General features: G+C 45.3%; 31 protein-coding genes across 31 annotated transcripts; 18 read left to right on the plus strand and 13 right to left on the minus strand.

Annotated features, from left to right (window-relative positions):
• Positions 1-1633: 1633 nt before the first annotated feature.
• On the plus strand, positions 1634-2303 carry K441DRAFT_657910 (uncharacterized protein; the record flags this gene model as incomplete). Its single annotated transcript, XM_067648261.1, is given in 3 exon segments — positions 1634-1805; positions 1818-1938; positions 2275-2303. Coding segments are annotated over 2 exon segments (211 nt in total), but the record flags the coding sequence as incomplete, so codon positions are not given.
• A 19431-nt stretch (positions 2304-21734) lies between these two features.
• Positions 21735-23870, plus strand: K441DRAFT_62555 (uncharacterized protein). Its single transcript, XM_067646107.1, has 4 exons — positions 21735-21903; positions 21958-22518; positions 22580-22744; positions 22800-23870. The coding sequence occupies exons 1-4, from the start codon at positions 21844-21846 to the stop codon at positions 23646-23648; spliced, it is 1635 nt and encodes a 544-aa protein (XP_067505420.1). The 5' UTR covers positions 21735-21843; the 3' UTR covers positions 23649-23870.
• Positions 23871-25564, minus strand: K441DRAFT_62556 (uncharacterized protein). Its single transcript, XM_067646108.1, has one exon. It carries the CDS (start codon positions 25292-25294, stop codon positions 24092-24094), a length of 1203 nt encoding a protein of 400 aa, XP_067505421.1. The 5' UTR covers positions 25295-25564; the 3' UTR covers positions 23871-24091.
• An 817-nt stretch (positions 25565-26381) lies between these two features.
• Positions 26382-27351, plus strand: K441DRAFT_657913 (uncharacterized protein). Its single transcript, XM_067648262.1, has one exon. It carries the CDS (start codon positions 26457-26459, stop codon positions 27183-27185), a length of 729 nt encoding a protein of 242 aa, XP_067505422.1. The 5' UTR covers positions 26382-26456; the 3' UTR covers positions 27186-27351.
• K441DRAFT_657914 (glycoside hydrolase family 47 protein) lies at positions 27322-29330 on the minus strand. The gene is made up of 4 exons (XM_067648263.1): positions 29008-29330; positions 28744-28960; positions 28259-28683; positions 27322-28208 (listed from the first exon to the last, which is right to left on the minus strand). The coding sequence occupies exons 1-4, from the start codon at positions 29232-29234 to the stop codon at positions 27536-27538; spliced, it is 1542 nt and encodes a 513-aa protein (XP_067505423.1). The 5' UTR covers positions 29235-29330; the 3' UTR covers positions 27322-27535.
• Positions 29331-30818: 1488 nt separating this feature from the next.
• Positions 30819-31429, plus strand: K441DRAFT_657916 (uncharacterized protein). Its single transcript, XM_067648264.1, has 2 exons — positions 30819-30997; positions 31140-31429. Coding segments are annotated over exons 1-2 (222 nt in total). The 5' UTR covers positions 30819-30996; the 3' UTR covers positions 31361-31429.
• A 1121-nt stretch (positions 31430-32550) lies between these two features.
• Positions 32551-33850, minus strand: K441DRAFT_695355 (uncharacterized protein). Its single transcript, XM_067652805.1, has 2 exons — positions 33427-33850; positions 32551-33369 (listed from the first exon to the last, which is right to left on the minus strand). Exons 1-2 carry the CDS (start codon positions 33812-33814, stop codon positions 32828-32830), a joined length of 930 nt encoding a protein of 309 aa, XP_067505425.1. The 5' UTR covers positions 33815-33850; the 3' UTR covers positions 32551-32827.
• A 113-nt stretch (positions 33851-33963) lies between these two features.
• K441DRAFT_695356 (uncharacterized protein) lies at positions 33964-37272 on the plus strand. Its single transcript, XM_067652806.1, has 4 exons — positions 33964-34499; positions 34559-34709; positions 34754-34762; positions 34799-37272. Exons 1-4 carry the CDS (start codon positions 34107-34109, stop codon positions 37144-37146), a joined length of 2901 nt encoding a protein of 966 aa, XP_067505426.1. The 5' UTR covers positions 33964-34106; the 3' UTR covers positions 37147-37272.
• Positions 37273-37438: 166 nt separating this feature from the next.
• K441DRAFT_633729 (uncharacterized protein) lies at positions 37439-38995 on the plus strand. Its single transcript, XM_067646382.1, has 2 exons — positions 37439-37780; positions 38058-38995. The coding sequence occupies exons 1-2, from the start codon at positions 37625-37627 to the stop codon at positions 38910-38912; spliced, it is 1011 nt and encodes a 336-aa protein (XP_067505427.1). The 5' UTR covers positions 37439-37624; the 3' UTR covers positions 38913-38995.
• A 23-nt stretch (positions 38996-39018) lies between these two features.
• On the minus strand, positions 39019-41772 carry K441DRAFT_657921 (uncharacterized protein). The gene is made up of 2 exons (XM_067648265.1): positions 40984-41772; positions 39019-40873 (listed from the first exon to the last, which is right to left on the minus strand). Exons 1-2 carry the CDS (start codon positions 41519-41521, stop codon positions 39318-39320), a joined length of 2094 nt encoding a protein of 697 aa, XP_067505428.1. The 5' UTR covers positions 41522-41772; the 3' UTR covers positions 39019-39317.
• A 454-nt stretch (positions 41773-42226) lies between these two features.
• Positions 42227-44178, minus strand: K441DRAFT_686287 (sterol O-acyltransferase 1; the record flags this gene model as incomplete). Its single annotated transcript, XM_067651978.1, has 7 exons — positions 42227-42253; positions 42304-42345; positions 42394-42698; positions 42756-43327; positions 43381-43470; positions 43520-43969; positions 44021-44178. The coding sequence occupies 7 exons, from the start codon at positions 44176-44178 to the stop codon at positions 42227-42229; spliced, it is 1644 nt and encodes a 547-aa protein (XP_067505429.1).
• Positions 44179-44561: 383 nt separating this feature from the next.
• On the plus strand, positions 44562-48074 carry K441DRAFT_608487 (Adaptor protein complex AP-1 gamma subunit). Its single transcript, XM_067645471.1, has 7 exons — positions 44562-44755; positions 44814-44937; positions 44991-45179; positions 45238-45748; positions 45818-46282; positions 46344-47477; positions 47534-48074. The coding sequence occupies exons 1-7, from the start codon at positions 44746-44748 to the stop codon at positions 47630-47632; spliced, it is 2532 nt and encodes an 843-aa protein (XP_067505430.1). The 5' UTR covers positions 44562-44745; the 3' UTR covers positions 47633-48074.
• Positions 48075-48619: 545 nt separating this feature from the next.
• K441DRAFT_608490 (uncharacterized protein) lies at positions 48620-52840 on the plus strand. The gene is made up of 9 exons (XM_067645472.1): positions 48620-48863; positions 48958-49020; positions 49081-49368; positions 49430-49601; positions 49655-49871; positions 49925-51335; positions 51589-51676; positions 52311-52463; positions 52525-52840. Exons 1-9 carry the CDS (start codon positions 48762-48764, stop codon positions 52626-52628), a joined length of 2598 nt encoding a protein of 865 aa, XP_067505431.1. The 5' UTR covers positions 48620-48761; the 3' UTR covers positions 52629-52840.
• Positions 52841-54086: 1246 nt separating this feature from the next.
• Positions 54087-55049, plus strand: K441DRAFT_62772 (glycoside hydrolase family 10 protein). Its single transcript, XM_067646176.1, has 2 exons — positions 54087-54528; positions 54591-55049. Exons 1-2 carry the CDS (start codon positions 54469-54471, stop codon positions 54825-54827), a joined length of 297 nt encoding a protein of 98 aa, XP_067505432.1. The 5' UTR covers positions 54087-54468; the 3' UTR covers positions 54828-55049.
• Positions 55050-55478: 429 nt separating this feature from the next.
• On the minus strand, positions 55479-57049 carry K441DRAFT_554757 (Inosine/uridine-preferring nucleoside hydrolase; the record flags this gene model as incomplete). Its single annotated transcript, XM_067643245.1, has 5 exons — positions 55479-55891; positions 55934-56078; positions 56333-56863; positions 56930-56937; positions 56992-57049. The coding sequence occupies 5 exons, from the start codon at positions 57047-57049 to the stop codon at positions 55479-55481; spliced, it is 1155 nt and encodes a 384-aa protein (XP_067505433.1).
• Positions 57050-57667: 618 nt separating this feature from the next.
• Positions 57668-59779, plus strand: K441DRAFT_554296 (uncharacterized protein; the record flags this gene model as incomplete). The annotated part of the gene is made up of 3 exons (XM_067643222.1): positions 57668-58034; positions 58344-59584; positions 59639-59779. 3 exons carry the CDS (start codon positions 57668-57670, stop codon positions 59777-59779), a joined length of 1749 nt encoding a protein of 582 aa, XP_067505434.1.
• Positions 59780-61027: 1248 nt separating this feature from the next.
• Positions 61028-64994, plus strand: K441DRAFT_608500 (40S ribosomal eS12 domain-containing protein; the record flags this gene model as incomplete). The annotated part of the gene is made up of 4 exons (XM_067645473.1): positions 61028-61133; positions 61279-62897; positions 64142-64466; positions 64587-64994. 4 exons carry the CDS (start codon positions 61028-61030, stop codon positions 64709-64711), a joined length of 2175 nt encoding a protein of 724 aa, XP_067505435.1. The 3' UTR covers positions 64712-64994.
• A 622-nt stretch (positions 64995-65616) lies between these two features.
• Positions 65617-66982, minus strand: K441DRAFT_657933 (uncharacterized protein). The gene is made up of 2 exons (XM_067648266.1): positions 66547-66982; positions 65617-66332 (listed from the first exon to the last, which is right to left on the minus strand). The coding sequence occupies exons 1-2, from the start codon at positions 66625-66627 to the stop codon at positions 65895-65897; spliced, it is 519 nt and encodes a 172-aa protein (XP_067505436.1). The 5' UTR covers positions 66628-66982; the 3' UTR covers positions 65617-65894.
• Positions 66983-67431: 449 nt separating this feature from the next.
• K441DRAFT_608505 (uncharacterized protein) lies at positions 67432-70239 on the minus strand. Its single transcript, XM_067645474.1, has 3 exons — positions 69705-70239; positions 69206-69509; positions 67432-69113 (listed from the first exon to the last, which is right to left on the minus strand). The coding sequence occupies exons 1-3, from the start codon at positions 69939-69941 to the stop codon at positions 67780-67782; spliced, it is 1875 nt and encodes a 624-aa protein (XP_067505437.1). The 5' UTR covers positions 69942-70239; the 3' UTR covers positions 67432-67779.
• Positions 70240-74544: 4305 nt separating this feature from the next.
• K441DRAFT_657934 (RNI-like protein) lies at positions 74545-76296 on the minus strand. The gene is made up of 3 exons (XM_067648267.1): positions 75538-76296; positions 75373-75484; positions 74545-75256 (listed from the first exon to the last, which is right to left on the minus strand). The coding sequence occupies exons 1-3, from the start codon at positions 76186-76188 to the stop codon at positions 75018-75020; spliced, it is 1002 nt and encodes a 333-aa protein (XP_067505438.1). The 5' UTR covers positions 76189-76296; the 3' UTR covers positions 74545-75017.
• On the minus strand, positions 76080-77257 carry K441DRAFT_62876 (uncharacterized protein). Its single transcript, XM_067646209.1, has one exon. The coding sequence runs from the start codon at positions 77038-77040 to the stop codon at positions 76237-76239; it is 804 nt and encodes a 267-aa protein (XP_067505439.1). The 5' UTR covers positions 77041-77257; the 3' UTR covers positions 76080-76236.
• A 3349-nt stretch (positions 77258-80606) lies between these two features.
• K441DRAFT_554351 (uncharacterized protein) lies at positions 80607-83861 on the plus strand (the record flags this gene model as incomplete). The annotated part of the gene is made up of 3 exons (XM_067643225.1): positions 80607-81510; positions 81563-81660; positions 81708-83861. The coding sequence occupies 3 exons, from the start codon at positions 80607-80609 to the stop codon at positions 83859-83861; spliced, it is 3156 nt and encodes a 1051-aa protein (XP_067505440.1).
• A 418-nt stretch (positions 83862-84279) lies between these two features.
• Positions 84280-85359, plus strand: K441DRAFT_686297 (uncharacterized protein; the record flags this gene model as incomplete). Its single annotated transcript, XM_067651979.1, has 3 exons — positions 84280-84700; positions 84774-84820; positions 84883-85359. The coding sequence occupies 3 exons, from the start codon at positions 84280-84282 to the stop codon at positions 85357-85359; spliced, it is 945 nt and encodes a 314-aa protein (XP_067505441.1).
• Positions 85304-86168, minus strand: K441DRAFT_704757 (S-adenosyl-L-methionine-dependent methyltransferase; the record flags this gene model as incomplete). The annotated part of the gene is made up of 2 exons (XM_067653549.1): positions 85304-86054; positions 86126-86168. The coding sequence occupies 2 exons, from the start codon at positions 86166-86168 to the stop codon at positions 85366-85368; spliced, it is 732 nt and encodes a 243-aa protein (XP_067505442.1). The 3' UTR covers positions 85304-85365.
• Positions 86169-86571: 403 nt separating this feature from the next.
• Positions 86572-88362, minus strand: K441DRAFT_657941 (MFS general substrate transporter; the record flags this gene model as incomplete). The annotated part of the gene is made up of 1 exon (XM_067648268.1): positions 86572-88362. The coding sequence occupies exon 1, from the start codon at positions 88045-88047 to the stop codon at positions 86572-86574; it is 1476 nt and encodes a 491-aa protein (XP_067505443.1). The 5' UTR covers positions 88048-88362.
• Positions 88363-91725: 3363 nt separating this feature from the next.
• Positions 91726-91926, plus strand: K441DRAFT_657943 (uncharacterized protein; the record flags this gene model as incomplete). Its single annotated transcript, XM_067648269.1, has 1 exon — positions 91726-91926. A coding segment is annotated over one exon (201 nt), but the record flags the coding sequence as incomplete, so codon positions are not given.
• An 11037-nt stretch (positions 91927-102963) lies between these two features.
• On the plus strand, positions 102964-106026 carry K441DRAFT_63050 (uncharacterized protein). Its single transcript, XM_067646275.1, has 5 exons — positions 102964-103184; positions 103239-103295; positions 103339-103395; positions 103467-104856; positions 104929-106026. The coding sequence occupies exons 2-5, from the start codon at positions 103249-103251 to the stop codon at positions 105565-105567; spliced, it is 2133 nt and encodes a 710-aa protein (XP_067505445.1). The 5' UTR covers positions 102964-103184; positions 103239-103248; the 3' UTR covers positions 105568-106026.
• A 118-nt stretch (positions 106027-106144) lies between these two features.
• On the plus strand, positions 106145-108803 carry K441DRAFT_608523 (protein phosphatase; the record flags this gene model as incomplete). Its single annotated transcript, XM_067645475.1, has 3 exons — positions 106145-106348; positions 106400-106891; positions 106944-108803. The coding sequence occupies exons 1-3, from the start codon at positions 106325-106327 to the stop codon at positions 108801-108803; spliced, it is 2376 nt and encodes a 791-aa protein (XP_067505446.1). The 5' UTR covers positions 106145-106324.
• A 276-nt stretch (positions 108804-109079) lies between these two features.
• On the minus strand, positions 109080-111410 carry K441DRAFT_608525 (glycoside hydrolase family 5 protein; the record flags this gene model as incomplete). Its single annotated transcript, XM_067645476.1, has 3 exons — positions 110649-111410; positions 109618-110420; positions 109080-109514 (listed from the first exon to the last, which is right to left on the minus strand). The coding sequence occupies exons 1-3, from the start codon at positions 111064-111066 to the stop codon at positions 109080-109082; spliced, it is 1656 nt and encodes a 551-aa protein (XP_067505447.1). The 5' UTR covers positions 111067-111410.
• Positions 111411-112329: 919 nt separating this feature from the next.
• Positions 112330-114160, plus strand: K441DRAFT_633778 (uncharacterized protein). Its single transcript, XM_067646383.1, has 3 exons — positions 112330-112898; positions 112951-113169; positions 113229-114160. The coding sequence occupies exons 1-3, from the start codon at positions 112488-112490 to the stop codon at positions 113754-113756; spliced, it is 1158 nt and encodes a 385-aa protein (XP_067505448.1). The 5' UTR covers positions 112330-112487; the 3' UTR covers positions 113757-114160.
• Positions 114161-126930: 12770 nt separating this feature from the next.
• Positions 126931-129178, plus strand: K441DRAFT_63136 (uncharacterized protein). The gene is made up of 2 exons (XM_067646308.1): positions 126931-126950; positions 127034-129178. The coding sequence occupies exon 2, from the start codon at positions 127182-127184 to the stop codon at positions 128757-128759; it is 1578 nt and encodes a 525-aa protein (XP_067505449.1). The 5' UTR covers positions 126931-126950; positions 127034-127181; the 3' UTR covers positions 128760-129178.
• Positions 129179-135594: the final 6416 nt, after the last annotated feature.

Genomic DNA, 135594 nt, shown 5'->3' on the forward strand with positions numbered 1-135594 from the left:
AAGTTAATTGGCGTTAGCCGCAAGCATATAATTCCTTCCTTAAAAAGCTAGTAGCTAATATTTAGGGCGATAATTTAATTAAGAAGTTAACACTTCCTAGGCTCTCTATTGACTACAATAACTAAATAGGCGGCGTTAATATTTACAATCAGCTTTGGAGCTACTATACTACCTAGATTACTACTATGCGTACCTAGATGCCCTTATTCTTCTAGGCGCTTAATGCGGCTATAATTAATGCCTATATTATTAGCAAGAAAATCTTCCGGATATTAAGCAAACCTTTCCTTTAAACCCATTGCCGCTTCTATATATAACTGGCCTAGAACCTTATTATTATAGGCAGTTAGCAGATAGGCCTAAATAAGCAAGATACTAAGCGTCTTCTTTATTTAAGCTTACTAAAGTATAGGCAATATTAGCCTGGCGTTAGGCCTAGTTATAGAAATATTGGAATAAATTAAAGCACCACCTATGTTACTGCTAAAACCCTACTACCTATAATTTAACGGTGTAAAACGCGAACTTATTAATATATTAAAGGCTATATAAAGATGAAGGGCTATAAGGGCTTACTAACGTGCTAGATATATAAATGGAAGTAGGCAAAGAAGCTTATATTAAAGGTAAGACGGACAGTATACGAATGTAAGGGTTATAGGCTTCCTCTATACTTGCGGTGCTTTACCGACTTTCATTCAGTAGACGATAATTAGGTAGCTACTTTTAATCCTCTACTTCCTTACGCCTTTAATATTAAGACTCTAAAGCTAATTAAGCCTTTACCGCAGTATATATCTTAGCCTCTTTTAAGCCTTCCTCTACTGCCTTTAATCGGGCTTCTATACCAAATAATTACTAATTAAACCGCTTAATTACCTATAGCACTTAATTTACCTTATTTAATATATACAACACGTCCTCCCTTATGGCCTTAAGCTGGTCCTTTATTAGCTTATCCTTATTAACGTTAAGAACGCGTATAAAGTGTATAGGTAGTAAGGATTTGGGGGGGGGCTCTGGAGGATTTTCCTATATAATTAGCAGGTAGTTAATAGAGAAGGGCCGGGAACGTATAACCATGACGTTATATATCACGACTTTCCGCCCAGCTTCCTCAAAAATATATATTTGATGACCTTTTTATAATGGCCTCTTAAAGCATCCTTCCATTAGGTCGATTTTCGTGTTTTTAGTAGTGGGGTCTACTAAAACGCCACTAACTAGCCTAACTGAGGTGTGCTAGCTGAAGCAGGACGGCTAAATACGCCCCAATCAAAAATCGCATTTTGCTATATGAAGGGATAAGACCCGCCAAAGCCCCTCAGCACAGTAACCCTTAGGGCGACCTTATGGAGGGAAAACCACTAACCCCAAAAAGGAAGGAGAAATCTATTTTCGCGCGGTCCTCCTGAATGCGTGCACGGACTCTAACCAAAATCAAGATTAATCCTAAAATCTACCCTAAATCTACCCTATTATATAAAGGCCACCACTAGTTATACACCCCTAATTACTGCGCGCACACCCCCCACTGAATAGGCCTAGATTCTTCCTCCTTAGGTTAGAGCATCACGTATGTTTGACTTGTTTACATCTGCATCAGTGTGCGACGCGCTCATCAAATCAACACCTCGCATTTGCATTACTTTTCCCTACATCTACCATAGCTCTCAACCCGCCTCCGTTGAAGCTGTACGATTGCGCAAACTTTGCCCTTGATAATATCAACGAGTTCGCTAAAGGGCAGGGCTATGCAGTATTACAGGTGGTGAGAATGGTGGTGGAAGTCAAGATGCCTCTGCAGATGGCTTGCTAAGTATTGGCGGCAATATTTCACAGGCTTACAGCGGTCGTGGGGCCTTGCTCCCCCAGCACGACTTTGCTGAGGGGTCCTTTGGTGTATTCCAGCTTTAATTTAAACTCTACAAGTTGTACTACAGTCAAATCTCTTTAGTACGATACCGTTTGTTCGGCCGAGCGTATCGTAATACCAATGGTATTGTTATATCAAGAGTCACGTGTTAGGTGAATAAGTAGGAAAAAGAGGAGCTTGATACCTAAAAAGGCTTAGGATATCTACCTCGCGGGCCAAATAGGGCCCTCTCTCATACAAATTCTCTACTGGTTATACCGTTATTGGTGGTAGGTGCTTAAGGATAGTCAAAAGTCAGATTATTGTAATATTACACCAAAAAAGGCTTGATCAAGGGGTGTAGATCATAATGCAGAGGATCGTTATATACCCCATATCGTATTAAGGAGGTTTGATTGTATAGTTGAAATCAAGACTTGATTCCGGTGGTACAGTTATAGAAGTTGCATTTTAAAAGTTTGATTTTCGCGATGCAGATACATACAAGTCAAACACACGTGACGTTCTAACCTGAAGATGAAGAATCTAAGCCTGCTTTATCTCATAAATCAGACCCCCGGGGAGAAATTGCGCCACGGCGTGGCGCTAAGGGCTAGCGCTACGCTTGTGAAGCCCAGCGAACTCCTGAGCCAATAAGATTACCTTACCCTAGTCCTGTGGAGTCCTGTAAACTCCTGGACTAATTATATTACACTAAAAGGAATTTCTCCCTAAGGGTCTGAGAGCTTATAGGAGCCCTTTATATACGAAATTAATATTTCTTATTAGGCGATAACTCTTCTATTATAACGCTGTATCTTATACCCTAAATTAACTCTAAAATACTTATAACTAGATCTAATTAAAAGCTATTTACTTCCTTTATCTATTTAAGAAGTAATAGACGCTGCCGGCGGAATGTATGTGCCCCTATCTAATAACTTGTAAAGTCCTTTATCTAGCGCCTCTTTTAGCCCTCTTCTACCTTCTAATGAACACCCTAACGGACACCCTAATAGGTATTTTGATAGCGATATAGACTACCTTAATAATGAGCTTAATAGCGACGCTATTAAGGCTCTTTAGCCTTCCTCTAACGAACCTTCCTCTTCTACCTGCGGTTAATATAATATAAGTTTTAGGGAACGGTAGTCTACGCAATTTAAGCTATAATAGGTGGCTAATACACTACGCCGCGTTTAATGGAGTTTTTAAACCTTTATACTTGCTTAGGCTAAAGTAGAAGAGGGTAGAGAGGTTATAATTTAGAACTTCTAATATGCCCATTTATAAAAGCGACGGCGTGCACTAATACGTGCTATAGACAATCTACGTATAAGGGGCATCTGCTAGCGTTCTTTTTTAGTAAATTCTTTTGCTGTAGAGCTTAATAATCTTATCCGTTAGCCCTATTTTGCTTAATTTAATTATACTATAGACCTAAAGACACTAGACTTTAAGCTAGCCTTTAGGACTATTAAGGAGGTTGCCCCGATATGGTATGCTATTCTTTTAAGACTTATAAGTAATTAGCGCGCCTACTAAGCCAGTTATAACACTATACCTTAGTCTAATGTGCTATCCAGGCGATTATTTGCTATTACTAGTATAGTATATTATTCTTGGGCCAAAAAGTAATCTAGCTTCCTCTCTTTAATACTAGATGTCTATTTAATAGGCTTTAGTATAAAGCGGTGGGTAATTAAGACTCTATTAGGGTTTAGGGTGTGTTATAGTTATTATTAGGCTAATTAGTTAATAGGTAAGATTACTAAGGAGGTAGAGGTATAGTATCTAACTTTAAACTCCTAGGCTAATTAGCTAACGTCTTTAGAGATAGCTTAAGCTTTAAGCGTTAAATAAGTAGGTAGTAATTGTCTATAATAATGTTAACTTTAAGGATAAGAAGTGTAACTAGGTTATAGGCTATATAAATACTATACGGTTAATAATAACGGCGGCTATTGTTCTTTACCCTAGACTACTACTTTTAGGTTTATATTAATCTATACATAATCTAATAATACCACTTAGGCTTAAAGATATATTGGCTGCCCCTAGTATATCTAGTAAAGATAGTAGGATTAGGTTAAATATTACGCGAAGCCTTATATTAGATGTAATTAAGAGACTTTATATAGCTAGCATTAACTTTATATTTAGAGATAGTGATCGTTATCTTAAAATGCTAAGTATGCATTATCTTAATATAAATTAGACTAAGTTCTGGCAATTTGGGGCTATATTTAAGGATAAGGGTACTATTAAAGGTACTTACGGCATCTATAAAAGTATATTTCTAAATTAGCTTAGTTTATAGGCACTAGAAGACCCTACTAAAGCTAGACCTATCTATAACAACTTTTGTAATTAACTCTGGCTTATCTATAGAGACTAACTTACGGTAATCTATATTAGGGCTATTAAAAATAAGTAAACCTAGGCTTGCCGACTATATAACTAATAGGATTGGCTTCTTAGTATACCTGTGTGGTTCCATATCTAGATAAACCTACTAAATACTATTATCCGTACGCATTAGGCACCTATTATTTCTAAAGAGGAGGCTTATTATTGCTTATAAGCTAATACTACTATATAGGGTTGTAGTTAGTGTAGTTAGGAGAATGCTAAATATTACCTAATGAAACTAATTGTTGCGCAGGGCTTTACGGCGCGTGTAGTTGCATTATTTTATATAGTAATGTAACGTAAGGGCTACCTTATTGCCTCTAGTAGGGACTTCTTTAAGTAAATGGACCACGTTACTAACGCTATTAGTTCTTTTACACTAGATTAATTTTTAGAACTTATTAAAGACGTTTATCTAGCCGCCTTTATATTAGATGTGTGGAATGGTAATAGCCTTAATAAGTAACTATATAACGATATTAAATTCCAGACAATATGTTGTATACTTTAGAAGGTTAAGCTATTTTTAACTATTTGGTATATTGTTAAACATACTAATATAGGCATGCTAAGGCACTTTGTTAACCCTCTTATTATCTACTTTTTTAGCGCGTCCTAGCTTAACTATAGCCGCGAGATGTTATTCTATTAATAGAATCTCTCCTTAGTAAATACTCCTAAATTATAGTATATAATACTATCCTCTGGGCTTATTAACTAGCTTAATAGGGTTACTATACACAAAGCAATTGACCTTATGCTTAAGTATCTTAACGGCAGTTATAAGATTAAGATAAAGTGTTATAAGAACTTAACTTATAATATAGATATTATATTTAACCAAGTATATCTATCTAATACTTAGGTTAGGGCGTTATATAAAAGAGTAGAGGCTATATTTAGCGAGTATATGCCTAGGACTTATACTACTGCTACTATACTACCGGATATATTTTTACTCGCTTATACCCTCTTTACTTTAGATTTAGCTAAACCGCGGAGTGCTAAATAATTAGCTAGTAGGAAGTTTTTTAATTCTTATAATATCTTATAAGAAGGCATTAAGGTGCTAGCAGATAAAGTTAATTAGTTTAACTAGTAGCACGTCCGATAATTAGATATACTTAGGGGGTTATACCCTTTTAATACCCCAGATAATCTTAATAGATTTACTAATATAGAAGATTATACTAACTAGGTTGGGGAGGGGTTAGATAGGGTTATTAATCTAATAATTAACCTTATAATAATTGATATAATCGACCTTATAGGAATTAGAGTAGCTAGCTAATCTTTAGACTCCTATAAACTCCTATAAACCCCTCTAAACTCCTATAAAATCCTACAAACTCTTAAACTAATTAAATGCCTATATTTATTAATGCCCTAAACTAGTATACCTATAATAACTCCCTTAGGTTAAATTTACTTAATCCTTAAACTTCTGCGAACTTCTACGAACTTTTAGGCTAATTAGATGCCTATATTTTTGTTTAACTAGGCTAACTAATCCATACGAACTTATGTACGAACCTATGCACGACCTTTTATATGAACTTTTATATATAAGGTAACGAAAGAACCTAGCAACTGTATTTAACTACTATCTACCTATACTACCTACTAGGCAACTCCAGGGCTTCCATAACGCCTTATAGTTAGGCCTATACTAAATAGTGCTGTTATCTAGGATTACCCCTTAGATTAATATAGCTAGATTAAAGCTTGCCTATAAAGGATACCTTACGGTTTAGCTTATATCGAATAGTATTATTATCTAGGTTTTACCCCTTAGATTAATATAGCTGGATTAAAGCTTACCTACAAAGAATATGCTATAAAAGCCGCTACTTTAGCGCACTAAAGTGCCAGAAAGCAATGCTAACCCCCTCTCCCCCTTATACCGTAATACCACTGCCGCTAGGACTTAGTGGTAGACTACTAGACGGCTTATACGCCGCCAAAGACCTTGGCCTAGGAGGTAGGGGCGAAGGATTCTTAGGGTTCTTACGCTTATACTTTAAGAGGCTGTACCTACTAAAACGGGCTGCTACTTAGCAGCGAGCGTAGGTATCCCTAGGCCTACTTACCTACTACGCACCCTTTTTAGAGTATACCCAACACTCCTTACCTAAGGCTTAGTAGGTAGTGTACCGCTTACTACCTACTAACTCTACCCCTAACTCCGTCTCTATTATCCAGCCAATATAGCCCTAATCTCTTTACTTATTCAGCCCTATAGCCGCCAACCCCACCACCAACTACGACTACTATTTGCCTTAGGCGGTAGGGGTATATATAGCAGTTGCCTTACCGCAGGGGGCCTAAGCCTACAGCAGGCGGATAGGGTTGGCGCGCTAGGCGAGGGTAAACCCGGCGGTAGTAAGGGCTAGCGGCGGGAGGGCTAGGGCGGGAGTAAGGGCTGGGGCGGGAGTAGGAGCAGGAGCCGGAGCTAGGGCCGGTAATAGTAATAGTAGTGGTGGTCTATAAATATATATAAGCTAAGTATATACTATATAGTTATTAATACTTACGGCTCCTCTCCTAACTCCCTACTACTAAACTATTTATCCTTATTGTCGTCGTCGTCGTTATTAGCAGCGGCGGCGGCCGGCGGTGGCGGCAGCGCTGGCGGCGGTGCTGCTGTTGCTATTACTGCTATTGCTGCTACTAGGAGGGAAGGGCGGCGGCGAGGGCGAGGGCGAGGGCGAGGGCGAGGGCGCCTATTAAAACCAGTTAGTTATATCTTATAGTTGGTGGTTAGAGTTCTAATACTAACTATATCTTAACCCAAATTCTACTAAACTAAAGCTGGCGATAATAAAGGAGGGCCGTAGCCTGTAGTGTTCTCTCCTTATTAAGGAGGACGTTAGGGGGGTACGTATATACCTAGAGAGCAGGAGAAGATATTTTAAAAGCTTTTTATTAAAAGCTTTAATGGGAGATAGTTAATAGGTGTAAGTGTAAAGAACAATTTTAAAGTAGTTAAAGATATTATTAAATGAAATTAGAATTTTAATTTATATTTACTTTAATATTCTTAATCTTCTAAACTACTATAAACTCCTAGGCTAATTAAAATAATATACTATCTCCTACGAACTTCTAGAAACTCCTAGGCCAATAAAAATAATATACTATCTCCTACGAACTTGTAATGGAATTCCCTAAAAGGTATATATTAGATAAGACAGAAGGAGGTCTTATCTATATTCTAGAAGGAGGTCTTATCTATATTCTATCTACGTCCNAGAAGATATAGTTAGATAGATAAGGGGCAAAGGGTTTTACTAGCGTCTTAGAAAGATTATATAGGGAGCTAGTTCTCCTTTAGAGAAAAACTAGTAATTAGTCTCTAAATAGAAGTGGTTAGAAGCATTTATCCTTTAATACATAAAACTTATTCTACCTTTAACTTACCTTCTATTTACCTTTGACTTACCTTCTACTTACCAGTAACACTATTAATTAGATAATTATACGTTCTGGTTAGGCTGGCCTCTTATAATTCTAATTGCTTACAATCCGTTAGGAACGTACGGCTATTAATTAACGATAATAAACTATACTCCTATACCCCACAAAGCAACGCCCTTACCGCAAGAGGCTTAAAGAGTCTCCCTAGAGGAGCGCATTCCCTCTTCCTATAAAGAAGCCACGGCTAGTCCGTCTAACCTTATAAGACCCTTAGAAACGATTACCGCTAGGAAGTTATTAGAGCGGTCACTATATAAGACCCTATAAAAAACAAAGGAGTTAGAAATATAATTAAGATAAGTATATTAAGACTACTAAGAATAATTATAAGGACAATTAGGGGAAGTATAAACACCCTAGACATAAAGCGGACTTAAAGGGGTAACGCTATACTATGCTATGACGTTAAAAAAACCTAAATTCCGCATAAAGGAACCTAATAAGTACTATAGTGATAGTCTTCGGAACTATAATTGTTTTATCTAATAATGCAAAACTAAGTTTCGGCTAGATCCGAAACGTTACTCTAATGAGTATAATTAGACACTAATTACTTCTACCTTCCTACGTGGCACTATTAAGAGTTTATAGACACGCTATAAGAAGAAACTTACTATACCCCTTAAATTTAGCAAACTTAGGACCTAGTTAGTTAATTAGGTCCAAAACCCTACTAATTAAGGGATAAACTATAACCAGCGATACTACAACGCTAAACAGCGGGATAGTTAGACTATGGTCTAGTTCGTAAACTACTTAGAAGAACTAGAAGACAATATACCCTACTTAAATCTATGGGATAACGCTATATAACTTCACTAGCTACTTACTAAGCTATAGCCTAAGATTTAATAGGCTATATAAGAAAAGGGCGAAATTCCTACCTCTTAAGAAAAGCTTATCTCTAAAGCTACTCGGATTAAGAGTGCTAAAAGAGACCATTTAGGCAAGCGAAAGAAATAAGACGCCAATAATAAAGAGCATAGGACTAGACCTAGCTTTAATAATAGGGGTAGATTCCGACCTAACCGCTCTACGGAAGGATAATACAAGTAGGCCTCACAGCCCTAGAGTAATGCTAGTTAACCCTAAAATAATAATAGGCAAAGACCTAATCCGCAAGAGAGAAACCGGGAGACACGCACCTATTATAACTACGGTAAGAAGGGCTATATAAGCCGCTTCTACCAGTAAAAGAAGTAAAAGTTAGCCCAATTAGGAAAAGAGACAGCCTAGTAGATCTTTACTCCCTTACACTAGGCTAGTAAAAGAAGGAGGGAGTAAACTACCACATGGTTATTCCTATCTCCATTTAAGTTAATAATAAATAGGTAATATAAGACTGCCTTATAGACAGCGGCGCGAGTATAGGGTTTATTTCTTAATTACTAGTAAAAGAATTAGATTTAGATCTTAGCGGCTTATAAGTGCGCACTATTTAAAGCATTGGAGGCTACTAGATTCCATACTATAGGGAATAAGCTTTTTCCGTGGCTAGCTAGGACTATAATGGTCTATAGGACACGTAGAAGATACGCTTCTATACCGCAGAAATTAAGGGGTATAACCTTATTTTGGGATACCTATAGCTTCGCCAAGTTAATCCGGATATTAATTAGCCTTTAGCCTTATATCAACATTAGAAGTCTTAACCGCGCATTATAGTTAAAGATTAGGAGACTTTCTTAAACTATATATAAGAAGAAGGGTAGGTATATACTATATATACCACTCTTAACACCAAGAACGGGGACACAGGATATTTATTTTTAGATGTCCGGCTATACGCAGTTAAGGAACTAGAGATTTCATAGGAATATACGGACTTAGAGGATATTTTTAGTAAAGAGGCTATATAAACCTTACCTAACCCTATATTAGTTAAGTATAAAATAAACATAGGGGACAAATAACCTCCTTTTAGACCACTATATAACCTATTAGAAAATAAGCTAGTAGTACTACGTTAATATATAGTAGACAATCTTTAGAGAGGATGGATTTGGCCCTCTATAAGCCTAGTAGGGGCACCGATTATATTTATACCTAAGAAGGATAGGACCCTTTGCCTCTATGTTAACTATTAGGCGCTAAATAAGATTACTATAAAGAATTGCTACCCGTTACCCTTAATAGGGGAGCTTATTAATAAGCTATTAGGCGTAAAGATATTTATAAAATTAGATCTAAAAGATGCATACTATTAAATCCGGATTAAAGCCGGTAATAAGTGAAAAACGGCGTTCTAAATACGGTACGGCCACTTTAAGTACCTAGTAATGCTATTTGGGCTTACTAACGCACTAGCGATATTTTAGGCCTATATTAATAAGGTATTATTAGGCCTATTGGACACAATATATATAGTCTACCTTAATAATATTATAGTCTACTCTAATAACTATAAAGTATATATATACCACGTATAAATAGTACTAGAAAGACTGCGGGAATATAAGCTCTATATAAACCTAAAAAAGTGCACGTTCTATGCTACTAGTATTAATTTTTTAGGCTTTATTATTAGCGTTAATAGAGTATTAATAGAGAAAAGTCGGGTGGACGCTATTAGGGAATAGCCCTACCCTATAACATTTAGAGAAGTATAGGTTTTCTTAGGCACGGCGAACTTCTACTAAACGTTTATTGTTTACTACTTATAAGTAATGCTCCTAATTACCAATCTACTAAAAGGATCTAAAAATAGCAAGAAGTTAGGACCCTTTATATTTGGGGAAGCTATTAAGCAGGCTATAGACCGGTTAAAGAATTTATTTATGTCGGTGCCTATCCTAATATACTTCTGCTAGGAGCTATATATATACCTTAAAACGGATATATCCGGCTTTACCCTAGGGGCAATTATATCTTAATTAAAAGACGGAAAATAGCATTCTATGGCGTTTTAGTCTAGGAAGATAACCCTTATAGAATAGCGTTATATAATACATAACTAGGAGTTGCTTGTAATAGTTATAGCAATAAAGCACTGGCGATATTATTATATAGAAAGCAATTACCCTATTAAAGTCCTTATAGACTATAACAACCTAAAATACTTTATAACTATAAAGGTATTAAGCGGTTAATAAGCTAGGTGGGTAAAAGCACTATTATAGTACAATTTTAAGATTATATACCGCCTAGAAAAGATAAATCCTACTAATAGGTTATTAAGACGTCTGGATTATAAGATAGGGAGGATCTAGGACAGTATAGGGGAAATAATCCCTATATTATAAAATTTGCTTAAAAAGAAAGAAGACTCTTTCCCTAGAATTATAGAATTTCGTAATAGGGTAGAGGTCCTAGTAATATAGCTATAAAGCGACATAATTGTAAAGCTATAGGATATAGTTATAGACTAGGTTATAGACTAAGCAGATATTATAAAGTTGGCGTACCCTAGAATTAGCGAGAATTCTGTGGGATGTGCTAGAGGTATTATAGCACCTTTAACTTAACGGCGTATTAGCTGCAAGTTTTTGGATTTAAGGGGGATAGGTGAGATACTTATCCGTAGTATAGCATACTATATAACGGTAGGAGAATCTACTAGCACTAATAGTTTAAAACATCTCGTACTATGCCTTAAGTCTGTAATAGCGGTAGGTAAAATAGAAGTAAGTAATCTGTATAAAACCTTTTTGGATCTTCTTCTTTAAGCTTAATAAAGGAACGCCTTCGCCTTTAGGGAGAGGTAGAAAGATATAGTAGAGACTAACTTAGCCGGAGTTACTAAGAAGCTATAGTAGCAAGACTAAAAGGGTTTGTTACGCTTTAAGGGTGCTATATATATCCTAAAGGACTAAGTAATTTAAAATAAAATTTTAAAGGTCTTTTATAATAACCCTTTTAGGGGTTACTACAGTGCTAATAGAACCCTTAAGGCTGTTTAAAGGAAATACTTTTGGGACGGAATGTTTAAAGAGGTTAAGGACTATATATTAAGGTGTGATATATACTAAAGGATATAAATATCTAGGCATCGCCTATATGGCGAGTTATTAGTGCTTCCTATTCCATAGGGACCTATATTAGAATTAATAATGGATTTTATTATAGGCTTACCCCCTACTAAGATAAGAACTGAAGAGGTTGCTAACGCTATCCTAGTAATTGTTAATAGGTATATAAAGTTTTTAGAATACTTTGCTATTATAATAATAATTACAGCAGTAGAACTGGCAGACCTATTTTTAGAACGGTGGCTCTTATTTAGTATGCTAAGGGGAATTATATCTAATAGAGGCACCGTATTTAATAGTGTATTTTAGTCTTTATTTTATCTCTTATTAAAAATACGGCAAAGGATAAGTACTACCTTTTACCTATAAATAGATGAGCAAACAGAGCGTTTAAATACGTTGTTAGAACACTACCTCCGCTGCTATATTAATTATTAATAGGATAATTAGACATTATGGTTAGCTCTAGCGTAGTACGTGTATAATATAAGCATCTATAGTAGTATAAAAATGACCCCTTATAAAGTATTGTTTAGGGTAAAAGCAAATAACCCCTAAAACGTTAAGGATATTATTCCTAAAAAAGAGGTATTGGCGGCGTCTGAAAGAATTAAGTAAATAAGAATTCGCAGAGAGGAACTTAAAAAGCACTTACTAGACGCCTAGGCTATATAAAAAAGGTACTATAACGAAAAATATATACTAAAAGAACTTAAGATAGGAGATAAAGTCTTACTATTTATAAAAAAAATCTAAATAAAACGCATTAAGAAGAAGCTAGATCACCAGTGGCTTGGACCCTTTAAGATAGTTAAGAAAACTAAAGGAAACTAAGCCTATAAATTAGAATTACTAAAATCTTATTTAATATATCCTATATTTTATATTTCCTTGCTAAAGCTATACTAGAGAAGAGATAGTACGGAACCGCCCCTACCTAGCAAAATTAATAGGGAACTAGAATGGAATATAGAAGATATTCTAGACTAAAGATGGCGCTAAAAGAAGCGCGAATTTTTAGTTTGTTAGGAAGGATACTTTTAGGTATATAACAGTTAGGAACCTAAGGAGTACCTTTAGCCGGGATATAATACCGCAATTAAAACCTTCCTAAGAACTAAAGGTAAAGACTTAGAAATAGTTCTAGATATACCATAGGTAAAGTAATAGGGAAGACCCCGTAAATTAAAACTATAGAATTAAGTATAGGCATTAAGAACGGAAATGTTTCGCTATTATAATAGGGATCCTAGAATCCTATAAGAGGAAGCCTATAAGGATCTATAGGAGAACCACTAGGGATACTATTTAAAGAAGACGCTGTATAAGAAGGAGTAGTAGCACTATAAGAAGTGGCCTTAGGGATTTAGAAAGATCCCCTAGGGATAAAAAGAGAGTATCTAGCCTGGTACCGGAGATATGTAGTAGAGTTAATAGTATAAAGAGGAGTAAAAGGACAGCCTATAAAGAATTAGAAATTTTAAGGAATTATAAGGCACCTATAGGAACACTACCCGTTTATTACATATAGGGATTATAGTAGTGCACTGCGTTTATATAAATTGTTACTAAAGCTTAGAATAAAGGTATCCCTAAAGTATAAAGTTAATTCCTAATAATAGGGTATCCTAAAGGTACCTAAGAGGCACTATATAAAGCTATTCTATAAGAAGAAGGAAAGAGCTAGATAATAACTTAAATACTAGCAGCAGTAATAGGAGCCTCCTCTTCTATCTTAACGTTATTATTAACGGTATTATCGGCTCCTCTATCCCTAGAAGTATTAGCACTTCCACTAATATTCTTCTTAGAATAACGGGTATTAAAAGGACTAGTACGGGCGGGAGACTAGCGAGGAGAACGTTTATCTTAACCTTTGTCACTATCCTTAATATCCCTAGGTTCCAAATTGGCGTCTAAGTAGGGATTAGAGAGATATTAGCTAAAGGAGTTAGTATAGTTCCTAAGTAAGTTACTAGGGAAACTTACCTAGCTAAAGTAGCCCGCGTAAGAGTATAAATATTATTATTAATAAGGACGAGCTGTTCACATATACGCTTCTAAATACTATATATCCGAGAACATTGTATCTTTATAGTAGTGGAAACCCTTATAGAATTAAAGAGTCTGCGAGTAAGGGAAGATACCTTCTATCCCCGCCTATTACTATTAGGATATTAACAGAAATCTTAGATAGCGCGTTAGAGCTTATAAGTCTTATGCGCATAGATAGTAGGGATCTAGTATAATTAGCGAAATTTAGAATAGGACGGAATAGGAAATACTAGGACGCAGGTTTTTCTCCTACTACAATAATGGGAGTACTTAGATTTATTTTCGCTAAAGTAAGGCATCTTATAGACGTAGGAAGGGTTCTGCGTAAGAGTATAAATGTAGCAATAATAGCATTTTAGGGAAACTGCCGTAAAAGCAATAAATGCTGTCTAGGGCGTCACCGGGAGATTAATGATACTACCGCCAGTCTAGGGACCACGAGCTATTATAAGAAAATACTCTAAGAAGTTAGTATTATTATAAGAAGATAAGGTAAGAATCCTATTGCTTATAAATATATTATAAAAAGAGAATAAAGTAGCTATAAAAGAATAGCTAGAGATATAGAAGCTAAAAGTAGAAATATAAAGGAAATAGTCTACTAAAAGATAAGATAAATGGTGTTATTAATAAAAAGACGCGTAAGAGGCGACAGCTTATAAACTGGAAGAAAATTAAAATAAAGACGTCATTATTAGAATCTATTTTAGGTAAATAGGGATAGTGGCTCGTAGACGCGTTGCATAGGATAACCTCTAGATTAACTTATAACAAACTCTTATAATAAGAAAGGTAAATCCCATCTAATTTTTATTATTATTATTTTAGTTCCATTATAAAGGCATTATAAGGAACTATAGTAGGAAAAGAGTAGAGGAACTAAGGACAAAGTGAGGTTCTACGCTAGTAAAGAACTAGCTATAAGCCGCATTATAAAGTACCTTTCCACTAAGAATTTTCCTAGTGGTTTTAGCTGGAACTCTATAAAAGCTTAGTAGAGGCGAAGTCTTAGAGGACTAAGACCCTTAAAGGGGAGGCAATTGTAACGGAATTCCCTAGAAGGTACATATCAGATAAGATAGAAGGAGGTCTTATCTATATTCCAAAAGGAGGTCTTATCTATGTTCCATCTACGTCCTAGAAAACACAGTTAGACAGATAAGGGGTAAAGGGTTTTGCTAGCGTCTTAGAAAGATTATATAGGGAGCTGGTTCTCCTCTAGAGAAGAACTAGCGATTAGTCTTTGAATAGAAGTGGTTAGAAGCATTTGTCCTTTAATACGTAAAACTTATTCTACCTTTAACTTACCTTCTACTTACCAGTGACACTGTCGATTAGATAATTATACGTTTTGGTTAAGCTGGCCTCTTATAGAACTCCTATAAACTCCTAGGCCAATTAAATATATTCTATATATTAATACAAAAGTTCTCTAAACCCTTTAAAGTTGCTTACCTTATACGCCCTCTCTTTAAAATAGGTATAAAGGTTAGTATTTTATTAGCATTTAAATCTCTCTCTATTAACGGCAATTAACGTATTAATAGGGTAGTAGGCTCTATACTTTTATACCTTTACCTTTATCTTTTTTAATTAGGAGTAGCGCTTTTCTATATATCTAATACATTAATAACTAGCTGCTAGATATTTAACTAGCTATTATTAGGGCTATACCTAGCGACGTTTGCTCCTAAAGTATAAGCTTATTTAAGTTATCTTATAATACGCTAAATACCTTCTAGTACACTATTAGGTGGAATAGATAAGGTTAGTAATAGTAATACTAGCGTACTAATAACTCCGTTAACCCATTCTTCTAGTTATAAGGTTAACGGCGGTGTACTAACTCTCGCTATATCTAACAATATATACTTATTTACTCTGGCCGTCTTAATTATATATAACTATACAGCCCTTAATACCTCTTGTCTTACAACCTATGTAGTAAGAGTGTCGTCCCTTTTACGAATGGTTGCGGCGTAATTAGATGCACTGGTATAAGATTTCTAACTATGCTGGCCTTATAGCTCCTATAGCTGCTATTATTACTTTTTTACATATCTTATATCCTTTATCTTAGTATATAAATTATTAACCTCCTTAATAAAGTACTAAAGTTGCTCTACTAACAGTTGCCTAGATTCCTCTTTATAAGGCTATATCTAAAGTAAAGAAGCTTTAGTATAGAGATAATTAAAGGTTAGCGTATTCTAAAAGTTTAGTCCTAGTTTATACGTATACGCAAGCTGCTAGCAGTATATTATATTTATATACGCAGATAGCGGCATAGGGATGCGCCTATATATACTATTATATAATGCTTCTATCCGCGTAGTTGCCTATTTATTAATAAGAGTTAGGGTAAGGTAGGCTCGTATACTATTTCTTAGCTAAATAATTAGCTATGGGATATCTAGAGCCTAAGTAAGAGTTGGAAGTAGTACTAGATTGTAACGACTATAATATTAATTTAGCGGTACGCAGGTAACCTAAATTTGTAGTAGTAACTTATCCTCGCCAAGATAAGTTAAAAAGGCCTTTTAATAGCATATACCGTTAATTATTTCTATCTATATAGCTAATAGCCTAGCGCGATAAGATATCTCTACCTTGCTCTAAAATCTAGTTATAGCTTTATTAATAGGAGCAGGAGCCTGGCTTAAAGCTAATATCTAAGAAAAAACACTTTCCGTGTTACTTGCGTCGCTAGGCATATAGCTATTAGCTAGTTAACTACGTGCTATTACTTAATTAGCTAGTAGTTAATTCTAATATAGCCTATAAGTGGTCTTCTAAGGTGCATCTAGTTATAACTATAGCTGTTTAATTTCTAGTCTATTAATACCTTCTATATTAAAGGCCTAATACGGCAAAAATATATAACCTTTGCTAGTCTAACCGTAGCCCTATTTACCGCGACTAAGACGCTGCCAATAATCTGTAAGACTCTTTATAATTAGAAACTTCTAAAGCGCTACCTATTTAATATCCAGGACATTAATACCTATCCCTTAGCACGTCAATTCGGGTCCAACTGTTATCGATAAGATCCAGCCAATCAATTAAGCTGCATCCAACGCCCGTTCTCAGGAATACGAAGCTTTTAATAGAAGCCAAACACCATAGTATTTTGATATATAAGCTTATTCTTTAGAGTCGAGTCGCTCAATATAAGGTTTTTAGCACTCATCCTTTCTACAGAACGGTATTTTACATATACTACAGCCAAATAGAGTCCTTAGAGCACGCTCTCGCCTCCCCCATTCCTCACTATCGCGAGATTTTCTTATTATATTTGGTGATAGATCTGCTAGAGGTTTCCTAGCCTTTGTATGGCGTATCTGAGACTTCCTACCAGCCTCTATGCAAGCCGAGCAGAAGGTAGCCTTTTCTAATATCTTCTCCAGCTTATGCAGCTCTATAGGCACCCATATAATCTAGTTTATAGAGCGTTAAGGAGGGTATTTTAATGTAGGTGCCTTTTGCTTGCGAATTGAGCGTTTAAATAAGGCGTCGCGGAGGTTCTTTCGAAACTGTTTATAGCCATTATAACGGCTTGCTCGACGGTCAATAGGGGTGTAGGAAGACAGTAGAAAGCAGTTGCTAAGTACTATATCTAGTAGGAAGTGGAGTAGAGGCTTCCAGGTCCTTATATGAGTTCTCTACGTATTAAAATACGAGCGCAATTAATCCGCAATATCCACACCGCATATATAGTGATTGTACCAGAATATAAAGGTAGAAATAGGTAATTCCTTCTTATCTATATCGCTAAAGACCTTCCGAGTCTGTCTAGCACTGCTAGCAGTAAGGGGAGGACGCTTTTGTATAGTTTTGATAGTGTGGTAACCTGGCAATATATAACGTCATCAGCTTTTAAGCCTTAGTGTTAAAGTATAAAACTTACCGTCGTCAACAGTACTCATAAAAAGCACTATATTAGCGTCCTTCTAAGCAAACTCTATTACCTGCTCGTTACTAGAAAGCTTTCTATATAATATACCCCACGGAATTTAAGCCGCGTGGGTTAATTTAAGCTCTGCAAGCCTCTGGTTAATTTACTTAGTAGGTACCTTCTTCTTTACCTTTCCTACTGCAGTTGCGGCCTCCTTAATATCGCCTTCCAGGTCCCCCTATTCCTTACGCTTTATTTTAGTTATTCGGACGGTTCCAGCGCCTCCAATTCCAAGGTCTCGTAGTTATATAAGAAGTTTAATACTAGTAAAAAGGTTATTAAGCTAAACGACGTGCTTTCTTAGAGGATAGAGCCGCTTATTAGTCTTCCTATCTCATTGCGTAAGGAGGTCCAAAACTACTGCCTGCGTCTTTAAAAAACCTTTATCTTCTATAAAGCTTGGATTAAGGTCAACTGGCCCCTTCTTATTACCTTTGGCGTGCTATAGCCAGTCTAATATATAACCCTTATTAGCCAGCACCCATATCTTAAAGCCTTCTGGTATCGGTTTTAATGGAATATTAATGATTTCGGGGGCACGACCCATAAAGCGTTGGATCGTCTCGTTGACAGCAAGGTGGGTACTAGGTGTGTAGAGCTTCCTACAAGTAAGCCGGATATGCTTAGAAAGCTCTTGAACTCTATCAAACGTAGATCTAGGTGTTTTATCGGATTTTAGCCAGGGTGGTAAAGCTCGAAAGTAACGATTAAGCTACTAAAATCTAACAATTCCCATGTACTGTTTGACGATATGCTCTACCCTATATATTTTTAAATCCTTCCAGTAGTCCTTAATGCTTGATTCTATGGTAATGCCTATATGAATTAGCACAGTAAAATACGCGTACAATTCCTGCTTGCATGTTGGCTGCCACGCGCATGGGTGCTCTGTCTCCTTATTTGGCGGGTAGAGCTCTATGTGCTTGTTCGTCCAAGCTATAAGCTTATCCATAATCTTATCTGTAAAGAAAAGACTAAATAGCTTAAAAGGATTGTGACTATCGACGCTGGGGGGGAGGTTTGGTGAGCTATGGTCGTCCTAATTATCGACGTGGAAGGGTTTGAATTTGGGTAACGGCCAGGGCTTGGGACATGGTTTTTTGGCTTTCCTATCCGGCCGAATATTATACTGAGTAGGTTGAACAAGATCTGTATCAATTCTAGCGCGATTAGAAGGCATTGCGGTGGGTATTTAATTGCTGGAATTTATGTAGATGTACGCGTTGTTTTGAAAACGGTGTTCCCGCACGGACCACCCACTCGTTAAACCCTAACGTGCTAAAGGATACTAAAAGAGGTTGTTGCTACTATAATCCTTATAAATAATAAGGATTTCTTAAACTCTTTATATTAAGTAGTACGATTATACTCTTAAATATATACAGTATATACCTGGACTATATTAGTAACGTAATAAGCTTTACTATTAGTATTAGTAGTATACTATTTATTAAGTGTAAAGGTTAAAGTCTTTATAAAGAGTGCTCTTTAAAAGTATACCGCTGCTTTCTAGATGGACTAACAACCGTCTATAAAGACAATTATCTTTAGTATTTGCTCTAGGACTATAGTATCTAAATCTATATACGCGTCTAATAGGAAGTATAGTATGTTTTATAAATCCACCTTGCCTTTACTAAGCGGCACTACGTAGATTAAAACATTAGGGCGATCTATAGAAGTCCTAATAACCTTAGTCTAGTATATATAATTACCTATAGAGCGAAAACCGGCGTTACTAAGAACTAGTTATTCTACCTCCTTATTAAGTGTAGTAGAATAACTAAACTAAACTACATCCTAATAAAGTATTATCCGTAGCTCGCCTAATATTATAAATATCGGTTAGAACGATTCCCATTACTTTACTAGATAATACTTATTAATTATAATAAGTTTAATCCTAGCCTATAGTTCTGGGCTCTTTAATATATGCTAAAAAGACTTTAATAAGGCCTACTTAGGACTAAGAAGTACGTATATATATACACTATCCTTTACTTTTTTAATTAGGGCCCTATTTAGGCTTCTACTCTTAGCAGTAATAAGGCACGGATTAGAACTATTAAGCTTCCAGATGTTATCTAACTATTTATTACTAAGCTTACTTAATGGGACTAACTAGATAGTAATCTTGCCCGTTAAGATTAAAAAAGTATAAAAAATAAGACTCTTTTTAAAACCTATGCGTATAATAAGAAGTATATTACTAAAACCAAATATTAGACGTCTTAAGGTGCGTATCTATTTAAAATAAGGGGTTTAAGGGCGGCCTCCCAGGTTTATATACTAGAGTATTTATTTAAGATATGCTTTTAGAACGGCTATCTATAATAAAACATTTTCCTTACGCCAAGCTTCCTTAATAATAGATGGCAATTCTTCTAGGTCTATTAAACTAATTGCTGTAATATAACCTAGTTGTAGTATTAGGCGCAAACAAACCTCTACCCCACCTACCCCAGTCTTCCGCTAACCCTTATACCATTTCTTCCTATAATTACAATTTTATTTAGGCATCTAATTGGCCTAAACGTCAGGAAAAAATTTAGCAGCATTTAGCCAGCATTTCGCAGCATTTCGCAGCATTTCGTAGCATTTAAACAGACTATACGCATTAAGTAGCATCTAGGCAGCTATATATATATATTATATATAAAAAATTTATTTTTAGATAGATAATTGGATATAGTATATTATGTAATAATTTTTTTTATAAATTACTTATAAATTATATAAGTTATTTTACTTTTAAAAAAATTAAAAAAAATTAAAACTTTTTTTTAGAAGTAGAATAACTTATGTAATTTATAAGTAATTTATAAAAAAAATTATTATATAATATACTATATCCAATTATCTATCTAAAAATAAATTTTTTATATATAATATATATATATAGCTGCCTAGATGCTACTTAATGCGTATAGTCTGTTTTAAATACTACAAAATGCTGCGAAATGCTGAAAATGCTAGCTAAATGCTGCTAAAATTTTTCCTGACGAAAGTTTACAGGTGTTTGCAGGAATTTATAGGAGTTTATAGGAGTTAAAAAGAATACAAATTGGCTGTACTCTAATTGGTAACAGGTAGATATAGAAGAGTAACACTAGTAACGTGCTCTAGGGTTCTATACATAAGCGATCTAACTAGCTTAGGAGTTTGCAGAAGTTTATAGGAGTTTATAGGAGGTTATAGGACTTAGCTGGTAATAAAAATAGATATAATATAGTTGCGATATGGATGGTAGTAGGAGGAACCGTTTATAGGTATTACGAAGATTCCTTTTAAAAACGCGGTTAAGGTTTTATATAATATATCTTATACCTTTAACTGCGTTATAATTAGCCTTTATATATATAGAATTAAAGATTATTACCTTAAGATTAAAACGCATTAAATAAAGCATTAATAACTGTTAGTGGGGCCTTGGTAGAGCTAGTTAAAGTTAAAATACGCGATCCAAAATATTTATTTCGCACTAAAGCGAGGCCTATAAGCTTTTAGACGCTCCGCAGAAGATTTTGTTAGGTAACAGGGGTATGCAGGGGCTGAAATTAGTGCGCTGTTCTAATTGGTCCAGGAGTTAGCAGGAGTTGGCAGGAGTTAGGGCGCTATTCTGATTGGCTCAGGAGTTTGCAGGCGTTTTAGAGGTCTATGCGTTATCCCGTGTCACGGAACAAATCTTTTGCGGAGCGTCTGATTTATGAGATAAAGCCTGCTTAGGTTGGGGTGTGCGCGTATCAATTGGGGGTGTAACTAGCGGTGGCCTATATAAATACACTATGATATCTATTAAAAGCTCCTTCTTAGCCTTCTTCGCAAATAACGTGCCACCGAGTAGAGAGAGCCGTTGCACGTGCTTTCCCTGTCCCGTAACCAAATTCTACTACGGAGCGTCCGATTTATGAGATAAAGAGAACGGGACTTCGGATTATTTGACTCCGTCTGACTCAGCAGATGATTTAAAGTTTCCTCTTTCTTCATACAATTTAATGACTGCCGTTTAATAGATTTGGTAAAATGATCCTACTCTCTTGACTTACGTTGAAATTACGAAGGCAATGGAGCTACTTCTTTAAAACACTCATATTAGAATTTTTACTTGGCAAGCTGTTGGGATGGTAGGAATACCGGGCAGATCTGAAGGCTGCCATACATGCCGCGCTAGAAAGAAGGGGGCAAGTTTCATTTATTGTAGGTAACTTAAGAGTTCTCCGGCTGATCGAATCCAGTGCGATCTCCAACGCCCCTACTGTGGTCAATGTATCAAAGGCAACTTCATCTGTCGGGGTTACCAGCGAGAGGTGACCTTTATACGGCATGACCAATCATATCTGGGGAAAGCGGATGAAGCAACCATACGCCAGTCTTCTGCGAGATGGTTATCAAATAACTCTATAGTGAGACGCGAAGCAGCTCAGCCAAACCAAGTATTTCATCCTCTGCCAGAAGAACTTAGCCGTACTGCATTCGAAGTTAAATCTTTCAGCCTATTTTGGGATCTTTATCTCCCAAAAGCTCGGTTCCTTCCTTCGGATTCTCGTAGCTCTACAGCAGCAGGGTGGGCAAAAGTGGTTCAGGACCTTAGCCCCGAACACGATGTTTTGAGGTCCGCACTCCTCGCTGTGAGTGTGTCAAGGATAGGTAGGAGCAACGAGGATAGCTCTATGATTGGAAAGGGTATGGAACTATACGGCAAAGCTCTTTTTCAAGTCAACAGGGCCCTGCGAGATCCAAATCGCGCTAAAGGAGATGAACTCCTGGCGGCTTGCAGGTTACTTTCATTCTACGAGGTATGCTAGACTCACTTCTGCAGCTTTGACGCAATGAAAAGTTCAGACTGATCTCATCTAGCAATTCAATGTCTCTTGCCCAACGGAACTTTCCGACAGATTGTCACAGGCTCGCAACTGGCAGCATCACGTCCAGGGGTCCGGCAAGCTCATTGAATTTCGAGGACCGCAGAAACACTCCTCGCAACACGGGCACAAGATGTTTGTAGAGACTCGCATGTCCGGGGTTCGTGTGTATCTGTCTGGCAAACTGCTCTGATATGTATGTTGATCTCTCCTAGGTTATCCTAGCAATAACGAACCGAAAGGCGACATTCCTCAGTGAACCGGACTGGAGTAGGGTACCATGGGAAACTATACCGAAGACAATCCGGGACGAGCTAATGGATATTATGGTATTGTTACCACATATTTGCGAAGAGTTCGACCAGATCAAGCTGTGCCAGGATACCTCACAAGCCGTTCAACGAGGTCAAATTCTGATTGGTAAATGTTGGAAGCTGGATGACTGTCTTCAAAAGTGGTATCGAAAGTTCATATTTCAGCTTTCTGGACATTTTGTAGCGACAGAGTTTCTGCCGATAATTCAAGCGGTCAATACAGCCTCAGACGAGCTTTCTCCTGAGATCTTTTATCATCAGGGTTTGGAGGTCCTGCATAGCGTGGTGCTGTATTGGACGGCATGCACGGTTCTGTACAGCACAATGCGGATCATGTTTCAGTGGTTCCCAGGGCTCCACTTTGGTGGCTCTTTCAGCGTACAACCGGCCAGGACTGATCCCCAGAAGTACACCTTGTACATCATGCGGAGCGTAAAGTATTTCCTCCAGCCAGAAGCAGGTCTTCATGGTGCACAAAACATTTCATTTCCGTTGGGTGTGGCATTGAATTACCTCGCGGCAGCCAACGAGACTCCGACAGAAGAATATAGTAACCTTGTGCAGTCAATTCATGAGGCCACTAAGACACCTGCAGGCTCTTGGATTGGCGGCTTCTTAACAGGCCTACAGAGGAACAGTGTGCCCAAAACTGTGCAAACGGTTGCGGATGGGTATTTCGGCACACGCGCAAGAGCACGGACATGGTACGGAGCAAACTCGCTACAACAGTCATCCCGGATCCAGGAGTAAGTTCCAAATGCCCAGATTTCACCCGAAGACACTTGCCTCTAAGGCAATGTTCCCCGAAAGGGCGAACTTGCGAGATAAGCACTCAACCCAGCACTAGACGTGACAAGGAAGAAGTTACTAATTGGATAGCGACAAGCCTTACTTACCTACCTTTCGCAAAGTCACGGCAAGCCAATCAAACGTTAATGTAAATGGCATGCATATACCTCAAATTAATAATAATCGCCTAATTTAATGTGCGTGAAAAGAAGAAACAATGGTCATCAACCGCATAACGTCATTTACTGTCTTTTCCTGGTTGGCAAGATATATCTTCATCAATGAAAAGGAATCAACCACAACAGCTTAAAATCAACCCTCACTTCATCCACAAACAATCTAAACCCCTCCCACTTACTGCTCTCGACAATCTTACTCATCCTCCTCCACTCTTCTCAGCTCCCTTACTTTGGAACACAGATTCCCAGACAACGCGGCTCAGGACCACAATCCTTCCCGGGCGCCTGCACGCACTTATATCCCCGCGCACAATACGGGCGGTCCTTCCCACCACACGGCGACGGTGTGGGTGTAGCCGTCGAGGAGGGCGGTGTCGGCGTCGCGATACACGCACCTCCGCACGGCACGCCGGATGTGCACGTCATAGTTGGCGTGCACGTACTCCCGCTCGAGCACGGTGTGTCATTACCCACGGTACAGATGGTCGAGGCAGGAGCAGAGATGCAAGCCCCGCTGCACGGCAGGTTGGTCGTGCAAACCATGGTGGGCGTGCAGGTCGAGCCGGCGCCGCAGGGGCTGTTGTCTCCGATGACGCAAGGCGTCTCGGTGACGGGAGTAGGAGTTGCGATGCAGGCGCCGCCGCACGGAGTGCCGGATGTGCAAACCATAGTCGGCGTGCAAGTGCTGCCGCTGGAGCAAGGTGCGTTGTTGCCGACGGTGCAGATGGTTGTGGCCGTTGCGGGGGCGGAGATGCAGGCGCCGCTGCATGGAAGACCACTTGTGCAAGTCATTGTTGGTGTACAGGTCGAACCGGAGCCGCAAGGGCTGTTGTCTCCGATGACGCATGGCGTCTCGGTGACGGGAGTAGGCGTCGCGATACATTGTCCTAACCAGGGCTGCCCATAAGTGCTGATCATGGTTGGAGTACAGGTGCTTCCTGTTCCACAGGGGGCGTTGTTGCCCACGGTGCAGGAAGTTACTGGGGGCTGGGTTGGAGTGGGAGAGGGGGATGTAGCGCCTGGATTAACCAGGGCTAGTGTAAGAAGAAAGGTTGTTAGTAGTAGTTCCATAGTGTCGGCTTTCTGGATGTTAGAGTTATTGATAATTGCAGAAATGAGGGGGGAGCGAGAAGCAACAGCGGTATATTTATTTTCTATAACAAGCACAGACGTGGCCTGCGGCCAAGGAGAACTCTGCATCAGCAGGACAGCCAATATTGAACGCATCTGCAACGAAAACCCACTTATTGTGACGAGAGAGAAAAGCAGGACTGCCGTTACGAGAGCCGTCCAATGACAGTTAGCTAAAAACGGTGGCTTCTCGTAAAATTCAAAACATAACTTTGGACCTGCTAAAAATAGCTGATCGTCAGGCACAGGAATACGATTCGCGAGCTCTAAACGAATACTAGGGCCGCTTGGCAACATGTCCTGATGCGGGGCGACGTGGAAACTTAGTTCAGGTTGGCGACTCAAAGCCGTGTTGGAGTTGTGGAGACAGAAAGCGTGGCGTTCCGCATGATGAGGGTGACTAAGGAGGATACGAGACAGCCATCTTGTTATGCGTTTGATGCAGACGATGCGGGGGTAGAGAAAGTGCCCAATTGGAGATGGATTGACCGGAAAGGCTGCACGAAGCTCAAGGGCCACCTTCAGACTGAAAGGAAAAGGTGTAGATGATACGAGGTGTCGTTTAGCAGGAGGTGTGGTCAACCGAGCCAAAAAGTACGGTACTACGCGGAGATTGTAAATTTCGCTCGTTGACTCAGCCCATACATGCACTGATGAGCCAATCATGACCCTTGCGAAGGGGATGACAATGCAGCCACCCGTGCCACTGAAGCCCAACTCTAGGGCTAAAGAAGACATCTGCTGTAGCAAAAGAAACCCGTCGCCCTTTATATTACGTGAGAGGTCTCAATCAAATTTGTGAGTGAATGCAGCCCGCTTTAACGTAGGTGATAGGGTTATGACGGTCGGCATAGTTATGACGGTTCCTAACAAATTTCGTCTGTGCGCAGTTTTGATTTTCCAAACCGTCATAACTATGCCGACCATCACCTCAGCATCTCCTCAATTCCGGTGGTTAGCGCAGCCACTTCCGCACGGCCTTTTTGTAAGGGAAATTTTGGTATTTTTGCTGTTTAGGGGAAAGTTGACAAAACACGCTAACCCCGGATGCGCCAGGATGCTGTACGTTAATGTAGCTTATGGGATTTTGACGGTTTTGAACATCAAAACTAATGCCTCAAATGGTTAATTGCAGGCATTTTCTTAATAAAAGGTATCACGCAGCATTATCTACAATATTAATAAAACGAAGCCTTAGTTTTATATAATCAAGGCCTTTGAGTGAGCCGTTGCTGCCTCAAATGTAATAAGTAGACGCCTCTGCCGCAGCGATCGCAAGCGCTTTGGCTGGCGCAGCTTGATCCCTGTCTAAGCTTAAATAGGCAAGCGGTAAGACCATCCGTCAAAAGCCCCCCAACCGTCAAAAGCCCATAAGCTACGTTACCCAAAACCCAATTCCCAAAACAAAGTCCCAAATTCTATAAATTACCGCAACCCCAGCCTATCCGTAGTCACTTCAATGCACCAAGCCTTCGCGCATACGCCGGGCAAGCCTGGGTTGCTCTGCCTTCATGGTAGAGGCACTAGTGCCCTGATCTTCGATATTCAGCTTATTCGCCTACAGAGGGTGCTCTCGCCGCTCTTTAATTTCATCTTGGTTGATGCACCTTTCGAATCGGAACCGGGTCCTGGTGTGATTCCGGTTTTTGAGGAATGTGGACCGTTCTATTCTTGGACCCCCATAGGGGAGCATTGGCCAGATGGCGTAATGAATGAAAGGTCCCTTGAAGTTATAACCAAAGAGCTAGAGAAGCAAGAGGCAGCGGGGGTGGAAGTTGTGGGTGTGTTATCATTCTCGCAAGGAACAAGAATGGCTTCTGGGCTTCTGCATGCGCAAGAGAAGCAAGAGAGAGAGCACGAACTAGTCGGCAAAATCAAAGGAGACGTTTCATTAAAGACAAATTTCAAGTTTGGAGTATTTCTCATGGGGGGTTGGCCGCCTCTCGTGCCTCCTCCCACTGATAAAGAGACGAAGAGAATTTCCATTCCAAGTCTCCATGTTGTGGGAGCGCAGGACCAATGGAGAGACAATGGGCAGAGGCTAAAAGAGGAATACTTTGATCAGAGCAAGGCGACATTAATGGAGTTGCAGGTTGGACATCACTTGCCGGTGGAAGGAGAGGAGACGCTAATGATCACTGAGGAGATTTTGAGGCTGTGGAATGAGACTAGAGGTAGTAAGAACTGACACCAGAAAGGGCTACTATACCATAGGGCTAGAAGCGGGTAGATTGGTCCAGTGTAGGGGACCACTGATGCATAATACCCCTTACTAGACAGTACCAATGTCATATAGCTAGTCGATCACAAAAGCAATTCAGTGATTCCCTAGGCAATATTGAAAATTGAAGACTAAGATATTTGTTAAATGTCACAATAGCCTTTTTTGCATCATACAGTGACGTTTAAGCCTTCGCAAAGGAAGGTCGAAGAGGGGTTCGATATCCAAATTATTCTAATATTAGGACTTCATGAATGTTGTGCTCCCATTTCAGCCTGTTTTGGCCTGGGGCTCTTGTAAGCCGTGCTTAAGCCATCTCAAATCGGCGGACCGCGGACCTTCAGCGGATGCGCTTCCGTATTGAAAACCCACTTATTCTTACCCCCGGAATTGACCTGCCACTCAGCATCAGGTGCATGAATGATATATGCATACTTCATGACTTCAGCAAACCAAAAGCTCTCCTGAAAGTCACCTTTGGCACCTCCACCGGGCGCATTAACATTTTCAATCTCCGAGAACCCCGAATTTGCCCGGGTAGTTGCGTTAACAGCGACAAACGCATCCCATGCCCAATCCTGATACTTCGTATCGCCTGTAATGCGATAGGCATAGTAATAAGATTCTAGAACTTCTGGTCGAAGGTCGTAAATGCTGTTGGTTATATAAAATCCGTTTGCCTGGAAGAATGTGGATTGATTGGCTGGAACGGAGTTTGGATCCCACGAAAATGCTTCTGGACCAATACCTGTGGCGGTAGAATTGTAAGTATCGTGACAACCGTTGACGAGAGCAAGCCCATAATCAATGTAATCTTGTCGACCGAGTACTTCTCCACCAAGAAGGAAATTGCCGCCGTCGAAGCAGGCAAGGTGCTCAGAAACTAGTACCAGTAGAGTATTATTAAACATAGCAACAAAAGTAAGGTCTGGTCGAGTTGTAGGATGAGAAGTGAGATTCGCGATAGTAGAGTCGGCAGCAGCAATCCAGCTACAGAGATTAGAATTGAGGTGGTTCGAGATCATTCCAGGTTCACTCACCGGTCTCTATACTCTCTAAAGCGGGAAGCGTCATAGACAAACATCTTGATAAGATACTCGTAGAACGAGTCATCACCGCCAACCCAGCCACCTGAAGCATCTTCGAACAAGCCTGTAGTGATGTTGATGTTGGTGCCAACAAGGCCAGGGAATGGCTCACTTGATGCCGGCCGAGGGTTCAGGAGATATGACTCGGCTTTCTGGCTAAGGTCGGCATAAGTGGTGTCACCCGTAAGATCGGAAAGATGAGTCCATTCGAGCACAAGCGTACCCGTAGTGGCAAGTCCGTTATTGGGCGAATTGTCGGTTGTCTTGTTCTCTATATAAAGTCCATTGTGCGGAATTCCACTTGGCGTATCAAAAGCATATGCCAAAATGTCCGCAAGATTCTTTGCTTGAGTAAGTAAAGCGTCAACATTGCTGTCCTACGGCCACGTGAGTATGATTTAAGTTCCCAACAGCAGAGAAGGGGAGAGCTTCCATACATTAGCTGCTAATGACGATAGTGGCCCTTTTAACAAGTCATAGCCAGCAAGCATTCCTCCCAGATAGCGGATCGTAGTTTCAAACAAGCTGACTTGCTCCGAAGTCACCGAAAAATCTATAGTGGGGATATAATCGATAATTTCATTGACGATATCAGGAAGTTCCATGACTAAGGCAGTGCTGAGAGCATCGACGGCGCTGGCGCCCCAACCATTTCTGTGCCAAGTTAGCTTCGTCTGATTTAGATTTCACACAGACCTTGCCTGGAATCGCTGTATGTGTTGGAGACGGGATGAAGCTCGTCGTGAGGGAATGCATATGTCTTGTATCCATTCCAAGAGAATTGGAAAGCCTCCTTCACTGCGTTTGCCCGATACTGGCTTTCCGTGCCGTTCCCATATGCCCTACTACTGACCTTTCTCTGGTAGGTGGGAATACCAAAGGTGAGAGGAAGGAAAGCTCCCAGAAATATGAACTGCAACCACCCCATTACCTCGAAAGTGAATGAGAAACAGAGGTAGGGAAGCAGCGAAACGACTACGAAACGACACAGCCACTCTCGTTGTTCCTACGTATCCCTCACCGGTGAGATTCGTTAAGGTTCAAATCAAGTGAACGCCAAGCAAGACCACAAAGAGGGAGATGGTGGAGATTTTAGTTTTTATAGGTTAACCCTACACGGTCCATTGTGCTTCCAGCACATGAGGCAGATATGGCTAGGGTACCGAGCAGGGAAGCTGTACTCAAGACAGACCCCGAGAGTGCCAGCTTTTCAGGCTGCTAAATGAAGGTGTACGGCGATCCCAGCCTTTCACGGAGTATGCCGCCCCTCTACTAAGCTGCTTCTGGGGAGTGGTATTTTGCGCATGGTGTTGGGAAGGTTGTAGTACGGCGTTGCTCCAACAGCAGGGGTAATTTGTGGGGAAACACGCGCTATCCCATGCAACGTTGGTGTTCTCCTGCAGGTGGTCCGTGCGGAACACCAGAATCAGAAAGATTGATTTAATCAACCACCATGCCTTCTAATCGTGCCTTTTTTGATCCTAATATCGTCCAACCTACCAAATACGTCGTTCCTCCAACTCGTAGCAAAAGAACTGTCTCCGGAGCTTTGGCGGCTGCCTTCGAGCCCTTTGCCAGAGCTTCATATTCCTCATCACAGCTCTACGATCTAATTGGCTGGAGCTTATCGATAAGAATAGGACCCAAATCAACGTTGCAAGGATAGGGCGGGCGTCTTGCCGATATTGGGACGGGATCATCGCCCGCACAAGTTTGTCTTGTCTTACCTTGTCATCTGTGCAATAAGAATGACTTCCGAACCCCAATGATTGGAGACTGGGGAAATGGATCATGATGATCCTTGGAAGCCTCATCCGAGGCTCAAGCATGTCGCCATGCAATGGTGCAGCTGTTCGGCTGAGCAAGGCACGAGATCAGGGCCAAGGGCGCTCTTTCAGCTGCCCAAAAAAAGATCGAGGTCCTGTGCAAATTGATAAAGCAGACATTCCCGGGACCGTGGTGAGGAGAAGTCCGTGCCCGGAATCGAAGCCACATGAGCGAAATGGGGCTAGGGCTAAGTGTTTTGTATGGTGGGCCAAACCGCCAACGTCGAATTAACATTTTTTTGGAACACCAAGTGCAAGAACCTTAATAACTTTTAGCCACGCATACTCCCTAATAGGCTTTCATGATGTAAAGTGTAGAAATTAACAAGCTGAACCCAACGGTATTATTTTATAAAAATTCGACAGTCATGAAAAAAGTTATCGCGTGTTAAAGTTTAGGTGTTCCAAGGCTTCGTCCACCTACTTCTTTTCCCCCCCTATCTCTCATAAAGATACATTAAAATACCTTATTTTAAAAAATCTTGTTCTTATTACACTATTTTCTGTATGAAATTTTATATGAGTAAAATTATATTTTAATAAAAATGCGTATAAGAATATAGCATAGTGATGACGGTTTGGAACATCAAAACTATGCACAGACGAAATTTGTTAGGAACCGTCATAACCTTATTGCTCACGTCACGTAGAGAGTCATGGAACACTAAAACTTTAACACGTAATAACTTTTTTTACCAACGGTCGGATTTTTATATGAAACCAGAGGTCTCATTGTCTGGAGAGAACCAAGTGAGAGGCAATGCGCTGCCACCACCCTTCCTAACTTACATCTTCCATAAGTCAGTAAAGTCTGCTTCTTGAGAGCACACAAATCCTTCAAAGACGTGTTGCACGGGTCCCACAAGTAAGCGTGTTCGTCATACTAGAGCATCTTGAAATTTGCTCAACTAAACCTACATCTTTCATCGGACACCTGCTTTTGCCCAATCACCTACCACATAAGCGCATTGAATTCCTCAAGCTAAGCTAACCGTTATCTTCTACAGTGTCTTCACCCTTAGTTGCATTGCCAACCGAACTCCTTGAATATATTGTTCTTGAGCTTCCTACTACTTCAGATCTATGCTCATTGCGGGCTGCGTGTCATGGGCTGGAGGCAAAGACATTCAACGTCTTCGGTCGGCTGTACTTCTCTTCAAGACGTCACATGATATTTCGTACAGAGGGTTATTTTCGGGACAGACCAACTCACCGAACACTACCCTGAATTCTCGCCCGAAAAATCTGATGAGGTAGACAATCATTACCAACTGTTGGGCGACCAAGAATACATCAAACAAACAGGCTTAGACCTCTCAATGATCACAATTGCTTTCCGCAATTTCAAGAACTGCCACGCGCTAGAAGTCCAGGCTTCGCCATCGATGAGATCTCATGGTAATCACGACCAGAGCTTTCGTCATAGTTACGGCGCAATGACTATATATCATGCAACTGGCCGTCTCCCAAATACTCGCGAGTGCTATTCTCCCCCAGGAAAACCACCACTGCGGCTGTTCCCAATCCTCCTATCAGCTGCACAGATGAGCGGACTCCAGTTACGTTCGTTCGAGCTCTCCGTGTCCGCAAGACTAATGCCTCTTAAGGCCACAGCATTTGCTCTTCCTTCATGGAATCTCCAATGCTTTTCACCTATTTTGAGTGCCTTGGAGGTCTTCAAATTTCCCTTCGACCCACCTATTACCGACTTACCATCCCGCGAAATCCAAATGATTCGAGTTTCTCAATTCTTATCACTTGCTTGCAACCTCCACACCTTAGAGATTCATTTCCCCAACTGGGGTTGTTGTGATCTCATATTTCACAATATTTCAAAACACGTTACGCTTCCAAAATTGGCAACCCTTTCCCTCAAAGGGTTCACTGCTACTGAGGACGCACTCTTGAGGTTTATCAAGACATTCAAATCGACATTGCTGAAGCTTCACCTTTGGGAGAGTGATTTGTACTGTGGTTCATGGAGCTCTGCCCTATACTGCATAAGTGAAACATTTCGCCTTCTATCACTCTCTCTATGACATATCATGCAGCATTGCTATCCAGTCGTCTTCAAGCCATGTGAATATCACTCAAATCCCTCTAAACCACTTCTTACACGTATTGTTTATGATGCGCCCACGTGGGTGAGCATGCAGGAGTTTCTCCTCAGCCTGCCTTCAAGAATTGTCGTTGATGATGTGTGGTTATGATGACTATTATGACCTTAATAATTTATCAGGCTATTAATTTGACTGAGGAGAAAACGGTGTGGTTAGCGTGGGAAAGGAACCTATGAATATGTGGTTTTCTTAGCTTGTTTATGGTTTGAGTTATGGGCGCTTAAGAGACTCGCATCTAGATTGCGAGTGCGAAATGAGTTGTGTTATAATCTTATTGAGTTGATCTGATTACAACTAGAGCGCTTCCATGTATTCATTTTACCTTAACAGTGCTTGAGAGCTATAAGAAACTTCTCGATTTTTCAAACCGGGAAGGCCTATTGATTTAGTATGATACTCCGCGAATACTATAATTTCATATTGGGTAAAATTCCCAGCTTACACAAGTTAACATGGTATCATCAATCCTCAACTCAAAAGCAATCGAAAATAATCCCGTCCAATTGTAAACTCCGACGCCACACGGCACCTCGTAACAACGCACAGCCCCTCCCGACCTGCTTGATATCCCTTGCCTACTCGAAGAATCCGCCATCGCTCTCTCCACCTTCATCAACACCTGCCATTCTATGCTCCAACATGTCCTTAAGAACTCCGGATTGCCCGGTCTTCTGCTTCCGCTTTGAATCACGCTCTTTTTTCTGCCTCTGTTCCTTATTGACCATAAGAGAGTGCAGTAATGGCCTTGACGCCATTGGAATCGGTTCCAACCCATCACTATTTCGGAGAGCCTTCAAAGTTCCCTCCTCCATGGCTTTCTCGACTATGCCCCACATGTGAGGATCGCCTCTAACAGCCTTAGCCATTTCTGAACTGTGCGCCTTCTCTTTGTCTTCTCTCTCTGACTCAGGGTATAAGTCCTTCATTTTGCTATCTTCCCGTTTCGTAGTTGGGAACAATGCGGAGTAGGGTCGCGAGAGGGGATAATAGCGTGTGTAGTTAACATCAACTTCTGCAGCGTGGAGCTTCCCTAGCAGCTCGTCCTTTCGAGCGGGTTCAGTAGCAGCGTTCAGCTCGCTCCTAATTTTCTTCAGAGCACGGGTTGCCTTTTGTCGATCTGCGACTAGGAGTTAGGAATTGCTGTACTAGAATCAAGGCTCGGCAGATTGCTCACCGAAAAATCGCACTTGATGATACTTAGATATCATCTTCTTCCTCCGCGCTGCTGCCTGGGATTCAGCCTGCTTTTGCGCTAACTCATGTTCGTACGCCGCCAATTCTCTTTCACGAATTATGCGTATATCTGCAGGCATCCTGTCGTCTCCATACTCGAGCAAACGTTTGAGGTCGCGGATCTGGGTTTTTAGAGAGTTGAAGAATACTGGCTTCTTTGAATTCCGAGGTTGTTTTGGTCCACTGGTTGCTCTCCCGCTTCTCGACTTTTTAGTTACTGGCATCTCGCTGTGTCCGATGCTCGTATGAGAGTTATCCCCATTCTCATGGCGATTGCCATCTCCGTGGTCACTGCGGATAAATTCTTCGAGCTTTCGTTTGCGAGGCATTGCTTTACTTGCTGTGTAGTCGTTCACAAAGTTAAGTTGGGAGTTTTCAGTGACGAAGGTTCTGCCATAAGTCAAGATTCACCGCTAAAGCGCCAAGACAGATCGATATCAACGTGACACATTCAACCTTTATCAAGGCAAGTTGGAGGCCTTGAAGGATCGCGGAAGGATGTGTAATATCATTTTAATACTAGGGCTTTAACGCTCGGCCATCGAATATTTCTCAAAGTTGTATTACCACCTCCTAATCGCTCCCTTACCCATAAGCACACGCGCCATTCAAAGAAATAACATGGAAGCGGCGATCCGATGGTCCCCACACTCGACAAAGCAGAAACCACGCTTTCTCATTATAGATGTGGTGGGAAATCGTTTGCGGCTATGCCAGATTGAATCAGTTAATAACAATAAGGTGAAATACAAGCAGCTCTGTCAACGAGACAAACTACCCAACTTCACCGCTTTTGACTGGTCTAAGAGAGATGAGCATCTTGTCGGCATTGGTTCAGCATCTGGAGAAGCCACTATCGTTCAGATAGACGCCGATAGACCGCAATCCGATTTTATTCACGCTTTTCCAATCAAGCATCAGAGAAAATGCAACTCTTTAGCCTTCAGCCCTAGGAATTACCTAGCTACTGGCTTGGACAGAGTGCGGAATGACTTTTGCATGAATATTTATGACCTTAATGTTTCTTCGCTCTCAACTATCCAGGAACCTTACAAGACATGAATATTTATGACCTTAATGTTTCTTCGCTCTCAACTATCCAGGAACCTTACAAGAAACTTGCCAGCTCCGAAGCTATTACAAGCATCAAATTCTTCTCCAGGGAACCAGATACCTTGATTGCTGGGGTTTTGCGGCAATGTATTCGACTGTATGATCTAAGAGGTAAGCATTTGAATTTATACTACTATCTTATACACGCATCCTAGGTGCATTTCGTACGCTTTATTCAGACTAAGTCGGCAACGCAACAGATTCCGGAGGTGGTGGTATTGCGCAGTATCCAACCCGCCAAGTTCACAATGTTGCCATAGATCCACTCGATGAGAACTACTTTATTTCAGCGGGACCTACAGGCGACCCTACCGTGAGCGTGTGGGATCGGCGATTTGCGTCTCGGACGAACCCGGGAACGCCATCTGATGGGCCCCAAAGCGGTGCTGTACTCGAACTCCGGCCGGCTGTTGAAAACAGCCAGGCAGCCACTATTTGGAGCCTTCGATATTCTGGCACAAAACGGGCTTGCTTTGGTGTTCTATCAAATACTGGAGAATTTAGGGTTAACGAGCTTGCACAGCATTCGCATAAGTCTGAACAGCATCAGCTTCCGTCCAATCCCCATGGTATATTAGGATGGACCTCTCCTCACTATACAAAAGTCTCACATAATCTGCGATACCCATGGTATGATGAACGNCATGGCCAAGATGAGAGCACACGCGTAATAGCGTGCGATTTTATGACTGCTGGGAACCCGCTTAGTGGGCAGTGTGCACTTGCTCTATACCCCAGCCGAGAGGTTGAAGTAGTGAAGGTCCCGGCTCCAGCACCGTGTATCAATGTTACTGCGATGGATGAAATATTCAGGAATCGCGACCTTCTCGTTCGGCCAAGCCCAAAGCAAGGAACTGTTGCAGAAGATCTCGTGGACCTACAAAATAGAGTCTTGAGCGAGAAGCACTCCGTCAGCCCTACTCCAAGAGACAGCCTATCTGGTAGACTTGACAGGTTAGCCATTGATCATCCGAGGCGTAAGTCATCAACTATCACAATCCCTTCATCAACACATTCGAGCAGAGACATGCACGAGGAAATCCTCACCATGGTATATCCGGACGTCAAACTCGATCTGCCAGACACCTTAAAGCTTCTTGAAACACAGAAGAGACGATGCCAAGAAGGATACAATTTGGACTGCCGGAAAAACAAGGAGATTGTCGCCAATGACCCCTGGCTTGTTGAGCTATGGAGTCTCGTATCCAGAATGGATATCCTTGCTTTTGAAGATGGCATGGTTGGTGAAGGTCTTGATTTGAGCTATCTTGGCGTATCCTCGATTTGGTTCAACAAAATAGGCTCAAATGATCGACGACTTATTGATATCGAGACAACTTCAAAATCCAGGTTTATAGATGCCATCAAGGCAATCTGTCATAGCAAAGAGTTTCCCGCATTTCAAGGTATTCATACCAACTTCCCCGAGCACCGGCAGCTTTGCCTTTCTATATGTGGATGGAACTTGTCGAAGAAAGGACTGCGCGAAAGATGTATGGCGCTTATCGATATAGGCGAATGCCACAAAGCTATCGTGCTAGCTGTCTTCAAGGGGTACAAAGACGTTGCTTTGGACCTTTTGAAATACGCAGTTCAGCAAAAATTACTTCAAAATATTGGCCTAGGGGCTGTCATTGCTTGTGACTCGGTGAACGAGGAACAACGACATATGTGCTCCTGGATGGCAGACGAAACGGATGATCCCTACCTGAAAGCACTTTTGGCATACTTCATTAGTGGCGACTGGTATGCTGTTACGGAAATGACACAACTATCCTTAACAGATCGCATAGGCGTCGCCCTTAAATATCTGGATGACGAGCGACTAGGATCCTTCCTAAAATTCGCACAGAGCGAAGCGATTATCTACGGCAATATCGAAGGCATCGCCTTAACCGGCCTCACCGAACGTGCTATGGACCTATTCGAGCATTACGTCACCAAATTTGGCGACATCCAGACCGCTGTACTTGCCATGGCGCGAACAAATCCCCTCTACGTGAGCGACCACCGCTGGGCGCTCTGGAAAGACATCTACCTCATGCAAATGCAGACTTGGCGAACATTCCTGGAGCGCACCCATTTCATCAAGGAACACAACCTCCGATCCGTCACACGCGAAAAGCGCTCCCTCAACAAACCCTCCGCTCCTGCTCTTTCAGTCCGTTGCCACAACTGCCAGATGAACCTTGCATTACGTCGTGACGTCAAAGCCAAACGCGACTACCTCATCGCGGACTCGCATCAGCCTACTCCGCCTAGCAAACGCTTTTTAAACCGAAAGAGCCTGGGGTCTGGTCTCATGTGCCCAAATTGTGGTACCCAAATGCCGAGATGTGGGCTGTGCATGATGTGGCTCGGGAGTCCTGATCCCGCAAAGCCGGGCGCGGCAGCCGCACTATCGGAGGAAGACTTGGAAGGGCGATTGATGGTGTTTTGTATGAAGTGCACTCATGGATTTCATGGGCATCATGCTAGGGACTGGTTTGCGAGACATGCCATGTGTCCGGTGCCGGATTGCCAGTGCATGTGTGGTTTAATGAAATGATTTAGCGATTGCATTCTTTGAGTAAATAATTATTTTAGCTTTTGAATTGTCTCTTGATAGGTTTGTTTTGTGATGCACTAGCGGGCTCGGTCATAGTGATATCCCACACTTGAAAACTAGTGCATGAAATATATCATTTGGTATTTGCAATAATCGAGATTGCAATTTGAGTCAAAAAGCCTTATGTCTTGAAATATCCCATCATGACAATAACGTGGTACAGTCATAGTGACTCACGGATTCCATGGTGTGGCTGAGTGCTGCCTCGCAAAAAGTCAACTTCCTTACAACCTTTGGCTCTTTTCATTCACTGACACCACAACGTCGCAGCAGAATTCTCGATCCCAAAAATCTAGAAATACTTAACTTTTCCACGTTTTGGGTCTCTTGAATAAGTAAAATCCCTGAGCCGTTCCCCGCCACAATTTCTACCACTATTAGCAGCAAACTTTTCCATTCAGTGTCTTCATTTGCAAGAATGTCCAGTAGACGTGGTGGTCGCGGCGGTCGCGACGGTAGAGAGCTTCCGCGTGAAGTGGTGGTATCGAAAAAGATTAGCTGGCTATTGAGACATGGAGCTGAGCAGGAAGGATTAATGCTCGGGGATGGAGGTTATGTGAACGTTGCGGATGCGGTAAGTATTGAACTGAAAGATGACCCGCCGCTACAAGCGTTCTTAACCCTTTTAATTTCCTTTTTTCAGTGTTATTCTAAGACGTGTTTTCTGTTCTTTCCTTCCTTTGCTGATTATGTTTTACCATTGTCATTGCATGTAAAGTCTATGTTTCCCAAACTAGACCACTTATTATAGCTAGTTCTCATTTTGATATTTTCCTCTCGTCACTGTTTACTGTCTATCATTCTTTGGCTATAATATCCCTTCCCCAACACCCTTTCTAAGCATTATCCAGCTCCAAACCCGCACCCTCAAATCCCTTAAAGTTACCTTCCCCGAGCTGCGCACCATCGTCGCCGAAAACGACAAACAGCGCTTCTCACTCATCCCCGCCTCCGCCCCCTCCGCCCCCGCCAGTGATTCTACAACCGCAGAGCCTGCCGCTTCCGCAGCGAACGATGCCGCTACCCAAGGCGACTCAGAGCCTCGCAACTTCCTCATCCGCGCAAACCAGGGCCACTCGATCAAGGTCGAGTCCGAAGGCCTGCTGACTCCCATCACGAAGGACGACATGCCGGAACTCGTGGTCCACGGTACGACGACCGCCGCATGGCCGCTGATCATGAAGACCGGCGGCCTGAGACGGATGGGCCGGAACCACATCCACTTTGCACAGGGACTGCCGAAGGGTTTCGTGCCCATCGAACCGCTCAGCCAGCCTGCTGCTGATGCCCCCGATGGCGCAGCGGAGCTTGAGGGTAAGGATGGTATGGCGGCGGTAGATGCCGCGCCCGTCATATCGGGTATGCGCGCCTCGTCGTCCGTCCTTATCTACATCGACTTGGCCGCCGCACTCGATGCCGGTCTCAAGTTCTGGAAGAGTGATAACGGCGTCGTGCTCTCTGAAGGCGATGGGCGTGGACTGGTGGGCTCGCAGTTCTTCAAACGGGTTGAGGAGAGGAAAGGGGGCGGGAGGGTGTTGATGCGGGATGGGGTCTTGCCTGAGGGTGTTGAGGTGGATGCAAGTGCGCTGGATGAGGAGATTTCCGGGGGTAGGAGAAGAGGGAAGAAGAGAGGTGGTGGTAGTGGGAGAGGGAGGGGAAAGGCGAAGGTGAAGGACGACAGTGAGGATATTTGGGCTGGTGTTTAGAAGGGACACGGTAGCTCTACGGAATACCAAATCATGAATATACAGCAACACCAAATCCGAATCACTATGAAATGAAAAGTGCCATACAATCTTGAAGTTTTCGGGTGGCAGAGTGAGCTTCCTCAGAACCGGGTTCAGTAGAACTCAGTGGGAGCCTGAAGGAAAATTCAACATAACGGCGTTGAGAGGTTCAACAGTGCCAACCCTACACTTTGCTTGACTTAATTACCGGGAACTGGATAATATATACGGGCCTAGACACATATTTGATACACTCATATATTCGTTTCAATTTTCGTTACTTCCCTGATTGCCCCAAAAAGTCTCATTGCTCGGCATTATCAGACCAGACCCATTGCAAACCAACAGCGACTCCTAACTATGCATCTATCATCCAGGCGGAGTTCATTTGTTCCCATTCCCATGGATTTCGCTCTTCTTGCTAGCTTTACTTTCTTGGCTCCTCGTACTCGCTCTGCTACTCGCACGTCCCCGGCCCTGCATCTCCTCTTTCACTTTCCTCAAGACCTCCATCCCGCCCTCGCTCTTCCCAATCCGAGCAACTAGCACAGTATTCTCACGCTGTAGATCACCGACCTGCTCCTTAAGCAGCTTATTCTCCTTCTCCGCCGTCTCAGCCTTGGCCTTCCACTCATCGCGCTCCTTCTGTGTTTTGAGCAGGTTATTCTTATCAGCCTCCTTCTGCTGCTTAGCAAGTAACTTGCGCGTCTCGCGCTCGCGTCGCTCTTCCAGCCTGCGGACCTCCTTCTCGAACTTGTCCTCCTGCTTCCTGCGCTCCCTCGTGTGCTTCTCTGTCACCTTCTCTAGCTCCTTAATCGATTTGGCCGACGCCTCTTGCGAGATCTGTGCTTCTTTTGCGCGGGACTCGGCCAGTCTTGCGTCTAGGGCTTGCTTTCTCTGCTCGATCTTCTGGAGTTCTTTGCTTGCGTGGCCGTTGCCGCCTAGACCTGACGACTCGGATTGGTAAAGGGCCAAGGATTTTGTAGAGAGGGATGACGGGGTAGCGATGTTTGGGTCAGCTGAGTGTCCTGATGGTAGGCCTTCTTCAGCGGTATTAAACTGCTCGGCGGAAGCGAATGAGTTGAGCGATGAGGTTTCGGTTGAGGATGAGGAATGAGATTGGGAGCGCTGAAGGGCATTAGGGAGATTTTGCTGAACTACATTAGGGGCGTAGCTGGCGATGCCCGATTCGAGGGCGTTTGCAAGAGACGAAATTACTCCGGGTTGCGATTCATCTGAATCTTTTGGGGGACGAACAAATGTAGCAGGGTCAAGCCTGTCCGCAATACTAGTGCCTACGCCTGCCAGGTATCCGTTGGCATGCGAGACAGAATATCTATCGCTTTCCATGCTCTTTCTGAATTTCTCTTGCACGACTTCCTGTGCCTCTCCATCTTCTTCAGGTCCTGGTATGTCATCTTTGCTACACGCCCAGTCCAGGAATTTGCCTGCATCTGTGACAATGCTGGAAGGTGTACTTCGCTCTACCATGAAGCGTGGAATTCCACCTCCCGGATCGCTCCGAGTGATCATTATCCATTCTACTGGATTTGTTTCTGGATCGTCATCGCTTGCATCGAATTTTCTATCGATTCTCTCGCCCTTAGCTTCAGGACCGCGAGACTCCGCGAATCCTATTGTGCTGCCCCTTGCTCTCGAGCGGCTGCGCCCAGACCTTAACAGATCGGTGGTTGACGAGGATTTGGAAGGCGCTAGGGGGATTTCTCGAATAAGTTCGACAGACTCATAGAAGCCTCGTATAAGCCCGTTACGTGGAGGTGCGTCTGAGTGTGTTACAGGTATTGATACTACCATGTAGTGGCGAGGGATTGTGTCCGAGGCTTTAGAAGCTTCGGTGAGACAGTTGTCGGAGGTTAGGAGGAGGGTGATGAATTCTCGAGGTGTTGTAGGACCAGGGAATTGTGCGGATAGTTGATAGACTGCATAAACGGAACATTAGCGATAAAATGTCCAGATTATACCCCCTATCAATATGGATCTGTAATCCTTGCGCTGTAATTCATCCCCAGGACTTACACTATGGACATACCTTCTAATTTTCCCACTCCACCCGCGACCTTACTCTCTAATCTTCTATCTCCTCCGATACCTCTAATATTTCCCTCACCTGGTCCTCCTTGGACCGCCAGACTCTCCGGGAATTCCCTCATCATAGCTTTTTTCCACTTCTCAAACCCTAATCCCTCATGTACACTGGTCCGCGCAAACCATGCTCCATGCCGATCATGACCTGCCATCTTAAACACACTAATTCCTAAAGCACTATCCTTCGCCGACAGCTTCAATGGCTGGCCCCATGCTTTCTGGAATTCCGCATGTTCTGGGGCTGGAGGAGGGCGCCGGGCCGAGGAGACTGTAACTTCAGACGCAGAGAAAGCTCCATTGACGTCGGAGCGGGAGCGGCGTGAAGACTGGAAATCAGAACCACCGGGCGGAGGTGGAACAGAGTTGGCTACGAGCTCGGCTTGTGAAAAGATGTCGGTAAGGAAGACGTTAAGATCATCGACCGGGATATCATCGAAGTCTTTGGGGCGGAGGGTTGAGAGAGCCTCGTGAAGTTTAGACATGACGATTTATAGCCATCAAAATCTGGATGTTAGAGGAGTAAAAGCTTGTAGAGAGCCCTTTGAACTGAGCTATATACGGGCAGAGCGAAGCCGCAGCTTCCGGAGGATGTGGGGAGTGACCAGGAAGATGAAGTCACTATTGTTAGCACATTAGAGATAGAAGAAGTTGAATGTTAGAAGGCTAAAAGGAAGCAATAAGGAATCAAGAGTCTTATCCCGGAGTCAAGGCTGTGTTTGCTGACGAGTGAAAATGTACATTGCTTTGAGCTGGTGGGATGACAACCCTGGACGTCATTTCCCGCACCCTGCAGTGGCCAAGCTTTTGTGGAGTAGCCAGGGTACCGAGGCGGAGCACTACGACAAATCTAAAAGATCGTCATTGCGGCCTTTCATGAAGCTTTTGATTCTATTTTAAAATATCCACCTCGGCAGGATAACTTGTTCCTTAAAAACTTGGCTAAGCTATAGGTAATCGTCAAGAAAATACCCCGCTACAACGAAGGAAACTCTAAATCTATAATCGATGCGATGATCAGATAAATGTCTAGATCCATTCCTAGCCTAAATCGAATCTGATGTCGACTAGGCACATCTAAAGATACAGGTATAGCAGGGAAGGGTATCTAGATATCATGCTAAAATAAAAACCATTTTCATGCAACATAGCCAGCGCAAATTCGAAACACATTTGTCAAAAAGGCGGTTTTATACCAGGACGTATAGAGCACACATCTACTACTTATCAGTACATAAACTGGAGTTGGCCTCATAAAAACACTTGCCATAGATAATCCTAATATCATTGAGCACCAAAAGAGAACATTCTACCCTTATCAGCATATTCATTAGTGTAAGTAGAGCAACAGGCTTACATTGAGCAAGGTTCGGCCCCGAACCCATTTTGATCTTTGCACCATTACGATGGGCATCTGTAACATCATTGCAACGAAGCCGTAGCCACGCAGTTTCTTTGTAATGCAGCCCATGACCAGCTCATGGGCCAAAGCGCTGATAAAGAATGTGATGACAGTTGCAACAGGCCGAGACATGTGGCCACGAGATGCCGAGTAAACATGCCGGCGGAAGAAGTGATGCACCGGAATGTTCCATTCTCTTGAAAACTCTAGCCAGTCACAGCTATTCCACCAGTCGGCATAGAATTGGCGGTCAGCAAAGCCTAAAATGATTCATTAATAACAATTCCGAGCGTCTATGAAGAAGGGACGGTACTTACGAGTAATCTCTGCGAATGCGCCCAGAACGTACTCGAAAATTACAAGAAAGACGAGTAGAAAGATTACCATGAACGGAAAAAGGAGTTTGCTAGTTGCTTCAGCTAGGATTAATCCGAATTCTGATATATTGCGCGAGCTCTGCAATCTGATCGCTGACTCGTCCAAAACTGGTATAACGAACTCTTCACTCATGACTGTCATAAGGAAAATGCATCCAAACACAGCAAGTGTCTTATAAAAGAGCTCAAGCCACTGGGTATTGGGGGTTCTTGGATATTCAAGCTCATAGCAAAGCGTTGGGCAAAATAGGTAATCGACGTAGTTGCTTAATGTGAGGTTTTGTGGGTATGAAACGTGACCAAGGGGAGAACTCAGCTCGTAGGCGAGATCCTCTCTAAGCTGATTCACACTTTCTTCATTACAATGCTCCTTTTCCGTTTCCTCCTGAAAACCCTTTCGGAGATGCGTGCGTGGTCTAGGGTATTTGTATGCTGCTGCTTTTGAGGCTGTCTCTGGATTGTCTAGATCATTAAGGCGATGCCTTGTCTCACTCAGATGTCCGTTGTAAAACCTACAGATTTGATTAAAAGAGACTCCAAAAAAAACCCGCAAACTTTTACTCACGCGTAAGAATGCATTTTCATGAAGATTATTAAAAGATGAAGAGTGAAAAAGACTTGAGCAGTCCATGTCCAATTGCGCAAGAACGGCCAACTACGGATACGGTTAACGATTGCCGTTCATTATAGTCACGTTCACTCACTCCACCCAAAAAGCAAGCCATACAGCTTGAAATATGCTCTGTATTGCCATTCCGAGCCTGCTCCACCGGAAAATTCTGTTGCTGTTCGAGTATAATTTGTGAAGCGGCAAGCTCAAAGCTGCGCTAGCCACCATTGCTCCGTCGGAGAGGCCAAGCTCCCACACATTCTCCGTAAACAAGCCCCACTGTCTAATCGACAGGGGATACCCCGTTTCCTTCAGGTTACGAAGCATCGTACTTATCACCATTATCGCCAAACCAATCCAGAAGAGCACGAAAAATCCTCGAAAATCTCGATAGTCACTTTTCGGGTCGAAGTGAGAGACTCTCGCCGCATATTCAATGGTGGGGAAGAGGCGCTGCTTCTGTTGAGCCCGTATCTGCCGACGCGCAGAAGACGTAGCGTGCACCGAAGGAGGCGCATCGGGAGGTATTGGTGTTGAGCGACCGCTAATTACGGTTAGAATTTGTTATTAGATATTATTGAAAGAACTAGACTACCTTGAAAGACCGGAGCTTGGTAGCGTAGAAATGCCATTCGGTTTTAAACCTCCGTCATCAAACTGTGCCCGGAGCAGTTGTGGGTTGGCGGGCTTTCTTGCCCTTGGCTGGAGGTACTCCGGCTGGTTTCTTGGATCAATTGACGTCGACTCAGACATTTTAAAAAATTGCTCATGCTCATGTACGGCCGCCAAGGGGCGTGGGTGTGCTGAGGGTTTAAATAATATCCTGTGGCAATCCTTCGCGAAGATCACCTCCGTGCCAGGCGCGCTCGTGGATATCAGATGTGGCAGTGTAGATGCAGAATATGCTCAAAATATAAATGCAAGGCTTTAAGCCGGTGGCTGAGAAGGCCGGACCGCACTCTAGACAGGGAGTGGAGAACCCTGGGTGCTGGAGAAGTGTTGTATGTGCATAAAACAAGTGTCCTGGCACAAGAAGGTCCGGCGCATCCGCTGCCAGGCCTCCATCTAAGGTTGTCTTATCAGATCAAGCTTACCGGAAGTAAGTTGGGCTGCTGATAAGTACGAGGTAAAGCCGAACAGACGAGGATGCATTCAATATCGCCAACCGCCAACTGCCAGAGCAATGCCATGAAGGCAGCCACACTAATCCACCGCTCCACACTCATTTTCACAAGCTAATACGAATCTCAATTCCGAATTTCTTCGCAAACTGCGAGTACTCCGCTTAAGCAGAGGGGTGGGGTCCATGAGACCACCACAATGAGTTCCTGTACCTAGGCACCCCCAAAACTCTTCACTGAAACACACCACTTGCTAATCTTGTATAGTAAAGCAGTTTATTCGCAATGTTCGCGCGGCAAAGACGATAGCAGATGAGCGGGCCGTAGTCCAGAAGGAGAGTGCTGCTATACGTGCCAGCTTCAGAGAGGAGAGCGGAGACTCAAATGTGCGGTGCGTATACGTTTTCCGCAGACAGTTTATATTTTCCGCTAACTTCCTACAAGGAGGAACAATGTCGCAAAACTCCTATACCTCTTCACACTGGGAGAACGGACCCACTTCGGTCAGATTGAATGTTTGAAACTACTGGCATCTCCGCGATTCGCGGACAAGCGGTTGGGATATCTAGGGACAATGCTGCTGCTCGATGAGAATCAAGAAGTCTTAACATTGGTCACCAACTCACTCAAGAAGTAAATAGAATCCGGATCGTAATATGGAGTCGTTCACTAACAGCATTACTTATCGTAGTGATCTCAACCACCCAAACCAGTATATCGTCGGCCTCGCTCTATGTACACTTGGAAATATTGCCTCTGTTGAGATGTCTCGAGATCTCTTTCCTGAAGTAGAGACAATCATATCCAGTGCGAACCCATATATTCGTCGGAAAGCTGCTCTGTGCGCAATGAGGATATGTCGCAAAGTACCAGATTTACAAGAGCACTTCCTTGAGAAAGCGAAGTTACTCCTTCAAGATCGCAATCACGGAGTGTTACTCTGCGGGTTGACGCTTGTAACAAGCATGTGCGAGGCGGACGAACTGGAGGATGGTGAACAAGGCATTGTGGATATGTTCAGGTCGCTCACGCCTAGCTTGGTCAAGATATTGAAGGGATTGGCAAGCTCGGGATATGCTCCTGAACACGACGTTACTGGCATCACTGACCCCTTCCTCCAAGTGAAAATCCTACGTTTACTCCGAGTTTTCGGCCGCGGCGATGCTCAAACAAGTGAACAAATAAACGACATTCTAGCACAGGTACGATATTATTCCTCAACACCCTGCATGCGAAGTGTGTTCTTAACATCAGTTCTGACAACATATTAGGTTGCCACTAATACCGATTCTTCAAAGAACGTCGGAAACTCTATCCTATATGAAGCTGTTCTTACTATCCTAGACATCGAGGCTGATTCAGGTCTCCGTGTGCTCGGCGTGAATATTCTTGGAAAATTCCTCTCGAACCGCGATAATAACATTCGATATGTCGCACTAAACACTCTCATCAAAGTCGTCGCGGTCGAACCGAACGCTGTTCAGCGGCACCGTAACACTATTCTTGACTGTCTTCGAGACCCCGATATCAGTATACGAAGGAGAGCTCTTGACTTGAGTTTCACTTTAATCAATGAGAGCAACGTCCGAGTACTGATCAGGGAGCTGCTTGCTTTCCTCGAGGTTGCGGACAATGAGTTCAAGCCTATAATGACTTCGCAAATTGGAATTGCCGCAGATCGGTTCGCACCTAACAAAAGATGGCATATTGATACAATGCTTAGGGTTCTAAAACTGGTAAGCCATTTCCAAGTCGACCTGATATATGTCGTGGCAGCATGTCATTGACGTCTGTTAGGCTGGTAATTATGTGAAGGAGCAGATATTGTCCTCCTTCGTACGGCTCATAGCGACGACTTCCGAATTACAAACCTACTCAGTGCAAAAACTTTATGCTGCACTGAAGGATGATATTACTCAAGAGGGACTAACTCTAGCTGGTGCATGGGTCATCGGAGAGTACGGCGATGCGTTGCTACGTGGAGGACAGTATGAAGAGGAGGAGCTCGTCAAGGAAGTCAAAGAAAGTGATCTTGTGGATCTGTTCGAAACCATTCTCAACAGCAGCTATGCCGGCCAGATTGTTACTGAATACATTATTACCGCCGCCATGAAACTCACGAGTCGGTTAACCGACCCCACTCAGGTGGAACGGCTAAGGCGACTGCTTCTTCGACACCAGACAAACCTCGACATAGAGATCCAACAGCGTTCAGTTGAATATGTTAACCTCTTCGGGTATGACCAAATCAGGAGAGGTGTCTTGGAGAAAATGCCGCCTCCAGAGATCCGCGAAGAGCAGAGAGTACTCGGCGAAGCAACTAAGAAACGGCATCCAAAGACTGCAAAGAAGAAACCAACCCAGGTCACTGGCGAGGACATGCTACTTGACCTGATGGGTGGTTCCGATATTCCTGGTGCGGATATAAGCGCCGCGACAAACGGCTCTCAAAACAATACCGATTTACTTGCTGATATTCTCGGTGGCCCTTCCACCTCCTCGCCTCCACCACAGACCACCTCGCCACCTGCAAAGTCAAACGTTGGCTCTATCATGGATCTTTTCGACACGCCCAGCAACAGTACACCTCAGCCACCTATGCAAAGGCCATCCTCAAAGACTGCGGACTTGTTTGGCGGGATGAGCTCTCCCCCTGCACAAACTTCAACGCCGCCAGCACCTGGACCACCTGTACATCCGGCCTACAATAAAAATTACCTGCATATCACTTTCCAGCTCCAACGCAATGCAAATGCCGTCCAAATCCTGGCGCGCTTCCGCAACACAGGCGCGTTTGATCACCTAGGCAATGTGTCGCTGCAGGCTGCGGTGCCCAAGAGCCAGAAGTTACAGTTACAGCCGATCAGTCAGGGAGAACTTGACGGTGGCCAAGAGGCGACGCAGCAAATGAGGGTCACTGCTATCAACGGGGTAAGTTGTGACTCCTTTGCTCATTTGTACCGAATTTTAACTAATTGAATCAATAGCCACCTCCTGCAAGGCTGCGGCTAAGATTGAAGATCAGCTATTCAAGCAGCAGTGCCGGACAGATAAGTGAGCAGGTCGATTGGTCTGAGCCGACTTAAAGCTAGAGTTTGCATTACGGAAATTTCAATATGAGTGACAGCCGGAGCTGAGCGTAGTGGTGTAACGAAAGAAATGTATACGGCAAATAGAGACCACTGCTGCTGTAAAATACTGCGTGATGGGTTATACACTGCTAACAACAGGTCGAGAATTTTACAGACTATGGTTGAGGGTAGCGAAGAGCGAATTAGCAATACTTATCCAGGATCCAAAGACGTCTAAAGTTTGGCTGAAGCCTTGGCCTGTCACAAAACCCGCATATCGAACTACAATCGCTTGCAAAATCGGCTTCCTCTGGAATGTTGCCCCGCTTTTGCCCAACAGCGCTCTTGGCGCCCGCCCTGCCAAAAATAGTAAAGCTCTCTATAAGGCTGCTATGAGTAAGTCAGCTTTAAGCGGGCTAACACTTCGGAAATTTACAATACAGTCAGTCCTGGCCAGACACCGCTATCGTGGCGGCCGAAGTGCTATTGTAGTGGTACAATCGCTTGTAAAACTCGGCCTCCTCAAACACACTCTGAACTTTCTGCCCCAACTGTACTAAAATAGCCGCATGACGCGCGCCATACAGATGGCCTCGTTTGGTCATTGACCAATTCAGCGCTTTGCACGTGTGGCTGAGGCTCAGCTGAAGAGACAGATGCGCGACTTGGCACATCCAGGCCTCATTTTATGCCAGCTCACGCCTCAAACCTCAGCCATGGCAGTTTTGGTAACCGCTCTCTCCTTTATCAACTGATGGCAGCTTAAAACCCGACCTTATAACTGCTGGGCTCGGCCGTGGTAGCAAGCGGAACCGATAAAGCCCGATCGTCCGTAACCCACCGAGGGATCAGAGTGAACGTTATATGGTAGCATGGCTGGGCCTGGGCTGCACATTATCTTCGATAGCGCTAAGCAGCATAGCGGCCCTTCTCATGCTCCGGAGATAGAGTATGAGTTTTGTCACCTTCCTCTCTCCAGATCATTACGTGTGCAGCGATAACGGTTTCCTCTATTAGCATTGTAGCCGTCCATGGGCTCAATTTCAAGAACACCTCGGATCATGCAAGAAGTACTTGGACCGATAACGGACAGCTTTGGCTTAAAGACTTCCTACCAGCTCGCCTACCAAAACCAGCTCGTGTCATGCTGTTCGAGTATAACGCTAGCCCGGCAATGGGAGCAGCGGCTATAAAGATGGATGATTATACCAAGAATCTCTTACAATGGCTCGGCATAAGGCGGAAAGTATGTTCCTAGCTTGGGCAGGGAGATTATGAAATTTATAATCCCAAGCACAGCATAACAAAATATAACAGAATCTGGCTTACAAAATTATCAGGAGGATCCGGGACGGCCACTTATATTTATCTGTCACAGCCTTGGCGGGTTAGTAGTCAAAGAAGTAAGTGCACAGCATAACTTTAGAGATGCTCTCTCAGCTCATGTTAACACCTTTAACCAGGCGCTAGTTGAGGCGACTTTGGACCCAACCCACAAATCCATCGTGGAGGCGACCTGCCTTCTAGTGTTCTTCGCAACACCTCATCAGGGGGGAAACTATGCTACGGTTGGGGATGTCGCGGCGAGGATAGTCCGAGCAGGTCTGCGCAAACCAAGCAACGATCTCGTCAAATCGCTGGAAAGTAGCTCGAACGAGGCTACTCGTAGGTTCGAACAGTTCCGACATCTAAACGAGAAGTTCTTAGTGATAAGCTTCTACGAGGGAAAGTCATACGGCACACTAGGTTTGGTAAGCGGAAAGCCCGTGAACTACTCATGCGATAAGCCGTACACTACTAACAAGAACATAGATTGTCGACAAAAAGTCCGCGACTTTAAACCTCTCGGGAATGCGTGAGAAGCAGGTGGCTATGCATGCGGATCACAGTTCAATTTGCAAGTTCAGCGCAGCTGGTGGTCCAGCGTGCGAACTGGCTATCGAGACGATTGCGACGGAAGTTGAGCGAGCATTGAAGTTGCGGCGTATGTAGAGACGGCACAATGCAGTCGAACAGTATTGCTAATAACAATGATAGCTTCACATTTAGAAAGAGCCCCTAGAAATATGCATTGGTGCATCCCGCGGCCAGTTAATGCGCTTTTCATAGGCCGCACAGATGTTCTAGAACGAATCGAAAGAGCCATAACTCGAAAGGAGAATGACCAAAAGCAGAGGCGATTTGTCATTACCGGCATTGGAGGGCAGGGTAAAAGCGAACTTTGCCTAAGAATCGCAGACCGAATGCGAGAGGTGTGCGTCAATTCAGTGCAAGCTTGTTAAAGAGCCTACTTCTGACCATTCACAGTTTCTGGGGCGTCTTTTGGGTTGATGTCAGCAGCGAATCCGCGGCCGCTGCTGGCTTCCTCAGAATCTCGAATATCCTCGGATCATCGGCCGAGGACATCGACGACACACGGCAATTGCTATCTAACGCGAAGGATGACTGGCTTCTCGTGTTGGATAATGCCGACGATCCCGATACAGACTATGAGCGTTACTTTCCGTCCGGAACTCGTGGTGCTATACTTATAACGTCACGCATACCCGAATGCAGTTACTACAATACAGTTGGATCTGAACAGCTTGGCGGCTTGAACCCAGGTAATTGCCTTACTCTGCTCCTTAGGGCAGCGGAGATTCCAGCCGAGTCGTGGATCGAACACAAACAAGCTGCAAACCGTGCCATCGATGTGTTGGGTTCTCATACTCTCGCGTTAATACAAGCAGGAGCATACATCGCCCAAGGGTACTGCTCCATGGAAGAATACCCGGTTCAGTATCAACAACAATGCGAGCGCTTGCTAAAGTTTAGTCTAAATCAAGCGCAGTCAAGATATCTCCACGTTTATGCAACTTTCGAGGCGTCCGCTCAGGTCTTGGAGTCTTCAAGTAAGGAGACCAATCGGGACGCATTGGAGCTTCTTCATTTGTTGGCCACACTACACTATAACAACCTTCCTTTTGAGCTTTTTAAAGATGCATGGACGGGAGCCCAGTATGCTCGAGACATACTAGCAAAAACGACGAGCATTGACGAATTGTCTAAATGGCATGTTTCGCAACTACCTCAATTCGTACAAGTGGATCTCGATAAGTGGGACCCGTACCGACTACACAGGGCGCAGAATCTTCTCCAGTCGCTTGCCCTGGTTACAAAGGGAAAGGAAAGCGGTTCTCCAACGGTTTCAATGCATCCTCTTATACACACTTGGACCAATATCCGACAAAATCAAGTTCGAAAACGCCAGTCGTGGCGAGCTACTGGCTGTACACTCGCACTATCGTACTACGGCAATTCAGAATGGCGACCCTATCGAACCCACTTAAAGCTACACTTGCAGTCATTTCTTAACTCGGACAGCCAAGAGAGGGATACAGAATCACCGACAATGGAGATGATTCGAACCCTCTTCCAGTGCGGCCGATTGCTACACAAGCTGCGCATTGACTCTACACTCCAAGACTTGCTCGAAAGACTATTTGACGAGTTAAAGGGCGATCCACTTAAACCTGTTGAAGAATTTCTGCCTCTCTACAGACTGGCTTCAAAGAACCTACATAACATGGGAAAGATAAAGAGAACCGTAGAAGTCTTGGAGAAGATTGGCCGGGTTGAAGACGCGACACTCGCCAAAGATCACCCGGATCGGCTGGCATCACAGCATGAACTCGCCGGAGCTTATGAGGCAAATGGACAGATTAAGGATGCCGTTCAGCTTCTCGAGCATGTAGTTAAAGTGGGAAGAGATAACGCTCGCCAAAGATCACCCGGATCGGCTGGCATCACAGCATGCACTCGCCCAAGCTTATGAGGCAAATGGACAGATTAAGGATGCCGTTCAGCTTCTCGAGCATGTAGTTAAAGTGCGAGAGACAACGCTCGCTAAAGATCACCCGGATCGGCTGGCATCACAGCATGAACTCGCCGGAGCTTATAACGCAAATGGACAGATTAAGGATGCCGTGCAGCTTCTCGAGCATGTAGTTAAAGTGCAAGAGACAACGCTCGCCAAAGATCACCCGGATCGGCTGGCATCACAGCATACACTCGCCGGAGCTTATGAGGCAAATGGACAGATTAAGGATGCCGTTCAGCTTCTCGAGCATGTAGTTAAAGTGCAAGAGACAACGCTCGCTAAAGATCACCCGCCATCGGGCTGGCATCACAGCATGCACTCGCCGGAGCTTATAAGGCAAATGGACAGATTAAGGATGCCGTGCAGCTTCTCGAGCATGTAGTTAAAGTAGAAGAGAACAACGCTCGCCAAAGATCACCGGATCGGCTGATATCACAGCATGCACTCGCTGAAGCTTATAAGGCAAATGGACAGATTAAGGATGCCGTCAGCTTCTCGAGCCATGTAGTTAAGTGCAAGAGACAACGGCTCGCTAAAGATCACCCGCATCGGCTGGCATCACAGCATGCACTCGCCGGAGCTTATAAGGCAAATGGACAGATTAAGGATGCCGTTCAGCTTCTCGAGCATGTAGTTAAAGTGCAAGAGACAACGGCTCGCTAAAGATCACCCGCATCGGCTGGCATCACAGCATGCCACTCGCCGGAGCTTATAAGGCAAATGGACAGATTAAGGATGCCGTGCAGCTTCTCGAGCATGTAGTTAAAGTAGAAGAGACAACGCTCGCCAAAGATCACCCGGATCGGCTGATATCACAGCATGCACTCGCTGAAGCTTATAAGGCAAATGGACAGATTAAGGATGCCGTTCAGCTTCTCGAGCATGTAGCCGAAGTGGATGAGACGACGCTTGCTGAAGATCACGCGGATCAGCTGGCATCACAGCATATACTCTCCCGAGCTTATGAGGCAAATAAGCAGATTAGTAGTAAGAAATGCCATGCAGTCAGACAATGCATAATTATGCTTTAAGCTAACTTTACCATTAGGCGCGCCAAATAACGAGTTAAATGTCCGACAAACTAAAAGCCGATTTCATCGGGGTTTGCGCAAGGGTTTGCGAGGGCTTTTTCAACGCAGCAGGTATAACTAGATCTTAATTAGTAGGGCGTAAAGTTTATGTTTTACTCATTGTTCGACTTATTGTCGTGGAGTAAAGTGCGGTCACTTTTGGTGGACTCCTTCACTGGCAGCATGAACTTTTAGCGTCACGGTTCTGCTATTAATAAATAACCGATGGCTACGATTCTGGGCTATCGAGGGCCCAGTTCGAACGATAAGTGCCCTTGACCGCCAGATACTACGACTTGTTGCAGCTTTCTTCACGACTTAGCCATAGGAGTGATAAGGTGAATAGAAATACTTAATGCTTCGATTACACAATCTTTACTTTGCTCGTAAGCTGTAGGAGAACGATAGTTCTGGCCGAGATGCTGGGTTCGACTACAGTGTGGTGAAATGCGGGGACAAAGCTGGGGTAGGAGCAGTGGATGGATGAGAACACTTGATGGCATGAGTCTGTTGTACAGTACACTTTCCCAAAACAATGAAACATAAGAATTTTCTCGTGCGTCAGCCCGTCACGGGGCGCATGGAAAAAGTGGCACAGCAAAACTACCCAAATAAGGTGGTGAGACCTCAAAGTGTTGAGCGATTTCGCGGTTTATTATAACCACAACAACTTTTAAAATTAAAATTTAATTACAGTGTATGATTAGGTACGTTCGAAATACTATATACACAATTCTTAAATATTTTTACTATAGAATTTTGTAGCACAAAAGCAGGTTAAACATAGTAAGTTGTCTGGTGTGCCACTTTTTCCTTAGCCCGCGTGGCTGTATAGAGTTGACTCGCTTAAAGTGCCCTTACATAACGCTTGACTACATATGGCAAGACGCAGATTAAGGGGTTCGTGCTATAAAGCGGGGCAAAATGCTAGGAAGTCGATTTGGCAAGCTACTGTATGACCCACTCACTAAGGAACTATTTGCATCCCGGCGATTTATGTAGTAGGCTCTAACGCTAAAGCTCGTAGATTGACAATCAACGGAGTACTCTCGCCGAGGCTCATCACGAGCAACCATCATCACTAAATTCTCCGTTCACGCCTGTCAATTTCAGGGTGCGGATAGGCGGAGCATAACGTAGAGCACTACGAATTTTCTCTTTCCTTACGAATCTTATGCGCCTCCTGCTTTGATCATTAAAGGTTTGTGGCGTTCTCGAAATGATTTTCCAACCCAAACGTCTTCTATTCACATCATTGAAATCGATTGCGCATAGAATTTTTTTCGCCACTATATGCCCTATTTTTAGCCAATGCCGTGCTCATAACGTAGGTCAATATGCTCCGCTGGAGCGCGATCCGCGTACCCGGCTATACCACCGTTCTTTATATTAAAACTCAATCTAGGCAAGGTACCATCTTAAATTTCTACTCGAATGAGCTCCCACCTATTATCCTCTCTTACACGCGCATCCCGTTTCAGTTTATCCGCCGAAGATATCCTGTCCCTGGTTATTCCCCCACATGGAGACCCAGTTCTTACCGAGCTTACCGTTTATCGTGCCCGGTTCCAACCCAGGGTCTAGAGCAAACAATTCCGGGAATTCGGTCCCTCTTAATCATCAATTGAACATACAACATCTCAATTAGCCATCAACAATATCCACGACCTTCCCTACAATATCCTCAATACCATCGGGCCACCCCCCTGCTTCGGGAGCGCCCCCATTGTTCAGGCATCATTACGAAGCCCCTTTCAATAGCAGCATTGACTGCTCTTCCTCTCATCAACGCGGCCCCAGCAGAGGTTGTTACCCGAAATGGTCAACACAAAACCTAAGGCCTCAATGACCCGGTTCGGAAATCGGGTCTCTTATACTTTGGCACAGCAATTGACAACCCAAGTCCGAACAATTCAAATTATATGTCTACCGCCACCGATTCCCACATGTTCGGGCAAGTAACACCTGTAAACGGACAAAAAGTTCGTACATTCCATCTTCACTATTTTAATTCTTTAAGACGGACCTGACACATACACATTAGTGGATGTACGCTGAGTCTGAGAGAAATGTCTTCAACTATAGCATGGGCGATGCCATCATTCCGCTGGCAATTCACCACTGCCAACTCCGCCACTGCCACAGCCTCGTATGGCACTCCCAGCTGCCAGACTGGCTCACTGGTACAAACTACACGAAAGCCAAGCTCATATCGATACTAGAAGATCACGTTGCGCACGAGGCGCTGAATGAGGACGGGACGCTACGCTCCGACCTCTAGCTCACCATCATTGGTCCAGAGTACCTCGAACTCGCGTTGGAATTTGTGGCGAAGGTGCTTGGAGGATGATCGAGAAGAGAACCATAATCACTAAAGTACTGAATGGAACGGTACACATTTTGTATATTATTGTAGTGCCGGAGGCTTCGTACTTCAAAAGGGTGTTCTGAGCACATATATAAGGTATTCGCGAATGTAAGACTAATCTCACCATCTAACTCAACCACAGATCTCTGAGAGTGAGCCAACCATCGTGCAATTAGAGCAGGTTATCTAATATTACTACACTTAGCTTGGGACGACCACTTCCTCTGTGGTTTGGTTCCTAGATTTGTGCGTGATTTATCAAATATATAGTTGAACAAGTGAAGCCTGAAGACAAGCGCAGTTCAGCGAAGAGTGGGCCAGACACAACACAGGGGGAAGGAGCATAAATCTATGAGATGTCCCCAGGAGCTAAGAGTTTGAGAAACGAAGATATTCTTTCGAAATTGAATAACGAGAAAATCTGTGATATGAAGAGTGTCTTATCCAAATCACTCATCTTGCTATATCAGCCACACGCCCTTTCAGCCGTACATGATCTATCCACCTATGAGCATGCAATCCTATATATCAGCAGCATTAAAAAGCATCTCTATCATCAAGCTTTCAAACTACCCCACCCTCCCTCAATTTCCCCCAGCTCACTTCCGCCATGGGAGTAGTCGCATCCGCGCTGCGCAATGCCAGCTCAGTTAGATACCAAAATCTCGTAACATCCAGCCCCCGGGGTATCCTCACGCCTGGCTGCCCCATCGGCAGTTTCGTGACCTTCGTCCGACCCAGCTCACCCACGCTCGCCTTGTCTGCCGCATGCACACCTTTGGTGACAATGTCGACTAGAAAACGTTCACCACCTACATCGTTGAACGTTTCTGGCTCAATCGCTGCGGCGACTGCCAGTGGGTCATGTAGCGGCGGGCCGGAAGTGAGCGCAAAGACCTCAGCATAGGTATGAGCAAAGAAGGACAGGATTTGGGTGAAGAGGGCACGGACGGGTGACGGTTTGGCCCCGCTAGTTACTGCGCCTTGAGTATCGTGAGAGTCATCTTTGGTGACGATACTGGCCCGTGGATCGTAACCGTAGAGAAGACCGTGGCGGACTTCAGCAGTGCCGAGGACCTGGTGTGTAACGTCGAGCGGAATCAGAGTCGTTTTTGGGGCGAGAATTGGATTCGTGAAAATCGACTGGGCAGCTTCGGGATCGCACTGCGAATTGTCAGGATGCAGGCCAAATCCGGACACTCGAATGCAATGGTTTTCTGAGAGATTCGTAGGCACAATATTGATACTAAGTCCTACTTACATAGATCTAATGATTGATAGTCAGTCAAAACAGTTAATTCTTCATTTGCCAGCTGATACAATCAACGCGAATAAAGGTCTCTTTGATAGCCGGATATTTTTCGATCAAGATACATCAAACATAGCTTTGAAATATGATTTACATTACTAAAAGTTACAGATATAATACGTACATTGAACTCTGCAAAAGCAGTCAAATTACCAAACCTCTCTCCTTCTCCCTTCACCTTACCCATTGGCGCATCGGTGAACCCGCCACCAATTGCACCACCCATAATACTGAGCCCTTTAATATGAACCGCAAGATATGGATATTTTTGAAATAAGAGCCCAATATTGGTTAGGGTTCCGGTGGATATAAGCCATGCAGTGTTCGCAGGGGTAGTCGCTAAGGCGTGATACATTGCATCAAGAAAACTGACATCTTCAATAGCAGGCTGAACAGGCTCTGGGAGCAGAGTCACTCCATCCAAACCTGACACGCCGTGAATGTCAGCCGCATGGACTGCACTCCTCGAGGTCGGTTTAGCAGATCCTGGATGTACTCGTACATCCCGACGACCCAGCGCTTCCAGTATACTTCTTGTATTGTATGTTGTTTGCTCAAGGGGAGCGTTGCCATGCACAGTACTAACTCCTAATAGTTCTGTCCTCGAATCGTGAGCGGCAAGAAGGAGGGCATATGCATCCTAGGGTGGATAACGGCGTAAGCTGGTGCCGCTTTAGATGTGGTAGAAGGGCATTGGACTCCATACGTCGTGCCCTTATATTCTATTAGCTTTGTGTAATTTGTCACTCATGCAACGTGTATGCTTACCAGTGTCAACATCCAACCAGACAGGTATTCGCACACCTTCTGGAGCCTCTACAGCCATCCTATGCTTCAAAGCGACGTGAAAGAGTACCGGATGGAATATGAGAGTGTTGCTCTAGTTAGCTATTATAGATATTCAGCAGAACTTAGATGATTTATATAATTGTCACGAAGTAGACAAGAAAGCGCGGTTGGCGAGAGAACTATTGGTGCATGGTTAGGTAGACCCAATGGAGCTCGTCTCTTGGCGCCTTGGAGATCATCTCGGCTTGGCCGCGGAGCCTTGGACATGGTGGAGTGGAACTTGCAGGCGGTGATTGGTAATCTGCAATTATAAATTTGGTGGTGCATATTAACATTTCTGCTTTGATGCGGGAAGGGGTTTCGATAGAAAGTATTTTAAAGGCTTCGGGGGACTTACACCAGAGCGCTTCAGAGGTCTCATCGAATTCGTCGAACTACCTGTGGACACACCGCCGCGTCATTTCCAGTGGTTCGGGGCCGACATCTCGGGTTTAATGCTTACCCTTTCATGAATGCAGCCTTCTGAGCTGTTCTGCCTGCTGAAGAGAGTACGAAATTTATCCTTGGTACGCGGAAAGATCGAAGGTTTTCATTCTTGGCCTAGAGGCAATTCAGATATATCAGATCAGATCAGATTGGCAAGGCGACTTCAGCAATGGCGTTTGGATACGAATTTGTTACTCTGACTGAGCTCGAGAAAGAGCAGCGACGATATCTGCTTGGTCTGTACCCTAATATCGCACAATGGTCTGCCTTGGGAGTATTTGTTTTCTTCCAGGTGTACTTCCTTCTTTCCTGGTTTGCTGAAAGATTGGCATTGGAGCGCCCGAAATCACCTTTCGGTAGACCGGGAAAAATGAAGAGTCAGACTTGGGCAAGGAAACTCCAGCAGGCATTCCAGCGAGCATCGTGGTGGGCGGGAAAATCAATACGGGGAGGTTGGGGTACAAGGGGAGAATGGATAGCAGGCTTGGCTTGGACGGTCTGGCTATTATTTCTGTCAATTCACAACACAGGCAATGGTATGAAATTCACTTTCTTCATATATCACTGTCATCATTCGGTCAAGTTTTAGTATTCCCATATCAACGAGCCGGAAATAGAAAACGACACTATCTGCACTGAAAGAAACGTGCAGGAGGCTTTCATATGGCCGAGCAATATACAAACGGAGTTGTAGTAGATTTTTGAAGTCTATGATACTACTGAAACCGGTTTCTCAATCTCAGAGACAAAACCGGTAATCAGAGGTCAAGCAGTTGTCATCAACTCTCTAAAGTCCTTCAGCTAGTACGCAGGTAAACTTCTAAGTTCACTCTGACAATCTACAGATTATCTACATCTCACCAAGCGATTTGGAATAGTGGCTGCCTCACAGCTGCCCCTACATTATATGCTTGCAATGAAATCGCCATATTCGCCGGTTCAACTCCTCACGCGCCTTTCGCATGAACAGCTCAAAGCGTCTCATCAAATACTGGGTAGAATCATTTACTTTCTTCTCCTCCTTCATGCCTCTTTCTACCTTAACTTCTTCGTCCAAGCCGGCCTTCTATTAAAGCGGATTAGAGATCTCGACGTCATTACGGGTCTTATAGGTATAACAATGCTCTCAATATTGAGCACAACCGCTCTTGGGGTTCTCCGGAGGTGGAACTACAGAGTCTTCTATACAACACATATCATACTCGCCGGCCTCCTTCTTGAACCGCTCTTCTTCCATGTTAAATTTATTAGGCTCTACCTCATAGAAATTGTCGTGATTATTATTCTACACGAAATTATCCGAAACTACAGCCTCCAAAGGTACTCTGGCGCGATTAGTGTTATCCCAGGAACAAACCTCGTGGAAATTCGGATTCCCCTGCTCTCGTTGAATAAGGGGTTAAAATGGGAACCTGGGCAGCATGTTTACCTGAGTCGTCCTACGGGCATATCACCCTCTTCTGGCTGGTACGAATCTTTCGTCTTGCGATGCCGCGTCAATCCTTTCACCATCGCATCCCTCCCCGCAAAGGACAAGCAATTACTCTTGGTTACACGTACTTTGAACGGAAATACGAAGAGTCTAGCAGATTTGGCTCGATCGCTCTCTGCCGAGATTGGACCAGGAGAGACGAGCCCAAGCATTTCGATAGCACTTGAGGGACCCTATGGCGCATCAGCCCACATCCCCAATCTTTCTAAATTTGATCGCGTGCTCCTTGTCGCTGGTGGCGTTGGAGCGACTTTCGTCATGCCAATTTATCGCAACATTGTCGAGCATGAAGGTGTCTTCAGGCCCGCTAATCCTCGGGTCCGTTTCGTGTGGGCTGTCCGGAAGCTGGCAGAGACACAGTGGGCATTTCCGTCCTCGGACGGGGACGAGACCGAATCAGAAGATGCACAGAATACAGTGGAGATCTATATAACTCGTCCTTCTGGAGCAAACTTGCAGATGGATGATACGGGTGAAGACATCGAGCTTGTAGAAGCCGAGCAACTCATGCCTCTCCAAGATGAGATGGGGAAGGCGAGAAAAGGCATGACTGTTCGTGCTGGCCGCCCTGACATTGGTGGCATTGCTGATGAGGTCTTCATGACTGTTCGTGCTGGCCGCCCTGACATTGGTGGCATTGCTGATGAGGTCTTTATCAACTCCTTTGGGAATGTGGCAGTGCTTGCGTGTGGACCTCAGGCTATGACTGAAGAGTTGAGGGAACAAGTTGGAAGGTGGATGAAAGAGGGTCGGGATATATATTGGCATTGTGAGACATTTGGATGGTAGGAACGGACATCGAGCGGTTTAGAATTTCGACAAAGATCGAGGGAGTGTCCTGCGGATTTGAAACCTTCGGGTAAGCTTATTCAACGGCAAAAAACCAGATGAAATCCGCTTGGTCATTACGGGAAAAAATAAAGCACCAGGGGAGTGTTGGAGCAGTCCTTGGAGTTGCGGCGTATAGAAGAAGTAAATAACGGCCAATCCAATAGATTCTCAGACTGTTAAGACTTCTGGAGAAGGCTACTTGGTGGCTAGAAAGTCTAATCGGAGTATAAATATAATTCAAGAATGAAGCCAAAGGACCCGCCTCTTTGGTCACTGGGAGGCCCTTGAGGTTTTCTCTGCTTCGGTAAACTCCACCATTTTTGATCTGACAAGTGAGACCTTTGGGGAAAAAGCATTGAAGGACGAGATATCGCTCACGCCTAGATTATCGGGCCCTGAACTAAATCGCAACAGAGGCTAGAAAGAGGGAGGGAGAGAGAGTCGGCGGTTGCGGGGTGCTTCCAGGCCTGAATGCGGCATATTATACAATGCTGCACGGCATGGTCTCGGTGCATGAAAATCCACTCCACATGATGGTCTGCTTTCTTTGTGCACAACCCTCACCCTTAGCAGTATCGGACTATACCCAAGACAGGTCAGACGCGTGCTGATTTGGATGCTTTGTCCGAGCGCTGGAAATTGGGGCACAGGCCACGCTCCAATCATCACCATCCGTCGTGAGGAGGCTACTCATCAACACTGCCGTGTCCGACAACCTTCTTTTCTTGTAACCCTTCTACTGGGTAGCCATTGCAGGTCCCGTGTATTTTCAGCTCCAGTACATACCGTTCCAGCTATCATCTTCGCCTTTCCAAATTAATTCGTCCGCTCAACATCTTCGCTTCTCATCGTTGCCGCCATTGGTAGCAGGGAACCTGCATGCACAAGACCTCCGCAACAACACCAACGCCGCCCTCTTCAGCATCAAGCCTTTCATGGCCGGAATTCCACCATTGCTACCGTAAATCTAGTCTTGGATGAATTTGCAACTTGTCCCTCCGGCCTCTCTGTGGTGAAGCGCACAATCACCCAGCTTGTCGCCGAAACCCCCCTACCAGTGAAACGCCTTGGCCCGCTACACCACCAACCTGGAACCCTTTCGGATAACCTTTGCTTTGCGATAGTTTCTCTTTGCGCGCTCTCAGCGGGTACGGCTAGCTTAGGAGAGCCGACTACTCAGACTTTGTCGAGTCCTGTCGGGTCCTCATGGCAGCGGTCTCCCCCCACCAGCCGCAAACATTGACTCCTCCAAGTAGTTCGCATGGTGGGCGTGGATCTTGGGATTTTGCGGTACCTGTGGACAGCAAGGTATGTTGTGGACCTAGTTTGTCACGCGCAGCGGGATTACTTCGCATCTATGCTTTCGTCCCCTCCGCGGATAGCGTCATCGCTGTTTGTCTTCTTCATATACGGCCAACATAACCAGCTAACCATGTTTTACCTGCATCAGAACACAGTTTTTACCGATCCGAAGCCTTTCATGTCCGAAGACGTTCCTTCTAAGCCTTTGACCTATCCCTCCCGTCAGCCGCTAGCAAATCACCCAAACGGCGTGTCAAGACCTCCCCAGCAACGCCATAATACCTTTGATTCGCAGCGATCGTCCAAGTCCAACGATGCAGAAGGGCCAGGGCACCTTGTGCCGAACAGAGTCAACATATTGCAAAGGAAGAACAGTGACCTTAGCGCCGGAGGAAGCGACCAAGATAGTCTATTGGATTACTACAAGGGGCAGCCAGAGAGCAGAAGTACTAGCAGAAACTATTCACACGCAGTGACTGGTGAGAAAAGGAAGCCAATGCTGGGAGCCCCATGGGGGCCAGAGGAGAAGGATGACTCAAATTGGATACACAGAGACAAATTAGCCCAAATTGAGAGTCGGGAGTTAGAGGAAGCAGGAATACGTGTTGGACGCACGAGCCGGTCTGGCAGCAGGTCCACCAGTGCAACCAAAGTTACACGAGAACGAAGCCACTCAGAAAATCATGAGGATGCAGTCAATGTGGAGGATCACACAAGCAACCAGTATGAGAAACGACAGCGTATGGTATCCCCTATACCGGCTGAAGAAGAGGAAGAGGAAGAGGAGGAGGTAGATGAGGGGCTAGTAAACTGGGACCCTCGGACACCCGAAGAGATCGCCGCCGACCAAGAGAAGGAGAGCCAAGCTCCCCGCTATCATATGCTTAAATCGAGCACTTCACGCATACCTATTGCCAAAACAAGTCCTGTCCCCGTTCCACACACCTTTGTCGAACGGGATTCACCACTACCAAGAAGTCGAAAGGGAAGCGGCGCCTGGAACGGTGATTCGATCGCCACCAACGGCGCACGAGCCAGGAGTGGTAGCGTAGGGAGCCAGGTACTGCTGGATGATGCTGAAGATGTTGGAGCTCGTACGCCCGTACGATCGGAGCGCAGCAATCCTGCATCTCCAAGCGGATCGCCGCCGAAGTCTAAGGTTCCTGGCAAGGCAAATCCAACGTCGGGGGCACGGAAGACTAGCACCGCTCGCGCACCTTCACAAAGTAAGGCACGTAATGCTTCTGCTGCATCCCCAGTAAAACGTCCCGGGACAAGCTCTGGTATTTCTCGGCCAACTACCGCTCGGCCTGAAGGGGAGGCCCCGTGGATTGCAACCATGTACAAGCCTGACCCCAGGCTTCCTCCAGATCAGCAAATAATACCAACACATGCAAGGCGCATGCAACAAGAGCAATGGGAAAACGAAGGGAGGACAGGTTCGATGTATGATCGTGACTTCAGACTACTGAACACTGAGGAGTTCAGCAAGCCCGAAATAGAGACAAAGGAGTTCGAACCGTCCGATAGGAGGGAACAAGATCCTGACCAGTGGCCTCTCCCAAGCCCGAAACCAGAGACTGCCACTGGGAGACCAGGGACGAGTGGAGGTGAACAGGGAGCATACAAACTTACTCCTACCATACAAAGTCCACAACTCCCCTCACAGCGGAACTCGGTTACACGGCCTGAGGTCTCTTCAAAACCGGCTAACACCACACGGGTGCAAGAACCCCTAGAGTCAAACGAAAAGAAGAGTTGTGGCTGCTGCATTGTAATGTAGCATCTAGCGTATACCCCATTTCCTATTGTTAAGTATCGCCAGGGCCGCGGACAAGGAGTTTATCAGTAACAAATGTACAAAGGACGTCCATAATTTCTTTTGTTACGGCGTTTCTCTAGGTAAGCTGGATCTGGTCGTAAATGACCTGCCCTCTTAAACAAGGCCTGGACTTCGGATTGATAGCGTACAGCGGCTTGGTGTTTTACTCTTCCTTCTGGTTCTGTGCGCGGGGAGCTCTTCTTTTTGCTTTGTCATTGCTCGCCTTTTCCTGGTCTTCTCGAACATGTCGTTATTCAACGAAAGAAATTCATAGCTATGGCCTTTAGACGCCAGCTTATCAGTGAGTATCTTACTGTACTTGGCCTCTAGCCACCAAGTATTCAGCATCATTTTCTTGTTCTCATTGTTGCTCGAAGATAGAATGGGCGGGAACGGAGGGGTTTTTACAGTGATTGAGCGCGTAGTTGGCAGGATCTTGAACTGGGAGAAGAGCAGATATTTGTTGCGGTACAGTCAGAATGAACGGTATTGTTCAGATCTTCATTCGGGCTGCTCGAGTATATTAGACCATTGGAGTTCAGCGCTCCCCTAAGTCTTCCCATGAGGTTACTGCCAGGAGCTTCGGACGGATTCGCGTTGTGGAAGGATATCAGTTTTTGCTCAAGATTGCCGGACTGGTATATGAAGAGGCCTGGAGTGCTTCGGAATACTATATAAAACCATTTGTCTACCAACTTGCGAATAAGACCGGTTTCATGAGCGCATCCTGACTATCATTTACACCTGGCATCGTTTGAGGTCAACCATCGTTGCCCCCGACAACTCCAAAACACAACATCAGTCATGTTCACCATTAGCTTTCTAATTTCTAGTTGCTTCTAAAGCTGAGAAACAGAGCTATAGAATTCCTTCGCTTTCTGCTGCTGAGTGTCCGTGGCAAAGAGTAGTTGGAGGCAAGATCACGTGTACGCTAACGACAAGCTCCCCGCTGCTCTCGCTTCGCGGCAAACGACGCGCACAGAAAATCAACCCCGATCTTTCAACATTGAACTCTAGTCGCATACCACAATCTCAACCTCTTCGAGGAAAACCCGACATAGTTCTCTAAACAAGTCATCATGGTACGTCACTCATTCCTCCATTCATCCATCCCATCCAGAATCATGAAGAACCCAAACCGCGCCCACCGCTACTTCTTCAAAGTTTATCGAAGGTCTCACTAACACGCTCGGCAGTCGGACGGAGAAGAGCCCACGTCGCCCGTCGAGGCCGCCGCCGAAGTTGAAGTCTCCGCCGAAGCCTCTGCTGGCAAGGGCCAGATGTCAGTGCTGGAAGCGCTCAAGGGCGTGCTGAAGCTGGCGCTCATCCACGATGGGCTCGCACGCGGGCTGCGCGAGGCCAGCAAGGCGCTGGACCGACGCCAGGCGCACATGTGTGTGCTGAACGAGGCTTGCGAGGAGGAGGCGTACAAGAAGCTCGTTGTGGCGCTGTGCTCGGAGCATAAGATCCCGCTTATCAAGGTGCCGGATGGGAAGCAGCTCGGCGAGTGGGCTGGATTGTGTGAGTACCGCCTATACCCTACGCCACTATTTTGAGGGGATTTTGGCGCCTGCTAGCTGGCAGAGCCACTGGATCTGGGGTTGTGGAAAGGAATCGAAGCTAATTTTCTGGGTGTTGTAGGCCAAATTGATCGTGAAGGCAATGCCCGCAAGGTCGTAAACTGCTCCTGCGTCGTCGTCTGCAACTGGGGTGAGGAGAGCCAAGAGCGTAGCATTCTGCTCAACTACTTCCAAACCGAGCAGTAGACATATCATTATCTTACCATGTTTCCCGACTTTCAGCGCCTCGATCTCCGGGACATCTCGATGCGTAATGAGGAAAGGAACCAGTTGGGGAGGCTAGCTGGAATACAAAAAATGTTGGCTACCGTGTAGATATGATCCTGTGAAAAAAAGCAAAGCTACCGCAGTGGTAGTCAATCTAGCTACAATGAAATGCTTGCCTCACACTCGGACAGACATGGACAACTTGTTTGAAATACCCTCATGCAGAAAACACTTAGCCAAGCCCACAATATACAGTTTACCTGGAAACTTTGAGTTGCAACGAGTCTTAGAAACATCCTTGTGGAGTTCACGATTCCCAAACAAATTTCATAGTTAAAACATGTACATTCCCAGACGCTAAAACCCCTCAAGCCAAGCTTAATGCCCTAAATGAACCCGCCATGTACCTTCAGATCTTTCGTTAGGTAATTGTGGGATTGTTAAAGCCTTGAATTTCGCCAAATTCTAAATCTATTTTCAAAGTTGTAGAAGCAGTATTTTACCACAGATGTCCTAAAATCCTCCTTATTAGACTGAGTAGTATCATTGGACGTTTAATAAAGACGTTAACTCCAGAGACATGTCTTGTTAAACTGCGGCATCTGTTCCTCCAGTACGCTTAATTGCGCTCAAGCGGAGCCGCGTTCTGATAAGGGAGTGCTATCAATTTTTATTATGTTAAACCAAAGCCGAATTGTTCCTGCGTTTAACATTCTTTATTCTGAGAACCGAGTCAGGCTCTCATTTGATATACTACGATTTCGTCACGAAAAGCAAACGACGCCTTGTCTATTGCCGGGCTATGGTACCTAGATGTGGAACTTTTGTCCGTAAATGAAACACTGAAAGAATGACTGCAATGAAGAGGAATATCTAACCTACTCCCAGCTTCCTCAGGCCATCTCCAGCAATCCCTACTCACCAGCAAGTAAGAAAACACTCTGTTCTAATACTCCGGGTAAAAAGATATAGACAATTCCGTCAACACAAACCCATGAGTCCGTCACAAACGAACCCGAACCCAACTCCCAAATCGACTGATATACACCCCCCAACCCACCAACCCATCCCAAAAAAAGGAGAACCCATCAGGATACCAAACGCCCTCTCCACCTGCCCAAGCCCCTCCACCCTATCCCTCCCTCACCTCAGTTCCACCCACTCACCACCCTCTGCCCCCCTTCACCTGACCCAAAACCGCCCTGTCCGGCCTCGCAAGCCCCTTCTCCACATCCTCGACCACCCTCTCCGCCACGGCCCTCTCCCTCTCCCTCTCCCTCTCCTCCCGCACCCTCCCGTCCTCCTCCTCCTTCCACACAAAATTCCCCGCGCCCCCGCGCCCCGCCCTCCCGACCGGCAGCTCCATCCCCGGCGGATGGTACGGCGTCGAGACGTGGGGCCTTGCGGTGTCGGGCGGCGGCGCGGTGGCGTCGGCCGCGGTGGCGGTGAAGGCGCCCGTGGCGTGGAGTGTGCGCGGCTCGTACCAGTTCCCGGCGCCGCCGCGGCCGGTGTGGGCGTATTCTTGCGGTGAGGGGGCGGTGGCGGTCGTGGTGCCTGCGGAGGCGGCGGTGGAGGTGGGGGGCTGGTTTGCTTCGAGGTCCTGTGGGAGGGAGGGGGGGTTAGTTGGTTGGCGGTGGTGAGATTGGGGAGGGGATGGTGATGGTGGTGGTGGTGGGAAGGGAGTCCAGTGGTTCTGGGGCTCTTGCTCGACTGTCCCGTGCTGCTGCTTTGGGAGCAGGTTGGGTGCGGCCCAGGCTGAGACGGCGGGACGGGTCTTGAGGCTCGGCTTTGGGTGTGGAGGGGTGTCGTCTTACCTCTGCTAGTCTCTTCTGCGTCTCCTCGATCTGTGACTCCGTCACGATGTTGCCGGCGCCGCCACGACCCCAGGTAGGCATGTTGGATAGAGACAGGAAACGTGCGGCTTTTGGGTAGGTCGGGCGTGACAAGTCAATTACGGCGAGGGCTGGGCGAGTTCTTCAGAGTGATACTAAGATTTTTTCGAAAAATGAGGATGTAGTTGATGGCTTGATGGAGTCGTGTGCCTGGCGCGAAGGTGAAATAGGTGCAGCGGAAGGCTAGCGGACCGTCAAGTGGATTCAGAAAAAGCAGCGTAACCTAAAGAATTCTAACAGCCTTCCTAGTGCGGGAGATCACATGGATGTCTACTTTTCTTTCTCAAGACTTTGACGTGAAGGGAAAAAAAGGAAAACGTGGGGAGGGTCGGGCGGCGGGTCATGCACGGGGTTCACATTATCATTGGTGGTGAAGGTCAGGCGAGTGGCGGTAGTCAGTGGGGGGTATCAAATACCGCTAATGCACATGATTGAAGCCGGGAACATTGAATAGGCCTATTTGTGCCGGGTTTCGGGCTTCCGAGAAAAGAGTCACTACTAGCATCCAGTGCAACACCTCATTACTGGAATCACTAGTCGAAGGGTCAGGTTAGAAATCCGAGTGTTGTGATTAGCGCACCCGGTCAAGCTTTGTATGCAAAGCTTAACCCCACAACGCAAAACAAAGTGTGCAAACACGGCCACCTTTTGTACGCGCGTTGCTGCGATCATCTGAAACATAATCTTACTTAGACGATATGAAGCAATGATGTTGGTTTGGATTAGGTTGATAGGAGCTGCAGCAGAAATTACCTGTCCCTCGAATTTTAGAGCCAGCCGTCGCGGGAAACAAGAGAAAGCAGATAACCTCCACTCGCCCAAAAGCCACCGTGTACCCACTGCTACCCGATAGCGACCGTGCATCCGCAAAGGATGTCGAAAGCAGAAAAGCAGCCCTCATACAACCCCGAACCGGGCTTGAGCCCATGTCTCACCTGCCTCACTGGCAAGATGCGTGAAGCCAATGCCCGGCCTTGCAATACTAAAAGTGCAAAATGAAGAGATGAATAATGGTCATAGCAAACCCCCGTAAAAGAACCCATCATACACACGCTACGCGTAACACCGGATGGCCCACCCCAGGGCAACACCTCCCAAGAAGCCTCACATTTTCGATACTCTTACCAGGTACCAAAGCATTTTCACCGGGTATCATTATTCGCTGCCTCGAACGGCTCTGAGCACCGGATATAGACTGTGCGCGTCATCGCTCATCGAGTGCTTTGAGTCGTCTTTTGGCGAGCCTGCTTCATCATCATCCTCGTAATCGCGCTGCTCTAGTTTCTCCTTGATGAATGATCGGAGCCGCTCAATCGTTCGAATATTCTCGATCCATGACTCTTGGGCCTCAGCTGCGTGGTCGCCGGACGACGTTGATTGCTGGCTTGGAGATCGCAGAGATCCCGACAACGCCGGGTCAACACGTGGCGATTGAATCACTAGCTGGTTGACATTATGGCGAAGACCATCCTGTTCCGAACCGCGTCGAGATTCCTTGGGTGAGGCGCCATCCTCTGACGTATCCATCTGTTCACTCGAGCGACGGTCTGGAGCTGCTTTCTGCAATAGGTTTCCAGAGTAGCGACGACGGCCGTCCACATCGAATGAAGGAGCCAGAGCAGATGGAGGGGCGCCACTAGTTGCAGGATACGCTGACATTTCCGACATGGCGCTAACAGATGGCAGAGTTGGGTACATGCTGCCCATTCCTGGCCTTGATGTCGGGGATACTGTGCTCCCTGAATGACCGGAATTGGGTGAATGTCCCGAGGTATACGATAATACGCTTGATGCTGGAGTGAGAGCTGGTGTTTCGTTGCTCGGAGGAGCAGATATGGGTGCCATAGCCGTGGCATGTGATGATTGCGGGTGGGGAATTGGTAGGCCTGGCGGTGAGTTGCTGGATCGGTAATGGACGCCTGGGTGGACATAATGAGTTCCTGGTTGAGCAACGCCCGCAGCAGCTGCGTGATTCGAGTTTTCGTAAACCGTTGATTGAATCTGCTCCAAGAACTGATCGATGTTCAGGAGATCATTCTTCGTCCTCAAATTTGGCAGTGGTAAAGAGTATTGATGCACCGGAGCCGGTCCGTGTGCAACCATGGGGCCGCCTGGGCCATAGTCAGACATGCCTCCTTGGTAACCGCCTCCAATGACTGGAAGCTGAACACCTTGGAGACCCATGAGCCGCTGGCCAACGTCGTAGTAGGTTGTGGGATCGATGATCCTCCTCTTAACATCGCCGAAGAACTCGTTCAAGGCGTCGTAAGCTGCGCGCTTACGGATCTCGTAGGAATCGTTGTTCATGTTTTGTGCTTGGTTTACTGCATAATAAACGGGTCCATAGGCAGAGTTTTGTGGTGGGGCGCTGTAAAAACCGCCGGGATTACTACCTGAATGCTGCTGACCGTACGCTGCATTGGGGCCCATATTGTTGTCGGGATAATAACCACTTGCTGTAGCAGCGAGAGCCTGCAAGTCAGCGACAACTGTGTCCACGACCAGTTAGACTCAAGGAAGGAAAGAATCGAATACGAGCACATGATTGGTTTGATGCTGATAGAAAGATGGTGTTGCTTACGCTTTCCTGGGTTTTGCTGGTAGCCACCTCCACCCCCACCCCCATGCGGCGCTCTGTTAGGCTCCGGCGAGCGAAGCAAAACGGAGTCATCAGCATGGGTCTTGACGTGCTTCTTGAGATCCTGGGGCCGTTTGAATGCTTTGCCACAGAAGTCGCACTTGTGCGGCTTCAACGGTACGTGAACACGAATGTGCGAAGTGATGTGGTCACGTTTCACAGTAGTCGTGCGGCAGTTACCCCATTGACAAGTCAAGTTCAAGTTGTTGGTACTCTTGCGGCCAACATGACGCTCACAGACATGATCCTATAGAAAACTTAGCCAGTGTTTAATATTTCACGTGAATTAATGGGAGATGTGACATGACGGAGACGGTGAATGAAATGATGACAGCAGCATCTCTCGGATTCCTCCGGCAAGATGCTTCTTAGTAGCATTCAAGCGGGCTTCTTGCACTCTCCTCACACGCGGTACAAATTTGATTGGGTTGAAGTCACTTACATAGAGTTGCTCTGCGGTCGGACACCGCTCGCCGCAGTTGGACCACTGGCAGACCAGCTGATCGCCAGCAACACTGCTAGGTGCAGGCACCGGCGTCTGGGCCTGCTGCTGGGGGGTGCTCTGTTGTTGTTGTTGTTGCTGTTGTTGCTGTTGTTGCTGTTGCTGTTGCTGTTGCTGTTGCTGTTGTTGCGGCGTGGTCGCTGTCGGCAGTCCTTGGGCAGGAGTGGTCTCAGACATGACGTTGGGTTGTGGTTGAGAGGGCTTGCGACGGTGGTGGTTGTGCTTGGCAAGATCAATTCCAGGCGGAAGCGAAGCACACGAGGTTTGGGACAACAACGCGCGCAGTCTTGGAAAAAGATGGCACAGTGAATAGGCCTTGGGTCGGAAGTCTTGGAAGGATGGGCAGAACAGACTTTCAAAAGGCGGCCAGAAAAGGTGGTGGGAGGGAGGGGAATATTAGGTGGAAGATCAGGCGCGGGGAGGAAGGCTGGGCCCGCTGAGTCCAAGAAAAAAGCGAAGGGGGAAGGTGGTGCACTGCCCCAATCCCAAGAGTTGGCGTGACGGTCGCCCTCGTTATTTGTTACGGCCTTCGGGGACGGTGGCGCCATTTTTTTCACGCTAAGACCTTGGCACGATCGCTTGCGGCATGAATTGCTAGGCCGCCGTCCAATCCCCGCGCACTGCTTTCCGCTCCAATTTATGCTCTGTCACCGGGCCAGAAAGGGACAGAAGGGATCTCGCTGCCTTTCACCTGCAAAAACCCCCTCCCCCTTCTAGCTGCCGGGATCTGACAGGACGCGCCTCAGTGCTAAGAATGCTGAGACTCCCAAGCCCTAAGCCAAGCCAGCGTCTTACGGTTGCTGGGCGCCTGATGATCCGCGTGGGCTAAGTGCTGAGACTCCACCAAAACGTCCCGCTTTAAAAAAGCCAAGGTCGGGAATTCTTGGTCGGTCGGAGAACTTGGCGCCAATTGGCGGAATTCGTCCTGCCCTTTTTAACCTCCAAGCCGTCGACGAGCGTGCCCGTCCGGCGCAACTCAAAAGGCCAGGCGACTCCCTCCGGGCCGCGCATTCGTTTTGTTGTAGCAATTTCGCCATCATCTCACCATCAAATGAGGGAAAAGCTAACCATAAAATCGCAAAAACCGCACATTCGCTTGCTGCACGTCCCGGCCAATGAATGCGCGCTGGATGGGGACTGCCAACATCCTCAGTGAGTTGGTGAGTTGACTTGAGTCCGCAAGGGCATCTGAACCTTGGAAGCCATTGCGCGCGGCTTTGAGATATTCCACATCCTTACCCTCTTCCCCCCTAGCTGCTCCGGCCCTTTATTGTCTGACGTCGAATGTCCTCTAGACGCTGCAAATCAGTCTCGCTGCTGCTTGCATCTAGTCACCCAGTCTGTTTTCCTCCTACCCGCAGGAAGCGATACTAGATCGCCCCGTGCTGCATTCGTGTCGGCGATCGGGCGCCAGAAGCAATATGTCCAGTCCCTGCCAGTCCCTGCCAGTCCCTGCAACTTGCTCCCTCCGAGTTGAAGTAAATTGTGGCGGCTTGCTGAGGGGGATTGGGATATTGGGACATTGGCAAATTCCGTCGAGCCTAAGTGATGCCCAGTTTTCCGGGACATGCCGAGGCCGTCAACGTGGAGATCCCCCGCATCATTGAGGTCTAAGCGGTCCTAGCTGCCTGCCGTGTTACTGTTTTGGCCCACTTCAGCGTCCCGATGCGCAATCGCGCCCGTCTTGTTTTCGGATCAGCCACGCAAACAATTGATCCTTGAAGAAAACCCAAAGCACTATCTGAATGTGGTACAGCGCCTAGGTTGCTTGTCCATCCCAGCTGCACGCCACAAATGTGTCGGCTTTCTTGGCAATGTATCTCCTTGGTGACATTCAACGCCTTGGCTCATCAACTGAGCATCCAGCCGGGTCATCAAAGCCTCTCGGTCAGGCACGCAGCTTCCAGTACGCGTTCACGCACCCTCGGCGCTGGGCAAGGTGACTGATCAAACTTGCCTTTGAAGGAGCTGGCACCCTGGGGCTGAGAGACGCTGTGGTCTAGATCTCTCAATCCCTGCATTGCGGTTCTCAGCTGCTTGAAAAGAGGACTATGAATTCCATCACATTTTGCCCAGACCGCCTGCTAGCCTACTTAAGAGGGATCGACAAGGAAACACAAAACAATCAGCACATAAGCTTTCGGTGATTAATATACCTATTTACCCGTTTTTTCACAGTATTTCATTGATGCAATTAATTATGACACAAGAAGACCCGCGGCATCCTGGATTAGGAGAGCACCGCGTCGGCTCTTTTCCTGGAATTGCCCTAATTTTACGTCACGTAAAAAAAACAGGGCTTCTCCCAAAGCCCTTATCTGGCCTGTCAAAAAATGGCGCTAGTGGGTATTAAAGCCTCGCCATCGCAAACAAGAATGCTCAAGCGTTGGCCCTAAGAAACATGTGTCTTCCCAAAGGCATGGATACGCTTTTCATTTGCCAAATGGTAACTAGATCAGTCGTCAATGTACAAAGGCTTCACTGCAGCTTACAGTTATTTTCTGTAGTACGGTCCGATATTCAGAGCGAAGATATGAGAACTTTTCACGTCCTACCACCATTCGGCAGCCACTTGGCAGCCAAGTCCTTGACACGGTCGGATCAACTGACATGAGTAGCTGAGAAGTGCATCGAGCTTGCAGAAGAAGCCTCCAACTGACCAACCAGCTAACCACGATTATTATCTCAAACCAAACTGTAAGCTCGAGACCAAATCAATTTAACGCTCGTAAATGACTAGGCAACAATTGGCGAGCTGATCCCCACCCAGTTGTAGCACCTAGCACCTCGCGCAGATCTTTGAAATATTTCCGACCCTTCCTGTGACGGCCTCCGATTCCTAATCTCTTCGTGTTAGGCATTAACGTATAGGCTACGGCTTTTTCTCTCTCTATTAATACGCTCTGGAGAACACCTATTCCAGCCTCACTGCAATTTCACCAGGATTGAACCATTCATGAGCAAAACCAAGAGCAAGATTCCGCATGACACTCGGCCTCTAGAGCACCCCTTCATTAGCCGTTACTCCGCCACTAAAAGTGTGGTTAGAAGACGATCTAGCCCTCTTGGCCTTTGAAACTTGGTGGCAGCTACTCTCCGATCCTCACATTCTAGCAGCTGGGTTCCGATAAAGAGACGTGAGCAAAAGGTCTAGAATCTTCGAAGAAACCAGCCAGCCGAATAGAAAAAGAGCTCAGACCCTTAGTAGTCTCGATGTCTGCTGGAAGTAACTCACAAGCAGGCAAAGTCAAAATCTAAAGTGCAACTAGAGACCTCTTCTAGGGCAAACAAAAACTCATCCAACCTTCATCTCGCCTATCATATTAGCTGTATCCTTGGAGATTTAGGCCCAACAAACTCCAGTCTGCGAGGGAAGTAATAAATTCCACGATAACTTCGTTAATGCGGTCGATATCGAAGAAATACCTCGACTGGACTGCTGATATAAGAGAACCTGAGATTTTTAGGATAAAAGGTGAACTGTGGTGAAGATTTTCATCGTCGAAATACTTAGCCGCCAATCTTGAGGCCAAATCACACGAGTCCAGTTAGTACTATCTGGCTTCAGTCATCCTGCTCTTCGGCTTCTCAGAGTTCCCATTGCGAGTTATCAAATCTATCAGCCACAGGCGACTATGTATACAGCATCAAACCTTGCACAAGAGTTATAAAGAAAAGACAGCTCGTGCAACAGAAGTGGCGAGTAGTGTTGTAATTACTTACCTGCCGAAGTGCTTCATCAAGACGAGTCGTATTACGCAAAAGCAATGTCGAACGGTTCTAGAAATATAGTTATAGATTGTGGTGCCTCAGACGATTCCCATTGTACATACCCCTACCTCGTCGGAAATTTTGAAGTAGTAGGTGGTGGCTAATTCAGCTCATGTAGACCTCACGCCTATTATGCTGGTCCCATCAGTCACTGCGAGAGTAAACAATGTTGTTGTAGCTTATTATACACTAAGTTTCCTGAACTGGAAACTCACCGGGGGATATGGATGAATTAGCGTCCCTAGCATATGATCTCACAACACTCTTATCTACATCCACATTCTCATCACTTGTGCGATAAATATCTCTCACCTAACCCATCTGAACGTCAATAGCCAATCAAACAAACTCAGGCACCGCGTGTGCTTTGCGCAACCAACCCAGCCAACCCACCGCACACCCTCACCCAGGAACCCAGAGTAACCTGCCGGATCCAGAGTACTCCACCAAAATCGCAACCCAGCTGAAGTCGGAGGTTCGGCGAAACCATCACAGCGGATCCCAGCTAAGACCCTCCGCACCCAAGCGGCAAAAAGATCTGCATTCGGAAACTTGCGGGCTGCAGGCTCGCTGGGTATCCCCTTCGGTGCCACGGAGCCAGGGCGGGGATTAGCGGTGGGGATACCAAGACAGGCCTGATAAGGGACAGCTATCGGTGTGGGTCTGTGTGTGGGTCTGTGTGTGGGCGATATCCGATACCTGACGCCCCTTTAATTTTTATTTTATTTTAATTGTGGCAGTTCTGGATCAGGGAGGAGCGTTTCAGCTTCAGGCGTTTTTTCCCTTGGATCTAGGGGGTACGTCGGGAGCAATGCTTCCATCACCGTTTTCTGCTCCGCACGAGATGTGTGACGCAGGAGACGTGACGCAGGGTGCACCGTTGGCCAAAGCTTGTTTCCATCAATCACATACTGTTGGGATTTCTGCAACCACCGCGTGTCCGCCCGCAGTGGCTTCACCACAGCTGCTTTTCCCCCCTTCGCGTACGGCGTGATGCGATACGGTATTTATTGTATATGCCTAACATGTTTCATTTCTTGACATATCTACTCCGTTCGCGCCGTCGTTTGCGCTCGCTGTGACCGGGGGCCCCAATACAATCAAAAAGGTATTTATCTACAACGGGCAAACTTCGCATGAGTAGGCATGCTGTCCTGGGTATCGTCTCGCATGAACTCCATCCGCGTCCTCCCTGCGGAACTTCCCAACTCCCGCACCCCCCTTGATTTTCATCCATAGATACAAAATGCTGGCCGTAAATGTGATAAACATAATAGCAGGACATGACTACCGAAATCAGGGCTAGACAAAGAGGGACGCGAGACGGAAAAGGAAAAGAAAAAAAAAGGGTGGTACAGGCTAGACTCCATACATTAGGCTAGTTCAGTTCAATCTTTGTGAATGATGTTCGTAACCCGGGGCCCATCGAGTCATGGGAAGATGTAGGCGAGCGATAGTGTTGTGCGACAAGCGCTAGTCATGTCAGTCCTGCCCCATGACCTCGCTGCCTTCGCCAAAGTCCTCGTCCATCTCCTCAATGGCCATGGCGGAGACTTGAGCGTTGACGTTGATTACTATTTCCTGCTCCTCGCTTTCGTCGTACATGGTGCCGTCGGTTTCGTAGGCGGGGATGCGTGACTCGTTGTTGAGGTAGCTGCGGAGATTGGTTACGCCGATGCCGCTAAAGACACAGAAGACGTCGCGTTGGTGATCATTGAATTCTATTTTGGTTGTTAGGGGGGTGGATGTAACGTGAACATGGGGTGAGTGGCGAGGGGTAATGAGGCACGTGCTGGGTTACAGAATAAGGAACGTGGAGGCGGAGAAATGCACGAACCTGGAGGAGCCTCCCGGCAGTACGCGATTAGATCCTCCCGTAAAAAGGCTTGCACGCCTGTCAGACTGAGGTGCGTCAACCGTGGACAGTTGTTTAATAAAGCATGAATCCCCTAATTCAGGTTAGCCCCGACCAATTGGAACCCCCCCATTTCCAAAGACTTACCGCTAGCGTCAAGTTGGTGCAATAGCTCAAATGGACTCTCTCAAGCGAACTTGGAGCCACGGGCCCGTTATGCCCCACCTGCTTCTGTTTCGCGAGAGCCAATATACTCCGATCCGTGATGTTGCCGCATTTCACCAGCCCGATGCGCTTGAGTTTGGGCAGTGTTGCCAGTTGATGGACCGAGTTGTCCGTCAGGTTGGAGCAACAAGCAAGGTCAATGTACCGGATCCGATTGCAGAGTTTGACAAGTTGCGTCACGCCAGCGTCAGTTATACGCGAGCAGTGGCCGAGGTGGATGTAGTGCAAGTTTTTGCCCAGCCGCGTGATTGCCAAGACGGCCCGGTCAGTCAAGTTGCGGCACTTGGCAAGGACGAGATTGCGTAGTCGGGGTGCGGCTTGAACTATTTTCTGGACGCCTGCGTCCTGCAGTTCGCCACAGTCTGTAAGGTCCAAAATTCGGAGACTTTCGTAACTCGTGTCTGGTGGGAGTCGAAGAAACGCATTATCCGTGATGCTAGAGCAATGCGCCAGGCGAAGTTCTCTCAGATGGGGACCTTCGCTAATCAAGGCAGTAATTGACTCGTCCTCCAGGAATCTACAGTCGTGGAGGTCGATTTCTAGGATGTGGTGGCAGTTCATGGCAAATGCCATAATCGATTTGTCGGTTAATTGGGAGCAGCCGTTGAATTTCAGCTTCAGTCAGTCAGCTTGACTCCTTACTATATGTACATAGATTATGCGCGGCATATAACTTACCCTTTTGACATACCGGCAAATCCGGGCGACTGCTTCGAGCGACTCGTCCGTAAGTTTCTTGCAGTTCGTGATATTTAAGCCCTGAAGTCTTAGACAGTTGTTCGCTACAGTCAGCATGGTCCGATCTGTGATGCTTTCCAGCCCGGTGACATCCAAAGCCAGCAGGCTGCGATTTCCCTCGAGCATTTGTGCAAGACTCAGGTCCGTAAGCTTCGAGCAGTTTGTAAGAGTTAACCGCTCCACTCTTTTGCAGCCCGACAGAGGTTGTAATGTACCATCACTGACTTCATTTGCCAGTGCAGATAGATTTAAGCGCTTAATCAGGTTGTAGTAGTCGAAAAAACTATCCACCTTCCGTACTGATTGTACCACACTATGCAGGCTGCCCCATTTGTTTGTTTGCGGTCGATGCCAAAGTAACCCCACGCTATTTCTTGCCCATTCTTTTGATACTAGCATGCAGTTTTTTAAATCCCCCGGCGAGGATAGCTTTGCAAATACAGCGATCATAAGTTCGGCTGGCAAACGGCAAATAGGGGACACGCGACACCTCTCTTCGATTTCTCGTCTCCCTACTCTATCCGTGAAATCCGAGGATACAGAGGGCGCGAGTGATGACTGTGAGTCGTTTGCTTGGAGCATGAAGGAGTCATTGTCATCGTCCACCCCTCGTTCTGGTGATGTGGAGGCTGATGAGTCTGAATTTGAGCCGCTGCGCGACCTGTGATAACGGCGGGAGCGAGACATGTTGGAAGTGGTGATAGAAGTGATGTATGTGTTTGTTGACGTTGGCTTATCTTGCGGCTCGTATTTGCAAGGCGGAGGTTTCTCGTGTAGGGTTTAAAGAGGGGGTTTCGAGGGCTGGGGGGCAGTGCGCCGAGAAGGGCAGGACACAGAGTAAACCGGGCAGAGGCAGTCGGGAGGTTCACGCGATTTTGTAGGTATGTCAAGAGCTAGAATGCCCAAAGGATGAATTAATCCGAGCGGATTTTGGGTTCTTATGCGGGGTGAAGGGGTACGGGTTAAAGGACTATGCTGGGAGAGTGATGTTCCGGGGGAGGCTCGGTGGAGAACAGGCCAGTGCTTTCTGTCAAAGTAGATAAATAAATCAAAAATTTCAAAGCAACAGCGTGTAGCGCCTTCTGTGCGAAAGAATATCGTTGAGAATGTAGGTTGAGGGTCTAGTTAAGGAGAGGAAGGAATGACAGTTGTGAAGAGTCGTCAGCAGCTGAGAATAACAGGATCAACCGTGTGCTTGGCAGTCTCAAGGCTCTGCGTACAGGAGGGCCCATCAAAACGGATGCGCTTGCATCATGCCTCCATCGTACCCAGGTGCTTCGCCCTGCCTGCAGATTCTTGCCCTTATAGACAGGTAAAAGACGCCGAAACTCCGATGCTCTAGCCGCATTAAGCTTGTCACTCAAAAACCTCTCCCCTATCACTCCAACGGCTTCTGGCCTTAGCCTCCGCCCGCAGCCAACGGTGAAGCCAAAAGTCACACCAAAAGGGGATTGCAGGTCGGCCTCCCGGTTTACAATACCTCCGATCTCTCCCCGTTCTGCTCTCTCCTTGCCAGACGTCATGTCTTGCAACACATGACTGCTTTGTACCTTCACAAATCCACAAGGCGCCTGGCAGCCTGGCAGCCTGGCTTGCAACGCCCGCATCCTGGAGTTTCACGAAGCCTTGCTGCGGCATACACGAACAGTACGCCTCCTCCGCTTTTCCCGATGGCCAGCTTGAGAGAATAATACCTTCGCGATCGCGTCGGTGCTCAACGGGGTCCGCCTTCTGAATTGAGTTTCTTCCTCCAGCTTGTGCCATGCTGGGAACCATGGTTCAACGCGGCTCGTCATTCCTAGCGTGAGGCGGTGTATCAGGCCTTCTCCAAACTTCTCTTGCATTTAGTGACCGCGTGGCCTGTACTGCTTGTGGCTGCGATGACGTCTGCAGGGCAACGGTAGAGAAGCGTTGAATCGCACCGGCGACGCTTGGGAAACAGCCCAACACGGGCGGCTCCGAGCTACTGCATGTTTACCCACGACAGCCCCGGGGTACTTGCAATCGAGATCGCTGTCCTCGCCCTCCAACTGCTGAGATCTTTCCTATTCCTACCACCTGCCATCATCATTGTGATGGATTTAGTTCTGTTTCGGCTTTCATCTGTCTCTACAACTACAGCTTCCAAGCACTTGCAAGGGCTGCCGAAAATCCTGCTGGTTCTAACTCGGGGGAGAAGGAACGCGTAGACTGTTTGATGTTGTCTTTGAAGCCCTTGGCCGTAGTAAGTTAATTGGTCTGAAAAGTGCTTTTTCCTGCTCCCGACGGCTTCAACGACGCCACATAAACTATTCCGGGACATCTCGGAAACATCGACAAATCTATGGAGATTAATGTAATGTTATTTCAAGAGAAGGTCTGGATCAGGCTCACGTAACACAATATGTGCTGAAGGTATGTGTGACTGTTTGGCGACGACTTATGCTAGTCTTTCTGGAGCGTCTTCATGAAGCTGCTATTTGAAGCCTACTGAGGCTCGGGGACACGGCAAGATCTTGTGGGAGTGGTTAATAATAGTATATGATATGATATAAGCATCTAAAGTATTACGCAACCTAATATACAGGACACTTTTCTTCTCTAGAGTATCTGAAGCCATTCATGAAAAGCACAGCTAGGTCAGGCAAAATCACGTAGACGCTTCAGCGGCTTGTGAGATAGAAACGTTTTTGACTTTTGATTATGCACCGTCACGGCAAAAGAAGCTGGAGTGAAGGTAACTACTGCAGCCTGTAAACTTTTTCTATTTTCTAGGAAACCACGAGTCGTACGGCCTTACCCAATACACAGTGAACTGTCCGCGCTATCGAAAAAGACACGCAGCGGCTGATCTCAACACTAGGGTTTGACAATAGGCAGACGTAGATCGGATTAGTGGCAACCTCTGGGATGGCTAAATCCTGCCCGGACACATGCCGCACCGTACCTTCCAAGAACAGTAAGATAGTGCGTTTCTTTTCGTATTCGATTTATCCAACATCGAATATTAGATCATAGACTCTCACCATGTTGCCCAAAAGATTGACCTAGAACATGTCAGTTTCACGTAGCACAGACTTTGACGTCCAGTGATAGGGTTCGTACACTACACTTCGACTGCGTTGATGGTCACTCGCAACTCAAGACACGTGGAAGACTCTCAACAAGCCCAATCAACTCCCGTCGTCCACATCTCGAGGGGAAGTGCTGGAACAGCTCAAATATTTCGCCTTGAGATTCCCACATCGAACGAATATGTAACTTCAAGAAAGGATGGACAAGGATATATTATTTTAGTAGACCAAATACAGCACGGAAGGAATAAAGTAGCCGCACTTCATGTGAGAAAAATTCCGAGTTATAATACAATATTTGACGCAGCACATAGCCTTGGATGATGGGGGGATATAAAAATACGGATGAAAGCTAAAAAGTACGCCAACCTCTAAAGCAGTACATCGCCTCCGTGTGATAATTTAGGGGCCGTGGGGGAGATCCTGGGCCACATTCATGGCTGAGATAGGGCGTAAAAAAGGCAATCTATCCCTCGCTGGGCTGAAGGCGCGGCCAATGATGCCCATAACACACCTTCTTGAATAGGCAGAACATGAAGCCTACTTCCTCGGTTTCCTCTCTTACCCCTGAATAATCGCAAGGCTGTCAAGTAGCCATGTATTGGCCCTGCTATAGGCTCGATGCTCTTCATCGTAAGCAGAAATTTTGGCTCACATGCCGTTCGCGTCCTGAACGTCTCAGAAGTAGTCGATCAGACGCCCAGTGAAGAAACCGGGCTCTCATTGCGGGTAACAAGAGAGGAAAAGATGTCTGTAATTAAGAGTTTATTAACCTGGAATATGATCCCTGAACGCTCGCAAGATGTCCTATAAACACTAACAATATTTGACATATTTTGCAGCTTGTCAATGCTGGTAAGGGTCTTGGCTTGGCGTCGTTCTGTGACGCTCGCCGCTAGGAATTCCGATCCGAAACTACTGGACCTTCTGACCGTCAACAGCTGCCTTCTCAACGTTGAACACGTCCTCGCACCCTCATTGTGCGAGTCCACCCGGTGCCATCCAAGGCCTAGAAACTACATGTCTAATCCTTAACTATTGCAACTTCCACTTCCCTGCCTTGCGCAGGATTCAGCATGTCTAATCCTTAACTATTGCAACTTCCACTTCCCTGCCTTGCGCAGGATTCAGCATGTCTAATCCTTAACTATTGCAACTTCCACTTCCCTGCCTTGCGCAGGATTCAGCTTCGTGCCCACAATGTCCTCTGCACCCTTTAGCCAGTCTGCCGCCTCGTCAGTCCCCCACCGATCTGCAGCCTATCGTGCACCAGCAGCTACCTCCAATGCCCCCCCAGGGACTTTCGCATCGGGCACAAAGGTCCAAGTTGGAAATCAACGTGTTGTCATTGAGAAATATCTTTCCGAAGGAGGTTTCGCACACGTCTATCTTGTACAAGTCCCCAATAAGGCGACGAACAGGGCAGATGTTGCAGTCTTAAAAAGGGTTGCTGTGCCGGACAAGGAGGCTCTGGCAAATATGAGGACGGAAGTGGAGACAATGAAGAAACTGAAAGGCCACAAGCATATTGTGACATACATGGATTCCCATGCCTCCCAGCTGAAGGGAGGAGGATATGAGGTCTTTTTGCTAATGGAATACTGTTCTGGGGGAGGGCTGATTGATTTCATGAACACCCGGTTACAGCACCGGCTTACAGAACCAGAGATTCTTAAGATCTTCTCCGACGTTGCTGAGGGTGTTGCGACAATGCATTACCTGAGGCCTCCACTATTACATCGAGATTTAAAGGTTGAAAATGTCCTGATATCATCTTCTGGGTCTTCAAGGATATACAAACTCTGCGATTTCGGATCTACCGCTCCTCCCAGGCCAGCTGCAAAGACTGCCGCTGAAGGCAGGCTGATCGAGGACGATGTTCAGAGGCATACCACATTGCAGTACAGGAGCCCAGAGATGATTGATGTATACAGAGGCCAGCCAATAGATGAAAAGAGTGACATTTGGGCCTTAGGAGTACTTCTCTATAAACTGTGCTACTACACAACGCCTTTTGAAGAGCAAGGACAAATGGCTATCCTCAATGCGACATTCAAATTCCCTCCGTATCCAGCCTTTTCAGATCGCACGAAGAAACTCATTGGTAATATTCCAGCTACGGGACACACTTTTCAGAGGCTAATATGTTTAAACAGCGTCAATGTTGCGAGAAAATCCTCAGATGAGACCGAACATATATCAAGTTTTACGTGAAGTGTGTTCGATGCGAAACACGGAGTTACCAATCAAAGATGTACGCTATCACGAGCCTTAAATATGGCTGCACTAACAGATTTTCAGATTTACTCGAACCGGTCACAATCGGAAACTCGTAGGAACGAACAGCTCCCATCACCAGAGCCTAGTGTACCCTCTCTACCAGTTATCGGGATCCACAAATCCCTTCCCGTACAGGCCGTCCAGATCATTCCTGACATAACACCTATGAGACGAGGAAGACCTACAGGACCATCGCAGCATTCTCCCGCAGTGAAACCAAGCCCTTCTCCTATGAGAGGGACGACAAATGATCCCTTTACAGCCCTCGATTCACAATCGGTGCAAGTTAGAAGCGCCGCTGCCGATGAACTTGCAGCACGTTTCCCTTCACTCGATGAGTTCTCCTTGTTACATGATAGAGGGACCAAATTCCAATTCAGTCAACCAGCACCAGTTGACCCCAAGCAAGAAAGTCTTAACAAACGGGTAATAGAAGCATTGGCCGATGATGCTTTCGCCCTACCGCCAACTGCCAAAGTGGATTCAGCACCAAGCATACGACCTTCTACCGGCATCTCGTCTTCAATATCTAGATCGGCTTCTGTTAAGAAACCCAAGCCAGTTGAGACTCAAAATGAGCCTCTACGCCCATCACAGCCTGCAATTATTCATCAGCCCACCCCACAACGACCAATTATGGTGTCCACCGGCACAATGACTTCACCCTCACCTTCTCCAGCACCGAAAAAATATCCGGATGTGAACAAAAGGCCTGTGCACCGCTTCCCTCCGGCAGATTTTACCCCTCATCACAACAGGACATTGAGCCAACCTCGAGCACCCGAAAATCCAAGGTCAAGCGCACCGACTTTGGGAGTGGGCTACTCGTTACCACAGCGTCCGTTAATCCTGGACCTTAACAGGTCAAAATCTCAAACTGGAACTCTAATTATACCGAAATCTCCTGCTTCCTCTCGGCCGTCTCTTGAAGGGCAGCGCCCCTCAGCCCTGGACATAGGTGATACTCTTGGAAGATCCAAGTCTGCCAACGCTCGGCCGAGGCCCTCCAGCGTGCACGTAGAATCCAATCTCGACTACCTGCGTGACCGGGAACTCTTACGAGGACGGACCCTTGGGCAGGGCGAATCCGCGAAGACTGCTGCAGCCGCTCTTGACGACTCGGACTCGGAGCCAGAAGATAAGAATATCACATCCAATGTTGACTTCTTGCGCGTGATGGAAAGTGACGACCTATCAAAGAAGAAAGATCATAGACGAAGCAGCAGCCAGAGCAAGCATGGCAAGCGATCGAGCCTTCCATCTATATCCCTATCCAACACAAAAAACATTCTCGCAGGGAAGTTTGGTGATGCCTTCCGCCGCTTCGAGAGCAATGTAGCACCTCAAGAACCTCAAACTCCAACCGATCAACTTATTGATAGGCCTGGTAATTCTCTAACACCAATTGCTGGCTCCGAAGCGACTGGTGAGAGAAGCGACGATGAGAACGCAATCGATGAGACTCAGGATCTACCACCAGAGGTTCGGAGGGAGCTCGAAAGACGTCGTTTGTCGCAAGAAGAAAAGCGGGTTGCTGATGCCGCAGCTGAGTACCGTAAACAGCTTGCTGATCAGGGTGAAGGTGGCAAGGGAGGTAAAGGCGGTCTCACGCGTGCCTCAACAATCCAGAATCGTGTCAAGACACTCCTGGATGACAACAAAGCTACTCCGGCAAAAACAGCTGAAGGTTATGGAAGGTTTACAGAATCATCGAAGGCCTTGCCGGCAAGGCCCTTTGATGAACCGAAGCCCAATGCTCCTATTATTTCGAGAAAGCTTGTTGCTAAGCTGGCAGGGGCACCACCAGCAGATTTGGCATATGGCATATCAAGGCAATTGCAAACCCAAAACCCTGGACCACTGTCAGCGTCCTCGGCACCCATATCTACCTCAGCGCCTGCAGCAGCGCTTAAAACGGGCTCTAGACCTAGCGCCCCACCGAAGCCAAAGGCTCTAAGGACAGGAGGCCAATTTGAAGCTCCAATCATGTCACCTGCGAAGCCGGCTGTGCCGGCTGGAAAGCCACTTCCGACTCCAGTGGACGCTGCAATCCCGAACGGAGACGACTGGGAGGCTAGTTTTAGCAAGAGATATCCAAGTCTATCTGGCTTAGAGCTCGTAGAGACGGAAATTGGAATAGGCAGGGGGAGTGGCGCAAGCATTAGAGATGTATGAGTGTTGGTTTATGAAGTGAAGGATGAGTTCACGATGTTGAAAGCATAGAGCGTTAGGTTTCAGCAAGAGCTATTGGAAGCCTTGCAAAGCTATGTGTCTAGAACCGATTTACGCCCCGTACAAAGGTGGATTAACGAGTGCATGAAACAGCTCTTGCCTTAGAGTCTCCTACTTAGCGTGGCATACCGCATTTTCACCCCACCATAATCGGTGCACAGACCAATACCTGGCTTTGCACATACAATGTTTCCTATCCCCCCTGTGCAACTTCGCATCATTCGCTTTCCACCGGACCTACGTCCCCCCAATTCACAATAATAGCTGACTCACACAGCAGTATAGAGAGATTAACCAACATCCGCAACCTCAACTCCTGGCCTCACTTCCCCACCATCACCTGTCACTACCCTCACACCGCATGCTCCCGTCCCTAATCCGCCTCGTCCCCCCGGTGTCCTCCATCCCGGAGCCCGAAGACCTGTTCGCGTCATCGCTGGGCTCTATCTTCACTGACGACCTGCGCAACCAGCATGGCGACGACCCGAACACGCTCATCGTGTACAAGAGCAGCGTGTTCGGGGAGATGGAGCTGAGCGTTGCGGACCCGAGTGGCGAGAACGAGCGGAAGAAGTTCGCACACTATTTGTGGAATGCGGGCGTGCTAATGGGGGAGATGGTTGGGGGAAGAGGAACGGGCGGGGTTGAAGATGGGGAGAGTAGGGATAGTGGGGTTTGGATGCGAGAGGGAGAGGAAGACGCTAAGAGTGGCTGGTGGACTGGCGATGAGGAAGAGAAGCTGTGGAGTGTGCGGGGCGAAATAGTGCTCGAGCTTGGGGCAGGTTGGTTCGAGGCCTCGGGGTGGAGAGGTGTGATACCTAGAAGACGTGCGCTGATATGGGATTTTTGTTCTAGGCGTAGGACTTGCAAGTATCGTGAGCGCGCTAGCCGGTGCGGATGAGGTAGGTTTTATATATTGCTACATTTTTCAATTCGCGGGAGGGAAGGCTTATAGTATTTGCAGGTAGTGATCTCAGACTATCCGGCCCCAGAGCTACTTGCAAATATCACTAGAAACGTTGAGAATAATGTGCCCGAATCCCTTCGCTCATGTCTCTCTGTGCAAGGTCACGAATGGGGGACCTTGGACTCGACCTTCTCTAAAGCCAATGCTGGACGGTTTACCCGTATCCTCGCAGCGGATTGTCTATGGATGCCACATGAACACCACAACCTTGCACGCTCAATGCTGCACTTCCTCTCACCTTCAACCGATGCTAGAGTGTTTGTGATAGCAGGGTTCCATACAGGTCGCGCGAAGCTGGCGCCATTCTTCGAGGAGGTAGTAGGTGAGGAAGGCTTGGAAATCGAGGACATCTACGAGATGGACGCAGACGGCAAGCGTAGAAGATGGCAGGCGGAGAGAGATGGAGGAACAGAGGATCACGGGGAAAGAAAGAAGTGGCTTGTCGTTAGCCGGCTACGGCGACAGCATAGTTGAGCAGTGTTACCTGCTCTTCCTCTTGAAACTCAATGTGCAAACCTGCTGTCCAGTCTTCCCACCGAACGTGAAATTAGGGTACTTGATACCAGCCTCAAACTCCAATTGTCCACTTTCAACCTCAAACCAAGCTCTTAGCTCTTCGTTTGTCCAATTGCAACTAGTAACGAGAAGCCTGCCTCCAGGTTTTATTAGAGGTTCTACACGCTCTTTATATCCCTCGCAGACTCTCCTGCCCTGATCATCAATTTGGTCACTAAGGCTTATGGCATCGAATGTGCCTTTGTCTAGAACCACATCGAATCCCTCCTCTAGCCAGGTTCCTGGTTTCTCATTCAGGATATCCCACTCTTCAAACTCTACTCCCAGAAACTCCTCATTATGCTCTTGATGCGTTTTCCCAATCCGCCGCGCTAGTTTCATACTCGCTGCGCTATAATCTACTCCGAGCATTTTGCCTTGCCATTCCTCCCCTCGCAGTGCAAACAGCAAATGCCCGTTCCCTGTTCCCAGATCTAGGAAGGAGGTGGTGTCTTTGTGGAGGATTTCAGTGTCTGAGAGGTCTTCGAGATGTGCTATAATGCGCTCTTCGGCAGAGGCATCGGAGAACCAGATTGTGCCTTCATCGTCAGCGTTGCTGGCGTGGTTGGTGAGTTCGACTGTGTAGGCGTTGTCCCAGCTGATACGGTTGTCAGCTTCCAAGATAAAATGTGTACATATAGGAGACGAAAAGAGGGAGCGTACTATTCTTTCGTGCCGAGCTCACTGGGATCGAGGTGTTCAGCTGGGGGGTTCGGCGGTGGGTTCATAGCGGAGATTAGCCTTTTCGAGGTCCACAAGAAAAAGTTTATCGAAGGCCTAAGCTCCCGCCCTCGCGAATCAGCGCCAACAGGTTTCTTCAACTGCCCACTTGATGTAGAGCTACCGTGGCCTCTCTTGGGGGTGACTGAGCGTGGCCTACGGGTATACATTGGCCAATGAGCAAGTCTCGATAAGAGATGTTTCATGTCACCCTTCTAGTAATCTGAAGGTGCATCATGATATCTCTCCATTCTTTATAGCAAGAACGTTTTCACATTCGGTTGCGCTCCCGGCTTTGCCTTACCATTCCTCCATTCTCTCTTCGACTAAGTTCAATCTAAAGTCTCACATATATCATTCGCTGCCCATTTATTTCATGCAGTTTCTACAACTACAAACTTATTATCGTGTCTAGAGTTCTCTTAACTCTTCTTCATCACTTGCCTGTCCTGAAACAACAGGCCTCTCGTTCCTCTTACTATGGTCAGTCTCCTCATGCTGGTCTAACTTTACATTAATAAACATGACAAAGAGTCCAAGATCGTATGTAATTCTCAACGCGCCCGCTGCCACAAATGCAATCCAGAATCGGTCACTCCCTGCAAGTATACCAGTAACACTCGGCCCAGCAGTAGACGCCAGTGTTCTCAACATGCTTGTAATACCCATAACGGCTGTACGTTCCTCGGGCTTCACCACGGCAGCGATGAAGGCCGATCGTGGGGCTTGGTCCATGTTGTTTAACCCCATGCGGACCAGAAGTAGGGCGACCGTCACAGGAACATTTTGTGGTAAGGGAAAGAAAAGAACAGCGGCAGAAGACGGGAGATGCGTAAAGACCATAGTATTGATAAGGCCAAGATGCCGTGACAGCGGCCCAGCGAAGACAGTCGAGCATGACGCGAGAAAGTAGCTCACAGATGTGATATTACCGAGAGTGGACTTGCGTAAGTGGAACTTTTTATCCATGTAATAGTTCGTTAGCGTGACGGGCGTCATGCCGTCGGCAAGGGAGTCAATAATTAGGAGAAACCAGAGCTTATACATGATACGTCGAGTTTCTCGCGATATCCGGGCGAAGCGGCTTTCTGTTTTCGGCTTTGATGAGGAATCGTCGGTGGTCGGAGGCTTTTTTATATCTTGATCGTCCTCGCTATCACGGCCGTCTAAGTCCTTTGGATCTTGTTCATCCAGTAAGGTTTCGGCCTCCTCTGTCCCTAAGGGTTCAGCTTTTTCGGCTTCGCAGTTTGCACTAAGCAAAACACTGAATATCATATTCAAAAGCCCCATGGCTGAATACACCCAGAAGCACGCATGATATGCATCTACCACTCTCCAACCGTCTCTTCCACGGAGCCACTCTACCGATTGCCCCGCTATCTCAGTCCCAATTGCAGACCCAAGGCTTGCCGTCGTGACATACCAAGCCAGCACGTCGGCTCGCGTCTTCGGGTTTGTTAATTGCGATAAGGTCGATTCCTCAATGGCGCGAAATGGGCCAAAATCGCCACCAGTCGCACTAATCACACCTACAACGGCCGCAAAGAGGAGGATCCAAAAGTTCTCGAAAACTGCAAACGTGAAGCCCGATAGCACCATGAGAATGGACCCAGAGAACAATATCAGTCGGCGCCCGACCTTGTCCGCAACGAGTGTGAGGAACAAAGACAAAACAACATCGCCGACGAGGGTTAAAGTCATGAAAAGCCCGATCCGGTAGTCTGAGAAGTGGAGCTCGGAGAAAAACAATGCGAGAAGGAGGGAGTTAGTGCCATAGGCGAACATCCGGCAGCACCGGGCAAGTATTATCAGAACCGCATCCCAGCCGGTGGAGTGGACGGAGGAGAGACCGAACTCATGGTAAAGGTACTTGATGAAAGCTACCATTCTTAGAGATAGGGTGTGGGTGGGGAGGTTGGAGGTGGAGATGGGATGCAGGGGAGAAATGAGGCTTTTGGGGAGGGTTAGCAGACATGCTGAAGGCTCTTTTTGGATATGCCGAGAACGGAGAAGAGAATCTTCTATACATGCAGTAGCGATCACCACACATGTGGAAATACTTACTCCAACTCCTCTAGTTGCGGCCGGTCTCGGCTATAAGCCTACAGAGTTTCGGACATAGGCGGAATTTCCCCACAGTATAATTTACAGTAGTCTATAAACGTTAGCAGCTAGCTAAGCGAACAAGTATACGGAGGTCCCTAACAAAAGTTCTTGCACCTTCCTAACCAGGAAGTTTCAAACTGACGTACGCGCAACTCAGGTGCGTATTTTACAGCCTACGTAGCGTATACTAAAGTCTACCCAGCATATATTAAGGCACGCAAACTTTAAAGATTAATTTACTAGCCCAATACTATCCCTTAACCCGTCAAAATTGGTCCTTACGGTATCGATAAGAGCTCACCAATCAAACCGGTTGAATCAAGCAGCCGTTCTCAGAAATACGAAGCCTTTGACTTCGTTGAGAACAACGTTCCGCACGGACCACTTACGCTAAGGGCCTTGACGGGTTAAGGGATATAATAAAAATTCTTTATTGGATTTTTAATTTATATTTAGTAAGATAATATATGAAAAAAATAAAAAGCAGCAATAAGTATTATTATTCCTAAAACTTCCTAATTAGGAAGGTGCAAGAACTTTTGTTAGGGACTTCCGTAATAGGCCTTCTATGCGTGGGCTTTGGTAAGACTGCATAACGTAGTTCATAAGCGAGCTGGCACCCCAAGCGAGCTGGCACCTCAAAAACTCACCAAAAATTAGAAAAATCGCACCTTAATATCTCAACAACTACTTAATAATAATTAATGCAAATTTAATAGCGGCCTATTAATGTAATAACTAACTTATATAGNAAGTATTGGAAATCTTATATAAGCGGAAGTAGGTTAAATAGGAAAGTGGGGGCGGAATTGCCTCTCTTTTTCTATTTAACCTACTTCCGCTTATATAAGATTTCCAATACTTNCTATATAAGTTAGTTATTACATTAATAGGCCGCTATTAAATTTGCATTAATTATTATTAAGTAGTTGTTGAGATATTAAGGTGCGATTTTTCTAATTTTTGGTGAGTTTTTGAGGTGCCAGCTCGCTTGGGGTGCCAGCTCGCTTGTGAACTACGTTATACAAGGGGGTAACATGAACGGGTCAGACGCCCACCCTGCTAGTACAGTAAGCAAAATAACCTGGCCCCGCTATGTCATTCTGGACTCGCTTATTTCTTCACCCATACTAGCAGGGTGGGCGTCTGACCCGTTCATGTTACCCCCTTGTAGGGAAAATTTGCTAGGCGAGAATTTCTAAATTTTAAGTCGTTTTGCGAGGCGTCTTGATCACATCTGCGTACACAAGGTACCGCCATAGTAGGACTTAGCGAAAATCGCGAAAATCAAAGTTCCCTATCCCATGCGCCGTTGAGAAAGGCGTACGCACAAGCGAACCAACTAGAGTCACTAGATTGAATTGAGTCTTGGTGAAATAAAGTCGTGAATTTGATCAACGAATTAAGGCTCTAAATCGTTATAATAAAGCTCAAACTTCATATATAATTGATTCTATCGTATACTAATTAGGCTAGCAAGGTCCTTCTTTGCAGAGGGGTATATTGCATAAAGCACAGCCGAATTGAGTCCTCGGAGGAGCGTGTTAATGTTTTGGTGTTCGCGCACGGGCCTCTTTTGGCGTACGCCTCAACGGCGCATGGGATATGCAGTCTTTATGCTCCATACTCTTACATTGCTTGGGCAGGATGAAATTGGACCTCTAGAATTTCCCTAACCCGCCCGGCTTTGATAGAAAATGCGGCCGTGCGAGGTGTCGCGCAACATTTGTAGCAGCCACTATGTTCAACACAGATGGTTACGCCAAGGGGACGCAAGACTTTTAAATATCGAGGCAGGACGTCTAACGAAGCTTTACTCGAGGATAGCATTGCAGGGGAACCTTCCATGGCGCTTCTATGTCGTTAGCGGGTGAAAATGCAGGTCTATGGTTGCACTAATTGCTGGGTGCTTATTGGACGGCGCGCACACCTCGCTTACCGTGGTTTTGTTTGGGAAATTCGCTTATTGCTCACCCCCCTTGAAAAAAAAATATTTCGCTACGGTACACGGGCCCGCTAAATCGCCACCAACTGTACATCCCTTTGTGTGTTTGAATTCATGGACTTTTAGTTCCCGCGCGCCGCCGAGCGACGGACTGACGCCAAAAGCCACGTATATAGCTTCTATACTGTAATAAGCTTGGTATCGTAGGCCTCCCTAGCCCTAGCGTTCGGAATCTACCGCATCGCTGCCCTCAGCAGATGTTGATTTTTTGATGCATATCAATCGAATCTCATTATAATATCGACTTCCTTACCCATTAATGGATCTTTTAAGCTCTTCCTCGCCAACGCCCGCCTAGATAGCTTTTATGCAGTCCTTCCAGTCGCCTCAGTATATACACGGCTTACCAATTAATTGGGTAACCCGCGTGCGGACGCTAATTGTGGGTGAGGACTCGCCAACGCCGCAGCGCTAGTATATGTCGCCATATAGTATACAGGTGGTGGAGGTAATGGACGAGGACGAGGATGTAGAGGAGGCAGAGGAGGTAGAGGAGGCAGGATTTTGAGCTATAATCGAGCCGCACGGTGAGCGAGCTAATGAGGGCAATAAGGAGGACCAGGTGGACGATACTACTCTGCCTAAATTATTAGTTAATAAGGTTTAAAAGCTAGGCCTTCTATCTATTTCTACTAGCTAGTAGCCCATAGATTATATTCCTAAGGAGCCTATACGTATTATAAACCTTCCGCATGAGTTCTATATTACTGCTTAGCAAGCTAGTAAGGAAATTAGTAAGGAGAGCGTCATTGCTAGTAGCTGCGAAGGTCCTCTAAATAAGCCTCCCATTAATCTTACTAATCGCTCTAAACGCCAAGCCTATATTTCTATACTAGATTATCAGGAAATAGGCTTATTAGAGGGGTATAGAAGTAGATAAAACCTACCGCTAAGGATCTTCCTGCTATTCTTCAGTCTTCCTATATTTAAATTACTTGCTACTAATACTAATCTCTATACTACTAAGTATAACGCTAACGGTATTTACTAAACAGGACGCTATATAGGTAGGAAGAAGAGGCTTTAGAGGGACACGTTAGTGTAAAGGCTTAGTCAAAAGAACAGAATCTATTGGTAGCCAGTAAACGAGAATTCCAAGACGAGGTCTTGGAGAAGGTCGAGGAAAGGACACGTCTATATATATGGCGCCAAGGCTCGGCCGAGCCCCTGACTAGGGTCTGTATCAGTGCCGTAACATCACCCCCCCCTTTAGTAAAGCCTGCCCTCAGGCTTTATAGTTGTCCCCCCAGTTAAGAAAAAAAAATATTATAGTTTTCCTTCCTAGCTATAGATCTATTCTAAATAGTCGCTATAGGTAGAGCAGCAGAGCTGTAGGTAAAGTAGTAGAAGTCAGTAGTAGTACAGTGCTAGCGTCGGGCCGTACGGCACTAGTCCTGACGTTAGGAGGTCGATACGTATATACAGTAGTCCTATAGCTATGCCGGTATATAGCCTGGCCCAGGCTAGTAATATGTATCGCTAGGAGCCTTCCGTTCTTTATCGTTCCTCTTAAAACTCTATTATCTCCTAGCTCTATATTCCCGCCTTTTAAAAAGGCTCGCCCTAAGCCGTTAAATATCCCCCCCCGCGGGGCCCCCCGGGGTCCCCCGGGTCATATAAGAACGAAGGTTAGGAGAAAAAAAAATTTAGGGTAGATATTGTCTCGTTAGGTAGTCCATAGGGTCATAGCAGCAGGCATATCGGCGCTGTCGTCTGGTCGTAATAGTAGGTCGAATATTCGGAGCTCGGTCTATTATTTAGTCAGTAGATCGCAGGCGTATTAGCATAATCGTTTGGTCGGGTTCAGTTCGTTCGGTGGCAGTATAGTACTAGCGTTAAGTCCTTCCGTCGGCGTATCGGCACGGTTGGGTAGTACGTAGATAATTAAGCAAAATCAGACATAATGTGCTATACTACGCGCTCTATAGTAAGGGATAGGTCTAAGTCTAGTTCTTATACTCCTTTAAGTGGCCGGCTAACTCCTTTCTAGGCTCTTACTAGAACACTATACGTCTAGATTATAATGTACTTTCTCCTTTACTATTTTAAGCTATAGGCGTATCTTTCTATATCTTTATTTTAATCGTCTAAGAATAGCTTCGGTTAGTCGGTCGTTTAGTTATTTAGTTAGTTGGTCGGGTTATAGGCGTATTAGCGCGATCGGTTATCTAGTCCTTAGTAGTACGGTACTAGCGTCTTATCCTTAGCAGTATAATATAAGCGTCCGTTTTTATTCTATAGCAGTATAATACCAGCGTTAGGGTTGGTTAGTTATAGGCGTATTAGCGTAGGTTCTTGTCGGTTAGGTCTTTTAGGCTGTAACGAACGTATTACTACTTAACTTACCCTAGCAAGCCTAGGCACGCTTGTTATAAGATAAAATTATTATTAGTCTTAGAATAATATAAAGGCTTAGTTAAAAGAATAGAATCTATTAGTAGCTAGTAAACGAGACTTCCAAGATAAGGTCTTAGAGAAGGTTAAGGAAAGGACACGTCTATATATATGGCGCTAAGGCTTAGCTAAGCCCCTAACTAGGGTCTATATTAGTGCCGTAACATTACCCCCCCCTTTAGTAAAGCCTGCCCTCAGGCTTTATAGTTGTCCCCCTAGTTAAGAAAAAAAAATATTATAGTTTTCCTTCCTAGCTATAGATCTATTCTAAATAGTCGCTATAAGTAGAGCAGTAAAGCTATAGGTAAAGCAGTAGAAGTTAGTAGCAGTACGGTACTAGCGTTAGGCTATATAGTACTATACTACGCGCTCTATAGTAAGGGATAGGTCTAGGTCTAGTTTTTGCACTCCTCTAAGTAGCCGGCTAACTCCTTTTTAGGCTTTTACTAGAATACTACGCGTCTGGATTATAATGTGCTTTCTCCCTTACTATTTTAAGCTATAGGCGTATCTTTCTATATCTTTATTTTAATTGTCTAGAAATAGCTCCGGTCAGTTAGTTGTTTAGTTATTTAGTTAGTCGGTTAAGTCGTAGGCGTATTAGCGCGATTAGTTATCTAGTCCTTAGCAATACGGTACTAGCGTCTTGTCCTTAGCAGTACAATATAAGCGTCCGTTCTTATTCTATAGCAATACAGTGCTAGCGTTAGGGTTAGTTAGTCGCAGGCGTATTGGCGCGGGTTCTTATTAGTTAGGTCTTCCAGGCTATAACGAACGTATTACCACTTAACTTGCCTTAGTAAGCCTAGGCGTGCTTATCGCAAGATAGAATTATTATTAGTCTTAAAATAATATAAAGGCTTAGTTAAAAGAACAGAATCTATTAATAGCCAGTAAATAAGAATTCTAAGACAAGGTCTTAGAGAAGGTTAAAGAAAGGACACGTCTATATATATAGCGCTAAGGCTCGGCCGAGCCCCTAACTAGGGTCTGTATTAGTGCTATAATAGTTAGCGGGCGAACTAATAATTTAGATCGGCCTTATTATCTATATAAAAGTCTTCTAGCAGCGCTAGCCACGCAATATTTAGAGGAAAGATAATAAATTCCCTATATATATAATTAGCAGCTTTATACTAAAGGCTTAGTAGGAGTAGCTTAAGCATTATTTCTATATATTGTCGCCCGCGATAAATAATATTAGGGAGCACCTATACGCTAAAATTGAACCTCTTACTAGCGCCCTCAGTAAGGCCTTTTAATGATTTATAGTGCCTAGATCTATAGTATCTGTTAATAAGATAATAGTAAGGTTTACTAGTAGATTAAGCTATAAGATTAAGATACTAGGTAAGCTAGTTTCTAAAGAATATAAAATTCTAAACCTTTGTTAGTATAGATATTACTTTAGCTTTATATTTAGCAGCGGCCTTAATAAATATTATTACCTACCTACTAGAACCAAACTTACCGATATTACGCTTAATCCTATATTAGAAGCTATCTTTTACCTCTACTACCTTTTTCTAACAAATATCCGACAATTTTGCCTGTTTTATAATAACTTCTTTAGCAATATTTAATTGTTTAAGGCCCTCCGGCGGATTAAAATTGCTACCTATAGTACAGCTTATATAAATTCTATTAATTATCTAACAGTATATAAGATAGTAAATAAGAAAAAGGCGAGGCTACTGTTTAACCTTATTTCTAAAGTAGAGGTTAGTAAGGTCCTTTTAATTATATAATAGGATAAGAATCTAGTACGTTTCCTTACTACTATATATAGCTGCGGTGTAGATAACGTTAATAAGGTTAAGCGGCGTCGCCTAAGGCCTTATAATTCGTTTCTAAAAGAGCTAGTTATACGCGTTTAGGGTAATAAGGTGTTACGGAACCCCACCATAGGGGCCTCCATAGGAGAGCCCCGTGCTCTCACGTACACCTCGCGTATAGCTTATATTAGCTACGCGTAGGTATATCACCTCCTTACGCCCTCGACCCTTACGATCGATCGCGTAACGTCTTGTAGACTCCTTAAATATATACGTCTTATAGCCACTGCCCCGTCCCGTAACATTACGTTATACCTTTTTACTACTAACACCCAGCCTATAACCAATTCTACGTCTCTGTAATACTATAGGCGCTGCTAAAAACAGCGTGCCTATAAGTTACCTTACTTTATACTTTTAAGAAACCTATAATAGTAAGACAATATTCCTTACTAGCCACTATATTAAACCTAAAGAACAATCTAATACCTATACTTAACCTACAACGCCAATTAATCCCAGGAGAATTCGATTTATTAGCCCTAGCCTTAACCCCTAAGGAGATGGACACTAATAATATCTTATCTTTTATTAACTATATAACTACGGATAAGTAAGCGGAAGGGCTACTATCTATTAAAATCAAAATATGAGACGCTAAGACGTTTATAAAAATGGTAGCATAAGAACCTAATAAATACTACCGCCTTCTACAGAACTACTACCTAAAGCTTATATAAGCTGAGATATATACTACCTAAGATCGCGATATTATCTAAGACCTATAAGCTCGCGAGGCGCTTACTAATAATACACGTTAAGAAACTAAAGATAACCTTTGCGTATCTAAACACGACATCTAATAGTTAAAAAAGGCTAAGATTGCACTTATTGCTATAGTCACTAAAAGAGAAGGCATAATTAAATACCTATAATCTTAGCTTAATAAGCACATTTATAATAATACTAAATACCTCTCTACTATATATAACGCCACTTAAGTCTCTACGCCCCCGGCAACTTTACCTACTTAACACTTAATAAAGGGTTAGCGCTAAGCAGCCTTACCTAACAGAAACCCCTACTAAAGCGATAATAAAAGCTATAACAACTAAACTTAAGCTGCTACTATAGGGTCTAATATATATTACCCTAATCCCCTAGTTTTCTAGGGAGACCGTAAAGAATATAGCCACTAAAAGATATAAATTCGCGAGAAACTAACTTAGAGCGCCTGCCTTTTTCCTATAAAAGATACTAAGATTAGCTATATTATCGGGCGAATAAAGGGTATACTATTTAATAGACTCTTCGCCTAATAGGAGACTAATGGCCTTTAGAAGTAGTAGTTCTACTAAGAAGTCCTTAATAATCTTAACTTAATATACTGTAATTACGACCTACTGGCCACTAACCAAGCTAAACTACGTGCCCTAAAGATAAGCCCTACTAAATTATTTAATGAGTTTTATATTAAATTCTAGGAATATACCGGAGCCCTTACCTAAGACAATACTAAAGACCAGGAAGATCTCCTTAAAAAAGTTACTTATTGCCTTAGTTACGCAGCCGCTAGCTATAACTATAATAATATTTATAATATAGTAGCAGCTATACGGAAGATTAAACGACGACTAAATTAGATTGCTACTATAAACCCCTACCTAAAGACCTCCCTATAGAAGCCCTCCGGACCTACTAAACCACCAACGCCTACTACCCTAAGTAATACTACTAGTCCTAATATTAACCTTTCTATACCAACCTTCCCGTAGAAGCTACTAGATAGAGAACGCGAGCTACTTTAGAAGCTAAAGCGTTGCTATAGATATTGTTAAGAAGGCTATTATAGCTATAGCCTAAACTGCCTAATAGCTAGGTTTAGTAGCTGCCACCTAATACCTAACCTAGTACCTTAAATACTAAATACGTTACTATGTGCTACTACTATATAAGACGAAGACGTAGTAATAGCGGTAGAGTTAAATACGGAAACGGAAAATGCTAAGTCCTAGCCCTAAGTTATAGGTTGGGACGCCCTAATAATAAGGGGATCTATATATCGGCCTGCTTAATAAATAACTTAATAAAGATAAATGGACAGAAATAGATAGTTTTACCCGTAATAGGAACTACTGCTAAAAAATAATATAAAAGCCGTTTTATAATTAATTGCGGAGCTATTAATAAATTTATAAATACCTAATTCGTGCGTACTTATAACCTACCTACCTTACCCCTTACTAAAGCCCGCGCCCTATAACTTGCCGACAGTAGTTGTACTATATAGAAGATTACCTATATGGCATAACTTTATTTAGATATAAATAGGCACCAAGAAGAACTTTAGGCCTATATTATACCACTTACTAACTACCCTATTATCCTTAGAATAAACTAGCTTAAATAATATAACCCCGCCATTAACTGGAAAAAGAGAGAAGTAACCTTTAATTTTAAATACTGTAGAGAGACCTGCCTAGGATATAGCCTAGCCGCCTTTATTTACTCCCTAGGATACTAACCCAAGGAACCCCTTATTACCCTACCTATAACTAACTACCACTATATAAGTGCCGCGGCCTTCTACCGTATAGTATGTAGAAAAGGCTAGACCGTTACCGTAGCTTTCTAATTATAACTATATAAGCTTAATAAAGAATAGGACTACGTCCTCTATAGTAATAGGATAGATATAGTTAACCTCTTAGAAAACGATGCCCCCGTAGAACTCTACGGACTTTTACCTTTAGACTTTAAGAAGTTTATAAAGCTTAAAAAAGGACTTACTAACGAGGAACTCCGTAAGCTCCTCCCTAAGAGGTATTATAACTTTATTAATGTATGCTTATAAAAGAGCGTAGATATACTCCCCCTATATTAACCTAATAACTATACCATTAATATTAAATAAGGAAAAACGCTACCCTATAAGAGACCCTACCTAATATTAAAAGACGAACTTCTAGTTGTTAAAAAGTATATCAATAAGCACCTCGATAAAGGGTTTATTCGCCCTAATATATCCCTAGTAGCCGCCCCTATCCTCCTTACTAAGAAGCTAAGAGGAGGTATTTAATTTTATATTAACTATAGAGGACTTAACGCTATTACAATTAAGAACTAATACCCCGTACCGCTTATATATAAAACTCTTAAGCGGCTTAACTAAGCTAAAATTTATACTAAGCTTAATATTATCGCCGCCTTTAACCACCTCCAAATATAAGAAGGTAATGAATGGAAAACCGCATTTGTATTACGCTTTGGCCAATTTGAATATACCGTTATACCCTTTAGCGTATATAACGGCCTAGGCAGCTTCTAAAGCTATATTAATAACGCTTTACGGGACTACTTTAACGACTTCTACTCTGCGTACCTAGATAATATACTTATTTATAGCGATAACCCTTCTAAATATACTAAGCACGTTTAAAAGGTTCTATAGCGCCTTAGGGACATAGGACTTTATATTAATTTAAAGAAGTATAAATTCTTAGTTATAGAAGTAAAATACCTTAGACTAATTATTACTACTAAGGGTATCCGTATAGACCCTAAGAAGGTATATATAATTACTAAATAGCAAACCCCTAACTATATTAAAGACGTATAAGCTTTCCTTAGTTTTGCTAACTTCTATTAAAAATTTATATATAACTTCTTGGGTGTTATAGCACTACTTATAGCAATAATGTGAATAAAGGGCCTTTCCGTAAAAGGAAGAAAAATATATTTATATTTTATCTAGACGCCTAAATGCAAGAAGGCGTTCTAAGACCTTAAAAATGCTTTTACCAAAGCACCTATTCTAGCTCACTTTATACTAGGATAATAACTCTATTTTAAAACTAACTCCTTAAACCACGTTAATATAGGCGTCCTCTCCTAAATAGGTAATAACGGTCTCCTCCACCTAGTCGCATTCTATTTGTTTAAGCTTATACTATAAGAATATAACTATAAGATCTATAATAAGGAACTTCTTGTAATTATATAAGCGTTTAAGGAATTTTAACCAGAACTCTTTTTAGCAGAACCTAACTAGCTAACTAAAGTCCTTACGGATTATTGCAACCTTAAGTACTTTATAACTATAAAATAGCTAAACTAACGCTAAGCACGCTAGAACGAGTTCCTCTCTAGTTTTAACTTTAAAATCGTATATAGGCTAGGAGTATAAGGTACTAAGCCTAATAGCCTAATACGCCGCTTATAAGACCTTCCTTAGTCTAAAGATAACCCTTATAACCAGTTCTAATAATAAACAATCCTAAAAGCACGGAATTTGGCCCTAGGTATACTACCTATAATAGAGCTAACTATATCTTAGCTCCACACTATAGAACTAAAATTACCTCCTAAAATTAATAAGCTTATTACTACGGCATATAACACCTCTGTTAACCTATTACTATATTAACTTATTACTACAAAGACCGCTAGCGCCTATACGCTACCGACTAAACTCTAAAGCTTAGGCTAGATTAATATAGCAGCCTTAGAAGTAAAAGAAAACAGGCTCTATTATAGAGGCCATCTATTTATCCCCAACTTAGAAAATCTATAACGGCAACTAATTTAAATGGCCTACGACCTCTAATTAAGCGGCTACCTAGGTAGAGGAGGAACCTATAAGCTTCTTAGCTGATACTACTTTTGGCCTAAAATAATAGACTTAGTTAAACGCTTTATAGGCGCCTGCTACGGTTATAAGCGCGCTAAGGCCTTTAATATAAAGTACTAAGGACTACTATACCCTCTACTAGTACCTATATAACGATAGGCAGATATCGCTATAGATTTCGTTATTAACCTACCACCCTATAAGCGATATGGCCGTACCTATAAGAATATCCTTATAATAATATACCAACTTATAAAAGAGCGCCACTATATCCTAACTAAAGGCGTAGCCGTTAGCGACGTTACTAACGCCTTTCTTCGCGAAATCTACTAATTATATGGGTTACCTAACTTAATTACGTCCGACTAAGGCATATAGTTTAGCTCTAATATATAGAGACGAATCTGCTAATACCTTAGCATCTGCGTTAAGATGTCTATATCCTTTTACTATAAAACTGCTGGGTAACCAGAAAACGCTAATACTAACATAAAAGCGTACTTACGACAGGTAGTTGCCTATAGTTAAGATAACTAGGTAGATTACCTCCTACTAGGTAAATTCGCAGCGAATAACCACGTCTTAACTACTATAGGACTTACCCTGTTCTTCGCGAATAAGGGATATTACCTCTAATCCGGCATAGAACTACTAGAACCTATTAATAAGAAACTACTATATAAAAAACGCCTTAAGATGCTACTTGCCGACTAGCATGTAGACCGTATAAAAAATCTACTTAACTACTGCAAGGGAGAAATGGCCTGGGCTTAAGCAAAGTAGGCCTACTTCGCCGACTATTATAGAACGCCACTACCGGAGATGCGTGTTAGTGACTAGGTATAGCTAGATATACGCAATATCTTTACGCAGAGGCCTATAAAGTTACTTAATTATAAAAACCTTGGCCCCTACTTAATTAAACGAGTTATTAATAGGGGAGCCGTATACGAGCTAGAGCTCCTACCTACCCTAGCCACCCGCGGGATATAGCCTATATTTTACCTATAGCTACTATACCTTTACTAGCCTAACCCCTTACTAGGGTAGATATAGTTTAAACCCCTACTAGTACTAATCCGAGACAAGAACGAAGACGAGAACTATAAGGAGTGGACTATTAAATGAATTATTAACTCTAAATACTTTAGCAAAGGCAGAGGATAATGGCTCTACTATAGAGCTATATATATAGGATTCAACATAAATTAGCCAGAATAGCAACTATAGGAAGACTTCGAAAATGCAAAGAATTTAATTAGCGACTTTTACTACGTGAACCTATAGAAACTGGGCCTAAGTAGAGATTTTATACTTAATCCTCTATAGGAGCCCTTATAGAGTTAAACTGTTATATATTACTACGTAGGGGTAAATTACCGTTAAATTGCCGTTAGATTGCGGTAAAGTGCGATTATATAACTAGAATATTGTTAAGATATCTAGGAACTTTAACCGGCGGTTAAAGTTATCTAATTGGTTGGATTTTTAGATGCTAAGCCGTATTATATAATATTGTTTTAAGCCTTTAGCAATACCCCCCTTTCTTCTTTTCTATACCCTAAGTATCCCTTTTATATATATATAGTAACCACAGCGTCGCCGGAGCTCCGCCTCTATAGGAGGGGGGGTAATGTTACGGAACCCCACCGCAGGGGCCTCCATAGGAGAGCCCCGTGCTCTCGCGTACACCTCGCGTACAGCTTATGTTAGCTACGCGTAGGTATATCACCTCCTTACGCCCTTGACCCTTACGATCGATCGCGCAACGTTTTGTAGACTCCTTAAATACATACGTCTTGTAGCCACTGCCCCGTCCCGTAACATAAGGCTAGGAAGAAGCTAACGCTGCCACGTCTATTAATCGATTACAATAACTGGATGGGAGGCATTAATATCCATAATTAATTATGAAGCTACTATACTACGCAAATTACGTTAGTTAGGAATTAGATGCCGCTATTCTTTTAGGCGCTTAATGCAGCAGTTATTAACGCCTTCCTTATTAGTAAAACACTGTTTAGAACCTTAAGAAAGCCGTTCCTAAAGACGCACTAACTGTTCCAGATTTAACTGGCCTGGAATCTTGTTATCCTTAGCAGTAAAAGGATAGGGGTAACTAATAAGGAAGTACAAACCCTTACCCACTCTATTAACGTTCTAAATCCTAGCTAATATTAACGTAGTAGAGGCCCTAGCTATAGAAATAGCGGCCTATAAAGAAGCGAGTACGTTACGTTAAATACTCCCCTTCTATTAATTCGATAGTAGCTTAGCTCTTATACTTAACGTTCTATATATTTATAAACTCACAACTTAAGAGCTCTTCTATATTACTGGCTTTATAAGTAAAAGAAGGCTAGGAACGCTATTATAAAGGCACGCTAGACGACTACTAAGTATTCTATTTATTTAAAGCCTCTATATAAGAGCTACTTTATAGAGTTCTATTTAAGAGCTAACTAATTAATAACTACTTTCTACTACCCTTTTTAACCTTCTACTAATATAGACGATCCTTAACTGCCTATGCGATCTACCTGCTCTACTAGATCCTTTAGCTTAGCACTTAACGCGGCAAGCTGCTCCTCCACTAAATAACTTAACGGCGCAGGTAATACTGGTTTGGAGGGAGGGGAGGACTCTATATTCGTTAAGGCAGTAGATATAGTTAAATTAGACATTATTTTTATCTATATTATATATATAAGCAACTAGCAGCTGCTTTAAAAGCTCCTTACCTACAACTATAATAGTGTCTTAATTTTAGTGTATGGGCCTCCTAAAAATAACGCTTGAGGGTTTTGGGCCTAGCGCCCGCACGAAGGAGCTGCCAAGAACGCCAGGTCATAAGAAACACACGAAGGGATAGTAATTGTAGCGAAGCCGTATGCTTGGCTGCAAGAACCAGCGGACAGCGATCGGCCTTTCTGTCGTGATCTTTGTTAAATATCGTGAGGTACGATATTGCCAAATTCCATCGACCTCTCTGCAGAGACAGCGTTGCACTCGCGTTTTGGCGGCCACAGCGGGAGGGGTAGTTAAGGGGGAGAGGAAGAAGCGTACGTCTTCAATTTGGTTCTCCTGGCCAACCAAGGCGATTCTCCATGGCAACCAAAAAGGTCCTTGCGTGTAGCCACAGCCGTTCGCTACAATTACTATGTAAGAGTATGCAGCATAAAAACTGCATACAGCTCTGGGCACGACCAGCTTCACCCCCCCCGTCTGGCAAAAATATTATTTCGCTACGGTACGCGGGCTCGCCAAATCGCCACCGACTGTACATAGTAATTGTAGCGAAGCTGTATGCTTCGCTGCAAGAACTTTGCTTCTGGGGGACTTGCGATCAACCTTCCTCCGTAGTATCGTGATCTTTGTCAAATATCGTAAGGCTTCCACCCGTACGATATTGCTAAATTTCATCGACAATTGCAGAGACAGCGTTGTATTCGCGTTTTGGCGGCCGCAACAGAGGCGTTGTTAAGGGGGAGAGGAGGCAGCGTACGTCTTTAATTTGGTTCTCCCGGCCAACTAAGGTGATTCTCCCGGCCAACCAAGGTGATTCTCCAGGGCAACTAAAAAGGTCCTTGCTGCAGGCATATGCGTTCGCTACAATTACTATGTACAGTTGGTGGCGATTTGGCGAGCCCGCGTACCGTAGCGAAATAATAATTTTGCCAGAGGGGGGGGGTGAAGCTGGTCGTGCCCAGAGCTGTATAGGGAACTTTGATTTTCGCGATTTTCGCTAAGCCCTACTATGGTGGTACCTTGTGTACGCAGACGTGACCAAGACGCCTCGCAAAACGACTTGGAATTTTGAAGTTCTCGCCTAGCAAAATTTCCCTATATGCACTCTTACAGTTAGTGAGAGATTGGATGCGCGTACCGAATTTGAAATTTTCGCAGCGCTCGCTAAAGAGGGGTGAAGCTGAAAATCCGCCCACGGAATCACGTCTGGGCTTGCCGAGGAACGCGTAAAACAAAGTGGCGCGATAATTAACCTTATATCGCCATCAGTTGCGTAACTACCTCAGCACGGTGCAATTATTCTAGTAATTAGTTGCTGCAAGCTCTTCTACATAGACTCATCATGCCGCAGCGGAAGCTAGCAAAGGTAAGAATACAATAAAACACTCCGGTGCGTTTTAACATACTAACCGGAGTATAGGTGGATCCGCATGGCAGGATTGGGGAGGAGGGCAACATCATCAATCCGACTATACCTGTAAGAATGCCCTGCCGCTCTGAAAACGTAGCTGAATGTATAGGCTACACCAACGAAAAATACAATCACATCACCTCCTCACTCGACACCATTTAATGCAGTAAGTAGCTCATTAATCAGCGACAATGCCGAGCTTCGCCAATTTTCCATGGTCGCTGACCTCGCCCACCGGTCCTATATCTCGTCGACGCTATTAGATACATTCATAGAAGACATTCCAAAAGTTACGCAGAAGCACGTGGACGATCTTTGCGAGAAGGACGAGTGGAAAACCTTCATAGGAAGCTGCACAGGTGGAAAGAAAAGTAATTCATCTACACATAAATTGTCTTCTGACTCAAACGAGGAGGAATTTAAGGCAGTTATACAATGCATCGCGAATTTAGACGGCTTAGGGGAGTACTTTAGAAAGCCTAAAGCCAACAATCCCCGTCGGGGTCATATTAGAATATCTCACCAGAGAAATTCCCTAATGAAGACTTGGAACACCGAAGCAAGATGGCTAAAAGGGAATTACGGCAGCACAGCGAGGCAGAAGGAGTCGAAGCCAGATCTTATGACTATAGTTGTTGAGGATGCAGAATCGCAGCGACCTCGCGAAACTCAACCGAAATTTGTCCGACTCGCCAAGCCGCAGACGATATTGCCCCCTCCTAACAACTGGAAACCCGCGCCGATGGACGACAAGTGTTTTCCCATAGTGGAGTGCAGAGAGCCGGTTTGGGAATGCCTTGATGTGCTTTGGGAATGTAAACGCAATTCCCAGGATCTGAAGAATGCCAAGGTATACATCGACTGTGCTTTAAAAGCTGCTGAGGCGCTTCGATATCAATGGAGCCGAAGATACGTTTACTGTTTTCTGCACTGTGGATCAATAATGCGGCTTTTGCATTTTGATCGGTCAGGTCTTATGGCAAGTAAGCCACTGGATATCGAGATAGATACGGCTAAGTTCATACAATGCTTGCTTGGAGCATTTTATCACAAACCTAGTAGGCTTGGATACCCTGCTGGGAAGGAGGCGCCATTCCATAAATACGATCCAGACGACAGACTGTTTCAAGTGGTTACTGTAGATGGTCGACAACTATATATCGACGATCAGGTGGCAGGTCCATCTAGAGATCACCTTGTTAGTCGCGCGACTGTGGCTTTCAAAGCCAACCTCGTTAACCCTAAAGAAAAGGAAAAAACAGGCTGGGACTGGTGTTATAAGAGTAGCTGGCCTCAAGAGCTTCGGAAACATGAAGGGCACTACCTCTCAAGTCTCCAGGACCAGCCTAATATAGTGGAATTGCTTGCCTACGGTGTTGTTAAGGTTGAGAATGAGAACGACACTACGGTTTTTGGGCGACAGTGTTCTTCTGGGCAACCAATGATCCTTCTTGAAACTTTCTACGATAGGGCCAAGGTCCAGGGACTCAACTTTACCCAGCACACTGGGAGTGCAACTTCTGCCTCAGAAGATCCGACGGCTTTGCTATACGATCCAAGACGACCTGAAGGCAGATCACAGCAGGACTGCGATAACAGGGAACATAGAGATATTGTCACTGCTTGGGTCAGTTCGTCCTTTAGTGATGCTGTTTCTTTATTGGATTCCTTGCCAACAATATCCTCGATCTGGCAACAGGCCTTCTCAGCTATTAAAGTAATGGCTGAGAGGGGCATAGTCCATAGGGACATTTCATTCACAAACATTAGGATCGATAATCAACACATACTAAAGGTTTGCGATTTAGATATGGCGGCGTCTACCGACGATCAAGGTACAGGAGCACAGGATAGAACTGGCACAGTTCCTTTTATGGCTACTTCGTTGTTAAGCAAATCTTCTGCACCATCTACACATCGACCAATCCACGATTGCGAATCCATCTTCTGGCTCTGTACCATTGACCTGCTGAGCAGAGTTGGTATTGGAGATGTCAAAGAGGACCTTGCAACTATCACAAACCCCGGCGCGGGTATTAACCTGGTGATGAGTGCGAAGGTGGGGGTTATCATGCAGTTGAGTAATTTTAAGACAAAAACACAGCGGCTTAAGGCTTACGCTTCTTTAAATACGCTAAGGGATTCGTCGTTGTTCTTTTGTCTCACCGAGCTTATGAGGGAATTCGTTGGCAACGACTGGATCAATGACTACGAAGGTGCGGAAGAGGGAACTGAAAATGTCTGCTTCGACCGCTGTATTGAAATCATTAAACGAGCTCTTGATTCAGGCATTGAACAAGTCACAGAGGGAATTGCTAAAACATCACTCTCCCTTTAAGCATCTGGCTAGTGTCTATTTAGAATCAGTCAACTAATAGTTTAATAAGGAGCCAAGGGATCCAGAGGCTTTTTACAGTATACCGTGTCCGCTATAGTATTATTATAGGGTGCTTGTATTATAGATATATACTCTAAACAACAGAGTTCAATATAGTAAAGAGCATATTTGTTAATCAATATCGTTTATTTCTAAAACAGAATGGTGCGCCTTGGTTGTACACAATCAAATAAAGCAATGAATTTTCCTACTGTTGCGGACTCAGTCACCAGCACGATATGGCACGCGCACAGCCTGTACGATTGGTAGTTTATTAACTAGGATCTAAAGCTGAGGACTAGAAGAGTGTTAGGTAGAGGTTTTGTTGAAAAAGTTGATGACTTAGTTCCACATATTTAGTTACGGAATAGTTCAATGACTCTTCCTAAATGCGATATGCCGTGATATACCGTGGCAACGATCACACGGACGGGGCTGCTAATTCCTGAGGCGTTGAGGTCGTCACCTTATCGATTGTCTCGTGGTTAGCCAAGACTTTTTGCTGGCCCAAGCTGCGGCCCTCCACCATCAGCGGGCATGCGCTCACATCTATGCCACTTCCATATATTCCGCGACTCTCCATAGGCATTGATACTTAGATTATACCTCAGCGAGAAACTCGCAAACTAGCCCTTCCTCATTCATTCTCTTATATATCACTTCTGCGTTCCGCCGCACTAAGTTGCATGTTATAACGCATTTCACAGTAGCTGTTCCTATGGAGAAAATCCGGGTGAGCAAGGCAAGTGTACACCAGAGCCTTAGACATAATTCATATCTGATACCTTTGCAGGTAGACGACGTTACGTTATGGAGGAAAGGTGTTCGACTGGAGGGAACCCTACATCTCATGCCCCACCATCTTGTCTTCAGCCACTTTCCTCCTCCACCTACCGATGCCTCACAGCTGGCGTCTGCTAAACCCCGGAAACGAGAGCTATGGATTACATACCCAATGATATCCTTATGCACTTACCGTCCTGCTCCTCCAGCCTCACATCAATCCCCTTCTATCCGCTTACGGTGTCGCGACTTTACCTTTTTTGCATTCCATTTCATTGGGGAGAATAAGGCACGCGATGTCTATGATAGCATCCGTGCACTTACATGTAAACTGGGGAGGCTCGACAGGTTATTGGCATTTACCTATGACCCACAGCCTCCAGAGAAGGCCATTAATGGATGGGAAATCTACGATGCTCGGAAAGAGTGGAAGCGACTAGGCATCAACGCGAAGGACTCGGAGAAGGGCTGGCGAATATCGGAGATCAACGTCGACTATTCGGTATGCGATTCTATTACTGTCGAGACAATGCGGAGCTGAAACTCTAAATTAGTACTCCCCCACCTATCCAGCCTTACTGGTTGTCCCAACCACAATCTCTGATAATGTCCTAAACTACGCTGGCAAATATAGATCGCGTGCGCGAATACCTGCTCTCGTATACCGTCACCCCATCAACAATTGCTCTATCACTCGTAGCTCACAACCGCGCGCTGGGTTCCGGGGAAACAGGAGTCCACAAGACGAGAAGTTGGTAGCAGCTATATTTGCAACTAATAGTGGGTGGAGAACCTCACAAGCACCTACCCCAAACCCTGCCGGCTCAAGCCCCGATTCTAGCATGGTGAATCTTGCTTCCTCTAGTGCTGACAGTTCATTTGTGGGATTAGCCGATGCAGAAACTTTAGCATCGGGAAAGACTGTGGAGGACTTAGAGGATTCCTCTGAGAATGGTAAGGATATCCCAAAGGTATATGGAGCACAACAGCGAAATATGATAGTCGACGCTCGACCGACAGTCAATGCGTACGCCATGCAAGCCGTTGGATTGGGATCTGAAAATATGGAGTACTACAAGGGAGCACAGAAAGCTTATCTGGGTATCGACAATATCCACGTCATGCGAAAGTCTCTCGAAAGAGTTGTTGAAGCGATGAAAGATTCAGATGTGACTCCTTTACCACCGAATCGAGATCTGTTGGTTAAAAGTGGATGGCTCGATCACATCAGTAACCTACTTGACGGTAGCCATCTGATCGCGCGTACTGTTGGCATTATACATTCTCATGTCCTTATACACTGTTCGGATGGTTGGGATCGGACGAGTCAACTTAGTGCTTTGAGTCAACTATGTTTAGACCCATACTACCGCACTTTGGAAGGCTTTATCGTTCTGGTCGAAAAGGATTGGCTATCATTCGGACACATGTTCCGACACCGTTCCGGCTTCCTGAGCAGTGAGAAATGGTTTGAGATCGAGAACGAGCGCGTCGGCGGCAGGAATGGTTTAAACGGCACTGGTTCCCCGGGCAGTGGCAACGCTTTTGAGAACGCCCTCCTGAGCGCTAAAGGCCTATTTAATAGGAAGAACGAGAGTAGAGAATCTCTGCCTGAAGCCACAGATGGTGAGATGCAACCGTTCGGGGACAACGCACAAACTGGCGGGGCGCTCAGAGCGTTGAGCGTGCCAACGAGTGCCGCTGAGGAACATCGCGTCACAAAGGTTAATGAAGTCTCCCCGGTTTTCCACCAGTTCTTAGATGCGACGTATCAGTTACTGTACCAGTATCCGACTCGTTTCGAGTTCAATGAGCGATTCCTCCGCCGCTTGCTATACCATCTCTACTCATGCCAGTATGGGACTTTCCTTTTTGATAATGAGAAGGAGCGCATGGAGGCGAGAGCTGCAGAGCGAACTCGCAGCGTTTGGGACTACTTTCTCTCGCGGAGACCAGAGTTCATAAATCCTAAGTATGACCCCACGGTCGACGACAGTGTGAGGGGTCAGGAACGCATGATTTTCCCAAGGAAAGGCGAGGCCAGGTGGTGGGCAGAGGTATTTGGACGCCAGGACGAGGAGATGAATGGTCCTACAGGCCTACCAACCGGAGTCCCTATACTTACTCCTGCTACCTCGAACATATCCAACGCCCCGAATGGCGCAATGACTCCTGCTCGCAGCGGCGCTTCTACACCTGTATTCACGGCACCAGTTGTGACTGGCATTGATACGGCAGACGAAGCGGTTGGCGTAGGCACGACAATGCATCCGAAAGCAGGAGCGTCATTGCCACAAGGTGCAGTAGGCCTGGCCACTGGATTGGCGAATTTGGGAATTGGGAGGAGTGGAAGTCCGCAAAGATCGCGGAGTCCGAGGGCGGCGAGGGAAGTGATGGAAGTTGAGATGCAGTAAACAGGAAGATACCATGACTATATCCACTCAATGAGAAAACATGAATCAATGAAGAGACTCGATGCGCTGACGAACTTATAACTGCTTGATCTAGGATTGTTCATTTACAGATGTTCTAGAGCAGAGCACCAGATGAAGCCGTTAAGCACGTCAAGGCTATCCCAAATGCCTTGGCAACTGCGCCTCCTCGAAGATGCCTACCCTAAGAGATCCTTATCAACTATACTTTCCAGCGGAGTATTTATCTCGCCAGTCTAAGCCCTTCCTTTTGTTCTCTCAGATACCCACAACCTGGTAGAAATCCCTAATGCCAGCTCTAAGTCCTTGCTCAAATTCCCACACAAAACCCCCGCGCATCCCACTCTCTCTCACCCTCTTCAGCACCCAAATCTCCAAACATCCAATCTTGTCTCCTCCCTGCGAAGACAAGCCCTTCCCCGTCCTCGTGCCAAAGAAGGCGTACGCGTCTGAGAACCCCACTTTCCAGCCATTCTCGAAGCGCCAATGCTCAAAATTCGTGCCGGGAGATGTGCGGTCCCAGTACGACACATGCGCGGAAACGGTGGCGCGCATGAGCGAGTCACGCTGGGAATTGGCGTTGTTCAGTCGGTCGGAGATGTCGGAAGGGGAAAGGGAGAGGTTGAAAGGTGCGGTGATGGCACCGGATGAAGTGCAGGCCACGAAGCCCCATTCGCCTCCAGGGAGCCAATCCTGAGAAATATTAGTGGCTAAGGTGTCAACACAGCCCTCACAGAAATGGCATGTGACTTGGATGAGTTCCGAGTTAGAGGCGAAGTCAGCGGAATAGACCCACCATTTTATATGTCCAGAAATAACTACCTCCGCCGCGCTGTTGGTACCGCGTACTCTGCGCTTGTCCAAACTGCTTCACCAACTCCGCTTTCTCGGTCCCGCCGCGCTTGGCCCACGAGTCTTCGGTCAATACGCAGCTGTACTCACCAACAACAACTTGGACAGCTCCGCGGTCGATCACGCTGCCTTCTTTGCCGTCTAAGTTGCTAAGCTTGTTGCTGGCTTCGCCGATGATGGTCTGAGGCGTCTTCGCCTTGTCGGCGTCAGTGAAAGCCCAGTAGAGATGCGTGTCCACAACTACAGGGGGAGTCATAGAGGTGGCACTGTTCTTCTTGGCGACGTAATCAAGCGCCTTTTTGAGGTTCCATGCATCGGAGATGTAGACAGGAATGCTAGGATCAATAGCGCTGATAGCAGCTACGCACGTGTCGTACCAGGCGTACATGCTTGGCGCTTCCCAGATTGCCTCATTGCAGAGCTGGATGCCGACTACGCCGTCGAGCCCTGAACTCACTGAATGGGCTAGGAATTCTGCACATCGTATTCCTAGGCTGAGGTTGGAAGGTGAGCTCCAGAGATTGGCGGAGCCGCTGTTAGTGCCGCAGTGATCGCTACCGTTCGTGCCGCCTGGGAGAGCGTGGAGGTCTAGAAGCACACCGATACCGTGAGCGCGGGCTTGGAATACGAGTGTTTGGACGGATGACCAGGCAGAGGTGTAGATGGATTGATAGGGTGCGAAATCTGTGCCCTGGCAGAAGGCGGGGCCAAGAGTGAAATAACCGATAGGAAGGCGGATAGTTGTGCCTGGAACTGTCAGCAAATATGATCAAAGATCAACGAGAGTGACGGTGCCGGGGTGCAGCATTAGCTCAGTTAGAATGTTAAGAATATCCGTCTAATATGTCCGAAAACTTCTAAGTAACATATTTGTGGTTTAGACAGGCTACGATTACCTGCTCTAAACAGTATATGTTTGACGTATATGGTAGTCTGAGTAAGGGATTGTAGATGATTCATTTGTGATAAACCTACATTTCGCTGTATTAGCCAGCCACTCGAAATTTGAATCCGATATTGCATTCGCCCAATGCGCCTCGAACTTTGCTCTCGCCGCATCCATTCCTATCTGAGAAGCCCATAACTTCACAGCCTCTAATTCACTTGATTGATTTGAAGCAGCGTTTCCTGGAAACATGGATGGATAAAGCCATTTCTCTAGTACATATATGGACCCAAGGTTAGTACCATGATGGTAGCGATAACGGATGACATCCAAAGGTGTTGGTTCGGAAATCGAAGATGGTTGGTCTGTCTGAGTAGCGTTACGCTGAAGGAAGACAGGCTTGGATCCAGGAATTGGCGGAGGAGGGCGTGGCTTGCTAGGCCGTTGTTGGTCTTTTGGCAGAGCGGACTGCACCTGCTCCTTAGCTTTGTAGAGAAACCCTTTCATTTTCTCTCAGTTATTCGAAGAGGTATACTATAGGTGCGACTAGTTATAACGCTGATGGAGCTATGAGGAAATCCGATAAGAAGACGTTGATAAAGGTCACGATACGAGGAGGTAGGTTGTAAATGAAGCGGTAAGGAATAAGAGGATATAAGAGGACGTTGCATGATCTTAACCCATTTCTATACTAGCCATGCAGGTCTAGGCAGGCGGAGCAGTCGTGTCCCGGTAGCCCATCTCTAGTTGTTGCTGCCACGCTTTGAGATAAAAACGCCTAGTGACGTACACTCGATAGATGTTGGGCTGGAAGGTTCAATGCAGATCAGCCAAGCCGAGTCTGCCCATGATTGGCCCATTACGAACAGACCAACAGATCATCAGGGGAAGTAAACAAAGGCGGGATGAGCGAGGTCAGGGGACGGACGAAGGCCGGATGACGCTTAGTTTGAGCTTTCAAGATTCAAGAAGCGTTATGATTAGAAACTCTTCAACTGCTCCGAAACAGTTCCGCTCTAGACGAATTCCTGTCTGTCAAGAAGTTTATTCAGGAAATTAAACAGCAATGATGGCGGGCCCATCACTGGTATATCGACGTCTAGTTTTAATATATCAGAAGAATGGATTCTCGTAATCAACTGTATAAATAGTATAGCTTGGATCCTCCGCATATCCAAGACCAGCTTAGGAATTGACCAGGTTGCCCCTCCAATAAGTCACCAAGCGGTCTTTAGCGGCTCTGAACATAAAATGACTGCTATGCACTGTAAAAAAGTACTAAAAAGCGTCTAGTTCACTAGAATCAGAGCTATTGAGAGTCTCGCCATAATGTAGACATGTTGATACTGCCATTTCTTCGTACGTTCATTCTCTGATATTGCGCCTAAGCTGGCAGGAGGCTATAATTCGTGTGTGATTTGATAGTGATCTCGCTGTGCCCGGAGCGTGGGATTGCTGGGATTTTAAAGAGCTGAAATCGGCTCTGAATAGGTCACTTGCGGGGACAAATTGGGCAGCGGTAGGTTGGCCATTGATATCCATGTCATCTAGCGCCTTTTGGTATGGGCTTCCTGAGACGTATTATCGTATAGCATAGCGTTTTTGAAGGGCATTTCAATAGTTTAGGGAGCATACATATGATGGCTGGCATTGAAGAGATGGTGGGTTAGGCTTAGAAGTTCCTGCCAAGGAATGTCTGACAGGGATTACCAGCCGACCGATAAAGTCAGGGTTTAATAACGCGACGTCGAACACAATCAACACCACCATCAAATCCCGGTGTTTTTGTGTCTGTATTCTTTTTAGAGTATACTCATACCCCAATTGCCTCCGCTGCTGCCCTATCATTTCATCTAGCCGATTACCCCTCACAAATTGGCCCTCTGCTTCCGGTTTGGGTAAATACCTATTACAACGCGTGCCGCATCATGTCAACACCCACCACTGCAACCGCGGTTCACCAGGACGCCGTCATGGTATATGGAGCTACCAATACACCTGTAAAACCTTCTGCTCGACGCGTCTTAGGAGAACTCACTCCTAACACGCGAATCGGGTCCCCAAATCTCCACCATGGAGCAGATAAGCTTGAGGTATTGAAAGGCCACAGCCCGTTCAAACAGGTCCAGTCGTTATCTCCAGTAAGGTCGCTGAATGCTGAGAACTGGCCCGACTTCACTATATCCGGAATTGGGAGAAAGAGGTCTATTAATGAGGTCGACGGCGCGGTCGCGAGAGAAGAGCATCGAGGATATACGCCCAGACGACATGATGAACGCGAAGCCTATTTACGGGACGCCTTTACGTCTGCATCTAGGGCTAACATGCGTGGGCACACGGTACCTAGCATTTACGCTGCTATGCGATAGGCAACTGCTGATCTCTTTCAAGTCACCGCCCATGATGGACCTTCAAGATGATGACCTCTCTTCCACCAACGTAGGCTCCCCCGAGCTAGAAGGCAATATTTCGCAAGAGACTTCTGCGACCAAGGCATCTTTCTCATCATTGATCGATTACAACCCTCAAGGATCATCACTAGCTTCGCAGCACGCATCGTCGTCACCACCAGAAATGCCAGAATCTCTCTCAGAGCCTTCTATCAAATCAGTAGGTCCCTCATAGTTTTATTAAAATGCGTCATGCTAATACCACATCCTTGTCTCCAGCAAGCAGAAACACTCCGTCTCCGTCTCCGCATCGCGTTGTATAAAGTCCGCACAAACCAAACAAATATCCCACTATCTGAACTGGCACTTCCCACCCCAGGCCTTGGCGCTGAACCATGCAGCTCAGCCTCGCCCTCGCGTCCGCCAGTCCCAAGCATAACAATATCCTCCACTTCTCCCTCTTCCTCTCGTACTGCTCCTGCCACAACGATTCCCAAACTCCTCCCCGCCCCGGTTCTTCTTCCGACAGCATACTCCAGCCGTCATATCACGGAGCCGTACTTGCCTTCTTCCCCGCCCGCCTCTGCCTCGCCAGAACAGGTCGGCGGGGCGTCCTTTGCGACGCCGGTGGCGCAGACGCGGGCCATAGAGCAGCTGAGTAGCCCACCAGAAAGCGAGGAGCGCAATGTGAATGGCCCTTCATATGTGAGGAGACGGGATGAGACGTTTGAAGATGCGGGTTTGACGAGTAGTATCGTCACGGGGAGGGCGGCGAGCGGGCTATTGGAGTTGATGCATGCAACTTAGCGCGTCTTTGCTGGTAATTGCAGAGAATTTGTGTAGTAGGAAGTAAAAATCCTGATAAAAGGTAATCTTGTATCTTCTATGACAGTAAGAAAAGAAAAGGCAAAAGAAGGGACTGCAGCATCTTCCGATTAACATCATTAGCTGCATTCTTGGCGTTCAGGATTTCTTTCGTGACATGGCAAGACTTTGGACGAACCGCTATGTTTCTGGCGGATGACTTGGCAAGAGCCAGGTGGGATTACGTTATAGCAAACGGTGATTTTCTGCAGTGGATGGAATAAGGGGCTCCGGGTAGCATATACATAGCCGTCACGCGGCAGGGAGAAAAGGGAAGTCTTGGTGGGGTGTACACTCGTGTGATCATATTCGCTGTATATACACTTGAATTCCATGTTGTGCAGGACTCTACTGGATTTGCGCGCATGTTATGTCCTCGCTAGGCTTGAACATTTCATATGCCGTTTTCACAGTTTTGAAGAACGAGCAAAGCTTGCGTACTCCTCCTGACGCAAGAGCGACACTTTCCACAATACGAACTTCACTCATGGCAGTCTTTATTATGTGACGATCTCGTCGAGGGGATATCGGTGTGCACATCAGGCTGGTCTGCGACTTCCTGTGAGGAGCTGGAGGTTTTCTCTCTTAGGAAAGAAAGAAGCAACAGGAAGGATCTGCTAGGAGCAAAGTAATATGGCTAATTCGATTTCCACTTCTCTTCGGCTTCAAGTCTCGTCCCTCTACGTGAGGCCATAACCCTTTTCCAGAAACGTGGAATGAAAGCGTACTAGTGTTTGGCAACTCTAGGAGTGTTTTAGAAGAGCGCCGCAGACGACTGCTGCGTGCGTCCCGGTTTGTGAGCGGCCTTTAGACATTTACGATAGGCATGAAGGCGGTACAAGTGCAAGAAACCGTAAGACGCGTAGTTAGTGGCATATTGTCGCTCGCTGCTCGATCTTGATTTGTTATGCAAATTCCAAGTTACAAGGCATGAAGGGTCTGCTTGCCTTAAAACATGATTGAGGATTAGTATGGTCGCGGGACCGGAGTCTAGCATCGAATGAAAATTCATGGAAAGGCGCTGGCATGGGCGGCGTACGAGCAGTATTTGTACTTCCGCAGCAATGTAACTCAAACAGCTATATAGCGTAAAAGAATGATAAATGATATCAAGATAGTGAAATTTGGTGGAACAACGAAAAGGTTTTCATGAAAGAGAGGGTAGAAATGATAGGGTTATGACAGGATGGCATTCGAAGGGATTGCATCATTAAGAAGTTGGCCAAGCAAGGAGAGGACCAGCCGGGAGCTGATGCATGCATATCAAGCTGTGCAATCCACACGAATACGAGGCATCTGTTAACATCGACGTGCATCTACAGCTGGGAATTTTCAACTTGTATCTCCTGCCGTTCTGGTAGAAGGCTTTGGGGACTATCCATGATTTCTTTTGTTGCGATCTCGTTTCATCAAAACTCTCAAGACTTCACACAGCCTTCTTGGCTGGCTGAGATGCCGTGCGACGTTTCTCGATGTGTGAGACTGATATCCGTGGGAGGACCTTGGTTTCGGGCCGCTGGCGTTGATATCAGATTCAAAATGATATGCCAAATGCTTGGGGCGTAAGCAGGCTGAAAGCCTTTATCGCAAATAAGTGTAAAGTATCGAAATGACCTTCCCTTTGTGGCTTGCCTACTGCATGGGNGGCGCATGGAAGAGGTCCGATAGACGCTTTGCAACTTTATGCTTGTCGGTGACATTCGCTAGCCACGCAAATGGCTGGACAGCCCAAAAGATACGAACGAGCGTGGAGAGCCGTTCTGGCCGGTGGTGCTCATTGACAGCTGGTGGGTGGAATACTCAGAAACAGAGAGAAGCTATTGTAACGGCCGCATAAAATTAAAAATATCTTCAGCGTGGGAGAGATAATGGGTGTGCAACAAGAGCGATATATTGGTGTTTACATAGGCCCTGTTCCCTGAAGCGCATATGTAGCCGTATTCCGAGTTCCATCTGTTATCGATAAGGATTTAGCCAATCGGATCAATAGGATCAAATCGCCGTGCTCAGGAATATGGGACTGGTGATCCACTAAATATCATATAAAACAATCTGTATAGCTTATTTCTTAGAGTTGGGTCGCTCAATATGAGGTAACCTGCAAGCGTCCTCTCTGCAGAACAGTATATGGCATACACTACAGCCAAATACTGTCGATCAAGATTGGGGGGTAGATTTGGTGTAAAATCGGGCAGCGGCCACAGCTCTGGTGGTGGGCTTTTAGCGACCCGATTTGGTTGAATGTCATATTGAGTCGGCTGAACAAGGTCTATACGCATCATTGGAAGTACGATTGGAAGGCATGGTTGATGGTATTGTATTGATTAAATCAATATAGGCTATACGCGTGCTTCTGGTTCTGGTGTTCCGCACAGACCACATATTCGACGGACGTCGGTTAAGCTCGCATAGACGGCCATAGGCAGCCATAATCGTCATATATTACTTATTTCCGGTTTGTACGTTTGATTTCAGTGTTGCTGTAACATTTATAGGGGCTTAAAATGACCGACGAAAGCTTAAAAAACTGGGGCCTTAATATATAGACTATCGCATAGCCTATCAAGGGCTTTAGAGCCCCAGATGAAATTAAACTTTAGGCATATTATTAAAATATTACTATATTTTTTATCCCTTAACCCGTTGATTTGGGTCCTACGGTTATCGATAAGGGACTAGCCAATCAGAGAACCCGGTTCAATGCAAGTGCCCAATCAAATCCAGTAGTAAATTCTCTAAGGACCCCAACGTGTTAAGGGATAGGGTGAGAGAAATAAAAGCAACTAAATATAGGTAAATCCATATATAATAGCTATGCTGTATTATAACTGCACCCATGTAAACGTATATAAAGGCACGACCCACGCATAGACCGGAAATAATTTTGGGGTTGTGTGGGGGTGGGCGTAGACACCTATAAATCCTTCAGGAACAGGGCCATAGTTGTGATGGAAAGTTGAAAAGATATGATCGATGCGACAAGAGGCGATAAATCCATTTTGAGTGACGGCAAGTTTCATTATTTTGACGACATTAATTCGGCTTTCCTCAGCGATGCAGCGTCGCTGACTTCTTGGGTGCCCTTGTGTTTACAATGGGGGTACAAGGGGGTACCACGAACGGGGCAGACGCCCTCCCTGCTAGTATGTTTTCAAAATAAGCGAGCCCTTGCAAAATGGTTGGGCTGTATTATTCTACTAGCATACTAGCAGGGAGGGCGTCTGCCCCATACGTGTTACCCCCTTATACATACAAGGGGGTAACCTGAGCGGGTCACCAGCGCTCCCTGCTGGCGTTGGCGTGGTTTTAGCCGTATTAAGCGTAGCTTTTGAGTAGTAATCTGTAAGTTACAAATACAAATAAAGCTGCCAGAATACGTATGAAGCAGCCAGAATACGTATAAAGCAGCCAGAATATGTACAAAGGCCATATATATATTTAAATAAGAGGGAAGATAGTACGCCATGCCAAATCTTATACGCCGGAACCGGGGCCACTACCCACCTCCCCTTCTTCGCTATCCTGTCCTTCGCGATCCAGGAACCCGGCTCTCCTTCCGTGAGCGTAATATTGCGTATTCTCTTTATTGTCACGCTAGCTAGACTTATGAGAGAATTGGAGGCTCTCTTAGTGTCTTTTAAGACATAATCTCTGCCTCTCTTTAAAGGAATACCTAGACCCCTTAAAAGCAGAGAGAAAGGAAGCCGAATATTAATACCCTAACTTAATAGCGCCTTATTGCCCGGGCTAAGCTTAATCGGTTCCATTGATGGAAGCTATTTAAAGAGATCGCTTTCTTAGAGGGGGTCTCTGCCTGCAAGCGGTCCCTATATAAGGCCTTTAAAAAAGAGGGCTATTTCCGCCGTATTGCTATAGAGAAGCCCCTTATTACACCGGAACAACGAGATGCACGGCTAAAATGGGCCTATTCTTACCTGGAATGGACTCCTGAGATATGGGCAGTAGTAATTTAGACAGATAAAGCGTCTATTCGAACCAGTAGAGGCTAGATTTTTGTTACTAGAAGCGCTAAGGAGAAATACGATATTAATTGCTGTGTCCCTAAATTTAGGGGGTATTCAAGCTGGATAATTTATGGCAGTATCTCCTATGGGAATAAGGGACCTCTGGTTGTTTTTAAAAAGGACTGGTCAATTGAGCTGGGATATAAGAGAAAGATGATAAATGGCGACGTCTACTGTACCTATATATGCCCCAATATCAAGAATTTTGCATGGGAATTATAGCAGACACTATAACACCAGCCTATTCTTGTAGAGGATAATGCCTCAATTCACTCAGCAAAAGCTATGCGCCTAGCCTGGGAACAGAACGGCATGCTTATAATAGAATGGCCGGCGAATTCCCCTAATTTAAATCCAATGAGAACGTCTGGAGGCTGTTAAAGGGGAGGATACAACGCCGGTTCCCTATAATAAAGGAGGAAGTACGGTAGTACGCCAAGGAGGAATGGGAGAAGCTTGAGCCTGAAGAATTTGAAAAGTATATAGGTAATATAAGGGAGCGCTGCTTGGCTGTAATTGCTGCTAATGGGGGGCCTACAAAATACTGAATAAGCACTGTTTTTAATGTGGTGATGTGGCAATTGTAAGCACTAACGGAGGCGCTTGCAGGGAGCGCTGGTGACCCGCTCAGGTTACCCCCTTGTATGCGGATTGCGGTAAGATATTGCCGAAGGTGGCGAGGAAACTTTTGAAAGAGGAGGATATTCATCTTGGACATTCTTTTAATCGAATCCTAGTCTTTTGTTTAGCTAGTTCCCGCTGTAAGGTGGCCCCTGCGGCCCACTGAACGAAGCCTTGGAGCCCTGATAGCTGCTTTGACCCCTGAACGCGTATTAGCAATACCACCTCTGGACCCGCTAGCAGCTCTACTAAGACGTATAAAGAAACCGAGCGCGAAGGTGCAAGAGGCCTAGTAGTCGCTGAGGACACGAGCCTAAATATCAGCACAGTTTAAATAGTAGATAACCGCACTATAAACCGGACTACAAGCTATACAGCATATACTGCCTCTATTCCCTATAGTAAGAGTCTCTACCTTACCTAAATATAAAGGAGGAGGTATTAATTATAACGAATTTTATTAACTTATCGAAAGCCTTAAAGAAACTATAGTATAGTAGAGCAATATTATTATAAACTAGAATAGTATTATTAAGAGCATTAGAAATAACCTTATAGATATTAAATTAGAATAGCAAAGCCTTAAAAAGTAAAACGCTAAACTCTAAAAGGCTATCTGGTCCTTACGAGCGTAACTAAACACTCCCTTAGCTCTAATATAATTATAGGTATTAGTAGCGGCCAGTAGAGGCACGGCAGGGTTAGAGATAACCTTGCTATAAATGATAAGCGCTAGGAACCCTAAGGAACCTAATTAGTAGCTAGTAATAGATATTAGCTAAGCGGGTTTAGAGGCAATAGAGAGGGTAGCTACTACTAAAGTAGTAAAATAAACTATTGCGTAAGGTATAAAGGATATTAAGGGGCTTACGGGAGCTATACTTAAGGACTTCCGCGTATAGCGAATAAGCAACAGCGCGAGCATTATTAGATTCTCGGTGGAAAAAGATAAAGAAGCTGCGTTTAGGTAGATGACTGCTTAATAGCTTAAACTATATATCCCTAGGGCGAGGCTTATTAGACCTAAGTAGTATATAGTTAAGGCGGACTAGGTTAAAGTACCTTTAGTAATAGATATTAATAGCGGAAAAGTGAGTAAGTTAGCTATAGAGCGCTTTGGGGTAGAGAATAGGGTAGAGGTATGTATAATAAGATAGCTGGGATAACTAAGGCCGCGCGGCTAGCACGTGTCGGTGATTGTTAAAGTGGTAATAAAGGAGGATGTAGAGAAGCTGCTTATATTAAATAATGTGTTATTTAGGGGAGGCGCGATTATTATATTACTATTTAAGGAGCAATATACCCCTGTAGCATGCTATAAATATAAAAGGTTTAGATATAGGGCTAGAGACTATACATGACCTAATACGTGCGAAATGTGTAGGCGGGAAGGCTATCTCTAGTATAAGACGGTGAATTTACACTGCGTGAACTGCTAGGGTCCTTACTAAGCCTTATACTATAAATGCCTAGCATATAGGAAAGAGATGGACAGGATTTTTGCATGACAGCGCTATAAATAGAGAACTCTGGATCCTCTAGGCGAATATAAAAGGAGCCTTACTACTTTCTCTTAGATAGGGAAGTGGTGCTAGCTGGCTTAAATCCCTGGTGGATAAGGTTCGTCCCAATGGGCAGGCAGCAGCGGTATCCCCTAGTTAGGTTATGTATTTGGGCATCTAAAAAGCTAGCAGCTACATAGCTATAGGTAGATTTAGTAGACATTATGGCGGTAGTAGCGTATGTTGGCCAAAGGAGACTTATAATTGTGTTAGTATACATTCTAAATAGATATTTAAGGAGAACTAAGGAAGAGAACCTAGAGGAGCTCTTTAGTAGACTAGAGATGATTAATGGGCTAATCTAGGGTAAACTATTACGCGACCTATATACCGAGGTAGTAATTATAGGTAACTTTAATCGGCATAATCCGCTATAGGGAGGAAGTTATATTAGTACTATATTAACGCAGGAAGAAAGCGCACTAATTATTAACTTTATAGCGGACCGGTTACTTTAGAGCCTACTTCTAATAGGAATACCTATGTTTAAAAGTAACGTAGGGCGAACATTAATAATTAACCTTATGCTTATAACCCCAGGCCTAGCGAGTAAACTAGTAAAGTGCGCTATCTAGGAGTATAAGTATGGATTAAACTATAGAGCTATTTATATTAGCTTCTAGGTTAATATAGGCACGTAGAAGAGCTAAGAGAGGCTGCTTATTAAGAATATAAACTAGGATAAGATATAAGAAGATATAAAGTAATAGAAAGAAATAGGATTCCCTATAGAAGATATAGACGAAATAGTTAACTGCCTTAATAGGTAGGTTAATAAAGCCCTTAAAGTATACTACTAATGGGCTAGACTATTACCGTATATAAAAAGATGGTGGAATAAAGACCTTATAATGCTAAGGAAGTTATATATATACTAGAGGAATAGGAATAGCGCAATACAGAGGTAAGGAAGGGACGACCCTAAGTTACGTGATATTATAGTAAGAGTAAAGAAGCTCTTTTATAGGACTATTCGGCGATATAGGAAGCTCTATTAGGATAAATTCCTTAGTAATAGTAATAATATATAGAAAGCGTCAAAATACCTTAATCCGTAGGCTATATCTATATTCGCTAGAATACCGCTAATTAAAAAGGATAGAGGATAGGGAGAAGTTATTACGGAGAACTATAATATTACAAGAGAACTACTCTAGGTATTCTTTTTAGTCCCACCGCCATGCGAATAAGAGGAGGAAGCTATAACTAGCTATAACTAATTGCTGTAGGAGCCTATCGCTAAATATAAGGTTAAGGTAGCTATGTTTAGGGCTAGCCTAGATAAGGCTCTTAAAAGGGACGGCCTACTAGCTAGGGTATGGCGAGAGCTATGGCCTGTACTAAGTAGTAAGATTACCACTCTCTTTACTAAATTACTTGAGATAGGAAAGGTACCCTAGGAATAGAAGGTAGTAAAGATTATACCACTATAGAAGCTAAAGTAGGGGGACTATATAGTAGCAAATAACTATAGGCTAATCTCCCTCTTCCTAACGCTAGGAAAAGCACTTAAATTGCTAATGGCGGAGAGGATAGTATACCTAGTAGAGGAACATAGCCTACTACCTAAGACGTACTTTAGAGCTAGGAAGCAAAGGTTAACAATATATACGCTATTATATCTCTATAAGAACGTATTTAGAGTATAAAGAGGAAAGAAGACGCTATCTCTAGTATTATTTAATATTAAGGGTATATATAATAATGTAGCTATAGAGCCGGAAATTAGGAGATTATAGCAGCATTAAATACCTTAGATAATTATATAATAGGTATAGAACTTTTATATAAACTGTTAAGCCTATATTCTAGTTAACGGATATATATTAGAGGTATAGGCTCCCGTAGGCGGGTTTCCTATAGGGATTAGCACTAGCCCTAATACTCTTTTTATTCTTTAACGCGGATTTTATATAAAGTATACCTAGAAATAGCAGCTCTATGGCCTTTATTAATAACTACTTGGTATAGGTTATAAGCCCTATAGTGGAGGAAAACACGCAGATTATCTAGGGCGAGATTATACCAATACTTAAGAAATAGGAGAGAACTAGTGGAGCCTAATTTAAAGTAAAGAAAACGTTATTTATCCACCTTACTAGATATAAAGAAGTAGGTAGGGATACTACTACGCCGCTCTAATTTAAAGGAAAAGGGATCCCCCTAACTTAAGAAGTTAAAATCCTTAGGGTAATCCTTAATAAGGAGCTATGGTTTAAGGCGCACCTAGTAGATAAAGTAAGTAAAACCACTAAGGTGGCGCTAGCGTTGCGTAGATTAAAGGGACTATAGTTTAAAAGCGTTAAGTAGCTAGCTAAGAGCTTAGTTCTACTAGTAGTAGACTATATATCGCTAATATAGTACCCGCTTACGATATAAGAGTTAATATAGCTTCTCTAGTAGGCGTAGAGGATTACGGCATAAGCTATTATTAGGGGGTTCCGCTCCGTCGCCCTACTAATAGCGGAAGTAGAAGCTAGCTTACTCCCTCTTAAGCAAAGGCTATATAACTAGGCTATCGCGTTCTAGGTGTTAATCTATAAACTAGGTAAATTATATCCTTATTAGATGATTTAAAGATAGAGGCTCTGCAGATAGCACTAATTGCCGCTTTAAAGGATAGTAGAGATATATAAGGATATCTAGGTAAATAGGGTGCTGGAGGTTAAACTATATATATGCCCGCTATAGGTGGCTAAGCCTAATATAGTAATATATAAGGATAAAGATTATACTTAAGCTATTATTAAAGACTATAAGCTAGGGTAGGTTAATATATATATTAATATATTAGTGCGTAATAGTAGGGCAGGAGTTAGTATGTATGCTACGCTATCTAAAGCAACGCTTTTAAAAACGGTGGTAAGCTTTAATTAGGCCAACGCCCACCTTATAAAGTTTCTAGCAATTAGCAAGGCAGCTAACTAGCCGTGGGACCCTATATACACGGCTGTTAACTAAGTAGGTTTTTTAATACCTACATCTAGTATAAAAATATTCTCCGACTTATAATTAGCGTTACTATTAGTATAGAGCTAAAGGGCTAGAGCATACTAGGAAATAGTTATAGAGATCTTAAAGAAGCTTTAGCTAAACAATATTACGCTATACTAGATTCTAGGCTACTTAGAATTTATAGGAAATAAGAAGGCTAATAAGCTTACTAAAGTAGCAACAAGACTAGAGAGCGAGGAGCTATTATAGAGAGACGGCCTCCTATAGTACCTTATAACGTAAGCGTTAAAAAAAGCTAAGATAATAATAGGACCGCTTTTATTAGGAAGATCTAATACGGGTAAGTTTATAAGGAAGATTAATACAGCACTCTACCTTAAAAAGGCTATAGGATTATACTAATAGCTAATTAGCTTAGAAGCTGCTATCCTTATATAGTTACAGACCGGCAAGTTATTTCTAAAGGAATATCTCTATAAAATTAATGTATTAGAGACGGCGTTATATAACTACGGGCTTATAGAGTTAATATAGTACTTCCTTTTCTCTTATAGGAGGTAGGCGCAGTAAAGAATTAAACTAAGAGAGTAATATGGAGATTAATTTGGGGATCTATTATATGCATTAGGAGGCTACTTACGCAGATAAAAAGGAGGCAGGAATATTAACGGCCTAATTAAGCGCTAGAAGCTAGACATTAGCGTAATTAAAGTTATAATTAAATTTATAAAGGAGACTGGATGTTTATACCTAAGTATATAAGATATAGAGAGTATAGAAGCCAACATTAATAAGCAAAGACTCTTAAGAATTCCTCCTCTAATTATCTAACCGAATACACCACGAGCCTCCTCTATATATGCCTCCACTGGTACGTCACCAATTAAGAAGCGTATAACGCTAGAATAGCCCTACGGACACAAGGCATTAAAAACTACTTACTTAGGCTTACCTCTAAACTCTAACTTTCTTTAATAGTAACACATTACTTTCCTTTATTTATTCCTTAGTTAAGTATAGTATTAGGTAATAGATATATAGTTCTTATAGTTGGCTTTTAAACTAGAGCAAGTATGTTAATGGCAGGAAGTATTTAGTTAGCGCTCTATAACGGCCTATACCCTAGATAGTGCATGGCTATAATAGAATATACATATATACATACATACGTATGCGGATTGCTAGCCTCTTGGCATAGAACATATAAGAACCTTTACTTTGTCTATGTAAATCTACCTAGACGCTAGCAATCCGCATAGCCTTAAGAATAAGCTCGTATTGTTTGTTCACGATAAGCCTAGAGGATGATTGGAGACCTCTGCCGCTAACCGGGATAAAGCAAATAGGATACGGAAGAAGAAAGAAAAGGAACCGGATCCGCTGCAGGAGAGATCGTTGTCTACCCCACAGATGTTCCCGATACGATCTACGCGATCCGTTGGCACTAATTAACGAGACTTGTAGCTTTCCAATGAGGGGTTAACTGACGAGCTACGAGTTCTCGGATGAGGACTGAAATTGCTGCTTGGATAAAGGGGAGGATGATAGGGCGTGCCACTGCACAATGCTCAGGCTGGTAGTCGCCGACGAGGGCATGCGCTCTTGGGACTCGGCGTGGGACTCCGTGGGACTCTATCCATCACCTCTCTCCCCCATTCCTAGCTCCATTAGACCATCATGAGTCCAGACTGCCTAGGAAGTCGTTTAAGCGGCGACTAGTAGGGATCTCGTGGGCAACGTGTCGTGAAGGTTCTGTTCAGAAATTTTTCGTACCTCCACCTCGTCTAGTATGAACCGGGGCATCCGCGGATTACCCCATTGTCGGCCGGGTCTTTTCATGTCACGATGCGCCCACTCAGCGTCCACAGGCGTGCCAAGGGTGGTGGAGGCCCTTGAAGTTCGGTGTGGCATCTTCACCAAAGCTTCCTGTGCCTGGATGCAAATTGGTGTTGCCAAGGGGGACGATGGCTGGGCGAGTACGTGGATCGTGCAGAGGATCGGAGTAATTCGACTTACCTCAAAACGTGGGAGAGAGGCTTGGCGTCGGTGTCGCAGCGGAGCGGCGAACGACGCAGCGTCTCATTTTGGTGTTTTGCCCAGCACACGCTCCGCGATGTCTGGCGGCCTCACGACGCCATCTGAGCGCTGGCCGTCTGACTCGGTTTCAAAGTCACAGCCAACGAGTTCCTGCAGGCCACCGCCTTGATAGTTTCATCTGCTCTCTGCTTCAGCCACTGGCAGCATGTTGAGCAGCGTCCGGCTACTCTCCCACGGGAGAGGCGTCCACCAGCACCCCCAACCCCAAAAGATCGGCCAGGCCCCATTTGTGCCATTTCTGCCCTTTTCTAATATCCCACGCCTTTCCCTTTTCCGCGCGCTGCAGGAAGAGAAGGTATTCGGACAACGTTCAGCTTCCCTTGCCTCGAAACGCGCGAACAGGGTCATTTTGGCCGACACCGTGGCTTGCGTCACTTTGCTCAAATGGCACGCATATCGCAAAGCATATCGCATCCTGTTTTCCAAAGACCACTTGTCATCTCGATGAGCCAAGTTTGTGGCGATTCAGGCTCGCCGCCCACCCACCAAAAACCCAGAAAGCCCACAAAGCCAACGAGCCTAACTTTCGCATCCCCTACTCTGCTCTGCCCTATTGCCCTATTGCCCTACTACCCCACGCGCGCCAGAGCGATGGTGGCTTAATAGACATCCTTGCAATGTGGCCAGTGTCGAGAAATAGGCTTTCATGGCTCTTTACCCGCTGCTGTTTGCGGGCTAGGTCGACGAAAGACCATTACTCGCATGTGAATCTTCTGGTGTGGCTGCTCACCGTTCAAGCGGCTGTCCAATGACAAGCGCCGGCCGGTTTTGTCAGGGCGGCTGATACGGCCCCTGCCTTGCAGTCCCCCACGACAGCCCTCTCAGCCCCCTGCAGCAGACAGATAAGGAAGAGTTCGAGCATCGTGACGCCGCATTTGTTGCAATGCTGGTCCCAGTCCCGCCAAACTGGTAGTGATAGAGGCAGGCGAACGAGCTGTGTGGAATCTGGAGTGCCCTGACTCTTGCCCTGGCTCGGAGGCGCCCTCCACTCTCGCGCTCACGTAGGCAGCTGCTCTGAGCAGAAGCAGCAGTAATAGCGGTGATAGCAGTGATAGCAGCAGTAGCAGTAGCAGTAGCAGTAGCAGCAGCAAAAAATAGTAGTACTATTGGCAGCAGCAATATCGGCATTTGATCGCCCACGCAGAGCCGTTACTGGGCACGTGTGGAGGAGTCAGTCGGGCCCAGCAGTCATCCGTGCATATCAGGAAGGTTAGAGAGTTTCTGTGTGGAGTCTGAGGAGTGGTCGTGGCGGGACTGTGCTGGCAGCCAACACGGTGTTGCGGTTGATGGCTTCGCTGCCCCCGATGATGGCCCTTGGCCGCGGCTTGCAGCGCAGCTGACGGCGATCAGCTTTGGGCAACCTGCCTTGGACCCTCAGCGCACAGCCCCTCTGTCTTCCGCCGGCCACTGGACCCACCAAATCCCACGTCGTCGCGCCCGTCGTCCGAAACGATTGTCACCTCTTCCCCGACCTTGGCGCCTTCGAGAAACACCGCCCGCGCGCCCTTATCTCTTGCTTTTCCTCTTTCATCTCGGAATTCTCCCCTCGGCCAAACAGCTCCCACAAAGCCCGCAATCCGTCCATTGTGCCCACCATGTCTGTCCAGGCTCCTTCGAGACTGACAGGACTGCTCCCACCCCAGCGCGGGAGCTAGCCCGCTGCTAAAAAGTAAAGAGTACCTGCACATCTACCCTGTCCTCTGTTTCCCTCTCCAGGCCTTCTCCCACTGTCATCATACACTACCACAAGTCCACGCTCAAGAGCTCTTCGGCCTTGCTGCTCAACGCGGTGCACGCTCCCGCACCCGGCGGATGCTCCCGCTTGCACCTGTTTAGCCAGCTCGTCCTCCAACTGTGCCTTTCCCACGTCTTATCTGGTGTGTAGCCTCACTGCCATTCTCGGATATTCCCCTTCTATTTAATGCATGTACCCCCCCCCCCGCTGACAGCTTCCTTCTAGTCGATCCCCATTTGACCCAACCTTATCCTCCACGCTCACTCTTGCGCGCCTCTATCCTTCTTATCTGTCCCTCCCCCCAGGCCTTCAATGCGCCCACCTGCTACGCAGCACTCATCCTACGACCGGTTTCACGGGTCTCCCGTCCTAGATGTTCCCTAATACGCAGCAAGCACTGGTGCACCTACCAGGGAAGCCATCGCACGACCAGGAGCTGCAGTTGCCTCGAGGAGAGTGCGGCTTCATACTCCCAGAAACTGACTCGGGCAATGGCCCACGACAGCGCTGCTCGTGCCGAAGCTTTTATCCAGATTCCGTAGTCCGCTCCCGCTGTGGCTGTGGCCATCAAGCATGGCATCACGAAGCACAACCACTCTCTTCGGTCTCGATGCAGGAGCACATTTTGGTCGTTGAAGAACTGAAACGGTTGAAGCAAGAGTTGAAAAGGTTCGAGATGCTGGAGCAGGAGCTCCTTAAGGAGCGAACAGTTAGGGATGAAAGAGACAGGATATGGAAGGGCATTGAGGAGCGTCTGTACGAGAATATGAGGTGGCTCAAAGTTCACTTGGACGATAAGGTCGAGGCGGTTGTCGATAAGACGCAAGAATGCCACGATGCGATTAAGGCGGTTCAGGAGAAGTTGATTAGCGTGGATGACGCAGCTATGGAGTTAGAGAACAGGATCGAAAAAGTAGAGCACGGAAGAGGTCTATTGTCGAGGTCGTTGACTCCCGTCGTTGAGACTACCCAGCCTCTACCCCCGCCGCCTCAGCAAACGATTGCGGAGTTACCCATAAGGACTGAGAAGAAGTACCCTCAGTCATGGAGTACGCGTGCCATTTTTGTCCCACGCAGAGCGCAGCAGTTTGCATATGATCCCGACAGCACTGGTTACAGGCGATGCCAGTCACGCAATCTCCAACCGAACCTCGACTTTTCCAGCCAAGACAGTGCTTCCTTTGCCAACGCCATTGAAGCTGTGTTTAAGGGGGTCCTCCGAGGGCGTCCGTGGATGCCGTTGACAGGCTATCGGCCAGAGGACGAACCGTTCGGTCGCATGGCCCTACGACAACTCCCGAGCGATCTATGCATTAAAGACGTATGGGATTATCCTTTCCTAGCGGATCACTGCATTGCACACGATAAAATGCAGGGCGATGTTCTCTACATCGCTTTGCAACACGAAGACCTTTCCTGGCATGACGTTAGATTCCTCCCTTCCGTTCTTGGATCGGACGAATCCTGCTGGCAGCACGATGAAGAACTCGATGGTTTGGCTGGTTTCAAGAGCTTGGATTCTGAACTCATGTACGATTATCAGGATCCTCCGCCCTACTCATCACGCACTCACCCCGGCATCGATAGGGCGCCGTCAAAACTAGATGTCCTTGCCGATTCGGCATCTATGCTATCTCGCGTGGAAAGGCAGCCCACCAACTATTCGGAGCGGAGCAGTCTCAGAAGTTTTGAGACCGAGGGTTCAGACGATGAGCACAGAGACAAGAAGCCAAAACTCCGTCCCAAGCAATCCATGCCGGCTTTGAATGGCTCGAGCAGCGCATCATCTGCGCCAGCAGTGTATGTTTCTGGCAGGTCCAAGAGGAAGATGCCCGTGCGGGAGAAAGGTCCAAAGGAGCCACTGCATTTCAATGTCTCCAATGTCGCAAAGTGGAGGCCAAACATTTTGCACCCCCATAACGGTAAGGAGAAGGCCGAGGCGGCACAGTAACAGATAGGGAATGCGCTGATTCCCAACAACGCTCATTATATTTCATACGGAACGGGGGACATCGATTTAAAATTTCACCTGAGGCGTTCAAAAAGCCTTTGCTATGTAGGGATGGATACCCACCCGGCGTTTGGAGACTGGGAGAAAGCGTTTTACAGATGGTTAATTTGGGACCTTCATGGGCGTTTTGCAAGAAGAGTGTCGTGGGGAAAATATCTCTTGTCTCTGTAATTGGGATGTACGAGTAGGGATCCGGTATTTGTAGAGGCTCACTCGTTGACTAGTCGCGGGCGAGGAAGTAGAAGTTCCCAATCAAGTGCTTTGTAAAATCACGCAGCCGTTTCGTTTGCTTCGATACAAATCCTTACAAACCTCTGGGCACCCGAATGCTTTTCGTTTTCTTACGGACGTTGGCGTCGCTATGGTTTTCCAGTTGAACGGCCGTCAAGATGACGACAGCAAGGCTTGGTTTAAATGCAGTAGACAGAGGCCACGTAAACATGAATTCTCACCGTTCACACCGCAAAAAAGGGTAGAAATAGGAGGCTAAAATTATAGAGTGGAATTAGCCTCCAGCACTGTCCTGTAAAAGCTGTGCCGTACCTCATCGGGGCGCTGTCCGGCCATACTGATGTGTGCGAGGGAATTCAAAGCCCTCAAGCTGGGCGAGATGGACAGCTGTCCTGTGAAAGAGCAGCTGGACACACACTGCAATGGGCATGCTGCACCCCATGCACTGCTAGGTTCTCTTAGATAGAGTGGGACCGACTATTTGGGTCGTGACCGGCATCAGGTCTAAAATCGGGGTCGTTGTGTGAGGATACTCCCATCCCCCAAAATGATCAACCTTTCTTATCGCCCTCCGGATGCCCTCCCACCTTCACACCGCGATCTGCCCCATGCNTCGATACCACCTCGACCGCTGTCTGCTGAGCCCAACCAGGTTCCTGACTTGGCAATCATCGACCATATGTCACCTGGCTCTCATCCCGAGTTGGCGGCTTTGTTGTGTGCCTTTGTTGTGTGCCTATCAGTTCCCAAATCTTACCCGGACATTTGCACCCAGTAGGGGAGGAAAGGCCGTGCTTCCACCCTGCAGCTCAGGGTATTGTTCTTGCCGAAATATCGTGAACTCGCGCCGGAGTAAAGCCGGTCATCGCGCACCACCCAATTTCACATAGAAATCGATGCCATTGATTATTTTTACTTGCCCACACCTTCTACCCCCAACAATTACGGCGTAAAATCATACTTTGGTCTAGCTGCATTAAGCCAATTGTATAGAATTGCTGGTGTTAACCATGGAGCCGCCTACACGTATATTTAGTCGCGCTAATAAGGGCCAAAATTATAAGCGTGCATTATCTACTACCTCGCCAACACAGGCTTCTAAAAGGACTCCAAAGCGTTGTTTAAAGCTTATTTTAAAGAAGGCTTCAAATCGTCAAGTAAGGCGTTATACGGAACCACCGCAGCAACTACTATCACCAATATTTATAGAGTCTTCGCCACCGCGGCCAGAGCAGCTAGATAAAGAGGAGGAGGAGGATAAGGAGGAGCCGGAGGAGGAGCTAGATAAGGAGGAGGAGGAAGAGAAGAAGAAAGAGGAGCTAGAGGAGCAGCCGGAGGAGCCAGAAGAGCAGCCGGAAGAGGAGCTAGAGGAGGAGCCGGAGGAGCTTCCTATTAGCTTTATAAGTTGGTAGAAGGCAGTATATAAGAAAGAGGCCTTACCTAGTGCGGTATCTTTAAAATATAACACTACTAACCTCTTCTACTACCTAATTAAGCGCTAGCAAGACAGTATTATTGCTAAGTATATACCGCGGATCTTTACCATTAATCACCTTAAAGCTACTGCCTCCTATAAGAAGCAATTAAAGACTAATTACTTCCGCTACAAGATTAGTAATCATTATAATCTATATAAGGTAACTAAGCTGCTTAAAGATCTTTATAAGCAGAATCCTACTAAGTTATTATACTTAGATCTTACCTTATATATAATTAAGGAGAAGCCCTAAAAGATACTAGCACCGTTATTAACACCTTCCTTTAGCCAAGCAGTAAGATCTAGTAAAAGAACTACTACCTAAATCTAAGAAGCCAATCTCCCTAATATTATTGCCGTAGAGGAAACTACTAGTAATAGGATTCCGGCTCTAGTAAGTAGGTAGCCTTATATTAATAGCTACTATTTTAATAAAGGAGCTACCTACTAGTAAAATAGACGTAGAAATAAAGCTAATTAAGTTAAGCACTACTATCCTATTAATACTTATATCCTTTAGAGGTAGAGTAAAGAGATTTAATTAGATACATTATTTCAGCCAGGCAGGTATCACGAAATGACTTAAGCTGGCTGGTAGGTAGAGACACAGAATTGTACGAGTGATCTGTTCTATTCAAGGTGGCTCTCGAGGGTCTATATATACACGAGGAAGATGCTAGAATAGGAAAGGAGGGAGGTATAGGCAATAGAGATACGTACTAAGACATACGAAATACGAGGGTAAGCACTAGGGTAGTCTTTACATAGGGTACTAGGTATTAAAGACAATTGTAATACGGTTGAAAGCTACCTCTGTGGCCAACACACCCCCTCAGATCTGACGTAGAGCGGCAGAGCTGGATTACCGGATTAGGCAGTCGGGATAGACGACCTGGTGGTGAGCTTTGCTGCTGTCCGAGTGTCAATTTACCAGATGTCTAATATCGCGGAGCCCTACTATATCGACGAATTTTTAATGATTTTGCTTTGAGAGAGCTTTAGTTAGTCCATCTGCAGCCATTTCGCTCGTTGGTACCCACTGTATGATGAAGCTTCCATTTTGGACCTCTTGGCGAAGCCAGAATTAATGGATATCTACGTATCGGAGCTTTATAGATACCGTAGGAGTCTCTTTCGTCACGATCCGTACTGACTGCTAATTGTCACAATTAATAATGACGTCCTGTTCTGGGTCGAATCTAATGGCCTTGAATATCCGCACTATATACTCGACCTCCCCACTAATGTGTGAGAGAGCTAGGAGTTCTGCCTCCGTAGTAGACTTAGTTACTGCCTTTTGTCTAGTTGCCTGCCATGCTATAGGCCTATTGAATAAGCTTATCAAGAAGCCCTGTAAGCTCCAACGTGTTGGAGCATCGTCAGCAAAGCTAGCATCAGAAGCAGCTTTTAGAACCTGGTTTATCTCATGTGGCGTGATAGTAGAGAACTCAAGAGCGAGGTATCTGGTATCGTAGAGATAGGTGAGCAATCTGTTGATCTCCGCAAGATAAGCTGGTGACGGATTTTGCAAGAACTTAGCCAGCTTGCTGACAGAAAAAGCGACGTCTGGTCGTGTAGTAGATGCAGGATACGTTGCAGAACCTATACGGCGTTAATATCCTTTCATCTAATTCGGCGTAGCTTCTCCTTTGTACGGTGTCAATTCCTGGCCCGATAGTGGTGTAGCTGATGGCTTTAGATATTCTAGATGGTATACCGAGACTAGCTTCTCGAGATACTAATCTAGATAGAGCCAGAGCTTTCCCTTTTGTCGATCTCGCACAATACGAGTATTTAGGAATGACGTGAATTGAGGTATTTTGCGGATCTCGAATCGATCTTGTAGCTACTTTAGGATGTCCTCCATCTGCTGTCAACAGCTCGGGTGTCCTATAATTAGGATGTTGTCGACGTAGAAGAATATAAAGATAGGTTCGGTAGGGTGTATATAGAGACATGGCTTATCCAGTACCGCTTTTAAACCTATGCTTTGCAGAGCAGTAGATATTTCCAAAAACTATAATTTTGGAGATTTCCGTAGTCCGTACATTGCCTTTCTTAAACGGAGAGAGAATCCAAATAATAGGTCTACACCCTCAGGGGGAATAAGGTAGACCTTATCGTCAACTAAGGCATTGACGAAGGCGTTAACGGCGTCAATCTGTATAACGTCCAGGTTGAAGCCGGCGATGAGAGCGCAGAGCAGACGGAAGGTCCGATAGGCTGCCGTAATAGCTTTGACCTCCTCTTGTGAGACTGCTTAAAGGTCTCCGTGGACGACCAGACGAGCTTTAAATCTCATAATAAAGCCGTCCGAATCTTCCTTGTACGTAAAGACCCATATAATAGGAAGTCGATGAACCTTCTTAACTAGTCGTACCTCGTCCCAGGTATGTTTTCCCATTAAGGCCTTTGTCTCGGTGTGAGCAGCTGCTTTAAACTCCGTAGCGTACCTATAATTAAGCATCTCTTTCCATGACTTTAGTGGTGGTGGAAAGTCGTCTCAATATCCGTACGTCTTTGTAGCAGCAGTATAGAACGCGTGAGCCAATGGTGTCGTATCTGGATTGATGATATCATCACCGTCACTGTTTTAAACCGCAAAGGCTCGTCGTTATAGATCCTAATTTGGCATATCTTTCTTCTTTGCTATAGGCCGCTTTTTACGGCCAGAACGTCTCTTACCCCCTGACGATGAGCCTGCTGTCGTCTGAGGTTCGGAACGAGGTGTAGGGTCTACGAACGGTGGTTCGGTGACTTCAGAAGATAACTGAGTGGTAGATGATATCTATGGCGTAGATGCCACCGTAGATGGTGATTGCTGAGGCGCTAAAGACGCTAATGGTATAGACGGTTCTGGAGTTAGCTCCGGGGTAGGTAGCTAACGGAGTTCTTCTATTAAGATCTAAATGCTTTTTAACGTAGGAGTAACGTCGATACTTGCCAAATGCGGCAGTCTTATATCCAGTTCTTCGTCAAAGTTCTCTATCCAGTCCTTACTGCCATCTTAAAGATTATCCAATAGGTCCTGGACTTGCTAAAAACGGTCCTTTTGAGCCTATGAGATAATAAGGTGTTCTGGTGTTTCGGGAGATTAATATCTCTTTAACTTATCAATTCGTACATCACGAGATCGGATAATGCGGTTGGTGGTTAGTATCCATATCCTATAGATATTTGACGCTTCCATACCAACGAGATAGCCTATTTGGGCTCGTGGCTCAAACTTTGCCTTCCTAGGAATGCCGTGTTTAATAAGCACGTAGGTCAAAGATCCGGCTACACGAAGCCCTGCTAGCCATGGCTTCCGTTTATACAGCATCTTAAATAGGGTCTTCCAGTCGATGGACTCAATGGGAGTTCAATTAAGTAGGAATACTGCAAGGAGCACGAACTCGGGCCACAGATCTACGGGTAACTTTGCTTCAATAACAGCAGTCCTTGCTCGTTCGGAAATGGCTCTCCCTAACCTCTCTGCAGGTCCATTTTAAGCAGGAGTATCTGGTGTCAATTACTCAATAACACCTCCGTCAAGCTGGATGAGGTTCTTTACCCTAGCGCCTACACCTTGCTCCTTATCCATATGCCAAATGCGGATACCTCAAGCATCAAATTTCTTCGCAAATGCTATCATCAATTCGAAGAGTAGAAACAGCGTCTCTTGCTTATAGTTCTTAATGGAAAAGGCACAATGGTACTTCGTGTAGTCACACCAAAAATAAGCTACACATGTATCTCCATTAAACCCGTCTTCTTCCATAATAACATCAAAGTGTACACGTTCGAAAGGGTAGGTTCCCTTTACGGATATTCTGTGAGATGTCTACTGTGTCATCTTTCCAAGAACACATGGTTCACAAAGTGGTACACCATACGGAGTTCTTCCTCTGTCCGTCTTGACCACCTTAACCCCGTCTGCCGCAGTCGGCAGATAATCCACTAACTCCATATCGCAGTGTAGTAAGCGCTAATACCATACTTTGTCATATGCTAAGGTCTTAAAGAATCTGGTGGACGTAGCGTAGGCAGTAGGAGTAGGTGGTACGCAGGCGATGGCATTAATAAGGTAGAGACCTCCGTATTCCATAAGGTTGCCGAACAGGCTTCCGTCATCTTTATAGCGCAGATGGTTCATAGATTGGTCCATAATTACTCCAACCCTACGGAGCTTTGCTGCGGATATCAGATTGGTATGAAAATACGGAGCGTACGCTACGTTCCTCAATGTCAGATACCGAGTCAGACGTTGTTCGCCCACCTCAATGGCCAAGTTAATATCACCGTATCCATAGATTTCTGCTCCAGAATCTCCAGCCGTTACTGTAGACATGCATGGCTTAAGGTCACGGAAGTATCTAATATCGTTGCAGAAGTGGGTGTCTGCCATAGTGTCATACCCCCAGGCGTTAATCAAAGACAGATCCGGATGTTCCTACAATAATAACAATAAGTAGGATGTTGTTACAGCAGCTGCTATAGCTCGGGGCCTATCCAGATCCTCAATCTTTTCAGCAGAGGCTGGAGACGTCCTTAACCTAGGGCCTTCCTTCTCAATCTGCTTAACTCTTTTGTCATAATACTGCTTGTTTATCGGGACCTTAAGCCATTCCTAACACCTCCATAGACACTCGTCATTCGGTACAAAGTTCGGACCTCGGAGAGACTGAAATAGCTACTTACAATTCCTTAACTTATGGGGTAAACCACAAGCAAAGCACTTTGTTTCAGGTAATTAAAAAGGTGCTAGGGTGGTAGACGTCGTAGGATCTACAGACGGCTGCCCTAATAGTGTAGCATGGGCGTTACGTCCCGTATTTAGATGCTTGTAGAGGAGGTTAAATTCCTCAATCATCGTCGACATTTCGAGCTTCTCTGACCTCTTCGCTACCTTCTGGATAAAGGCATAGTACAGAGCTGGACAGATCTCCTCACAGTCCTGGACAAAGGCTCGTACAACGCTGCTTTCCGTTGCCTCTATCAGCCCTTCCTCTAGCTCTTCGCCGTTCTATATAATGGTGATATAAAGCTAAAGCCATAATTCCAGAGTCTGACGTTTAGGCCCTTGTT

Source organism: Cenococcum geophilum (assembly GCF_001692895.1).
Source record: "Cenococcum geophilum 1.58 unplaced genomic scaffold K441scaffold_15, whole genome shotgun sequence".
NCBI lineage: Eukaryota > Fungi > Ascomycota > Dothideomycetes > Gloniales > Gloniaceae > Cenococcum > Cenococcum geophilum.

Coding starts and splice junctions, on each gene's coding strand:
- K441DRAFT_62555 (XM_067646107.1), top strand. CDS start 21,844: ATGGTAGGAATACCGGGCAGATCTGAAGGCTGCCATACATGCCGCGCT. Junction 21,904..21,957: donor GCCGCGCTAGAAAGAAGGGG/GCAAGTTTCATT, acceptor GATCGAATCCAG/TGCGATCTCCAACGCCCCTA. Junction 22,745..22,799: donor TAGAGACTCGCATGTCCGGG/GTTCGTGTGTAT, acceptor GATCTCTCCTAG/GTTATCCTAGCAATAACGAA.
- K441DRAFT_62556 (XM_067646108.1), bottom strand. CDS start 25,294: ATGTTGCCAAGCGGCCCTAGTATTCGTTTAGAGCTCGCGAATCGTATT.
- K441DRAFT_657913 (XM_067648262.1), top strand. CDS start 26,457: ATGCACCAAGCCTTCGCGCATACGCCGGGCAAGCCTGGGTTGCTCTGC.
- K441DRAFT_657914 (XM_067648263.1), bottom strand. CDS start 29,234: ATGGGGTGGTTGCAGTTCATATTTCTGGGAGCTTTCCTTCCTCTCACC. Junction 28,684..28,743: donor TATCGTCATTAGCAGCTAAT/GTATGGAAGCTC, acceptor ACGTGGCCGTAG/GACAGCAATGTTGACGCTTT. Junction 28,209..28,258: donor TTTAGAGAGTATAGAGACCG/GTGAGTGAACCT, acceptor TAATCTCTGTAG/CTGGATTGCTGCTGCCGACT.
- K441DRAFT_695355 (XM_067652805.1), bottom strand. CDS start 33,814: ATGCCTCGCAAACGAAAGCTCGAAGAATTTATCCGCAGTGACCACGGA. Junction 33,370..33,426: donor TCATCAAGTGCGATTTTTCG/GTGAGCAATCTG, acceptor TCCTAGTCGCAG/ATCGACAAAAGGCAACCCGT.
- K441DRAFT_633729 (XM_067646382.1), top strand. CDS start 37,625: ATGTCCAGTAGACGTGGTGGTCGCGGCGGTCGCGACGGTAGAGAGCTT. Junction 37,781..38,057: donor ATGTGAACGTTGCGGATGCG/GTAAGTATTGAA, acceptor AGCATTATCCAG/CTCCAAACCCGCACCCTCAA.
- K441DRAFT_657921 (XM_067648265.1), bottom strand. CDS start 41,521: ATGTCTAAACTTCACGAGGCTCTCTCAACCCTCCGCCCCAAAGACTTC. Junction 40,874..40,983: donor TGGAGTGGGAAAATTAGAAG/GTATGTCCATAG, acceptor CCGTTTATGCAG/TCTATCAACTATCCGCACAA.
- K441DRAFT_608487 (XM_067645471.1), top strand. Junction 44,938..44,990: donor AGCGGAGACTCAAATGTGCG/GTGCGTATACGT, acceptor ACTTCCTACAAG/GAGGAACAATGTCGCAAAAC. Junction 46,283..46,343: donor TGCTTAGGGTTCTAAAACTG/GTAAGCCATTTC, acceptor GACGTCTGTTAG/GCTGGTAATTATGTGAAGGA.
- K441DRAFT_608490 (XM_067645472.1), top strand. CDS start 48,762: ATGCTGTTCGAGTATAACGCTAGCCCGGCAATGGGAGCAGCGGCTATA. Junction 49,369..49,429: donor CATACGGCACACTAGGTTTG/GTAAGCGGAAAG, acceptor ACAAGAACATAG/ATTGTCGACAAAAAGTCCGC. Junction 52,464..52,524: donor GGCAAATAAGCAGATTAGTA/GTAAGAAATGCC, acceptor CTTTACCATTAG/GCGCGCCAAATAACGAGTTA.
- K441DRAFT_62772 (XM_067646176.1), top strand. CDS start 54,469: ATGTCTACCGCCACCGATTCCCACATGTTCGGGCAAGTAACACCTGTA. Junction 54,529..54,590: donor CACCTGTAAACGGACAAAAA/GTTCGTACATTC, acceptor CATACACATTAG/TGGATGTACGCTGAGTCTGA.
- K441DRAFT_657933 (XM_067648266.1), bottom strand. CDS start 66,627: ATGCCTACCTGGGGTCGTGGCGGCGCCGGCAACATCGTGACGGAGTCA. Junction 66,333..66,546: donor CGCAGAAGAGACTAGCAGAG/GTAAGACGACAC, acceptor TCCCTCCCACAG/GACCTCGAAGCAAACCAGCC.
- K441DRAFT_608505 (XM_067645474.1), bottom strand. CDS start 69,941: ATGTCTGAGACCACTCCTGCCCAAGGACTGCCGACAGCGACCACGCCG. Junction 69,510..69,704: donor CGACCGCAGAGCAACTCTAT/GTAAGTGACTTC, acceptor AGTTTTCTATAG/GATCATGTCTGTGAGCGTCA. Junction 69,114..69,205: donor CCAGCAAAACCCAGGAAAGC/GTAAGCAACACC, acceptor TCGTGGACACAG/TTGTCGCTGACTTGCAGGCT.
- K441DRAFT_657934 (XM_067648267.1), bottom strand. CDS start 76,188: ATGGCATTTGCCATGAACTGCCACCACATCCTAGAAATCGACCTCCAC. Junction 75,485..75,537: donor GCACCAACTTGACGCTAGCG/GTAAGTCTTTGG, acceptor AACCTGAATTAG/GGGATTCATGCTTTATTAAA. Junction 75,257..75,372: donor CTGCCGGGAGGCTCCTCCAG/GTTCGTGCATTT, acceptor CAACCAAAATAG/AATTCAATGATCACCAACGC.
- K441DRAFT_62876 (XM_067646209.1), bottom strand. CDS start 77,040: ATGTCTCGCTCCCGCCGTTATCACAGGTCGCGCAGCGGCTCAAATTCA.
- K441DRAFT_63050 (XM_067646275.1), top strand. CDS start 103,249: ATGGCAGGATTGGGGAGGAGGGCAACATCATCAATCCGACTATACCT. Junction 103,396..103,466: donor ACTCGACACCATTTAATGCA/GTAAGTAGCTCA, acceptor CCTCGCCCACCG/GTCCTATATCTCGTCGACGC. Junction 104,857..104,928: donor GAGATATTGTCACTGCTTGG/GTCAGTTCGTCC, acceptor ATCTGGCAACAG/GCCTTCTCAGCTATTAAAGT.
- K441DRAFT_633778 (XM_067646383.1), top strand. CDS start 112,488: ATGTCAACACCCACCACTGCAACCGCGGTTCACCAGGACGCCGTCATG. Junction 112,899..112,950: donor CTAACATGCGTGGGCACACG/GTACCTAGCATT, acceptor ATCTCTTTCAAG/TCACCGCCCATGATGGACCT. Junction 113,170..113,228: donor CAGAGCCTTCTATCAAATCA/GTAGGTCCCTCA, acceptor CCTTGTCTCCAG/CAAGCAGAAACACTCCGTCT.
- K441DRAFT_63136 (XM_067646308.1), top strand. CDS start 127,182: ATGTTCCCTAATACGCAGCAAGCACTGGTGCACCTACCAGGGAAGCCA.